Source organism: Rhinoderma darwinii, chromosome 5 (assembly GCF_050947455.1).
Source record: "Rhinoderma darwinii isolate aRhiDar2 chromosome 5, aRhiDar2.hap1, whole genome shotgun sequence".
NCBI classification, from domain to species: Eukaryota; Metazoa; Chordata; class Amphibia; order Anura; family Rhinodermatidae; genus Rhinoderma; species Rhinoderma darwinii.
This window is the reverse complement of record NC_134691.1, coordinates 40,741,854-40,886,032: the sequence shown is the minus strand read 5'-3', so window position 1 is coordinate 40,886,032 and position 144,179 is coordinate 40,741,854. Positions and strand designations below refer to the sequence as shown.

At 45.2% G+C, this 144,179-nt stretch overlaps 1 protein-coding gene and 1 long non-coding RNA gene across 6 annotated transcripts; both read left to right on the top strand.

Annotated features, from left to right (window-relative positions):
• Positions 1 to 36,978: 36,978 nt before the first annotated feature.
• Positions 36,979 to 99,300, top strand: ATP6V1C1 (ATPase H+ transporting V1 subunit C1). Its single transcript, XM_075827997.1, has 13 exons — positions 36,979 to 37,134; positions 57,467 to 57,635; positions 60,614 to 60,681; positions 61,576 to 61,661; positions 63,737 to 63,831; positions 66,318 to 66,409; positions 77,168 to 77,266; positions 82,257 to 82,325; positions 83,125 to 83,217; positions 83,298 to 83,391; positions 84,768 to 84,865; positions 86,528 to 86,654; positions 98,652 to 99,300. The coding sequence occupies exons 2-13, from the start codon at positions 57,504 to 57,506 to the stop codon at positions 98,745 to 98,747; spliced, it is 1,149 nt and encodes a 382-aa protein (XP_075684112.1). The 5' UTR covers positions 36,979 to 37,134; positions 57,467 to 57,503; the 3' UTR covers positions 98,748 to 99,300.
• A 16,411-nt stretch (positions 99,301 to 115,711) lies between these two features.
• Positions 115,712 to 120,873, top strand: LOC142652369 (uncharacterized). 5 transcript variants are annotated; one of them, XR_012847836.1, is made up of 3 exons: positions 115,712 to 116,065; positions 116,162 to 117,045; positions 117,159 to 117,314. It is a non-coding gene; the product is annotated as an uncharacterized LOC142652369 (long non-coding RNA). The 5 variants fall into 5 exon arrangements; XR_012847835.1 differs by lacking the exon at positions 115,712 to 116,065 and adding an exon at positions 119,517 to 120,873 and having other exon boundaries at positions 116,077 to 117,045; positions 117,159 to 117,237; XR_012847833.1 differs by lacking the exon at positions 115,712 to 116,065 and adding an exon at positions 119,517 to 120,873 and having other exon boundaries at positions 116,077 to 117,045; positions 117,159 to 117,276.
• Positions 120,874 to 144,179: the final 23,306 nt, after the last annotated feature.

Here is a 144,179-nt window from a genome sequence, read left to right as displayed (position 1 = left end):
CTCAGGAGCTGGATGTTAGCTGTATTTTACGGCTGACATCCACCTGTAATGGCAGGAAAAAGAGCTAGCTCAGATTCCTGCCATTAACCCCTTAGATGCAGCGATCTAAAGTGATTGCGGTTTCTTAGAGGTTGGTAGCAGATCGGCAGCCCTGCCATGCAATTGCAGGGCTGCCGACTGCTTCTATGGCAACAGTAGGCCTAACAATGCTCAAGTACCCTAGTGGGACTAAAGTGTAAAAAAAGTGAAAAAAATAAAGTTTCAAGTAATAAAATAAAACACAATTGCCCCTTTTTTCCTTATCAAGTCCTTTATTATTGAAAAAAATAAATAAACCATACATATTTAGTATCGCCACGTTCGTAACAGCCTGACCTATAAAAATATTGTTATTTATTCCACGCAGTAAATGGCGTAAAAAAGCACGTAAAAAACAATGCCAGAATTTCTGGTTTTGGTCACTTTGCTCTACAAAAATTGGAATAAAGAGTGATCAAAAAGTCGTATGTATCCAAAAATGGTACCTATAAAAACTATAGCTGGTCATGCGAAAAAACAAGCCCTCATATAGCTCCATCGATGAAAAAATTTAAAAGTTATGGTCAGGGCCGGCCCTAGGATAGATGACGCCCTGTGCGAAATGATCTTTCGGTGCACCACCCCATCATTAAAAAAAATGCCCCATAAAAAAATTATAATGCCCCTTTAGTGCCCCAATACAGTATAATAATAATAATAATATTTAATAATATAATATATTACAACCCCTTCAAGGAGACAGTATTTTGTCCTCTAATTGTGCCCATAGTATTATGCCATCTGTAGTACCCCTACACAGTATAATGTCCGCTTAGTGGCCCCCACACAGTATAGTGCCCCCCTGTAGATTTTGCCATACAGCCTCCCTGTAGACAGTGCCATAATTCCTCACCTCCTTTTTGTAGATCGTGCCATACAGCCCCCCACCTCCCCCTTGTAGACAGTGCCATACATCCCCCCACCTCCCCCTTGTAGACAGTGCCATAAAGTCCCCCACCTTCCCCTTGTAGACAGTGCCATACAGTCCCCCACCTCCCCCTTGTAGATCGTGCCATACAGTCCCCGCACCTCCCCCTTGTAGACAGTGCCCCCAAACAAAAACAAAAATTGTACTCACCTAGGCCCCGTTCCCATGACGAACTGAGCTGCTCCATGACGGGACCCTGTAGCCTAGTACAGAATTTCCCAACCTTTTCGGACTCGAGGCAGCACTGGAAAAAACAAAATTTTCTCAGGGCCCCCCTACCAAAAATAGTTTTGAGAAAGACAGAAAACGGCCAAGAACAAGCACTACACTCGTAGGGTATGTTCAAACACGTTTTTTGCAAGGCAAAAAAAATCTGCCTCAAAATTCCTTCAGCAACTGACAGCGTTGGGTGACCTTTTTTTTGTTTTTTCTTAAGCTGTTGAAGCGAATGCAAAAGACGCTGGAAAAAAAAGCTCCAAACAGGCGCCGCAGGTATTTTCTGCCTCCTATTAATTTCAATTGGAGGTCAGAGGTGGAAACCACTTGAAGACCATCAACCCCCCACTTACAGTAAAATGACCATCAGCCCCCCACTCACAGATTCCCCCCGTAGGTAGCGCCACACAGCCCCTTGTGGGTAGCGCCAGACAGCACCTTGTGGGTAGCGCCAGACAGCACCTTGTGGGTAGCGCCAGACAGCACCTTGTGGGTAGCGCCACACAGCCCCCTTGTGGGTAGCGCCAGGCAGCCCCCTTGTAGGTAGCGCCAGGCAGCCCCCTTGTAGGTAGCGCCACACAGCCCCCTTGTAGGTAGCGCCACACAGCCCCCTTGTAGATAGCGCCACACAGCCCCCTTGTAGATAGCGCCACACAGCCCCCTGTAGGGAGGGCCGCACAGTCCCCTGTAGGGAGGGCCGCACAGCCCCCTGTAGGGAGTGCCGCACAGCCCCCTGTAGGGAGTGCCGCACAGCCCCTTGTAGGGAGTGCCGCAAAGACCCCTGGTAGGGAGTGCCACACAGCCCACAGCCCCTGGTTGGTAGTGCCCCACAGCCCCCTGGTTGGTAGTGCCACACAACCCACTGGTTGGTAGTGCCCCACAGCCCCCTTATTGGTAGTGCCCCAAATTCCCCTGGTTGGTAGTGTCACACAGCCCCCTGGTTGGTAGTGCCACACAGCCCCTTGTAGGGAGTGCCGCAAAGACCCCTGGTAGGGAGTGCCACACAGCCCACAGCCCCTGGTTGGTAGTGCCCCACAGCCCCCTGGTTGGTAGTGCCACACAACCCACTGGTTGGTAGTGCCCCACAGCCCCCTTATTGGTAGTGCCCCAAATTCCCCTGGTTGGTAGTGTCACACAGCCCCCTGGTTGGTAGTGCCACACAGCCCACTGCCCCCTGGTTGGTAGTGCCACACAGCCCACTGCCCCCTGGTTGGTAGAGCCACACAGCCCCCTGGTAGGTAGTGCCACACAGCCCCCTGGTTGGTAGTGCCACACAGCCCACAGCCCCCTGGTTGGTAGTGCCACACAGCCCACAGCTCCCTGGTAGGTAGTGCCACACTGCCCACAGCCCACTTGTAGGTAGTGCAAGGACTATGAAATGACCCTGATAGCTGGCAGGCAATAGACATTCAAAAAAGGACAGCTGTGCAGGAGCACACTAAATACCCAGCTTTCCCAGCTATCAAATAAATGTGTGGAAATAAACTCAGATATAACTTTTATTTAGTCTGAGTAAAGGATTAATCCTGTTAGCTAGATTAAATAAAAGTTATATCTTAGTTTATTTCCACACTTTTTTTTGATACCCGGGAAAGCTGGTTATTTTGTGTGCTCCTGCACAGCTGTCCTTTGTAGGTAGTGCCACACAGCCCACAGCCCCCCTGTAGATAGCAACCCCCCCCCCCTTCCAGTAAAGATAACGCCACTGTAGCTCCCTGAAGGAGCGAAATCCCCGTGTTGCCGGGGGATTCCGCTCCTGGAGCGCTGATTGATGCCTCTGTCCATATATGGACAGTGACATCTGAGAAAACTCCTGAAGTGGAATCCCCGGTCACAGCGTTGCAGACGCTATGACCGTCGATTCCACTCCAGGAGAAGCTCCTGTCGTCTGTGTCCATGACGTCATTGGCTTCTCCTGGAGTGGAATCCCCGGTCATAGAGTCTGCAATGCTGTGACCGGGGATTCCGCTTCAGGAGTTTCCCTGATGTCACTGTCCATATATGGACAGAAACATCAAGCAGCGCTCCGGGAGCGTAATCCCCGGCCACACGGGGATTCCGCTCCTTCAGGGAGCTACAGTGGCGCTAGTAGACAGCAGAGCAGGGAGATATCTCCCTGCTCTTCTATAGTGCCGTCGCTACCGCTATAGCAGCCACAGCGGCTGCTAGCGGCGCCACCGCCCTCATGCTCGGTGTCTTCGCTAGCAGCCGCTATGGCTGCTACAGCGGTAGCGACGGCCACTAAGTGAAGAAGCGCCCGGGTGGAAAGGCGACTGCAGTTAGTGTGTGTATCCCCGCTGGTAGTTGCAACGGCGCGGGGATACACACACCCGCTGGCGCCCCTCTTGCCGTGTGGCGGCTGGCGCCCTGTGCGACCGCACTGGTCGAACATAGCTAAGGCCGGCCATGGTAATGGCTCCCACAACATGGCGACAGAATTTTTTATTTTTTTTACAAAAGTAATTTTATTCTGCAAAAAGTTGTAAAACATAAAAAAAGTGCTATAAATTTGGTATCGCCGGAATCGTACTGACCCGCAGAATAAAGTTAACAAGTCATTTATAACGCATGGGGAACGCTGTATAAAAAAAAAATTTAAAAACATATGCCAGAATTGCTGTTTTTGGTCACAATAGGATAAAAATTAATCAAAAAGTCGCATGTACCCCAAAATGGTACCAATAATAACTACAGCTCGTCCCACAAAAAAACAGCCCTCATGCAACTACGTCTATGAAGAAATAAAATTAGTTAAGGCTCCAATAAGTCAGGGAACATTTCTTCTGTTTCAAGAGGCGATTTATCCAAGCCCTAAAATTAGGGAACCAGGAAGGGGAGGGCCCAAACATATCCGCTGGAAGCGAGGGTGCCCGTATTATACCAGGAACACTCTTTCCCAGCAAAATTCCCCAAACTGCAAAGATGCAACTTGTGGACCAAAAGGGGGATAAGGAAGGACATTTATCAGTGCGACACTGACCTGTGCAGAAAGGATTCTTCACAGTGTAACACACATATATGGATTATTTTATTGTTTGTTTTTTTACCCCATTATTATACCACCTGACTATGCCCCTGATGCATAACTCCCAACTTTTGAATTCGGAAAAGAGGGACATTTTAAGCCATGCCCCTAACCACGCCCAATATCCCGCATAAACACATCAAATCACAACCAGATCCCTCTTCAAATAACAAGCGCACATTCTCACTGCGGATCTCTAGACTGTCTGGATATCACCAATATTACATTTCAGGTTATATCGTCTTTGTGTTACTTTTCCTATCTTGGGTATAACATTTGCTCATCACGGCAGCAGCTGCAGGACAAACCAAAAGGCTGAGAACAATGAAAGTCAAGATGGAGACCCTGTGGTGGATGACTTTTCAATTGACAGGTAGAAGAGTTACATGATGGGGATTTTTTTTTGTCAGTTGCAATGGAACCGGTCAATGGAAAAATCATCCACATGAGCTCCCTTGTAGATCGCTCCACACACAGCCCCCCCCTGTAGATAGCGCCACACACAGCCCCCTTGTAGATCGCTCCACACACAGCCCCCCTGTAGATCGCTCCACACACAGCCCCCCTGTAGATAGCTCCACACACAGCCCCCCTGTAGATAGTGCCACACACAGCCCCCCCTCTAGATAGCTTCACACACAGCACCCCTGTAGATAGCTCCACACACAGCCCCCCTGTAGATAGCTCCACACACAGCCCCCCTGTAGAAAGCTCCACACACAGCCCCCCTCTAGATAGCTCCACACACAGCCCCCCTCTAGATAGCTCCACACACAGCCCCCCTGTATATAGCTCCACACAGCCCCCCTGTAGATAGCTCCACACACAGCCCCCCTGTTGATAGCTCCACACACAGCCCCCTGTAGATAGCACCACACACAGCCCCCCTGTAGATAGCGCCACACACAGCCCCCCTGTAGATAGCTCCACACCCAGCCCCCCATGTAGATAGCTCCACACCCAGACCCCCCTGTAGATAGCTCCACACACAGCCCCCCTGTAGATAGTGCCACACCCAGCCCCCCTGTAGATAGCTCCACACCCAGCCCCCCATGTAGATAGCTCCACACCCAGACCCCCCTGTAGATAGCTCCACACACAGCCCCCCTGTAGATAGTGCCACACACAGCCCCCCTGTAGATAGATCCACACAAAGCCCCCCTGTAGATAGCTCCACACACAGCCCCCCTGTAGATATCTCCACACACAGCCCCCTGTAGATAGTGCCACACACAGCCCCCCTGTAGATAGCTTCACACACAGCCCCCTTTAGATATCGCCACACACAGCCCCCCCTGTAGATAGCTCCACACACAGCCCCCCTGTAGATAGCTCCACACACAGCCCCCCTGTAGATAGCTCCACACACAGCCCCCCTGTAGATAGCTCCACACACAGCCCCCCTGTAGATAGCGCCACACACAGCCCCCCTTTTGTACATAGTGCCACACACAGCCCCCCTTTTGTACATAGCGCCACACAACCCCCTCCCCCTTGTACAGTGCCACACAACCCCCTCCCCTTGTACATAGTGCCACACAACCCCCCTCCCCTTGTACATAGTGCCACACAACCCCCCTCCCCCTTGTACATAGTGCCACACAACCCCCTTCCTCCCTTGTACATAGTGCCACACAACCCCCCTCCCTCCATGTACATAGTGCCACTCAACCCCCCTCCCCCTTGTACATAGTGCCACACAACCTCCCTCCCCTTTGAACATAGTGCCACACAACCCCTCTCACCCTTATACATAGTGCCATACAACCCCCTTATACTTTGTGCCACAATACCGCAAGAGCAGAGAGTGGTAGAGGTAGCCGGCCCTACTACTGCCACTCTCCGCTCTGGTTTGATGTCACTCACCGTCAGAAGGCAGGAGTCTTGCAGCGGCACTCTCACTTGTGTCGATGCCTGGCCCGGGAGTGGACCAGTCCAGTCACCCGGCCTGTCACCTGATCCGCAGAATAAAGTTAACAAGTCATTTATAACGCATGGGGAACGCTGTATAAAAAAAAAATTTAAAAACATATGCCAGAATTGCTGTTTTTGGTCACAATAGGATAAAAATTAATCAAAAAGTCGCATGTACCCCAAAATGGTACCAATAATAACTACAGCTCGTCCCACAAAAAAACAGCCCTCATGCAACTACGTCTATGAAGAAATAAAATTAGTTAAGGCTCCAATAAGTCAGGGAACATTTCTTCTGTTTCAAGAGGCGATTTATCCAAGCCCTAAAATTAGGGAACCAGGAAGGGGAGGGCCCAAACATATCCGCTGGAAGCGAGGGTGCCCGTATTATACCAGGAACACTCTTTCCCAGCAAAATTCCCCAAACTGCAAAGATGCAACTTGTGGACCAAAAGGGGGATAAGGAAGGACATTTATCAGTGCGACACTGACCTGTGCAGAAAGGATTCTTCACAGTGTAACACACATATATGGATTATTTTATTGTTTGTTTTTTTACCCCATTATTATACCACCTGACTATGCCCCTGATGCATAACTCCCAACTTTTGAATTCGGAAAAGAGGGACATTTTAAGCCATGCCCCTAACCACGCCCAATATCCCGCATAAACACATCAAATCACAACCAGATCCCTCTTCAAATAACAAGCGCACATTCTCACTGCGGATCTCTAGACTGTCTGGATATCACCAATATTATATTTCAGGTTATATCGTCTTTGTGTTACTTTTCCTATCTTGGGTATAACATTTGCTCATCACGGCAGCAGCTGCAGGACAAACCAAAAGGCTGAGAACAATGAAAGTCAAGATGGAGACCCTGTGGTGGATGACTTTTCAATTGACAGGTAGAAGAGTTACATGATGGGGATTTTTTTTTGTCAGTTGCAATGGAACCGGTCAATGGAAAAATCATCCACATGAGCTCCCTTGTAGATCGCTCCACACACAGCCCCCCCCTGTAGATAGCGCCACACACAGCCCCCTTGTAGATCGCTCCACACACAGCCCCCCTGTAGATCGCTCCACACACAGCCCCCCTGTAGATAGCTCCACACACAGCCCCCCTGTAGATAGTGCCACACACAGCCCCCCCTCTAGATAGCTTCACACACAGCACCCCTGTAGATAGCTCCACACACAGCCCCCCTGTAGATAGCTCCACACACAGCCCCCCTGTAGAAAGCTCCACACACAGCCCCCTCTAGATAGCTCCACACACAGCCCCCCTCTAGATAGCTCCACACACAGCCCCCCTGTATATAGCTCCACACACAGCCCCCCTGTAGATAGCGCCACACACAGCCCCCCTGTAGATAGCTCCACACCCAGCCCCCCATGTAGATAGCTCCACACCCAGACCCCCCTGTAGATAGCTCCACACACAGCCCCCTGTAGATAGTGCCACACACAGCCCCCCTGTAGATAGCTCCACACCCAGCCCCCCATGTAGATAGCTCCACACCCAGACCCCCCTGTAGATAGCTCCACACACAGCCCCCCTGTAGATAGTGCCACACACAGCCCCCCTGTAGATAGATCCACACAAAGCCCCCTGTAGATATCTCCACACACAGCCCCCTGTAGATAGTGCCACACACAGCCCCCCTGTAGATAGCTTCACACACAGCCCCCTTTAGATATCGCCACACACAGCCCCCCCTGTAGATAACTCCACACACAGCCCCCCTGTAGATAGCTCCACACACAGCCCCCCTGTAGATAGCTCCACACACAGCCCCCCTGTAGATAGCTCCACACACAGCCCCCCTTTAGATAGCGCCACACACAGCCCCCCTTTTGTACATAGTGCCACACACAGCCCCCCTTTTGTACATAGCGCCACACAACCCCCTCCCCCTTGTACAGTGCCACACAACCCCCTCCCCTTGTACATAGTGCCACACAACCCCCCTCCCCCTTGTACATAGTGCCACACAACCCCCCTCCCCCTTGTACATAGTGCCACACAACCCCCTTCCTCCCTTGTACATAGTGCCACACAACCCCCCTCCCTCCATGTACATAGTGCCACTCAACCCCCCTCCCCCTTGTACATAGTGCCACACAACCCCCCTCCCCTTTGAACATAGTGCCACACAACCCCTCTCACCCTTATACATAGTCCCATACAACCCCCTTATACTTTGTGCCACAATACCGCAAGAGCAGAGAGTGGTAGAGGTAGCCGGCCCTACTACCGCCACTCTCCGCTCTGGTTTGATGTCACTCACCGTCAGAAGGCAGGAGTCTTGCAGCGGCACTCTCATCTGATCGGTGAGGTCAGATGACAGGTCAGGTGTCTAGACTGGTCCACTCCCGGGCAGGCATCGATCCCAGTCAGAACATCGCCGCAAGACTCCTGCCTTCTTCTGATCGCTGCTGCAGATGTCTGGCATGCAGGGCGCCTGTCAGCAGCGATCAGCTGTTTTGATACAGCTACAGTGCCCAGGGGGACATTTTGCAGACCGCCTGGGACGGCGGGACAGCGGTGAGAAACCGGGACTGTCCCGCCAGATCCGAGATGGTTGGGAGGTAGGCCTGATGCACTCTGCACAGATTACATGTGCCCCCACATTATAAACTGAAATACTAGTAAAACTCCAAATAAAACTACCACCAAGAAAATTCCACGCTCCAAAAGCCAAATGGCGCCCCCTCCCTTCTGAACCCTACAGTGTGCCCTAATAGCTGTTTACTTCCATATATATGGCATCGCCATACCCGGGAGAACTTTTTAAAAAAAAATTAGGGTGTATGTCTCCACTGGCACAAACTGGGCACGACATATTTGCCACTGAAATAGCACATATAGGGAAAAATGCCTTGAGGGGTATAGTTTCCAAAATGGGGTCACTTCTCAGGAGTTTCTTTTATTATTTCACATCAGAGCCTCTGCAATTGTGAACCAATATTTTGTAAGTCGCCAAATTAGGCCTCAGTTTCGCATGGTATTCTTTCACTCCTGAGCCCTGTCAAATGTCCAGGCAAAAGATTAGGGTCACATGTAGGGTGTTACTAAAACCGGGAAATAAAGCATAATAATTAGAGAGCTTGTAGGTGAGTGCTATTGTAGTGAGCAATAGATACGACACCGCTGTTGGGTTAACTTTTTACTGTAGACAATCAGAATCGGATCCCTTCTTTCTGTTTAAAACATTTAACTTCAGATAACAAATGTCTTCATCAATGGGCGCCGGAACACGGACACGAGGTAACCACTGACGGAAGGTTGGGACGTTTCGTCTTTCCCGTGACAAACGTCAATGTCCGTTTCGTCTTCCCCGTGTGGCGAAGCCTCTGGTGCAATGTCAAGACTACGGGATTTATGATTCCTTGTCCTCGATTAGGGGAAAACAAGTTCAGCACCTGTGCTCCTCAGCGCCGCCTCCCTCCTCCCTGGGACCACGTCCAAAGCCTGGCTGCTGCGGCTTAGGTCTTGGAGCTGCTGGGCTGCTGCCGGCTGGACTGCTATACCGCTGGACTGCTGGGCTGCTGCACGGCTATGCTGCTGCACCACTGAACTGCTGGGCCACTGCATGGCTGGACTGCTGGATCACGGCACGGCTGGACCACGGCACGGCTGGACTGCTGGACTACGGCACGGCTGGACCACGGCACGGCTGGACTGCTGGACCACTGTACGGTTGGACTACTGCACGGCTGGACTGCTGGACCACGGCACGGCTGAACCATGGCATGGCTGGACTGTTCCTGCGGGTGGCTGCTCGGCGACTAGTGCTGGTGGCTGCTGAGTTGGGGGCTGGGTGCTAACTGCGGCCTCTTTTTTGGACAACCTCATCCTGTATGGGTCTTCTCTTCCCGCTCTGTCTCTCTCTTTCCCCCCTCTCCACAGTTTCCGGTGCTGCCTCTTCTTCTGCTCACCTCACACACGCACAAACACCAATTTCTGCACTTTTTCCAGCTTCCGCTCCTTTTCCCACTTTCCAAAGCGCCCTTTTTCACACCCCGCCTCTCCCTCCGTACTTCCGACTCCTGCTCCCCTCTTGTCCCTCACGCGACTCCCTTCTTCTCCCGCGCATGCACACGCGCACAGGGCACCCGGCAGTGAACTGTCGTTGTCGTGACAACGACAACGCTCTTCCGCAACATCCGAACGTCCGGTAAGTCTGTCTGGTTACTGCGCTGTCTTCTCAGCGTTCCAGTACCGGCCGTGATGACCACCCTTACATGCTGTCTTGTTATGGTGGCACAAGCTGGGCACCACATATTGGCATATCTATGGAAAAAATCCCATTTTCACTCTGCAACATCGAGTGCACATAAATTTCTGCAAAGCACCTGCAGGGTTAACATGCTCTCTACACCTCTAGGTGAATACCTTGAGGGTTGTAGTTTCCAAAATGTGGTCACTTCTGGGGGGTTTCCACTGCTTTGGTCCCACAGGGGCTTTGAAAATGCGAGATGGCGTCCGGAAACCAATCCAGCAAAATCTGAACTCCAAAAGACAAATGGTGCTCCTTCTCTTCTGAGCCCTGCCATGTGCCCAAACAGCAGTTTATGACCACAAATGGGGTATTGCCATACTCGGGAGAAATTGCTTTACAAATGTTGGGGTTCTTTTTTTCCTTTATTTGTTGAGAAAATGAAAACTTTTGAGCTAAAGCTACGTCTTATTGAAGAAAAAGGATTTTTTTTATTTTCACTGCCCAATTCTAATAAAATCTATGATACACCTGTGTGGGTCAAAATGCTCACTACACCCCTAGATGAATTCTTCAAGAGGTGTAGTTACGTGAAAGAAGTCACTTTTGGGTAGTTTCCACAGTACTGGTACCTTAGGGGCTTTGCAAAAGCGACATGGTGTCCAAACAGCCGTTTATGACCACATGTGGGGTATTGTTTTACTCGGGAGAAATTGCTTTACAAATGTTGTGGTGCTTTTTCTCCTTTAGTCCTTGTGGAAATGAGAAAAAATTAGCTGCATTTTCTTTAAAAAAAATGTAGATTTTAATTTTCATGGCCTAATTCCAATAATTTCTGCAATAAACCTGTGGGGTCAAAATGCTCACTATACCCCTAGATAATTTCCTTGAGGGGCGTAGTTTCCAAAATGGGGTCACTTTTGGGGTATTTCCACTGTTTTGGAACCGCAAGAGCCCTTCAAACCTGACATGTTGCTCAAAATATATTCTAATAAAAAGGAGGCCCCAAAATCCTCTAGGTGCTCCTTTGCTTCGGAGGTCTTTGTTTCAGTCCATAAGCACACTAGGGCCACATGTTGGTTATTTCTAAAATTGCAGAACCGGGGCAATAAATATTGAGTTGTGTTTCTCTGGTAAAACTTTCTGTATTACAAAAAAAATGGATTCAAAATGAATTTCTGCATAAAAACATGAAATTTGTAAATTTCACCTTCACATTGCTTTAATTCCTGTGGAACGTCTAAAGGGTTAAGAAACTTTCTAAATGCTGTTTTGAATACTTGGAGGGGTGAAGTTTTTAAAATGGGGTGACTTATTGGGGGTTACTAATATATAAGGCCCTCAAAGTCACTTCACAACTGAACTGGCCCCTGTAAAAATGGCCTTTTGAAATTTTCTTGAAAATGTGAGAAATTGCTGCTAAAGTTCTAAGCCTTGTGATGTCCTTGAAAAATAAAAGGATGTTCAAAAAACGATGCCAATCTAAAGTACACATATGGGGATGTTAATTAGTAACAATTTTTGGTGGTATAACTGCCTAACTTACAAGCAGATACATTTAAATTTAGAAACATGCTTGTAATTTTTCCCTAAATTTTGCTGTTTTACACAATTAAATACTGAATTTATCGACCAAATTTTGCCAGTAACATAAATTCCAATGTGTCACGAGAAAACAATCTCAGAATCGCTTGGATAGGTAAAAGCATTCCAAAGTTATTACCACATAAAGTGAAACATGTCAGATTTGAAAAATCAGACTCTGTCAGGAAGGTCAAAAGTGGCCAAAGCGGGAAGGGGTTAATTTACCTGCCAGTATGGAAAGTGAACACCTGGAAGAAACTCACATAAGCAAACAAGAACTGCATATATAAATATAGAAAGTGTAAAAAAATATATCCCAGCCCTTCCTCCCTTCATTTGCTCCTCTGCTTTGATCTTATTTATCTCATATTAGACCTTATTCACATGACAGGGATAATCGGCCGGGTGACGGATGTTTTTTTAATGGCCGTCACATTGCTGCATTAAAATCAATGCATCTCTATGGGGCTATTCACACGGACGTTTTTTTAACAAACAGTGCGAACAGCCCGGGAAAAAAGAGGACATGTCCTATTATTGCCCGGTTTCCCGGATCCCTCAATAGACTCAAGTTTATAAAGGATCTGTGAAAATGGGTCCCGCACGGGTGCAAATCGGCCGTGAAAAACGGTGTATTCTGTTTTGGCTAATATGAGAGCGGGCCTTACATAGGGCAGCACAGGCTGTTTATTGTCATCTAGGAAGAATAGACAGCTACAATTTGATAGACTTTTTATGATGTTTAAAGAGGCTCTGTCACCACATTATAAGTGCCCTATCTCCTACACAAGGAGATCGGCGCTATAATGTAGATGACAGCAGTGCTTTTTATTTTTGAAAAAAAACGATCTATTTTTACCACTTTATTAGCGTTTTTAGATTTATGCTAAATGACAGGTTACAACGAGATCACGCTTCCTCTGCTGTAACTACCATAGAAACAGTAACGAAGTGCAGAGATTGTGAATAGACATTCCGTGGAATGTCTATTCACTGTCTAAACACTTCAGTATCGTTAATGTGTTAGTATAAGACAGCACATAGTGATTTAACAGGATCCCTATGCGCTGACTAAATGAATGGAGAGGAGTGCATGATGCTGATTGGTCACTGATTGGTCAGCGTCATACACTCCTCTGTACAACGCCCACTTGGTCTAAAGTAATAATACGCCCACTTGGGCATTAAGCAACTCATTAGCATAAATCTAAAAACGCTAATAAAGTGGTAAAAATAGATCGTTTTTTAAAAATAAAAAGCATTACTGTCACCTACATTATAGCGCCGACCTCCTTATGTAGGAGATAGGACACTTATAATGTGGTGACAGAGCCTCTTTAAATAAAGGAATAATTTGAAACTCTTTACCGTAAGTGACCAATTGTTACCAGGAATCAGGGCTCAAGATTTCTCAACAATGGGCCAAATTTACCAATACTGTCTAAGTTTCAAACTTAAATGGGTTTTCCCTTCAGAGACATTTATGATATATCCACAGGATATGTCACAAATGTCAGATAGATGCGGGACCTACCTCTGGGACCCGCACCTACCTCGAGAAAGGGACCCCCTAATCCCAGTTCTACCTTTTTCTGCTCCCTCTGCCTCCCCTGCCACTTCCTGACTATATGGTTGGGAGTTACGAAAACAGCATAGCTCGCTGAGCTATGCTGTTTACGTAACTCCCATAGTAGTGAATGGGTGTTACGGAAGCAGCGTGGCATGCGAGCAAGGCTGTTTCCATAACTACTATTCAGTTCTATGGGACTTACGGAAACAGCGTAGCTCAGCGAGTTATGCTGTTTCCTAATTCATGGTCGGAATTCACCTGTTTTCTGCCGCAACACAGAGAGGCAGAACTGGGTTTAGGGGCCCCGTCCTAGAGATAGACCCGCAACTATCTGACATTTATGATATATCCTGTGGATATGTCATAAATGTCTCTCATGGGAAAACCCCTTTAAACCAAGCAGTCGGGAAATGCGCCAAATTTATCAAAGTAGTGCACACGGTATGATAAATTTGACACATCCAGCTAGATATATTAGACACTTTTCTCTTCCTTATATCACCTATTAGCTGGCTTAGTTTACACACAGGTGCAGGGCTCATTACAGTAAGGGTATGTTCACACGGCCTATTTACGGACGTAATTCGGGCGTTTTTGCCCCGAATTACGTCTGAAAATACCGCCTCAATAGCGTTGACAAACATCTGCCCATTGAAAGCAATGGGCAGACGTTTGTCTGTTCACACGAGGCGTAATTTACGCGCCGCTGTCAAAAGACGGCGCGTAAATAGACGCCCGCGTCAAAGAAGTGACCTGTCACTTCTTTGGCCGTAATTGGAGCCGTTATTCATTGACTCCAATGAATAGCAGCGCCAATTACGTCCGTACGGACGCCCTCGTGTGAACATACCCTTAGGGTAAGTGGTAAGTTCACACGTAGCGTAAATGATGCAGATTTTCTGCAACGGATTTCATTGTGGAAAAGTCGCAGCATAATACAGTAGCAGCAGAGAGGATGATATCTGAACAAATCTCATTTACCCAGAATTCTGTGCATCTTCATCAAGGCCGTTTCATCCCATGTGACCACTGCAGCCAATCACATGGGATGAAACGTCATCCCAGGAGGCCAGCCTGCAGGACAGCAGGGGGACGCGTTGCCATGGCTACGTAAATATAAACCTTTTTTTCTTTATGTGCAGTTTTCCGCAGCGGACATTCAGGCCGAAAAACTGCACCACAATTTGGTGCCCAGGGCTGATATGCTGTGTGCTTTTACGCAGCGTATCCGCCCTGTGTGAACATAGCCTTAAGGGGGGATTCACACGAGCGTGTATTCGGTCCGTGCGGGCCGCGTGGTTTTCACGCGCCACGCATGGACCAATACAAGTCTATGGGGCAGTACAGACAGTCCGTGCTTTTTGCGCAGCGTTTGTTCGCTGCGCAAAAAGCGCGACAGGTTCAATAACTCTGCGTATTTCGCGCATCACGCACCCATTGAAGTCAATGGGTGCGTGAAAACCACGCAGGTCGCACGGAAGCACTTCCGTGCGAACCGACTGAAACAGCGCACCAGCTGTCAAAAGGATGAATGTAAACAGAAAAGCACCACGTGCTTTTCTGTTTCCAAGCATCCAAACGGAGTGTCTTGGAGATGAGCGAACCCGGCCAACCGAGCCAAACTTCACCGGGTTCGGCCGAACTCGTTTTGGCCGAACCCGGCAAAAAATTTTCCGGTCCGCGACGTCAGGAGACAGTCACTGTCCATGGTGCTGAAAGAGTTAAACTGTTTCAGCACCATGGACAGTGACTTCCGATCACAATATACATGAACCTGTAAAAAAAAAACGAAGTTCTGACTTACCGAAAATTCCCGGCTTCTTCCTCCAGTCTGACCTCCCAGGATGACAATTCAGTCCAAGTGACAGCTCCAGCCAATCACAGGCCAAGCACAGGCTGCAGCGGTCACATGGACTGGCGCGTCATCCAGGGAGGTGGGGCCCGATGTCAAGAGAGGCGCGTCACCAAGGACGCGTCACCAAGGCAACGGCCGGGAAGTTCTCGGTAAGTACGAACGTTTTCTTTTTTTTTAACAGGTTTTTCGATATTGTGTTCGGCATTCACTGTCGAGGGTGCTGAAAGAGTTAGCTCTTTCAGCACCTTGGACAGTGACGGGCGTCGACTAGCCTCATCTCTATGATGGCGGCTGCGCGAAAATCACGCAGCCGCGCATCATACACGGATGACACACGCAGCTGTCAAATGGTTTTTGCGCACGCAAAACGCTGCGTTGTTTGCGCGCGCAAAAACGCAACGTTCGTGTGTATCTGCCCTTATAGTCAGGGCCACCATCAGGAATTCCTGCAGAAAACACAGCGGACTTGCCACAGATTTCAGTTTTTGCATTGCAAAGGGTGAAATACGCAGTGAAATTCCGCTTCTTCTCCGCAACAGAGAGTGCATGCTGCGGACTGAAAATTCCGCAAAGCAGCCTATGGTCCGCAGCAGAGTTTTCTGCAACGTCTGAACTAACTTGCCTAAAAATGTATTGAAACAAATGTAAAAAACGGCCGCTAGAGAATTCCACAGCAATTCCACCACGTCTGAATGTGCCCTAAGTCCCATTGTCATTCAAAGTTGCTCATCCTCGGCTTTTCCATGTAATATAAGTCGCACGCTACTTATTGCTGTGGCGGATTTATTTTCATGGTGTGGACAAAAATACACGTGGAAAATTTTTCGTAGCATGTGAACTGGGTTGCGGAAACCTCATATGCATGGGATGCAGAATCATCGGCATGTCATCGGAATCCGTATAAAATCCAACATGTGTGAACATGGCCTTAGGGTGAGTTAGAAAAAACTCTGTTAGGCCAAATGCACACGATACTTATTACGTGCAAATTTGTCGCGGGTATTTTCGTGTGGCAAATCCGCAGTGTAATACAAGTACCAGCAAAGTAAATGAGATCAAGAAATCTCATCTACATGTCTCATTTTCAGCACAAAAATTGACCTGCGGTGCGTATTTGAAAATATGCTACATGTCACTTTATCTTGCGTTTCCGCTTGCGAATTGTTTCTGACAAGTTTTAAAAAACGCACTACTAGGTGCAGATTTTACCTGCAGAATTACCTGCGGTTTTGATGCAGATTTTGTGCACCAAATTCCTCAATGTGTGCGTTACAGAATTTGCTAGGGTTTTACAGCAAATTAACCCTTTACATTGTAAAGGATGAAATACGTTACAATTCTGCAACATAATAGACATGCAGCTGATTTAACCCCCTCCCTCCTCAGCCATTTTTCGAATTTTCACTTTTGTTTTTTCCTCCCCACCTTCCAAAAGCTATAATTTTTTTATTTTTCCGTGTATATATATCCATATGACGGCTTGTTTTTTGCGGGACAAGTTGTAGTTTTTCATGGCACCATTTATTGTACTGCATAATGTTCTGGGAAGCAGAAAAAAAATTATTTGTGGGATGAAATGGGCAAAAAACAGCGATTACGCCATTTTTTTTGGGGGGGGGGGTTTGTTTTTACGGCATCCATCAGGCGGTAAAAACGACATATTCACCTTATTCTACAGGTTGATACGATTACAGCGATACAAAATTAATATGTTTTGTTTTATGTTTTACCACTTTTGAAAAGTTTGCTAATGTAAAAAAAATGTTTTGTGACGCCATATTCTGAGAGCCATAATGTTTTCATTTTTCCATCAATTTAGCGATGTGAGGGCTTAAATTTTGCAGGGCGAGTTGTAGTTTTCACAGATACCATTTTGGGGTACATGCGACTTTTTGATCACTTTTTTGGAGCGCTAAGGTGACCAAAAACCAGCAATTTGCGTGTTTTATATATATATATTTTTACGGCCTTCATCCAGCGCGTCAAACAACGCTATATTGTGATAGTTCAGACTTTTACGGACGCACGATAACAGATATGTTAACTTTTATTTATTTTTAAACATTGATTTAGGGAAAAAAAACTGTGAAAAGGGGTGTTTTTTTAACTTTTAATACTATATATTTTTTTTGGAACATAAAAAAACAAACTTTATTTAACTGTTTTTTTACTTTTTTATTAGTCCCCCTAGGGGACTTGATGCAGTGATCCACTGCAATGATCATCCACTGCCTGATATACTGCAATAGTAATGTATCTCATGCTGCATCTTCCCTGTCCAGTTCGTGAAGTTACCACAGGTCTGAAGGGGGGGGCCACGAGTGTAGCGAGGGGGGGGCCCACGAGCATTGCGAGGGGGGCCCGCGAGTGTTGGGAGGGGGGCCGACAGTCCAGGGGGGGGCAACAACAGCCCGGCGGGCCCCTTTTCTTCTGCCATGTGGCCGTGCCCGTGACGGGAGTACCACTAGTACTGCCCTGATGGCGGCCCTGCTTATAGTATGTGTATCAGAGCTGTGTCTTCTAAGGGTATATTCACACGTAGAGTCAAAAACTTCTGAAAATACGGAGCTGTTTCAAGGGAAAACAGCCCCTGAATTTCAGACGTTTTTTGAGCAACTCGCGTTTTTCGCGCCGTTTTTGCAGCGTTTTCGCTGCGTTTTTTACGGCCATTTTTGGGAGCTGTTTTCATTGGGGTCTATGAGAAAACGGCTCCAAAAACGTCCCAAGAAGTGTCCTGCACTTCTTTTGACGAGGCTGTAATTTTACGAGCCGTCTTTTGACAGCGACGTGTAAAATGACCGGTTGTCGGCACAGAACATCGTAAAGCCCATTGAAAGTAATGGGCAGATGTTTGCCGACGTATTGGAGCCGTTTTTTCAGACGTAATTCGTGGCGTAAAACGCCTCCATTACGTCTGAAAATAGGTCGTGTGACCCCAGCCTTACGATACCAGCACCTGTGAGTCCATCACATGACCATGGATAGAATTTTATTCATTAGAATTAAACAATGAATGTTCCCAATGAATAACAACAAGCAGAGATCTTGAAAACTGTGAGGAATTAATACAGAAAGCATATTGGAAAATTGTATAAAAAAATAACATATAGGACAGGAAATTATAACTACTGTTTGTTGATAACTCTCTAATGTTTTTGCATACATGTAAAAACCTTTATTATTGTAGGGTGATGAATCCCCAGTGTCAAATTTTATAGCAATAAGTTGCTATAACTATGTTGCTATGTTGCTATAACTATGTGCAACTAGTACGTTTTTGTAATTTTGTCTGAAAAGGAAACCTATTCTGTTTTTAGACCCCTAGCCTTCCCTTGTTGCAGTTTATTTTGCAGGTGCACTATAGGAGCATCCCATGATGGCATTACTACACAAATTAACACTGTAGTTGGAGGAGATCTTAAACAAAGCCGCGTCCCCAGGATTTCAGGTTTACAAGTTGCTGCTATAGATAAGGTGATGGAAAGCAATAAAGTTGAAGACACTTTGCTTTGTTATATAAGCAATTACCAAGGATTATTTTATTAGTGGGACAAAAAGTTGCTAATAGGAATATAAATTATTTCCAGTTTTTGTAAACTGCTTACACAACACAGTCAACTTATGTTCACAAGGTAACAGGCTTCATCTTCTCTATGGGCTCGTCCACACGTAACGGAATTGCCGCGTTTTTTCAAATCTCCGAGCCGAAATTAAGCTGCGGTGCGTATTTTTCGTACCGCAGCATGTTAATTCCTGCTACTTAAAGTAGAAAGAATTGCTGCGTTTTTCAGAGGAGATGTCTCCATCTCCTAACATTGGGAAAAACACAGCAATTTACGCACCATTTTCTGCCGTAAAAACTGCAGGAAATGGTGCGCTTTTGCCGCAGCGGAAAGCCTTTTACTTTCAACGGAATTGCTGCAGAAATTTTCTGCAGCAATTTCGTTGTGTGTGGACAAGCCCTTAGTCAAAAGAAGCAGCATTAAAAGATACAGATGTAAAATACTGAGTAGTTACAATATTTTCAACATACAATGGTCTTTCCAGGGCCAATATAGCTTGAAACCACATTCAGCATACAATGCCGCAAAATGTCTAGATCTTGGGCGCGTGTGATTGGCAGATCCAGCCAATCAGCATGGGCATTTTACTGGTAAAACACCTGCTGTAATGCATTGCATGCCCTGATTGGCTTTCTAGTAGCGCCTCTCTACAGTACAGTACTACATGTCATGTACTGCTCTTTCACTGCGCGAGGATGAGTTGCTCCTTTGGACACCAGGTGAGGACGGCTCCATGTTATATTTCTGGTACACTGTGTACTGTACAGGTTCCTGAAGAAGCTCCTCTCCTCATCGTAGAAAGTGACTCACAGCCTCCAGCAGCTACAGTATTTCTGACTTTAATATGTGAGCAGGGGCGGATTATAATGAGGGCAATCTGAGCAAGTGCCCGGGGCCCGAGGCAGGAAGGGGGCCCAGTTTGCCCTGGTTCTCCCGTACCGGCTGAAAAAAACCTCTCACCCAATTGTATCCGCGTCCTTAGGATGCGGGTACAATTGCTTACTTTATCGCTGGCGAGACAGGGAACTATTCATTCCCTTCCTCCCACTTTGCGCTTTACTAATAACGCCGACTGCGCCGTTACGCCGGATGATGCCGCCTGGTCTCTGACCAGTCCTGCGTCGCTGGAGGACGGCGCGGGAACGGGGACAGGTGATAATGTGTTAATAAGGTGACTAGTCAGGTGACTGGACTGGTCCACTCCCGGGCCAGCATCGACACCAGTGAGAACGCCGCTGCAAGACTCCTGCCTTCTTCTGATGGTGAGTGACGTCAAAGCATAGCGGAGAGTTGCAGCAGGAGGATACCTCTACCGCACTCCGCTCTGGCGGCATTGTGGCACAAAGTATAAGGGGGCTGTGTGGCACCATGTACAAGGGGGGAGGGGGGTGTCACACTATGTACAAGGGGAGGGTGGTTTTGTCGCACTATGTACAAGGGGGGAGGGGGTTGTGTGGCGCTATGTACAAAAGGGGGGCTGTGTGTGGCGCTATCTACAGGGGGAGCTGTGTGTGGCGCTATGTACAGGGGGCTGTGTGTGGCGCTATCTACAGGGGGGGGCTATGTGTGGTGCTATCTACAGGGGGCTGTGTGGCGCTATCTACAGGGGGCTGTGTGTGGAGCTATCTACAGGGGGGCTGTGTGTGCAACTATCAACAGGGGGCTGTGTGTGGCGCTAACTACAAGGGGTCTGTGTGTGGAGCTATCTACAGGGGGGCTGGGTGTGGCGCTATTTACAGGGGTCTGTGTGTGGAACTATCTACATGGGGCTGTGTGTGGAGTTATCTATAGGGGGGCTGTGTGTGGAGCTATCTACTGGGGGGCTGTGTGTGGCACTATCTACAGGGGGCTGTGTGTGGAGCTATCTACAGGGGGCTGAGTGTGGAGCTATCTACAGGCAGCTGTGTGTGGCGCTATCTACAGGGGGATGTGTGTGGCACTATCCACAGGGGGACTGTGTGTGGTGCTATCTACAGGGAGGCTGTGTGTGGAGCTATCTACAGGGGGCTGAGTGTGGAGCTATCTACTGGGGGGCTGTGTGTGGCACTATCTACAGGGGGCTGTGTGTGGAGCTATCTACAGGGGGCTGTGTGTGGAGCTATCTACAGGGGGCTGAGTGTGGAGCTATCTACAGGCAGCTGTGTGTGGCGCTATCTACAGGGGGATGTGTGTGGCACTATCCACAGGGGGACTGTGTGTGGTGCTATCTACAGGGAGGCTGTGTGTGGAGCTATCTACAGGGGGCTGAGTGTGGAGCTATCTACAGGCAGCTGTGTGTGGAGCTATCTACAGGTGGATTGTGTGTGGAGCTATCTACAGGGGGACTGTGTGTGGAGCTATCTACAGGGGGTTGTGGGTGGAGCTATCTACAGGCGGCTGTGAGTGGCGCTATCTAAAGGGGGCTGTGTGTGGAGCTATCTACAGGGGGCTGTGTGTGGAGCTATCTACAGGGGGCTGTGTGTGGTGCTATCTACAGGGGGGCTGTGTGTGGAGCTATCTAAGGTGGCTGTGTGTGGAGCTATCTACAGGGGGCGGTGTGGAGCTATCTACAGCGGGGCAGTGTTTGGAGCTATCTACAGGTGGGCTGTGTGTGGAGCGATCTACAATCCCCATCATGTAACTCTGCTACCTGTCAATTGAAAAATCATTAACCACAGGGTCTCCCTCTTGACTTTCATTGTTCTCAGCCTTTTGGTTTGTCCTGCAGCTGCTGTTGCCGTGATGAGCAAATGTTATACCCAAGTCAGGAAAAGTACCATAAAGATTATATAACCTGAAATATAATATTGGTGATATCCATAGTTTTTTTTTTGTAAGTCTAGAGATCCACAGTGAGAATATGATCTTGTTATTTGAAGAAGTATCTGGCCGTGATTTGATGTGTTTATACGGGATATTGGTCGTGGTTAGGGGGCGTGGCTTAAAAATATCCCTCTTTTCCGAATTCAAAAGTTGGGAGGTATGGTAACATGGTCGACCCATTACAGTCAATGACCCATCATGCAGCCTCCAAAAATAGATGATCAGAGCAGAATGGGTACAGTGCTTTTCTGGTTCTGCTTTCACTTCATTCTAGTGATCAGCAGGGGTCACAGTGGTCTGACTCCCCATTTCCACCTCGATAGTTAACCCCTTCCCGACATTCGCCGTATATATACAGCCAGGGGCGTAACTAGGAAAGACTGGGCCCCATAGCAAACTCTTGACCGGGGACCCCCCACGTGCCACAAGCAGCCCCCCTTATAAATAGTGCCCCCTGTAGAATGTGCCATACAGACCCCCTGTAGACAGTGCTATATAGCCCCACCTATAGACAGTGTCACACCCCATTTGTAGATAGCACCCCCACCTCCCCCTTGTAGATCGTGCCATACAGCCCCTCTGTAGATATCACCATAAAGCACCCACTGTATATAGCGCTATACAGCTCCCACTGTATATAGTGCCACAGAGCCCCCCCTCCCTTGTATATAGTGCCACACAGCCCCCCCTTAGTAGAAAGTGCAGCACTCCCCCCTCCCTTAGCAGATAGTGCCACACACAGACCCCTGTAGATTGCGCCACACTCAGCCCCCTGTAGATAGAGCCACAGCCCTCCCCTAGTAAATAGTGCCATACAGTTCCCCTTGTGTATAGTACCACAAGGCAATGGTGCATCCAAGAAAGTTGTATCACTCAGGGAGATGTCACTCAAACATGGAAAGGTGGGTTTGGAGGCAGGACTATGGGACTCTTCAGGATAGCGGCACTACCCCATGATCCTCTAATGAGTAATTAGCATATTGTAAAGGATCTGCCAGACACAACTTCTGTGTCGATGCCCATAGGTAATCAGTCTGCACCTGCTTCTATGTCTGTGAGACTGACTCCATCTTCCACCACCCAGGATGGCAGGCTTAGGAGTGGGAGAGCCTATCACAGCCTGGCCAGACGGAGCTAGCTCCCGCCCTCTGTCTATTTATACCTGCCTTTCCTGTTCCTCCTTTGCTTGTGATTCTTCTCTGTTGGTTTCCTGGCCCTGCTGCAGCTTCTTGAACTACTGATCCTCTGCTTGTGATTGACCTTGGCTTTTCTGACCACTCTTCTGCTCTGCGTTTTTGTACCTCGCTCATCTCCTGGTTTGACTCGGCTCGTTCACCTCGCTTGTTGCTCACGGTGTTCCCGTGGGCAACTTCCCCATTTCCCTGGCTTCTTTGTACCCTTGTCTGTTTGTCTGTTATGCACCTATTGAGTGTAGGGACCGTCGCCCAGTTGTACCCAGTCACCTAGTAGCAAGTAGGCAGGGACTGAGTGGCGGGTAGATTAGGGCTCACTTGTCTGTTTCCCTACCCCGGCATTACATAATCACAAGCCCATATACCTAGTCTACCCTGGTCCCTGACACTACTATGGACCCCCTTGAGACCCTGGCTCAGCAAATGCAGGGCCTCTCCCTACAGGTCCAGGCCCTGGCTCAGAGGGACAACCAGCCTGATGCTGCCCTGGTAGTGCCCCTCACCTCACCTCTTGAACCCCACCTCAAGTTGCCTGACCGGTTCTCAGGGGACCGGAAGACTTTTTTCTCCTTTTGGGAGAGTTGTAGGCTCTATTTTCGCTTAAAGTCCCACTCCTCTGGTTCTGAGAGCCAGCGGGTGGGTATAATTATGTCCCGGCTCCAGGACGGGCCCCAAGAATGGGCCTTCTCCTTGGCTCCTGACGCCCCTGAACTTTCCTCCGTTGATCTTTTCTTTTCTGCTCTCGGGCTCATTTATGACGAGACTGACAAGACTGCCTTTGCCGAGAGTCAGCTGGTGACCTTACGTCAGGGTAAGAGACCTGTTGAGGAGTATTGTTCTGACTTTAGGAAGTGGTGTGTAGCTTCTCGGTGGAATGACCCTGCCTTAAGGTGCCAGTTTAGATTGGGTCTGTCGAACGCCCTGAAAGACCTGCTAGTTAGCTATCCCTCTTCTGACTCCCTAGATCAGGTTATGGCTTTAGCGTTACGACTTGACCGACGTCTCAGGGAACGACGACTTGAACGTGTTTTCTCCTCTGACTCCCCCATGATGCCTCCCGAGGTTCCGTTGCTTCGTTCTTCCATGGAAGACTCGGAGGTACCTATGCAACTCCGGGCCTCCGTGTCCCCCCAACAACGTAGAGAGTTCCGCAGGAAGAATGGTCTCTGCTTTTACTGTGGGGATGACAAGCATCAAGTGAACAACTGTCCTAGGCGTAAGAATAAGCAGCCGGAAGAACTTCCGCGCCTAAGTGACCATCGAGGAGGTCACTTGGGCGCACAGGTATTTCCCGTAAATATGAAACGTAATAAAATCTTGCTTCCCTTTCAGGTCTCGTTTGGTGGTAGGTCTGCTACCGGCAGTGCCTTCGTGGATTCAGGGTCTTCTGCTAATATTATGTCTGTGGAATTTGCTATGTCTCTAGCTATGCCATTGATTGATTTGCCTAAACCTGTCCCGGTAGTGGGTATCGACTCCACTCCTCTTGCTAATGGTTATTTTACACAGCATACCCCTGTTTTTGAACTCCTTGTGGGCTCCATGCATTTGGAGCAGTGCTCTGTACTGGTGATGCAGGGATTATCGTCCGATTTGGTTTTAGGCCTTCCCTGGTTGCAGTTGCATAATCCCACTTTTGACTGGAATACTGGGGATCTTACCAAATGGGGTAATGAATGCATGACGTCATGTTTTCCTGTTAATTCTATTTCTCTCCCTGAGGAGGTGAACACTCTACCTGAGTTTGTTCAGGACTTCGCTGATGTTTTCTCTAAAGAGGCCTCCGAAGTGTTACCACCTCATAGAGAATATGATTGCGCAGTTGATTTGGTACCAGGAGCTAAGCTCCCTAAGGGTAGGATATTTAATCTCACTTGTCCCGAACGTGAAGCCATGAGAGAGTATATCCAAGAATGCCTGGCCAAGGGTTACATTCGCCCCTCTACTTCTCCGGTAGGTGCTGGCATCTTCTTCGTAGGGAAGAAGGATGGTGGTCTTAGGCCATGCATTGACTACCGAAACTTGAATAAGGTCACTGTAAGGAACCAGTATCCCCTTCCTTTGATTCCTGATCTCTTCAATCAGGTTCAGGGGGCCCAATGGTTCTCTAAGTTTGATCTACGGGGGGCGTATAACCTTATCCGCATCAAAGAGGGGGATGAGTGGAAGACTGCGTTTAACACGCCCAAAGGTCATTTCGAATACCTCGTCATGCACTTTGGGTTGTGTAATGCTCCCGCGGTCTTCCAGAATTTCATAAATGAGGTTTTAAGAGACTACCTGGGGGTATTTCTTGTAGTGTACCTGATGACATACTTGTGTTTTCCAAGAACTGGTCCTCCCACATTGAGCATGTCAGGAAGGTGCTCCAGGCACTTCGGGAAAACAAACTGTTTGCTAAGACCGAAAAATGTGTGTTTGGGGTGCAGGAGATACAGTTTTTGGGTCAAATCCTCACTCCTCATGAATTCCGCATGGACCCCGCCAAGGTCCAGGCTGTGGCGGAATGGGTCCAACCTGCCTCCCTGAAGGCGTTACAGTGCTTCCTGGGGTTCGCTAAATATTACAGGAGATTTATTGCTAACTTCTCGGTCATCGCTAAGCCTCTTACGGATCTCACTCGCAAAGGTGCTGATCTCCTCCACTGGCCTCCTGAGGCTGTCCAGGCTTTTGAGGTCCTTAAGAAGTGCTTTATCTCGGCCCCAGTGCTGGTTCAGCCCAACCAAATGGAGCCATTTATCGTGGAGGTTGACGCGTCCGAGGTGGGAGTGGGGGCTGTCTTGTCCCAGGGTACCAGGTCCCTCACCCATCTCCGTCCCTGTGCCTACTTCTCCAGGAAGTTTTCGCCCACTGAGAGTAACTATGATATTGGCAACCGTGAACTCTTAGCCATTAAATGGGTATTTGAAGAGTGGCGCCACTTCCTGGGAGGGGGCTAGGCACCAGGTTACGGTCCTTACCGACCACAAGAATCTGGTTTTCCTAGAATCTGCCCGGAGGCTAAACCCGAGACAAGCTCGATGGGCGTTATTTTTTACCAGATTCAACTTTTTGGTCACCTATAGGGCTGGGTCTAAAAATATTAAGGCTGATGCACTGTCGCGTAGCTTCATGGCCAGCCCTCCTTCGGAGGAAGATCCTGCTTGTGTTTTGCCTCCAGGTATAATAATTTCCTCTATTGATTCTGATTTAGTCTCTGAAATTGCGGCTGATCAAGGTTCAGCTCCCGGGAACCTTCCTGAGAACAAGCTGTTTGTTCCCCTGCAATTCCGGCTATGGGTACTTAGGGAAAATCATGACTCTGCACTATCTGGCCATCCAGGCATCCTGGGTACCAAGCACCTCATTGCCAGAAACTATTGGTGGCCTGCGTTGCTCAAAGACGTTAAGGCCTACGTCGCCGCTTGTGAAGTTTGTGCTAGGTCCAAGACTCCCAGGTCCCGACCAGAGGGCTTACTATGTTCTTTGCCCGTTCCCCAGAGACCTTGGACCCATATCTCCATGGATTTCATCACCGATTTGCCTCAATCTCAAGGCAAGTCGGTGGTGTGGGTTGTAGTAGACCGCTTCAGTAAGATGTGCCACTTTGTGCCCCTCAAGAAACTACCCAATGCTAAGACGTTAGCTACCTTGTTTGTCAAACACATCCTGCGTCTCCATGGGGTCCCTGTCAATATTGTTTCTGACAGAGGGGTACAATTTGTTTCATTGTTTTGGAGAGCCTTCTGTAAAAAGTTGGAGATTGATCTGTCCTTCTCCTCTGCCTTCCATCCTGAAACTAATGGCCAAACTGAGAGGACTAATCAGTCTCTAGAACAATATTTAAGGTGTTTTATCTCTGACTGTCAATATGATTGGGTCTCATTCATTCCCCTCGCCGAATTTTCCCTTAATAACTGGGTCAGTAACTCGTCAGGGGTCTCCCCCTTTTTCTGTAATTTTGGGTTCTCCTCCGTTTCACCTGGTAGTTCCAACAATCCCGAGGTAGATGTCGTTCATCAGGAACTGTGCACAGTCTGGACCCATGTTCAGAAGAACCTAGAGGAGTCCCAGAGCATACAAAAGACTCAGGCAGATAGAAGACGTTCTGCTAACCCCTTGTTTGTGGTCGGGGATCTGGTGTGGCTATCGTCAAAAAATTTGCGCCTTAAGGTCCCGTCCAAGAAGTTTGCTCCCCGGTTTATAGGGCCATACAAGGTCATTGAAGTCCTTAACCCTGTCTCCTTCCGACTGGAGTTGCCCCAGTCTTTTCGAGTACACAATGTGTTTCATGCCTCCCTCCTTAAACACTGCTCCCCGTCCATGGCTCCCTCGAGGAAACCTCCGGTCCCTGTTCTCACCCCTGAGGGGGTAGAATTCGAGGTGGCCAAGAGTGTGGACAGCAGGATGGTCCAAGGCTCCCTCCAGTACCTGGTCCATTGGAGGGGATACGGGCCTGAGGAGAGGACTTGGGTACCCGCCCGGGATGTTCACGCTGGGGTATTGCTCAGGAGGTTCCACCTTCGTTTCCCCAATAAACCAGGTCCACCTAGAAAGGGTCCGGTGGCCCCTCATAAAAGGGGGGGGGCACTGTAAAGGATCTGCCAGACACAACTTCTGTGTCGACGCCAATAGGTAATCAGTCTGCACCTGATTCTACGTCTGTGAGACTGACTCCATCTTCCACCACCCAGGATGGCAGGCTTAGGAGTGGGAGAGCCTATCACAGCCTGGCCAGACGGAGCTAGCTCCCGCCCTCTGTCTATTTATACCTGCCTTTCCTGTTCCTCCTTTGCTTGTGATTCTTCTCTGTTGGTTTCCTGGCCCTGCTGCAGCTTCTTGAACTACTGATCCTCTGCTTGTGATTGACCTTGGCTTTTCTGACCACTCTTCTGCTCTGCGTTTTTGTACCTCGCTCATCTCCTGGTTTGACTCGGCTCGTTCACCTCGCTTGTTGCTCACAGTGTTCCCGTGGGCAACTTCCCCATTTCCCTGGCTTCTTTGTACCCTTGTCTGTTTGTGTATCGTGCACCTATTGACTGTAGGGACCGTCGCCCAGTTGTACCCCGTCGCCTAGGGCGGGTCGTTGCAAGTAGGCAGGGACTGAGTGGCGGGTAGATTAGGGCTCACTTGTCTGTTTCCCTACCCCGACATTACACATATAGTGTGCGTCGTATATACATATATACAGCACCAGAACAAACCTCAGTACATAAATACAGCACCAGAACCAACCTCAGTCCATATATACTTCCCCAGAACCAAACTCATTACATATATACAGAACCAGAACCAAGCTCAGTACTTACATACAGCATCTGTAATGGCAGGAAGGAGGTGAAGGGAACAAGTGAGCCCTAATCTACCCACCGCCCTGTCCCTGCCTACTTGCAACGACCCGCCCTAGGCGACGGGGTACAACTTGGCGGCGGTCCCTACGCTGTCTAAGTGCAAGGGAGTACAAACAGGGAACACGCAAGGGAAGGGGCAGTAGCCCACGGAACGCCGCGAGGAAACGGAGCGGTGAATGAGTCAGTCAGGATCAGGATGTAGTGGAGTATACCAACGAGAGCACGGAGCAGGAAGCAAGCCAGGGGCAAAGCGAAGCAGGATAAGCGGAACTGAAGCAAGGCAGAAGCACGGCAGAAGCAGGCTGGAGCAAGGCAGCAGTGGGGCCAGGAATCCAAGAAGAATAACAAGCACTGAGGAAGAGAACATGGCAGGTATAAATGGACAGGGGGCGGAGCTAACTCCGACTGACCAGGCCGCGATAGGCTCTCCCACTCCTGAGCCTGCCACCCTGGTTGGTGGGAGCCGGTGTTAGTCTAAGAGGTCCGGCCTCAGGTGTCGACTGATTAATCCCGGGAGTATACACAGACGTAGTACCTGGCAGATCCTTTACAGTACTCCCCCTTTTATGAGGGGCCACCGGACCCTTACTAAGAGGACCCGGTTTAGTGCGGAAGAGAAGGTGGAACCTCCTGATCAATACCCCAGCGTGAACATCACGAGCAGGTACCCAAGTCCTCTCCTCCGGCCCGTATCCTCTCCAATGGACCAGGTACTGGAGGGAGCCCTGGATCATCCTACTGTCCATAATCTTGGCCACCTCGAATTCCACCCCCTCACGGGTGAGAACGGGAACAGGAGGTTTCCTCGAGGGGGACCAGGACGGGGAGCAGCGTTTAAGGAGGGAGGCATGGAAGACGTCATGTATGCGAAAGGATGGGGGCAGCTCCAGACGGAAGGATACAGGGTTGAGGACTTCAATGATCTTATAAGGTCCAATAAATCGGGGAGCAAACTTCCTGGACGGGACCTTAAGGCGCAAGTTCCTGGATGACAACCAGACCAGATCCCCGCCGACAAACCGGGGGTTAGCAGAACGTCTACTATCAGCCTGAATCTTTTGTACGCTCTGGGACGCCTCTAGGTTCTTCTGAACCTGGGCCCAGACTGTGCACAGTTCCCGATGAACGTCCTCTACCTCGGGATTATTGGAACAACCAGGAGAAACGGAGGAGAACCTCGGGTTAAACCCGAAATTACAGAAAAACGGGGAGACCCCTGACGAGTTACTGACGCGGTTATTCAGGGAAAATTCGGCGAGGGGAAGGAATGAGACCCAATAAAATTGACAGTCAGAGATGAAACACCTTAAATATTGTTCCAGGGATTGGTTAGTCCTTTCCGTTTGGCCATTAGTTTCGGGATGGAAGGCGGAGGAGAAGGACAGATCAATCTCCAACCTTTTACAAAAAGCTCTCCAAAATAAGGAAACAAATTGTACCCCTCTGTCAGAAACGATATTGACTGGGGCCCCATGGAGACGCAGAATGTGTTTAACAAACAAAGAAGCTAACGTCTTGGCGTTAGGTAGTTTCTTAAGGGGCACAAAGTGGCACATCTTGCTGAAGCGGTCTACTACCACCCACACCACCGACTTGCCCTGAGATGGAGGCAAATCGATGATAAAATCCATGGAGATATGGGTCCAAGGTCTCTGGGGAATGGGCAAGGAACGTAGTAAGGTCGGGACCTAGGGTTCTTGGACCCAGCACAGACCTCACAAGCAGCGACGTAAGCCCTAACGTCTCTAGGCAACCCAGGCCACCAATAGTTTCTGGTAATGAGGTGTTTGGTACCCAAGATGCCAGGATGACCAGATAGTGCAGAGTCATGGTTTTCCCTGAGTACCCTTAGCCGGTATTGCAGGGGGACAAACAGTTTGTCCCCAGGGAGGTTCCCGGGAGCTGAACCTTGATCAGCCGCGATGTCAGAAGCGAAATCAGAATCAGTGGCAGAAACGATTATACCAGGGGGTAAAATACAAGCAGGATCCTTCTCGGAAGGAGGATTGGCCATGAAACTACGTGACAGTGCATCAGCCTTAATATTTTTGGACCCAGCCCTATAGGTAACCAAGAAATTAAATCTGGTAAAGAATAGTGCCCAACGAGCTTGTCTAGGATTAAGCCTCCGGGCAGATTCTAGGAAAACCAGATTCTTGTGGTCAGTAAGGACCGTTACCTGGTGTCTGGCCCCCTCCAGGAAGTGACGCCACTCTTCAAAAGCCCATTTAATGGCTAAAAGTTTGCGGTTGCCAATATCATAGTTACTCTCCGTGGGCGAAAACTTCCTAGAGAAGTAAGCACAGGGGCGGAGATGGGTGAGGGAGCTGGTACCCTGGGACAAGACGGCCCCCACTCCCACCTCGGATGCGTAAACCTCCACAATAAATGGCTCCCTTTGGTTGGGCTGAACCAGCACGGGGGCCGAGATAAAGCACTTCTTGAGGGTCTCAAAAGCCTGGACGGCCTCAGGGGGCCAATGGAGGACATCAGCACCCTTGCGAGTAAGGTCCGTAAGAGGCTTAGCGACGACCGAGAAGTTGGCAATAAATCTCCTGTAATAGTTAGCGAACCCCAAAAAACACTGTAGCGCCTTCACGGAGGCAGGTTGGACCCATTCCGCCACAGCCTGAACCTTGGCAGGGTCCATGCGGAATTCATGAGGAGTGAGGATTTGACCTAAAAATGGTATCTCCTGTACCCCAAACACACATTTTTCGGTCTTCGCAAACAGATTATTTTCCCGGAGGACCTGGAGGACCTTCCTGACATGCTCCACGTGGGAGGACCAGTCCTTGGAAAACACCAGTATGTCATCAAGGTACACTACAAGAAAATTTCCCAGGTAATCTCTCAGAATTTCATTAATAAAATTCTGGAAGACAGCAGGGGCATTACACAACCCAAAGGGCATGACCAGGTATTCGAAATGACCTTCGGGTGTGTTGAACGCAGTTTTCCACTCATCCCCCTCTTTGATGCGGATAAGGTTATATGCCCCCCGTAGATCGAACTTAGAAAACCATTGGGCTCCCTGAACCTGATTAAAAAGATCCGGAATTAAAGGAAGGGGATACTGGTTCCTTACGGTGACCTTATTCAGGTTCCGATAATCAATACACGGCCTAAGACCACCATCCTTCTTCCCCACGAAGAAGTAGCCAGCACCTACAGGAGAAGTCGAGGGGCGAATGAAACCCTTGGCCAGGCATTCTTGGATATACTCCCTCATAGCTTCACGTTCAGGACATGAAAGATTAAATATCCTACCCTTAGGAAGCTTGGCACCAGGCACCAAATCGATGGCGCAATCGTAATCTCTATGAGGGGGCAACACCTCGGAGGCCTCCTTAGAAAACACATCAGCGAAGTCCTGAACAAACTCAGGAAGCGTGTTTACCTCCTCCCGGGGAGAAATAGAGTTAACCGAAAGACATGACATCAGTCATTCACTACCCCATTTGGTGAGATCCCCAGTATTCCAATCAAACGTGGGATTATGCAGCTGCAACCAGGGAAGACCTAATACCAGATCGGACGATAATCCCTGCATCACCAGTACAGAGCACTGCTCCAAATGCATGGAGCCAACAAGGAGTTCAAAAACAGGAGTATGCTGAGTAAAATAACCATTAGCAAGAGGAGTGGAGTCGATACCCACTACCGGGATAGGATAAGGCAAATCAATAAAAGGCATTTTTAGAGACATAGCAAATTCCACAGACATGATATTAGCAGATGAGCCAGAATCCATGAAGGCACTGCCAGTGGCAGACCGGCCAGCAAACGAGACCTGAAAGGGAAGCAAAATTTTATTGCGTTTCATATTAACGGGAAATACCTGTGCGCCCAAGTGACCTCCCCGATGATCACTTAGGCGCGGAAGTTTTCCGGCTGTTTATTCTTGCACCTGGGACAGGTGTTCAGTAGATGCTTGTCGTCCCCACAATAGAAGCAGAGACCATTCTTCCTGCGAAAATCTCTACGTTGTCGAGGGGACATGGAGGCCCCGAGTTGCATAGGTACCTCCGAGTCCTCCGTGGAAGAGCGAGGAGACGGGACCTCGGGGGGAATCGCAGGGAAGTCAGAGGGGAACACATTGAAACGTTCAAGCTGACGTTCCCTGAGACGTCGGTCAAGTCGTACTGCTAGGGCCATAACCTGGTCTAGGGAGTCAGAAGAGGGGTAGCTAACCAGCAGATCCTTCAGGGCGTCAGATAATCCTAACCTAAACTGGCACCTTAGGGCCGGGTCGTTCCACCGAGAAGCTACGCACCACTTTCTAAAATCAGAACAGTATTCCTCAACAGGTCTCCTACCCTGACGTAAGGTCACCAGCTGACTCTCGGCTAAGGCAGTCCTGTCAGTCTCGTCGTAAATGAGTCAGAGGGCAGAGAAAAAACGATCAACGGAGGAAAGTTCAGGGGCGTCAGGAGCCAAGGAGAAGGCCCACTCTTGGGGCCCTTCCTGGAGTCGGGATATAATGATACCCACCCGCTGGTTCTCGGAACCTGAGGAGTGAGGTTTTAGGCGGAAATAAAGTCTGCAACTCTCCCGGAAGGAGAGAAAAGTCTTACGGTCCCCTGAGAACCGGTCAGGTAACTTGAGGTCGGGTTCTAGAGGTGAGGTGAGGGGTAATACTAAGGCAGCGTCACCTTGGTTGACCCTATGAGCCAGGGCCTGGACCTGTAGGGAGAGGCCCTGCATCTGCTGGGTCAGGGTCTCAAGGGGGTCCATGATAGCGTCAGCGTAGGAGAAATGGTAGACTAGGTATGGGCTTGTTATTATGTAATGGCAGGAAGGAGGTGAAGGGAACAAGTGAGCCCTAATCTACCCACCGCCCTGTCCCTGCCTACTTGCAACGACCCGCCCTAGGCGACGGGGTACAACTTGGCGGCGGTCCCTACGCTGTCTAAGTGCAAGGGAGTACAAACAGGGAACACGCAAGGGAAGGGGCAGTAGCCCACGGAACGCCGCGAGGAAACGGAGCAGTGAATGAGTCAGTCAGGATCAGGATGTAGTGGAGTATACCAACGAGAGCACGGAGCAGGAAGCAAGCCAGGGGCAAAGCGAAGCAGGATAAGCGGAACTGAAGCAAGGCAGAAGCACGGCAGAAGCAGGCTGGAGCAAGGCAGCAGTGGGGCCAGGAATCCAAGAAGAATAACAAGCACTGAGGAAGAGAACATGGCAGGTATAAATGGACAGGGGGCGGAGCTAACTCCGACTGACCAGGCCGCGATAGGCTCTCCCACTCCTGAGCCTGCCACCCTGGTTGGTGGGAGCCGGTGTCAGTCTAAGAGGTCTGGCCTCAGGTGTCGACTGATTAATCCCGGGAGTATACACAGACGTAGTACCTGGCAGATCCTTTACAGCATCAGAACCAAAATCAGTACGTATATACAACACCAGAACAAATACAGCTCAATTTAGTTCAACCCCTGCCATATAGGTTTGTACGGCGTAAAAGTACAGCTCCCAGCATGGCCCGAACAATGGGGAGGATATGTTGGGAGATGCTGTTTCACAAAAAAAAAATCATATCCTAATCATACCACCATCATCTTGCTGCAGATCATACAGTGACTACAGTGCTGATCAGAGGCAGAATAAGCATTTACATTAAGTGACTCACCGGTGACATCTCAGATTCTAGTTCTTTTCTTCTCCCTCCGGTCCAGACATCTATAACGGATTTCTACCGGCCATGACCCATTTCAGCAGTTTTCCACTCAGATGTCGTCAGCTTCTCACTTTTAAAACATTTCTGCACCTATAAACGAAGTTAAAATTCTCAACACCTCTAAATATAATAAAGCGCCATACTCTGCAACTCTAACTATTATAGCACCATACACTGTGTCCCTGATTATAAAAGTACCATACACTGTCACACACACACACACACACACACACACACACACACACACACACACACACCGTGCCCTGTAGATAGTTCCCCCATAGCGCCCTGTAGATAGTGAACCCCATAGAGCCTCTGTAGATAGTGACCTACATAGAAGCCCCCGTAGATAGTGTCTCACATACAGACCTCTGTAGATTGTGCCCACATATGGACTCCAGAGCTGCAAGGCAATAGTGATAACCACTGAGCCACCATGCTGCCCTATATATAGCTTCCCTCATAGCTAGTTCTCCACGTATAGCTCACCTCTGTATATAGTCTCACATATAGCTCCCCCTGTATATAGTATCCCACATATAGCCCACCCCTGTAGACAGTGCCCTACATATAGCCACCCTGTAGCTAGTGCCCCACAGGTAACCCACCCCTGAATATTGTGTCCCACATATAGCCCACCCCTATAGAAAGTGCCCTAAAAATAGCTCCCCTATAGTGCTCTACATATAGCCCACCCCTGTATAGTGGCCCACATATAGACCCCCCTGTAGATAGTGCCCCACATCCCCACATATAGACCCCCCCTGTAGATAGTAGCCCACATATAGACCCCCCTGTATATAGTGGCCCACATCCCCACATATAGACCCCCCCTGTAGATAGTGGCTCACATCCCCACATAGACCCCCTGTATATAGTGTGCCTCACATATAGACCCCCCTGTATATAGTGGCCAACATCCCCACACATATACCCCCCCAGTAGATTGTGCACCACATCCCCCATAGAGACCACCCCTGTAGCTAGTGCCCCACATCCCCACATATAGACCCCCCTGTATATAATGGCCCACATATAGATGACCCCCCCTGTAGATAGAGCCCCCACTATAGATAATGCCACTCACAGTTTTATGAGAAAAAAAAACAAAAAACTTTACATACTCACATGATCCCGTTCCCACGCTGTCCGCTGGCAATGCAGACCGCTGGAGCTGAACGACGCATCGTTCAATGACGCTGATTGGCGGGACAGAATGACTTGCCCCGTCAATCAGCGCCTTTCAAGCACGGATGCGTCGTGATGACGTCATCGCGCCGCTAGCCAATCAGCGTCATTGTAAGGCGCTGAATGCCCGGCCATTCAGCGCTAATGCATGTATTTGGCTGTCACTAGCACCAGGGCCCCCTCCGGTGCTAGCGGCGCCACTGGGCCTATGGGGGGGTCTGTAGGCTGGCGGCACGGCCCCCCTCAAGCCGCGGGCCCCGCTACGGCTGCTACCGTGGTAGTTACGCCACTGTACACAGCAGAGTTCAGGTGAGGGAGTATGAATCAGGCTTATGGGCAACTCCATATGAACCACGTGGACATGCTATTCAGCGCTGTTTTCAAATAGATTGTTAATTACAGTTTACCTGCAAAATTGTGTGGCCATTGGCCGGTTAACGAAGCATGAGGTATATGCTCTTCATGAGTGGCAGGATGTTACCGCATCATGATGAGCATACACATCATGCTGATCGGACGGGCACAGCAAGTGTGCCCATGTGTTCAGGAGCGGGGCAACGGCTATAATAAACAGCTGCAGTCCCCGCTCTAATGGTGGAGATTAAAGAAACAACTGATCTCTGCCGTTAACCCCTCCAATGCCCCGAACAAAACTGATTGCAGCATTCAAAAGAAGAATGAGGAGGGATACTTTGATCGTGTCACAGGGGATCCCTGTGATGCCATCGAGGGACACACCTTATATGGACAGATAACTTCGAATTGAAGGACCCCAGGGCTGTCTGACCATATTTCCTGTTAGGGCATAATCAGGTATGTCCTAACAGCTGCCTGTATAATATCAGTACTAATGTACTGGCATATAGATATACGCCAGTATATTAAAGTTAAAAATTCTAAATCAGATTTTAAAAAAAATTCATTAAAAAAAGAAATGTAAAATAAAAATCTGTAAAAAAAAATACACGCAAATTCACTAAACTTTATTAAATATAAGATCCAAAACATTAAATAATATACACATATTTGGTATCATCACGACTGTATGATGATCGTGTACTCTGTAAAAACTAAAATAAAATTGAAACGGAACTGATTTTTTCTTCATTTTTGCCATCATAAAAATGTATATAAATTAAAAAAATAATGGAAATGTACAAAAAAATGGCGCCTACATAAGGTACAATTTGTCCCGCAAAAAAAGTATTATATAGCTACGTCAAATAAAAATAGTTCTGAGCGCGGGGATGCAAAGAAGAAAAAAATTGAGAAATTGTTCTGTCCTCGAGGCTACATTTGGCCCTAACCTTAAAGGGTTTATTCATTAATGGACGCACGATCTGTGAGGATTTTCAAAAAATTTTTTTTGCGGTTTACACTGTAAACTGCCGCAAATACATTGATAAGTGTGGGCCTGTACAGTGTTTATTAGTATTTTTTGATCACCTTAAAAAATTTGTAAGCAACTTCGTATGCGGCATAACACACTAGACTCCATCTGTACATTTTACTGTAATCTACAGGGAAATTATCCTCCCTACCATACGCCACTAGGAGGAGCTGTAGCGCAGTTCCCCATAGCTATCACGTGATTTGCCCCAGCGGCCGCGCCTGGGAAATACAGCTGGGTGTATTGAGGTAATAAGACCTTGTAGTGTGTGCGTGTCAGCTGATACAATCATGTGATACACTGTATGTCATGGGCTCACGAACACTAGAGCGATGACTTTACCCTCTCCGACTTGTCGCCATCTAGGCAGCCATTGTGTTGGCTACGACAAAACCTACAACTTGTGTATTTATCTTCTAGAAAATGGCTTCCGCCTAGCCTTGCAATGAGGACACCTTGTAAGCTAATCTATTAAGATGCTTTTCTTCTTGTAATGAGCAGTGGGTTGTGAGTGAGAGGATGGCGGAGATCTGATGAGCTGACCTGCCGCTTGTCTTTACCGATTGTGACAGCATTTCTCTGCTAATCAGGTATGGATCCTGCAACATGAGGAAATGTGAGGGGCTGTGATCAGCACATACATGTAGTATGTGTGGATAAACATGTATGTGATAAACGATGTACAGTGTGTTGTGTATGAATGATGATGTATTAATCTGCATAATGGATGGATGTATATGTATGTATGCAATGGTAATAGTGTGTGTATGCATATATATGTATGTGTAGTATGTATTATGTATAGATGTATGATGTCATATTTATACCTGATGTATGCGTGTGATGTAATATTGATATGTATGATGTGTTATTGATATATTTATTATGTAGTGATGTGTGTATTATGTCATATTTATACCTGATGTATGATGTGTTGTGTGTACGTGATGTTTGTATGATGATGTATTTATAAGTGATGTCTTATGTATGATGTGTGTGTTTTGTATAGATGTATGATGTCATATTGATACGTGATATATGTATGATGTGTCATGGATATATACATGTATGTGTTGTAGATATTTGCTTCCTAAAATGAAAACCCAGATGATGTCAAATGTTTTCCCTTGTGCGGTTTGACCCGTCTCTCCACCGCCCTGGCGGTTTCATCTCTCCCCTATCTGGGGCTCAGTAGCGTGTCCTGACACTACCGGGGCCGCCCTGACATTGCACTTCTAGGACAGCGGCTCTAGTGTCATGAATAGGCTATACACATGACACGGCAACTCCCCATAAAATATTGGTGGAATCTAAAAACAATCGAATGTGTATGGCAGGCCTCAGATCTCGGGGGAAATAAGTATTGGTCATGTTGGATTTTAATATGCCGATCCTTTGTTCTGCAATTAGATAAGCGCTTCTCTAAAGTGTCTGGCAGCAGCTTATCTCGCTCTTCCTTGTCGGATAGGCTGAGCAGAGTATTCAGGTTTATGGGGAGGTTGAAGGTGACAGCTGTTGGCCCAACGGGCATTCCAACCGCTATGATGTGTATGGGCAGCCTGACTTCACAGCGAGGGCACTCCTCAAAACGATGACAGGGCATCTACTCATCGGCGATGACCTGATAAGTGAAACTTTGGGGGTGGCAGGCACCTAAGCTTGAAATGACATGCATCTACACCAGAGACTTAGTGCCACCACTCGCACTCCTATCACGTACGACTAAGTGTCTCGATATATAGACATTTTACCCATGTCTGTTTTATATCATTTATAAATTGTGTATTAATTAAAGAGGACGTAGTAAATACTTCTATATGCCCCATAAAATAATAAATCTGGAGCATCTTTTCTTAGACCTCTGTATTGTACAATTCCTCTGTAATTCCTCCTGGAAATGTATGAATAAGTTGACAAATGGGCGTTACCATTTCCCTTGTCAATGGCATTTGTCCCTACACAGTCTGACACCATCCAATGAATGACTGCACCGTCGCTGTGATCACGTGACCACTGATATTTTATTACATAGAGATAGATGATGGGCGTCAGCGAGATCGGACAAAATGTATATGGGCAACTTAAGACCGAGTTTACACATTACAGTTTTGCGATGATTGTTAACATGCAGCGATTTATTAACGGGATACGGATCATTCCTTTAAGATGCCCTGAGAAACCCAGCGGGTGCTCCTGATCTGTATGAGGTCTGTTGGTTTACAAGTATGTGTAGCTCTGTAAGGCTGGCATGGAGAATATAGGGTCGCCTTTAGGAGCCTATTCCTGGAGCTAATGGGACTTTTTAGCTTGGCACTAATTGTAGGCCCATTGGCTACCTGGCTCCTAGGATTTGTCCAGTCTTTTGGCTCGTGGAAATGGCCATATACAGATTTGCGTGGTACGCATTTCGTAATACGATGCCCATAGACTGCTCTTGGCCCATACTGTACCTTATTCAGAATATGGTGCCTCATGAAGACGCTATATAATATGGTGCCTCATGAAGACGCTATATAATATGGTGCCTCATGAAGACGCTATATAATATGGTGCCTCATGCAGACGCTATATAATATGGTGCCTCATGAAGACGCTATATAATATGGTGCCTCATGAAGACGCTATATAATATGGTGCCTCATGAAGACGCTATATAATATGGTGCCTCATGAAGACGCTATATAATATGGTGCCTCATGAAGACGCTATGTGTTGGTATGTACGAATTCGAAGGATTACCATGTTCTATTGTACAGGGTCCTTACACATGGCAGTGCCATGTGTATGGACCATTATAGTAGGAAAAGTGGGAGTCCTAGAGTCCTGGGGTGATTAAGACATTAGGAAATTGACTGTAGACGACTCTCACAGTTTTGTTCATTAATGAGAAATGTTGTACTGAAAAAAAAATATCTCTGAGGCCAGGGATACACGGCGGCATTGGTCACACTGTGCCCCTGCAGGCATCGCACATGGTTTAAGTGAATGCGGCTGCTGTGACCTGCAAGTTGACCTTGACCTGACAGTCGCAAAAATGCCAAACCTTGTGGATTTCTTTCGACTGTTGGGACGCGGCAACCTGCTGTGTGGCGCCCAAAGTCGCTGGGTAGCCCTAGCCTAAATCTAATTGAGTAACATGAATCAAGTGTATCGGCTCTGGATACAATATATATATATATATATATATATATATATATACTCTGATGTATCTGTGAATGAACCATGGCACTGTCTTGATAGTAAAGATTGTGTCACTTGTTACAGGAAGCCCCCGACCGCACGCTCCTCTTCTACGTATTCCAATTGCTTAACACGGCAGAGGGAAGTAATGTGAAGTCTGTGATTTCCAGATCTCTATATTGTGTTAACTCCTTAATACAGGAGGACTTGTGTGCCTAAGGCCCCATGCACATAAACGTGCTTTTGCGGCCGCAATTCCCCCGAAAATCCACGGTAGAATTGCGGCCCCATTCATTTCTATGGGGCCATGCACACGACCGTAGTTTTTACTGTCCGTGCATGGCCCGGGAGGCCGCACCGCAGAAAGAATGGGCAAGTCTTATTACGGTCATCTTGTGCTGTCCGGGCTCATTGAAAATAATGGCCGCGGCCATGCGCATGGCCCGCGATTTGCGGGCGGCTCGTGGCTAACAGTCCGCAGCCCCGGCCGACCCGAAAATCACAGCCGTTTACATGGCTACGGTCGTGTTCATGAGGCCTAATAGAAACTACACTTTCGTCAAACTTTTGGTATATCATAGAGACATATCAAAAGTTTGGATCGATGGTCGTCTGGGTGCTTAGACCCCCGCCGTTTCTGAAACGAAGGGGCAGAAGCGCTCAGCTGAGCTCTTTACTCCTTCGGCTGTGATCGCCGCTCGCTGTCAAACCGAAGATGGCTCATATAGACGTTCTATGTGACCCGATCACACGAGCGTGTGCCTTTTGCGCACGCAAAAAACGCGCTTTTTAGCCTGCGCAAAAGGCACTTGACAGCTCCATGTGTCATCACCATATGATATAATATAGGTCCGTGAAACGCGTGTGAAAACGGACATATATCCCGTTCATCTGAATAAGCCCTAACTGTGGTTGACATGTCACTGCAGCCAGCTATGATTGGCTGTCCCACTTTTGTGACACATCATTTCCCACTTATTATCTATGGACAAGATAGGTGGTAAATGTTGGCAAAACCCCTATTAGGCTGCATTCATACACGGGTTTGCTACGTTTTCAGTAACGTTTTCCGTGGCTTTTTAAAGTGTGGTTTTTTTTAAGTCAAAAAAGTCTACGGCTAAATGTTGCTTTTAAGGGGTTTTCCACGATCGGACAACTTATGACCTATCCCCTGGATAGGTCATCAGTATATGATTGGTGCGGGTCCTAAACCCAGCCCTGCACCGATCAGCTGCTCCGGCTGCCTCCGGGCACCGGACGATATTTCCGGAAGCAGTTGGCTCTGGTAACGGAACAGCGGCCGAGCTGCAGCTCTACAGAACGGCCGCTATGCAGTAGACGGAGCCATCTGCTTCCCACTCCAACTACTGCATACTCTTCATACCATCCGGTGCCTGGAGGTAGCCGGATAAGCTGATCGGTGCGGGGTCCGGGTGTCGGACCTGCACTGATCATATACTGATGACCTATGACCTGTGGATAGGTCATCAATTTACCGATCGTGGACAACCCCTTTAAAGCCTATAGTGAGTTATTGAAAACGTAGCATGCTCTGTTATGGCGATTTTCTATAGCACTTTCTATAGCACCTTCAGAAAGTAGCTTCCCCCCCCCCCCCCCCCATCATCGCATTCCAAGATCCATAACTTTTGATTCTTCTGTCGATATAGGGATGCAGAACGGTTTCTGTTTTCAGAGATGAGTTTCATTTTTCAATTGCGCAATAGTTTTTTTTTTGTATGTTTTTTTTTTTTGTTGTTTTTACACCAATCCTCATACGGTATACGCCAATACCACATATATACACATAAGTCGTTGATTAGAATTAATTTTCTAGGAGGTTATTGTGGGAAAAACAGCCATTTTGCCACTGTTTCTTGCAATTTTTGGTTTTTACTGCATTCACCATGTCGTAAAAGTAACATTTTAACTATAATATATATTTCACTTATTTTAGCCCTATATGGGGATTATATTGATTTCCTACTTCAACATTTTATTTTTAAATAATAATAATTTTTTTTGTCCCACTATTGGACTTGGCCCTGTTCACACAGAGTTTTTTGACACTGTTTTTTTTTTACACGGAAATCACATCAGGAAACGCGCCAAAAGACGTCCGAAAACTCCTGCCATTGATTTCAAGGAGCGACTTGCCCTATGTTCGGGCGTTTACGTCTCTGACCTCCTATTGACATCAGTGGGAGGCAGAGAAAGCGTTTTTTGCTGCGTGTTTTTGCCCCCGGCACTCAATGGCCACGAGCGAAAAATGTCGCGAATAACGCAGCAAACGGCGTGCAGTCAGGTCAAAATCTGTCTGCAAAAAGTTCTGTGTGAACGTGTGCACTCTTCTGATCACTTCAGTAATACACTTCAATATTCTTGTCTTGTGGTGTATTATTGGCTGTCGTTTTACTGACAGGCAACCTATTAGGCCCTGCCTTTGGCATGGGGGTATGCTGAAGGGATAACAGCAAGGGGGTACTAATGAGGAAACGGGGAGCCCCCTCCCTCTGTTAAGATGCCTTGGTTGCATAGCTCCTGAGCCCACGCCATCCACGTAATGTAACAAATGGCTTTATAGAAGAGGACAGACATACCAGCGACTTGTATTCACCTTCTTTTTTTTTTTATATTTAAATATTAGAGCATTTGGAGGTCATAGAGGAGAACCACTCTTGAATTGAATGGCCGACATGTACTATTGCATTTTCCCAGTAGTGGCCGCTGCAGGGGAAATGTATAGCTGATGGCAACTTCCCCCTAGGAAAATCAGCAAGTCCGATCCGGGGCGGTGAGGTGATCGCTTCAGCAACTTCCATCTTATACGGCGTTATCTCACGCTGCTTATTGCCAGCTGAGTGCGATGCTGCGTCTACAGGACGTGTATTCACAGCAGTCTATTATTAATGGTGGAAAGAAGCTTTTTTTTAAGGTTTCTTTTATCGTAGTATAGAAATGATGGTGTCCTGTAGGAGAGATCTCTAGAAAATCGCATTACCCCTGCTGGCGGAGAAACGATGTGCCTGCAGGGCAGCGTACAATAACTATAAACTGCTGGATGGTTGTCTGGTGTGTTTTTGTGATTGCACATACAGGAAAGATGTCTACAGGTTACAATGGTGTGTTTACTATATACAAATAGGGAATTATCTCTGTGTGCGCCTACCACAGAACTATATTGTTTACAGCCTAAGGCCAGGGTTACACCTAGACTTTTTGTAGCGCTACTGATTGATTTTAACTATTGAGCTACAGGTATAGTCCAAATGAGTACATTGAGTTACATGTAATGGACTGCAGCTGTCACCCAAGAGTTAAAATCAATCTTTAGCGCTACAATATGTCTAGGTGTAGTACTTTTCATGCGAAAAAATAAAGTACATATAAAATTTTAAAAACACATAAATTAATAGACTTGATTCTATGTAGGGACGTGTGAAGCGTGAAAAAATAGGACATGTCCTATTTTCACACGGTCCGCTGAAACAACGGCGGTGTGAGCGGCCACATTGATTTATATAGGTCCGTGTGGCAGCCATTGTTTCAACAGTCGTCACACGGACGTTTAACACGTTCGTGTGAATAAGGCCTTAAAGCATGTACATGGCAGCCTATAGGGTACTCTTCTCCTAGAAGAAATACATTTAAGGGAGGATACCTCCATAATGCGGAATTTGACGGAGCATGCCATAATATTTTTTTTTGGTGTGGAACTCCATATCGTTCTGACAGAAATACCTCCATATAAAATCAGAGCCATTCGGAGGTACAGAATGGCCACATACATTTCTATGGATGTGGTAATATGACTTTAGGCATGAGGGCCTATTCTGCGTGTCTATAAAGTTGCCCATACACTTACAATAGCTGTCGACGGACCGCTCGTTCGGTTGACAGCTATTCCTCCTGACTCCTCGATATATGCGCACGCTCGACTCGTATGAGCGTACATGATTTTTCATTGGGAAGACGGCTTATTACCCACAGTAACAAAAATTCAACATGCCCGATTCCCTATTCGTCAGGTGAGAGTCGGGAAACCCACATACACTTTAGATAGTCGGCCAGTTACCTGGGTAATAACTCGTTAGGGAAACGTTTGGGCTGTACTATACCTGCCTCCGACACCGGCTGCTGCACAACATCTGGTGCCCGAGGCATCCGGAACAGCTGATCGATACGTGGTCCGGGTGTCAGACCCCCACCGATCATATACTGATAACCTATCCTGTGGATAGGTCATCAGTATGGAAAACCACCAGTGCCCGGACATCACCTCTAAAGAGTAACTGCACTTTTATCAAACTTTTGATATGTCATAGTGACATATCAGAAGTTTGGATTGATGGGGTTTAGGGTGCTAAGACCCCAACAGTTGCTGAAAGAAGGTTCAAAAGCGCTCAGCTGAGCGCTTTGCTCATTCGTGAAGATTGGCGCTCCCTGTCAAGCTGAAGACGGCTTACATACATGTTCTATGTGAACCGTCTTCAGACTGACAATGAGATCCAGTCATAGCCGAAGGAGCAAACCACTATTGCAACGAGCAGAAGGCTTGAGAAAGCGTGTCCACGCGAAACAGCTGTTGCCTGTAATTTGTGTACTCCGTCTCTCCCCCCACTTCACTTTGTGAGCAATAAAGCATTTGAAAACATCGAATACGGTGAGTGCGGCTCTATTTCCTTCTTGATTCATTTCGTTCCACTGATGGTAGGGGTCTCAGCTCCCAAACCCCCACCGATCCAAACTTTTGATATGTCTCTATTACATATCAAAAGTTTGAAAGTTGAGTTCCTATATAAGGAATGCCCAGGGTACATGTACATCATCGCTGTACAAGATGGCACAAGATCTGTAAGAAAGGTGGCCCAATCCAGCTATGCGGTCAGGTGATGTAATGAATGGAGGCATCCAAGACAAGACAATTAGTTCCTCCATTTTCTGTGTCATGGCAATCTCCTCAAACCATTCCTCTAGGGTCGGGGGGGGGTGGAGTCCGCTGATTTCCATCTGTGTTAAAATGTTTAAGCTGGTTCAGGGGCATAGCTAAAGGCTCATGGGCCCGGGTGCAAGAATCCAATTTGGGCCCCCCTCCCCAGCACCACCATCACCATACGCCTATGCCCAGCCACCTTGCACAACAGCACCCATAGTATAATGCCCCCTCACAGTATAATGCTTCCATAGCTGCCCCCACACAGTATAATGCCCCATACAGTATAATGCCCCCATAACTGCCCCATACCGTATAATGCTCCCCATATCAGCCCCCACAGTATAATGTCCCCCATATCAGCTCCCATACAATATAATGCCCCCCCTATTAGCTCCCCATACAGTATAATGCCCCCCATATCCGCTCCCCATACAGTATAATGCCCCCCATACAGTATAATGCCCCCATATGAGCTTCCCATACAGTATAATGCCCCCCCATATCCGCACCCCATACAATATAATGCCCCCCATATCCGCTCCCCATACAATATAATGCCCCCCATATCCGCTCCCCATACAGTATAATGCACCTCCATATCAGCTTCCCATACAGTATAATGCCCCTCCATATCAGCTCCCCATACAGTTATATTGCCCCCCCATATGAGCTCCCCATACAGTATAATGCCCCCAATATCAGCTCCCCATACAGTCTAATGCCCCCCATATCCGCTCCCCATACAGTATAATGCCTCTCTATATCAGCTCCCCATACAGTATAATGCTCCCCCATATCAGCTCCCCATACAGTATAATGCCTCTCCGTATCAGCTCCCCATACAGTATAATGCCTCTCCGTATCAGCTCCTCATACAGTATAATGCCCCCCCCGTATCAGCTCCTCATACAGTATAATGGCCCCCCATATCAGCTCCTCATACCGTATAATGTCCCCATATGAGATCCCCATACAGTATAATGCCTCTCCGTATCAGCTCCCCATACAGTATAATGCCTCTCCGTATCAGCTCCCCATACAGTATAATTCTTCTCCGTATCAGCTCCTCATACAGTATAATGCCCCCCCATATCAGCTCCTCATACAGTATAATGGCCCCCCATATCAGCTCCTCATACAGTATAATGCCCTCCATATCAGCTCCTCATACAGTATAATGCCCCCCCATATCAGCTCCTCATACAGTATAATGCCCCCAATATCAGCTACCCATACAGTCTAATGCCCCCCGTATTAGCTCCCCATACAGTATAAAGCCCCCCGTATTAGCTCCCCATACAGTATAATGCCCCCCATATTAGCTCCCCATACAGTATAATGCCCCCCCATTTCAGCTTCCCATACAGTATAATCCCCCCCATATGAGCTCCCCATACAGTATAATGCCCCCAATATCAGCCATCCATACAGTATAATGCCCACCATATCAGCTCCCCATACAGTATAATGCCCCCCCATATCCGCACCCCATCCCCGTACCCACGCCGGGTGGAGGATCCTTCGCCTCCTCTGGTTTGTGCTATGAATGACTCCGCGCAGAAGGGCACGATGATGTTACTACATCGCGCCTGCCAGCGTCGAGCCTCTCAGGGCACAGTGAATGCACAGAGACGTCCGCTCCTTGCTCCAGCATTGAATGGAACCGGGACCTCGGTGAGTGACTCGCGACTCCCCGGAGGTCTTCACACGAGCCCCCAGGGAAACGCGACCCACAGTTTGTAATGTATTGTGTTGTATTGTGCAGTTTGCGGAGAGGAGGGGGGCTGTAATTTAACGGGCTCTCCACCGCAAACACAGACAGCACAACACAATACATTACAAGACAACACAATACATTATATTACAATACAGACTCTGCAGCTCACCTGGAGTCCTCCACACCGGCTCTTCCACGCTGGCTGGAATGCCCCTCATGTGACGTCAAGGTTACATGGTACACTGTAATGTCCGTGGCTGTGGGCTGTCAGCTCCAGCCTCCCGCTGACAGCCGCAGCCACGAGTCGGCAAGCGCTGGCCCCAGCCTCCTCCTCAGGAGACGCCAGCGCTTGCATCCACTCACCTCCGCCGGAGCCCGCAGGGTGCGCGCACACGCTCGTCCCCGCTCTTAAAGGGGCAGCGCGCGCACCGGACATCTTTGACCCGTGAGTACCCTGGGCTATAAGAGGGGTCCAGCCCCCTAGTTCGATGCCTGAGCGTTGTTAGTCTTTCCCAGTCTGTCTCGCAATGGACCCTTAGTGTCTCCCGTTCCAGCTGTTACCCGTGCCCTGTTACCGTTCCTGTATTCCGTATTGTTCCAGTTCCTGTGCCCACCAGCATTGGAATAGTGTCGTCTGCCACGTCCAGTGTCGTCTGCCACGTCCAGTGTCGTCTGCCACGTCCAGTGTCGTCTGCCACGTCCAGTGTCGTCTGCTTCATCGGATACTGCCCGCCACGTCTGGCGCCACCTGCCGCACCAGCCTCCATCCGTGCTGGAGCCACAGCCACCGCCCGGACTGTTTCAGGTACCCAAGCATTACTGTCTGCCATTGACTTCCGTATAGACTGTGACCTGGTCAGCTGCCTCCCCGCTACGGCGGAGCGGCCTAGTGGGTCCACATACCCTGTGTCCGTGACAGTAAGCTCAGGCCATGGAACCCGCTGGCCAGCCCAAGACCCCAGTACAGAAGATTCAGACAGAGATGCAGGACCTACGCACACGTCAGGATCAACTCCTTGAGGCGGTGAATTCTATCCTGGTCCGCCTGGATCTACTCGCTGTTCCACCTCCGGTTCTTCCTCCGGAAGCTGTTGCCGTGCCACTGCCTGTTGCTACCCCTGTTTGTTCCGGATCCTCAGTTCCTCTGCCCCTTCCTCCACGCTACGACGGTGACCCCAGAGCATGTAGAGGGTTTCTCAATCAATGCACGGTGCATTTTAGGCTACGGCCTCATCTCTTCCCCTCCGAGGAGGCCAAAGTGGCATTTATTATCTCCCTCCTCGCTGGCAAGGCCCTCGCATGGGCGAACCTTGGAGCAACAAGGACATGTATCCGCGGTCCTAGCCTTGTTCCTTCAGTCCTTTCTTGCCGTGTTCGAGGAGCTGGGTCGAACATCCTCTGCCGCAGCTACTCTGTTGACCCTCAAGCAAGAAGGCTCCACAGTAGGGGAGTATGCTATCTCCTTCCGTACCCTAGCAGCCGAGCTGGCATTGTACAATGAGGCACTGGTGGCGACCTTCTGGCAGGGACTGTCCTCTCACATCAAGGACGAACTGGCAGCCCGCGACCTTCCTTCTACCTTGGATGCCCTCATCCTGTTAGCCACCCGGGTTGATATGAGAATCCGGGAGCGCTTTCAAGAGGTTTGTCAGGAGAGCCGGGCCCACAGACCAGCACCCTCTGTCCAGAGACCACTATTGTCCACTCCTAGTGCGCTACCTGAGGAACCCATGCAGGTAGACAGAGTCCGGTTATCTGAACAGGAGAAGCAGCGCAGACGCTCCTCTGGACTTTGTATGTATTGTGGCCTCAAGGGTCATTTTGTGCGCCAATGCCCACAGAAACCGGGAAACTCCAGTACCTAGGGTTGGTTGGAGAGGCAACTCTAGGTGGAACGTCTCCAAACGTTAAAACCTCTTCCAGATTATCAATACCTGTGGCCATCGTCACCGGACAGACATCACATCCTTCCTCCGCCTATCTTGACTCTGGAGCGGCTGATAATTTTATCCACCAGGATCTAGTGGATCGGTTTCGACTACCCACAGTCCATCTGGAGAGACCCCTGGCAGTTGCCTCTGTGAATGGTCTACCATTGCCTGATCCGATCATGCTCATCACTGAGCCGTTGACACTACGGGTCGGAGCTCTTCACTCGGAACAGATCACCTTCCTGGTACTACCCAAGGCTATCAACCCTATCCTGCTGGGTCTGCCATGGCTCCGTCTACACGCCCCGACACTTGACTGGAATTCTGGAGAGGTTCTTCAATGGGGTTCCAGATGCCATTGCCTGTCACAAGTCCGTCCTATTGTGCCCCCGCTGCCTCAGTCACTTTCCGGCCTACCATCTCAGTATGCCAGTTTTGCGGATATCTTTTGCAAAAGAGAGGCTGAGACGTTGCCTCCACATCAGAATTATGACTGTCCCATTGAACTGGTTCCCAATGCTTCTCTTCCCCGTGGACGAGTATATCCTCTCTCCTTGCCAGAGACTTTATTGATGTCAGCCTATATCAAGGAGAACTTGGAGAGGGGTTTTATTCGAAAATCTTCCTCCCCGGCCGGGGCAGGCTTCTTCTTCTTTAAAAAGAGAGATGGATCTCCCCGACCCTGCATTGACTACCGTGGTCTCAATCAGATCACGGTCAAGAACAAATACCCGTTGCCACTTATTTCCGAGCTGTTTGATCGCATACGAGGAGCCAAAATTTTTTCCAAGCTAGATCTGCGGGGGGCCTATAATCTAATCCGGATTCGCCGGGGTGACGAATGGAAGACAGCATTTAACACCCGCGATGGGCACTACGAATACCTAGTGATGCCCTTCGGACTGTGTAACGCTCCCGCAGTATTTCAGGAGTTCGTTAATGATATCTTCCGAGATCTCCTCTATATGTGTGTTGTAGTTTTATCTCGATGATATTCTAATTTTCTCCCCAGATCTGATGACCCATCGGAGGCATGTTCGTCAAGTTCTCCTGCGACTAAGAGAGAATCGCTTGTATGCCAAGTTAGAAAAATGCACCTTTGAAAAGAGGTCTTTGCCCTTCCTGGGCTATGTCATCTCGGATCAAGGCCTTAAGATGGACCCTGAGAAACTAAAGTCTGTCCTGGAATGGCCACGTCCTCAAGGCCTAAGGGCCATACAGCGGTTCCTGGGTTTCGCCAATTTCTACCGGCAGTTTATTCCGAACTTTTCTTCTCTGACGGCTCCCATCTCTACCCTTACCAAGAAGGGTGTGAACGCCAAGGTGTGGACTCCAGAGGCAGAGTCCGCATTCATTAGCCTCAAGAAAGCCTTCACTTCAGCTTCAATCCTCCATCACCCTGACGTATCTCGGCAGTTCTCACTAGAGGTGGACGCTTCCTCTGTTGGTGCAGGCGCACTTCTGTTCCAGAGGAGCTCCAAAGGAAAGGCAGTAGTATGTGGCTACTACTCTAGACTGTTTTCTTCTGCTGAACGCAATTACTCAATTGGAGATCGGGAGCTACTGGCTATCAAATTGGCCCTGGAGGAGTGGAGACATCTTTTAGAAGGCGCAGCTCACCCCATCCTGATCTTCACCGACCACAAGAACCTCACCTACCTTCAGTCCGCTCAAAGACTGAATCCTCGTCAAGCCAGGTGGTCACTGTTCTTCACCCGTTTCCAATTTCTGCTCCACTACTGTCCCGCTGACAAGAATGTGAGGGCCGATGCCCTGTCCAGATCATTTGAGACGGAAGACACGGTGGAGTCCCTTCAGACGATCATAGACCCATCCTGCGTTGTCACCGCCAATCCTCTGCAGCTTAGAAATATCCCTCCGAGGAGAACTTTTGTTCAGCTGGCAGACAGAAAAAGAATTCTCCGCTGGGGACACAGTTCTAAACTAGCTGGGCACGCTGGTGTCCGTAAAACCCAAGACCTGATTGCTCGTCACTTTTGGTGGCCCACGCTACCTAAGGATGTTCTGGACTTTGTCTCTGCTTGCACGGTGTGTGCCTCTAATAAAGTGACTCACTCCAAGCCTGCCGGCCTGCTTCAACCTCTGCCTGTACCCAGTGCCCCCTGGCAGCACATCGCAATGGACTTCGTCACGGACCTTCCTCTCTCAGCAGGATGTAACACCATCTGGGTGGTGGTGGACCGGTTCTCTAAGATGGCACATTTTATCCCGCTGACCGGCCTACCTTCTGCTCCCCGACTGGCGAGTCTCTTCATTCAGCACATATTTCGCTTGCCTCTTCACATTGTGTCTGACCGGGGGGTTCAGTTTACCTCTAAATTCTGGAGAGCACTCTGTAAACTCCTGGATGTGAGTTTGGACTTTTCCTCTGCCTAACACCCCCAATCCAATGGGCAAGTTGAGAGGATCAACCAGATCATGGAAAATTATCTCCGCCACTTCATCTCTTCTCAGCACGATAACTGGGTACAGCTTCTTCCTTGGGCCGAGTTTTCATATAACAACCACACAAGTGAGTCCACCAGCTCCACTCCGTTTCACATCGTGTACAGTCAACATCCCAGAGTCCCTCTTCCTGTGTCGACTTCATCTCAGGTTCCCGCTGCTGACTCTGCATATGGGGACTTCCTGCAAATCTGGCAACAGACCCAGTCCTCTATTTTGCTGGCAGTAGATCGCATGAAGCGAAAGGCAGATACTAAGATCAGTATCTTCCGGGGACTAAAGTCTGGCTGTCCTCTCGGAACATTCGCTTGAAGGTGCCCTCATACAAGTTCGCTCCCAGGTTCCTTGGACCATTCGAGGTCCTGCAGCAGATCAACCCTGTCGCCTACAAGCTTCGGCTGCCTCCTACCCTCAGGATTCCCATCTCCTTCCACGTCTCCCTCCTGAAGCCTGTGATCCTAAACCGCTATTCCAAGACTCCCAGCCCTGCTGTTGCTCCCAGCGGCCTCTCAGACATCTTTGAGGTCAAGGAGATCTTGGACACCAAGAGAGTGAGAGGAAAGACCTTTTATTTGGTGGATTGGAGGGGGTTTGGTCCCGAAGAGAGGTCCTGGGAGCCAGAGGAGAATCTCAATGCCCCTACTCTTCTAAAGAAGTTTCTCTCTCGCTCCGGTCCCAAGAAGAGGGGGCGTAAGAGGGGGTATACTGTAATGTCCGTGGCTGCGGGCTGTCAGCTCCAGCCTTCCGCTGACAGCCACAGCCACGAGTCGGCAAGCGCTGGCCCCAGCCTCTTCAGGAGACGCCAGCGCTTGCATCCACTCACCTCCGCCGGAGCCCGCAGGGTGCGTGCGCATGCTCGTCCCCGCTCTTAAAGGGGCAGCGCGCGCACCGGACATCTTGAACGACCTTTGACCCGAGAGTACCCTGGGCTATAAGAGGGGTCCAGCCCCCTAGTTCGATGCCTGAGCGTTGTTAGTCTTTCCCAGTCTGTCTCGCAATGGTCCCTTAGTGTCTCCCGTTCCAGCTGTTACCCGTGCCCTGTTACCGTTCCTGTATTCCGTATTGTTCCAGTTCCTATGCCCACCAGCATTGGAATAGTGTCTTCTGCCACGTCCAGTGTCGTCTGCCACGTCCGGTGTCGTCTGCCACGTCCGGTGTCGTCTGCCACGTCCGGTGTCGTCTGCCACGTCAAGTGTCTTCTGATTCATCGGATACTGCCTGCCACGTCTGGCGCCACCTGCCGCACCAGCCTCCATCCGTGCTGGAGCCACAGCCACCACCCGGACTGTTTCAGGTACCCAAGCATTACTGTCTGCCATTGACTTCCGTATAGACTGTGACCTGGTCAGCTGCCTCCCCGCTACGGCGGAGCGGCCTAGTGGGTCCACATACCCTGTGTCCGTGACATACACTAAGTGTACCATGTGACCGTAACCAGGAAATGCTGGCTTCACGGCACAGAAAATGTATTTAATCAGCATGCTATATGGCAACGGTGGCCCCCCAGGCTTAGGGGCCTTGTTGCAACTGCGACCCCTATAGCTACGCCACTGAGATGGTTATATTCAAAGACTAGACAAGAAGATAGGGTGCAACTCGGCAGGATTGAGGCGAGTGAGAGTAGGGAGGAGTTAGAGAGTACCTGGGAAAAGTGTACTGGATGATGAAGACCTCTACCAAGAAAGGCGCGCTTCACCGCTGGGAAATGTTAAAGGAATCCTGTCACCAGCATTTCACCTATTGAACGTTACTTATCCCTCGCTGGCCGCTGCTATAAAAAGTTAATTGGCGTTATCCCCTCTCCTAAACTCCTCCTCCGACTGTAAATAGCGGTCTGCAAACATTTTGCACCTTTTATCGTAATAATCCGGTGTCCCTTTGTGCGCTCACACCAGAAGAGGACATCAATGCACAAGCAAGGATTTTGTGTGCTGGGGGAAGGCGAGGAGCTGTCAATCAAAAGTAAGGAGGCGGGGGAAACTCGGAAAGACTTGAAGAATGAAGATTTGACTCTTTTATGCTCATTAGCATACGGTGTGGGAACACTAAAAAACTGAATACTAAAGCTACAGAGCCGACAAAGCAGACAATTATAGGTTATATAAAAATGATATTTCACCCTCTACCACCAGGTATTGCTGGTTTAATAGGTGAAATGCTGGTGACAGGTTCCCTTTAAATGAGGCTTGAGATTGCCCAGTCCTGGAGGAGGTCCTGGTTTATCGGAGGGTATATAGGGCACGATGGAAAATGGCTTGGGCTAGGTGAACACAAAGTTTTGTCTGGTGGTTATGAAAAAAGTCAAGGATATGCATGTGTGTTGCAGCCAAATAATAGAGACGGCAGACCAACCCCACCCGAATCTTTAAGTTCAGTACTACTCACCCGGGATTGACCTGAGGACCAGACGAGTGATGCCCTCTTTAAAGAAAAACAATGGTAAAATAATCTGAAATGAAATGTTATCATATATTTACCCGGCCTCACATAGCAACGTAGCCTTCAAAATAAAAAATGGCTGACTGAAAATGCGGAACAGAACTGGGATGTTGAATCGGGTGGCCCCCTCTGATGTTGTCGCAGCGGTCGCCTGTTAAGCGCATGATAATATGATGCTACACTTCCATTGAACCACTAATGCGTATTTACAATATTATAAGGGGATGTAAAGGATTAGAAAACATGGCTGCTTTCTTCCAGGAATAGCACCACACCTCTCCTTGGGTTGTGTCTGGTATTGCAGCTGAGCGCCAATGCGGTGAATGGGATTGAGTTGCAATAGCACACACACAACCTGTAGACAGATGTGGCGCTATTTTTAGACAAAAGGAGCCATGTTTTTCTAATCCTATACAACCTCCTTAAACTCCCCTTTCCTCCTCCTTACAACTGAGTGTAGGCCAGGGGGATTCTGAGTGACTACTGAGAGGGGTGTGAGCAGGTTGGGATTGTGGCTATGACTGCTGAAGGGGTGTGCTGGGGGCATTGTGACTGAAAGGGTTGTGGCAGGGGAGACAGTGGCTGTGACTACTGAGCGGTAGTGTGGGTGGGGGAGATAGTGGCTGTGACTACTGAGAGGTTAGTGACTGTGACTTTGGAGAAGGGGTGCATCTGGTGGAGACTGGCTGTGACTACTCAGAGAGGGTATGGCCGGAGGAGACAGTGGCCTGGCTACTGAGAAGGGGTGTGGCTGGGGAGAAAGCGGCAGTGACTACTAAGAGGGGATGTGGCTGGGGGAGACCGTGCCTGGGGGAGACAGTGGCTGGGACTACTGAGAGGGGGTGTGACTGAGGGAGACAGTGGCTGTGACTACTAAGTGATGATGTGGCTGGGGGAGACAGTGGCTGGGACTACTGGGAGTGGGGGTGGCTAGGGAGACAGTGGCTGGGACAACTAAGAGGTGGTGTGGCTGGGGGAGATTGGCTGTGACTACAGAGAGGGGGTGAGGCTGGGAGAAACTGGCTGGGACTACTGAGCAGGGGTGGGACTGGGGGAAAGTGGCTGGGACTGGGGGAAAGTGGCTGGGACTACTGAGAAGGGGTGTGGCTGGGACTCCTGAAAGGGGAGTGGGCTGAGGCCGGCACTGTTGCTATGACTACTGGAAGGTGGATGGCCTGGGGTGAGTATTGCTGTCATTATTGGGATGTGGATTGTCCGCTGTGACTACTAGGAAATGGGAAGCGGTGGCGCAATTTCCATAACTATGAGTCCGGTGTATTCTTTGATCGCTCCTATTAGTCGACCAGCACATAATGTTTTGGCTAATAGGAGGACAAACCTGTTGCTGTAATATGCAGCAATTACCTAGGGCAGCATTTGAGGTGACATATCCGCTTTAACTTTAGTTGTTTACCACAGCCGCTTCATCTTGTTTTGTAATTTCTGCCTGTCAGTCTCCACGGATTATTCTATCTACTCAATTCGTATCTAATCTCATACATTTTAACTTACACTTTAATTAGTGAATTGACATTTGGGATTTAGTTCAACTATGAGCTAGAGGAACTTTCGGTAAATTATGTTTATCTTTGAAAATTTAAGCCTTTATTTCATGCCTTATTTATCTCTAAAAGACATAGACACCATAAGTTATTCATGTACAATTACTAGTCCTTCTCAATTAATTAGAATATCATCAAAACGTTAATTTCAGTAATTCAATTCAAAAAGTGAAACTCATATTATATAGATTGATTGATTACACAGATTGATCTATTTCCAGCATTTTTTTCTTTTTAATGTTGAAGATTATGGCTAACAGTTAATGAAAACCAAAAATTTAGTCTCTCAGAATATTGGGTAAAAGTTGAGTATTGTAGACTCATGGTGTCACACTCTAATCAGCTAATCAACATAAAACATCTGCAAAGGTTTCCTAAGCCTTTAAGTGGTCCAACAGTCTGGTTCAGGAGGCTGCACAATCATGGGGAAGATGCTGACTTGACAGTTGTCCAGAAGGGTCATTGACACCGTCCACAAGGAGGGGAAGCCACAGGACATTGCTAAAGAAGCTGGCTGTTCACAGAGTGCTGTATTCAAGCATATTAATGGAAAGTTGAGAGGAAGGAAAAAGTGTGATAGAAAAAGGTGCACAAGCAACAGGGATAACCGCAGCCTTGAAAGGATTGTCAAGAAAAGGCCATTCAAGAATCTGGGGGAGATTTGCAAGGAGTGGGCTGCGGCCCATAGTAGTGAATGGCAGTTATAAAAGCAGTGTAGTATTATGCGAACTACGCAGTTTTCGTAACTACTATTCAGTTCTAATGGGGTTACGGAAACGGGGTAGCTCAGCGAGTCACGCTGTTTCTGTAACTCCTGACCATGTAATCAATAAGTGACTAGGAGGCAGCGTAACCACAAAAAGCTAGATTAGGGGGCCCCGTTCTAGAGATAGGTGCGGGTCCCAGAGGTGGGGCCCGCATCTATCTGATATTTATGACATATCCTGTGGATATGTCATAAATGTACTTCATGGGAAAACCACTTTAATGAAAATTTATACTATAAAAACTGAAGCAGCAAACTTTGTGAAAATCCAAATTTGTGTCAGTCTCAAAACTTTTGGCCAGGACTGTATGTATGTATGTATGTATGTATGTATGATCTCTCCATGAAATGCCCCATCGATAAACCTATTGTTGCCACTGCTTTCAGAACTATTTTTGCACTCTTGACATATACAAAAAAAAAACCTGAATTATAAAATACAAAAATAATATTATATCCTTATGTTCTTATATTTTTTGAAAGTAGAGACCTGGCATATTGTGTAAATGTCATCCAGAACTTTACATACGTGGGGCACCTTTGTGCTATTTTGCATCAAAGCATTAATGATTTGTAGAAAATGCATAAAAAAATCATATTTGTGGTTAAAAGTCTGATCCAAGCTGAGCCTGAGATGCACAACATCTCCTAGAAATAAAAGTTCAGGATGTGCAGAGTTCATATATGCCACTGATGCCTACATACATATAGCTTCACAAAATCATAAAAGATGGATAGACCAAAAAATCACCCAAATGCCAGTAAACCTTTAAAAGAATTTTCCCATCTGAGACACTTATGGCATATCCACAGGATATGCCATAAATGTCTGAAAGGGACGGGTACAACGTCTATGACCCGCACCTATTTCCCAAATGGGCAGCTCTCAAGCTGGTCGCTGTATTTAGGCGGATAATCAGTTGGCAGGTGGCGTGAATTACGGAAACAGCTTAGCTCGCTGTTCAATGCTGTTTCCGTAACTCCCTTAGATGTGAATTGGTGTTAAGGAAAGAGGAGCACAGCTCAAGATACTCAAGTGACCGTTGAGTGTGATGTGACTACTTGACAAATATAATGAAGACATAAAGAATGGAGGTAAAAAATAATTGGTGAGAGGAAATCTTCTGTGTCAAGACGATCTTTTTGTTTTATTCTTAGTATTAGACGGCAAGAAAGTCATATTATGGAGCAACGAATAGAAGCCTAAGTCTCAAAACAATCCTTCAGAATGGAGATGGATTTACTATTCGTGTCAAGTGTTATATATTGTACAGTACATGACTTGCCATTTTTTACCAAAATGTTCCTTTTTGGGCAGTTTGACCCCTAAGTTGACTTTTTTTTTTTAAATTCATGGACCCTAGGCATCATTCAGACCACAGTATTTTGGTCAGTATTTTGCATCCGTATTTGGAAGCCAAAATCATGAGTGGAACATCAACAGAAAAAAGTGTAATGGAAAGATTTGTTACCCCTTCTATGGTATGGACAGACTCCTCGTTTTGTTTTCCAAATACTGATGCAAAATAATGACCACAATACTGGCGTGTGAATGAGGCCATACCGATTTAAAATTTCTCTTCCTTGCCATGTTTTTCTGGATTTTGGCACTTTGATTTGTCCATTTATGTCCTCATTGAAGCCACCCATATTCATTAAAGTCTAGTTTACTGACCCAACAGCCTTATGCCTATACTGTCTGCCACATAGTCTCTCAATAGATCGGATATGTTAGATTTTTACTGTTGTGCTACCATGCTACATACCGTATCCTATTGTTTTTTTCTAGAAATAAGCATCAACAGAGGTGCAGGTTTTTGAGCATTATCAAAACTGTATCGGATCTGTGTAGTCCTGATTTTAAGTCTCGGCCATTGTTATGGACTAACGTCTTAGTTACTTAATTTTTTTATGTCTTCTTATAGTGAAATTCTGCCTACGACCAACACTTAAGCCACAATCATGACCGAGTTCTGGTTGATCTCTGCTCCTGGAGAGAAAACATGCCAACAAACCTGGGAAAAACTCATGGCCGCCACTACCAAGAATAACAACTTGTCTGCCAACCACAAGTTTAACATACCGGACTTAAAGGTACGTGCTTTGTGTAATATTCAGATCTTAAAGGGAACCTGTCACCAGCATTTCACCTATTGAACTCTACTCACTCCTCGCTGGCCGCTGCTGTCAAAAGTTAATTGCCGTCATCCCCTCTCCTAAACTCCTCCGACCATAAATCATGGTCTCCAAACATTTAGCGCCTTTCATGGTAATAATCAGTCAGTCTCGTTCATTCTTCATCTCATGCCCGCCCACCGCCAAAAACAGGCCTGTCCTGAATGACAAAATCTCATCTGAGATGGTGCGCAAGCACCTGTAATTTATGGCCTGATACCCTTCCCTGCTTCGTCCGGGCCTCAAAACTAGTTACCACTATAGTGTCCCGTTGGGCGCACGCACCAGAACAGGACATTGATACGCAAGCGCAGGATTTCGTGTATGCTGGGGGGGGGAGACGAGGAGCTGTCAATCAAAAGTAAGAAGGTGGGGTTAACTCAAATGCTTGAGGAATGAAGATATGACTCTTATGCTCATTAGCATATACGGCACAAGAACACAAAAAAACTGAATACTAAAGGTACAGAGACTACTTGTAAGATAATTATAGGTTACATGATTTTTCACCTACTACCACCAGGTATTGCTGGTTTAATAGGTGAAATGCTGGTGACAGGTTCCCTTTAATGAGAAAGAAATATTAACTGTATGCTCCTTTCATTCGACAAGGCTTTCTTCTCTGTGGTCATGTTTTTGCATTTCTGTTACCTAAAAAAAAATACGTGTAAACTTCCTAATCTACACTTGAAGACAAGCCGCCATCTTCTACTTTTGAGGGATTGTGGTTTAATGCTGCTGCATATCAATACGCTCCACCAGCTCTGTATAGCCAGAGACGTTGTTGAATCCCCAACGTAGCTGGTCCCAGAATTAGGCCTCATGCACACGACCGTAAAAACTCCCGTAATTACGGGCCCATAGACTTCTATTGGCCACGGGTACCTCCCCGTATGCTTACGGGAAGGTGCCCGTGCCGTTGAAATATATAGAACATGTCCTATTTCAGGCCGTAATTACGGCACGGGCAGCCCATAGAAGTCTATGGGGCTCCCGTAATTACGGGTGACTACGTGTGTGCACCCGTAATTACGGGACCGTTTCTAGGCGACGTCAGTAAATAGTCACTGTCCAGGGTGCTGAAAGAGTTAACTGATCGGCAGTAACTGTTTCAGCACCCTGGACAGTTCTACCGATCACAATATAGAAAAAGCTGTAAAAAAAAAAAAAAAGACGTTCATACTTACCCAGAACTCCCTGCTTCTTCGTCCAGTCCGGCCTCCTGGGATGACGTTACAGCCCATGTGACCGCTGCAGCCAATCACAGGCCAATCACTGGCTGCAGCGGTCACATGGACTGCCGCATCATCCAGGGAGGTCGGACTGGATGTCAAGAGAGGGACGCGTCACCAAGACAACGGCCGGATAAGTATGGATTTCTTTTACTTTTATTACGGAAAGGTCTGTCCCTTCTCTCTATCCTGTGTAATTTTGCAGCCAAAAACGTTCCCATAAATACTGGTGCTATACGGGTGACACCGGACCCATATTTACGGGCACGGGTCCGTAAATACTGGTGCTATACGGGTCGAATACGTGTGACCAAGGACCCGTATTTACGGGTGGACAAAAATACGGTCGTGTGCATGGGTCCTTAGATATTTGTTTGGAGATACCACCAATTTTGGTGGCGTTCGGTGACCGTCTTAGATCTATGGTGACCAGTAGACTGTCATCATTTCCTAATAATGTCAGTATATCTCGCACAACTTGAAACCAGGGCCATTTCATAGAAAGACAATTATCCTATCGCTGTTTTTGGAATGTTGAAGGAATTGGCAGATCCTGGAGAATATCCATGTAAACAGGAGGAGAACATACAAACTCCATTCAGATGTTTCCGTAGGTTGGATTGGATCTCAAGACCACAGAGCCACCATGCTACCCACAAAGTTGTAAAACTTTTCATTATGCAGTAATTCAACTTAAATCAGAACTGGAAAACGTCTTTGAAGGGTTATGCGCATCTAAGACATTTATGGCATATCTTCAGAACGAAACCCACCTGATCCCCGTCCCGCCTGCTGACACATCCACCAACATCCGCCAACCAACACATCCAGGCGGAGTATCAATGGAGATGGGACCTGCAACTATCAGACATTTATGGCATATTCCATGGATATGCCATAAATAGGAATACCGCTTTAAAGGATAATTTTTCCAAATTTATTTTTATGTTCCTCCTCTAGTCCCACCTTGTTATAAAGGGGTTGTTTTGTTTGGAAATCCAGGATCAGATTTCAGGTTCTCTTGAGACCTCATACTTTGGATGATCGGAGGATCGTTGCTGGGTGGGCATTGTGATCTGCTGTTCTCCGTGGAACCATAGGACAAGCGTTACAGAGTTTCTATTGAAATAAATGGTTTCTCGTTGTACTCATCCATTTTTACTGAGAGGTTTATGTGGCTCTCAACTTTAACCAATGGAGGGAAGGTGGTCTCTGAGTGGGGGACCCCATACATGAACGACCAATGCCAGACAATCACTTTGAAAATGTTGTAAGTTCTTCTATCCAGTTTTTTTCAGTAGTATTAGATAACATTTTAACTTTATAACATCTACTTGACATTTTGCAGTCAGGTGACTTTGCTCCTCTTCTGTTTTGTGGTTAATTAGTTGAGCGCTGCAGCAGTAAAGTATCTTCTCTCCCAGCCTCCGTCTATGGTCACATTGACCTCACCTAAAATCTTTCAGCTCTTTTAATCAATGTTGGCATCTGTTTCATGCTAGCTTTCAACAGAGAGAATAATTACTTATTACTAATAAAAAAAAATATGTTCTCCATTTAGACATCGTGGTATGTAATAAATGTGTATTTAGAATTCATGGAGTTTGAATTAAAGGCAATTTATGAAGTAATATAAAACATGTTTCTGGTTTTGCTTTTATTTAGGTTGGCACTCTTGATGTACTGGTCGGGTTGTCTGATGAGCTGGCTAAATTGGATGCATTTGTAGAAGGGTAATTGTCATGTCATATATTATATCCTGAACTCTTACATGTACATTAATTATATTTGAGTATATATACATGTGTGTGTGTGTATATATATATATACCCTGTTCATTAATATAAAATAATACGTTTGTGAAAGGGTAGAGGGGTCTAGACCGCTTTGTCTCCGACTGGGAGGCAGCTTGCTGCAGCAGAAACCTTCCTCTACTGCTCTGTCTGCAATGTTAACTAGACCACCCCTTTAGCTAAGTCCGACCTTTAGAAATTCTGCAGATGAATCAGAAGGGGAACAGTGGGAAATTGTTTCACTGTCAGATTTATTTAAGACTGTTTCCTTGTAGAAAGTCTTGCACATTAATAAACAGATAATGCTTTCTTAAGTTTTCCGCCATTTTCAGGTTTAGTGTTCTTTTATGTTCACACATTGAAGTTTGTCTTTCTCTGACAACACCTTTGCTAAAAAATAAAATTCTAATACTGTTAAAAGATGTGTGATTGATTACATTTAGGGTTCCCCACCCAGGATATCCCTCTATTAGGGTGCATTCAGACAAGGCATATATGTCATGGATTGTCCGCTATACAATACTATACATGTTAATAGTTTTGTGATTTGTGGCGGATCTTCGCCACTAATTCCATACCTTTGCAATGCACCCTCAACTTTCTCTATTGATCACCGGGGGTTTCCGTTAAGTGCGATCTAAAATGCCTAGAAATTTGTGAACAAGGATTCCTGTTTTATTGTTCGTTATTAAGGAGTACCTGTAGTTCTGACATTTTTGTTTTAGTAAATACTTGTACGCCCCATAATATCACAATACTGGAACGTCTTTTCTTAGAACTTTCGGTTCCTTTGTTATTCCTCCTAGCAATTTATGAATAACTTCTATTTCACAGAACGGTAAAGAAGGTTGCGCAGTACATGGCCGACGTCCTGGAGGACAGCAGAGACAAGGTCCAGGAGAACCTATTGGCCAGTGGAGGTATAACACCCTCTTATACAAAGTGTTTAAAAGTTATTCCCATCTCATAAAGTGATGGCATTTTGCTAGGTTTAACCTCTGGGACCCCGACAGATCCTGACAATGAAGGGGCTCTGGTTTAGTGCTGCAGCCCCTTAATTCTTAGGATCGGTGGGGCTACCCATAGGTGAGCCCCCACTGATTGGAAAACGATGGCATATCTTCGTTATATGTCCCACTTTATGAGATGGGAAAACCCTTTTAAACCTCTGAGCACATTCCTATATACTCCATAATGTTCGGGTTATGATTGTGGGAGATGGGTTCTTTTTATGACTGCTTTTAGCATCCATTCACTTTCATGCCTCTGTATGCATTACACCTCTGTATACATCATGCTCAGCTCAGAAAATACACATTTCCATACAAGGTTTATGAGATTGAATAATTTTTTATTAAAGAACCATACAAGGTTTATGGAAGTCTGGCAGTGCCCACAGCCATGTCTAGGGAATTTTGGCAAGTCAAAAGAGAGTTATGTTTTTACAATCCACAAAGATGGTGTGGACAATGTCCGCGTCTCCATATGACCTCCCTAAAGGGTCACTGTTGTTTTAAAAGCTTCTGACGTCCTAGTGAGACCCCCAACGATTGCTTCATCTCCGACCTCCTTTTTCTGTCTCTCCTAGTAGATGCAGGGTTAGCCGTGTACGGACTGTAGACTTTCTATTACACTGCTTTCCGAGGAGAGACAGAAAAAGCTGCCATCTCGTTCTAGGATTTATGGGGGTTGTCAACACTGTGACATGATAGATGTATTTAGAATGACCTTGACCCTTTTAAAGGGCACATATCACAAGTTGAGGTCCCTTTTAAATGAGTGTAATTGAAAGATGTCATTTCAAAGCTTTACTTCTGGGCACAATCCCGCTAGTAAAAATGCTAAAGTGCCCACTTGGGGGTTAGGAAATGGTTCCCTTTATATTTATATTCTAATATGCTTACATGGTGGCTCTGTTCATTTTATGAACCCTCTTGCTGAGGACGCCTTATATCTGTGTTTTTAGGATTTCGAGGCACAGACTATATTTTCCATCCCAGTAGTTGTCGTTTTGGAAACCTATTTGCCGTAATTGTCCTGGTGACAGGTTCTATGCGTCATAAAGTAAGAATGACATCCCAGTAAGAATTACAGTAACTAATTTATCATATTCAATAATATATGGCGTTCCACTGAACAGAAACAATTACTGACTTCTTTCTTGTTTCATATAATCGTTTTAATTCTGGGATGACTGGGTGAAACGTACCTATACTGATAACAAGCCCTGTTGTTTCAGGGTTTGAGCTATTTTTGTAATTTAATTTTAATTTTCTGTTCATTTTCAACTCAAACTGTAATTATCTTTCCAAGTAGTTGTCCTGTAATGTTTTAAATGATAGGTTATTCTAGCCGGCATTGGAAGAAAATGAAAGTACTGTGATTACCCTGTAAATACCACTTTTAATATAACAAATTCCAAATGAGTTAGTCTGTCCATAGTGATGGAGACTCGCTCTGTGCAGTTCATTCTTATAGGGGTTGTCCAGGCACATGGGCGGTTTGTCATACAGATGACCTATCCAAAGGACAGGTCATCAGTATATGATCAGTGGGGTCCAACACCCGGACCCTGCACCGATCAGTTGTTCCGTCATCCTTTGGGCACCGGAAGTTATGCAGTGGTTAGTGGCAAAAGCACATGGCTCCGACCACTGTATACTGGCTGTACTGCAGCTCTGCTCCTATTTAAGTGAATAGGAGCAGAGCTGCAGTAGCCCAGCACGGCCGCTATACAGTGACTGGAGCCATCTGCTTCCGGCTCCGACCACTGCATAACTTCCGGTGCCCAAAGGCTGACGGAACGACTGACTGGTGCGGGGGCCGGGTGTTGGACCCCCACCGATCATATACTGATGACCTGTCCTGTGGATAGGTCATCTGTATGAAAAACCGCCCCGTGCCTGGACAACCCCTTTAAGGAGACGACTAAGAACCTCTTGATGACTTATGTGCGTCCCCTCACTTCTCTCTGCTCTCTTTTTTTTTCTTTCAGTGGACTTGGTCACATACATCACAAGGTTCCAGTGGGATATGGCAAAGTACCCGATTAAACAGTCTTTGAAGAACATTTCAGAAATAATTACTAAAGTAAGTTTTTTTGTATAAATAATGTCATTTTCCGGCTTAATGGAAACTCTTGCTCAGGGTGAGGAAAAATAGTGTCATGGAAAAGGGATACGTGTTAGTTTGTGCCTATTTTACTCTTATGTATGTTAAAGTTGCTAAGAATAATCAGTTGACGGAAGGTCAAGGGCTGCACTGTTTCTGTCAGACAATACATAGTATTGTATGGGATATTCACATGATGCAGAGACAGCTAAACTAACTATATATAAACCATATGTAAATGTGCGTGACTTAGGAAATTTACGGACTGACGTTCTCAAGCATGCAGAAACAAAGTTTACAGACCACGCAAGCTAAAGGTTGGTCTAAATTAGAATTTAGGTAAGGGGTTTAGATGTTGTAAAAACAGTCTCCTGAGAATATATCAAGAACTAAGGGTAAAAAATAAAAGCTATTTGTTGGCATGGCTGGATGACCATTGGTAGTTTAGTTATGTCTCGCCTACAAGGCAGCTGTGAACTTGGGATAACAGTATCTATGTATACGCAGTATTGTAGACTCTTACACGGCCGCCCTCCTGGGCCGTGTAAACGAGCGCCGATCAACGGGACAGCTCGTCGATTGGCGCTCGTTTGCTCCTTTCACAATGAGCTATGTATGAAGGCGGACGCTCGTTACTATGATTGCTCGTCCCCAGACATTTCATGTCGGCAGCACGTTACACAGGGAGATGTCCTGCCGACCACGATAATATTTTCGGCATTTAAAACTATACAATCAGCCAATGATTTGAGCTTTTTACATGTGCTGGGTCTCCTCAGATACAGTGAGATACAGTTCCTTTGGTCAAAAAATACAGTAGAGTGGTCAATCTGTCATTAAACCTTTCGCTGCTGGGACAATTTTCACACATTTGAATAAGAAAAATCATATACCCCCATATCATATATTTTTTGAAGGTAGGCACTTGCCACGTTGTGACAATTCCTCCCAGCACTTCACAATCATGGGCGCCTTCATGCAATTTTGCAGCAAAGCGTAAGGTTTTATAAAAAAAGCATAAAAATTCATGCTTGGGGGTTAAATTCTGACCATAGCATAGACTGAGATGCACACCACCACCTTAAAATAAAAGTTCAAGATGTGCAGAGTTTATTAATGCCACTAATGCTCTACTCCCTATATTTTAGCCACGGCAAGTATTTAAAGTCATGATGTCATTTCACACGTCCCTGGCAGTGAAATGTCTAAAAAGGATCTGTCACTTCTCCGGACATGTCTGTTTTAGTAAATACTTGCATTCCCAAAAAATACCAATTCTGGAGCATCTTTTCTTGATGAGTTTCACTGTGCCGTTCCTCTGTTATTTCTTCTGGCAGCTGGACACATGTCCATTTTACACATCTTGTACATTTATAATGCCACAGGCTTAAAGGGGTTATCTGGGGACCAAAAATTGCATTGCAATAATATACGAAGTAACTTACTAATATTCTTTAATTTAAAATTCTATACTAAATGGTGCAGTTCAAACCTCATGAATTGTTCCCGGAAGTGCTGGAGCTTTCCTAATAATGATGACGTTCCGACATGGCCCCACGTGACTGAGCTCTTGCTTCATGTGCTGTTTGTGAACATGACCACATGGGGCTGTCACATTGTCTATTGCTTGAGTCCCGAGCAGAGCATCAGCTAGCGCTTAGCTAGGGTTCTCCAGCACTGCTCCTGACGTCCATGTTTGGTCAATTCAGGGGTTTCCTATCGCTGGAGTTCCTGAGCAGAACATCAGCTGATGCCATGCCTGGGGACTCCAGCACTTCTGCAGATGTTACGGTCACTGACCATATATGGACAGTGATGTCGGCAGCAGTACACTGCCCGAGGACACCAGACCTGCTCCCGACGTCATTGTCCATATATGGTCAGTGGCCTCGGGTTTCCTATCGCTGGAGTTCCCAAGCAGAGCATCAACCACTACCAGTAATTTGAGCGCACCATATAGAGGATGAGCTGGAATGTATATTTTTCAGTTGATGTTCTTATGTCGAGATAGTGACGTAGCTGTTGTCCGGAGCGGCTCATCACTCCTCACCCCATAGACATAACATGCATGTTATTGGCAGAATAGGTCCTAATAGCTGTTGGCCAGTAATTGTTCAGCTATCTGGGGTGTATGGCTTAGTGTCATATTAAAAAGACAATAAAGTTATAGAACAGTTTAAAGAATTGAACAAGAGATGTTCTACTTTACGTAAGACTTACTAAATGTCACCAATAATTATATAATAAATTGTGGAATACGACTTATCATGTTGTTATTTTTGAATTGCAGCAATTTATATTCTACTATTATGGTAAATTGAAAAACATTAGTATGTAATTATAGACTGAGATTAGTTGTGTGTACTTGGAGTTTTCCCTTTAGGAAAAATTTCCTACACCAAGCATTCAACCGTGTTATCTTAGTCGGTTCTAAGCGTCTTACCTTCTTCCTTGTATATTTGCAGGGTGTTACACAGATTGACAATGATCTGAAAGCAAGAGCTTCCGCCTACAACAACCTGAAAGGGAATCTTCAAAATCTTGAAAGAAAAAATGCGTAAGATTCCACATTCCACTGTATGCCCTTAGACAATTGTCTCTCTAGTGCCACCTATAGGTGGATATCCTGTAAGCCAATATCTGACTCTTTAACCCCTTTAATGCATTATCAGGTACAGGTACGTGATCAGGGTCATAGGGAAGTATGGAGTGCGCTCAAGGGCTGAGCACGCTGCGTGTGTCAGCTGTGTTCTACAGCTGACCCTTGACACCCGTGGCTAACGGTCGGGAACAGTCCTTGTCCGTTTAACCCCACAAATGCTGCGGTCAATCACGACCGCAGCATCTAAAGCGTTGAAAAGAGGGAGACAACTTATCGGGGGGTGCCGGTGGTTGTCAAGGCAGCCCAGGGGCCTAATGAAGGCCCCCAGATCTGCCTTTTGTCTGCCTATGTTAAGCCATGTCTATGGCACGGCTTAACAGAAGCCTGTGAAAATGACAATATACTGCAATACTTTAAAATATGTAAAAAAAATTGATTAAAGTTATTAGTAGTGAAAAAAAAATATTAAAAGTTCAAAAACTCCTCCTTTTCCCTTTTTTCCTCTAAAGTAATGTCAAAAATTAAAAAAAATAAACAAAATTGGTGTCGCTGCGTCCGTAAAAGTCGGAATTATTACAATATACCATTATTTAACTGGCACGGTGAACAAAAATGTAAACCGCCAAAATTGCTGTTTTTTTGGCACCTTAGCTCGCAAAATGTTTTTTATTAAAAAGTGATCAAAAAGTTGTATGTACAAAAAAAAATGGTACCAATAAAAACTACAGCTCGTCCCACCAAAAATAAGCCCAAACACCGCTCAATCCACGGAAAATAAAAACATTATGGCTCCCAGAATGTGGTGACACAAAACAATTTTTTTTTTTACTAAATAAATTTTTTCTAAAGTGATAAAATATAAAAAAAACATATAAATTTGGTATCACCCTAATCGTATTGAGCCACAGAATAAAGTTAAGTTGTTGTTTTTACCGAAAAACAATGTAGGAATCGTGCTTTTTTTCCAATTTTAGTTTGCAAATAATTTTTTCCCAGTTTCCCAGTACATTATATACTTTAAATGTTGCCATTAAAAACTACAACTCCTCCCGCAAACAATAAGCCCTCACACCACTCCATTGACCGAAAAATAAGAAGTTATGGCTCTTGGAACGTGAGAAGTGATAAACAAAAAAATTAAAACTGGTTCGGTCCTTAAGGGGTTAAAGAGAGTTGAAACACTGTTAGGAGTTATTGCTCCTCATGAGTAGGGTTCTCATTGGCTGTATGAGATGCCATGAGTAATGCCTCACAAATGGTACTGATTCTCCTTGCGGAACAGCACAGAGCTCTCACAGAGCTGGCTCCACACGGCCACACCCCCTCCCTGCTCCTCTCTGCATCACAGCCCTGGTGCAGCCTGGGAGTTGTAGGAAAGAAGCCCCAACGTGCTACAGCGTAGGCACGCACATGGGGCTGAATCCCCTGCTGTGAAGAAGGCAAAGGGACACATCCAAAATGGCGGATGAACTGGGGAATCAGCGATGGGGCAGAGGGTGGCACAGTAGTGCTGATGTCTGTTCAGCATGTCTTTCATATCACTGGTAAGCTAGTGAGTGTAAGTGGCCCAAAAAAAATATAACCCGGTCTGCTTCTTTAAATGATTGTTCGCTGTTAAATTATACCCCACGATTGTTTATGGTTGAAATAATCCATTTTCATCAACTTTGGCCTAATGTGTTTGGCCACCTTTAGGACTGGAGGTGAGAATTGCCCTAAAGACTCCCTAGTGGCTGCATCTCTGAAAGAATTGGTACCTTTCGGAGGCATATCCTTAGACCCTAATACAAATTTTTCCCCCCGTCCCCATAAGATTCCATACATTCGATATGGGCCGGTTGTGGTCATTGTGCTTCTATGAGGCTGATGAATAGGAAGCCGGTTCCTGTCACTCAATTGTTTACATACAGCCCCATACAGCCATCTGTGGTTTTCTACATGATGAATACAGGTTGAGTTCCAGCTATCCACCTATCATGTGAGTTTCTAGATCCATTGGAAAATTGGATGTTTTAGGAAGTGAGTCACTTGGTCGCCGGTTAATTCAGACGAATCCTTAACTTCTCCTTTTAATTGCTCCAATAATAAAGCTATGTAAAATCCCAAGTATGACATCTTAAAGAGACTCTGTCACCACATTATAAGTGCCCTGTCTCCTATATAAGGAGATCGGCGCTGTAATATAGGTGACAGTAATGCTTTTTATTTTTAAAAAACGATCTATTTTCACAACGTTAGGAGCGATTTTGGTTTATTCTAATGAGCTTTCTTAATGCCCAAGTGGGCGTACTTTTACTTTCGACCAAGTGGGCGTTGTACAGAGGAGTGCATGACGCTGACCAATCGGCATCATGCACTCCTCTCCATTCATTTACACTGCACTAGCGATATAGATATATCACTATGTGCAGCTACATACACAAGCCCTAACATTACTACAGTGTCCTGATAATGAATACACATGACCATCCAGCCTGGACGTCATGTGTACTCAGAATCCTGACACTTCTGAATCTTTTTTTGTGAGATTCCGGCAAGTGAAACCAAATCTCGTTTAGCTCCGTGATCTCGCGAGATTTGGTTTCACTTGCTGGAATCTCACAGAAAAGAGTCAGAAGTGTCAGGATTCTGAGTACACATGACGTCCAGGCTGGATGGTCATGTGTATTCATTATCAGGACACTGTAGTAATGTTAGGGCTTGTGTATGAGGCTGCACATAGCGTTATATCTATATCGCTAGTGCAGTGTAAATGAATGGAGAGGAGTGCATGATGCCGATTGGTCAGCGTCATGCACTCCTCTGTACAACGCCCACTTGGTCGAAAGTAAAAATACGCCCACTTGGGCATTAAGAAAGCTCATTAGCATAAACCAAAATCGCTCCTAACGTTGTGAAAAAAGATAGTTTTTTTAAATAAAAAGCATTACTGTCACCTACATTACAGCGCCCATCTCCTTATATAGGAGATAGGGCACTTATAATGTGGTGACAGAGTCTCTTTAATGAGATAGTGCTTGATCCCCTAATAACCGTAATCTATATAGAGTGCCATCGCAGCCATTGATAATCCCCCTGAAATCATGTTGACCATTAGAGGGGTATATGGATGTTAAACAGTGTGTACCCCTCAGCTGAATGGCCGAAAAGGATCATGTGACTGGTTCAATGGCACCGTTTGGTGTAAAGCAGCTGTGGGCCCAGGTTTAACATATTGTGCCCACTCTCTTAGCCCCTTAACCCCTTCCCGCTCCTTGACGTACTATTACGTCATGGCAGCTCTATCGTTCGCGCTCCATGCCGTAATAGTACGTCTTGCAGTTAGAACAGCGGTGCGCGCGCCCGGCGCGTTCATGCGCTGTGATAGCTGCTGTTTCTGACAGCAGGCTATCACGGCATAATGGGACGGGACCATTTACTATGGTCCCGCCTCGCCGATCGCCGCTATTGGCTAGTCAGTGAGTAACTAGCCAATAGCAGCGATCGGTCTCATTCAGCACAGCAGTGCTCGAGCCCGGCGTTCCTGAGCTGTGATAGCTGCTGTTTCTGACAGCATGCTATCACAGCATAATGGGCCGGGACCATTTACTATGGTCCCGCCTCGCCGATCGCCGCTATTGGCTAGTCAGTGAGTAACTAGCCAATAGCAGCGATCATTCTCGTCACTTCCTCTCTCTGACCTCACATCCTGCTGCAACCGCCCTGAACGCCCTGTTGGAGTTAGCGAGGCGTTGAGATCGGTTGTGAGCAGAGAGTCAGAGAGAAAAGAAGTGAAAAAAAGTGAAAAAAAGTTTCTAAAACAACGTTTTTTTTGCTTCCCACCACCCCATCCACTACCCACTCCTGTTCCCTTCCTCTTTGAGTTCTACCCACGTTTTTTGGTCAGTGATCTCCTATCACTGACCACTTTTCAGTCTTCAGGACCACATTTCTTGGTCCCTGGGGATTTTTTTTTAATTTTTTTCTATATAAAACATAAAACAAAAAAAAAAATATAAAAAGAAAAAAAAGAAACAAAAAAAAATAGTTAGTTTAGCCAATTTTGAAAATTTAACTGGTTAGTTTAGTATTAGCCCCTTCCCGCTCCTTGACGTACTATTACGTCATGGCAGCTCTATCGTTCGCGCTCCATGCCGTAATAGTACGTCTTGCAGTTAGAACAGCGGTGCGCGCGCCCGGCGCGTTCATGCGCTGTGATAGCTGCTGTTTCTGACAGCAGGCTATCACGGCATAATGGGACGGGACCATTTACTATGGTCCCGCCTCGCCGATCGCCGCTATTGGCTAGTCAGTGAGTAACTAGCCAATAGCAGCGATCGGTCTCATTCAGCACAGCAGTGCTCGAGCCCGGCGTTCCTGAGCTGTGATAGCTGCTGTTTCTGACAGCATGCTATCACAGCATAATGGGCCGGGACCATTTACTATGGTCCCGCCTCGCCGATCGCCGCTATTGGCTAGTCAGTGAGTAACTAGCCAATAGCAGCGATCATTCTCGTCACTTCCTCTCTCTGACCTCACATCCTGCTGCAACCGCCCTGAACGCCCTGTTGGAGTTAGCGAGGCTTTGAGATCGGTTGTGAGCAGAGAGTCAGAGAGAAAAGAAGTGAAAAAAAGTGAAAAAAAGTTTCTAAAACAACGTTTTTTTTGCTTCCCACCACCCCATCCACTACCCACTCCTGTTCCCTTCCTCTTTGAGTTCTACCCACGTTTTTTGGTCAGTGATCTCCTATCACTGACCACTTTTCAGTCTTCAGGACCACATTTCTTGGTCCCTGGGGATTTTTTTTTCATTTTTTTCTATATAAAACATAAAACAAAAAAAAAAATATAAAAAGAAAAAAAAGAAACAAAAAAAAATAGTTAGTTTAGCCAATTTTGAAAATTTAACTGGTTAGTTTAGTATTAGGGTTAGTTAGTGTCAGGGAACCGTCAAAAAGCGTAGTTAGGTATAGTGTCAGGGAATTTAGCGTCAGGAATCGGTCACCGTAGATAGGCTTAGCGTTAGGGATCCATCACCGTAGTTAGGTTTAGCGTCAGGGAAGCTCGGAATAATTAGATAGGTTTAGTGTCAGGCACCCGTCACCGTAGTTAGGTTTAGTGTCAGGGAAGCTTGAAATAATCTAGATAGGTTTAGTGTCAGGGAATCGTCGCCGTAGTTAGGTTTAGCGTTAGGGAAGTCCACATAAAATTTAGTTAGGTTTAGTGTTAGGAACCCTCGCCCTAGTTAGCTTTAGTGTCAGGGAAGTCCACTTGCTCTCTAAAAACAAAACACACATTTGTGCTAGTTGTGCTATCCTATTGCTCCCAGTTAGGGATTTATTTTTTTGCAGTATATAAATTTTGTCTTCGCACAACAAGCATGTCCCAACGGACATTTACTGCTGAAGAGGCGTATGCATTTCTGGCCTCCGACACAGACTCGTCGGATGGCGATACACTATTTTATTTGTCTACCTCCTCATCCAGCGATGAAGAGGAGGGACCCCCTAGGAGACGCCCCAGGACCACCACCATAGTAGAAATCCCTGAGAGAAGTGACCCCACAACAAGTGATACCCCTGAGCGAAGTGACCCCATTTGGACGCCCACACCAGACCATTATGAACCCCAAATCCCTGAGTACACGGGCAGCCCAGGCATCAAATTTAACACGGCAGGGTTCAGTGAGATGGACTTTTTCAAGTTCTTCTTCACTGATAACTTTATAGAGCTAATGGTCACCCAGACTAATTTATATGCCCAACAGTATATCACCAAGAACCCCAACTCATTTTATGCCCAATCCCAGAGGTGGACTCCTGTAAACGCAGCAGAGTTGGGCAAGTTCTGGGGACTGCTCTTGAACATGGGGCTTCTAAAAAAGCCATCCATTAGGACCTACTGGAGCACGGACATCCTATACCACACCCCGATGTACCGTATGGCCATGTCCAGGATGCGTTATGAGGCAATACTTCGCTTCCTACATTATGCCGATAATGAGCAGTGCCCACCCCGAGATGACCCCAGTTTTGACCGTTTATATAAACTGAGACCCCTATTAGACCATTTCAGTGCCCGGTTTGCCCAAGCATACACCCCCGAGAAGTGTATTTCCATTGATGAGTCCCTGGTACATTTTAAAGGGAGGCTTCAATTCCGCCAATACCTGCCAAGTAAGAGGGCAAGGTATGGCGTGAAGTTGTATAAGCTGTGCGAGAGTGCATCAGGGTATACATATAAATTCAGGATATATGAAGGGAAGGACAGCAGTATTCAGCCCCCAGAATGCCCCCCCTTACTGGGAATTAACGCAAAAATTGTGTGGGATTTGGTGCACCCACTGCTGGACCAGGGTTACCACCTCTACCTGGATAATTTTTATACCAGCGTCCCGCTCTTCAAGTGCCTCGCTTCCAGAAGGACTGCGGCATGCGGCACTGCTAGAAAAAATCTTAGAGGCCTCCCTAAAACACTGCTTGGGCAAACACTCAGAAGGGGTGAGAGCAGGGCACATTCTAGTAGCAACATATTGTGTGTCAAGTACAAGGACAAGAGAGATGTCCTTGTATTGACAACAATACATGGCCACACCAGTACCCATGTACCTGTACGAGGTACCAGTACAGAGACCCCCAAACCAGATTGCATCCTGGACTACAATAGGTACATGGGAGGGGTGGACTTGTCAGATCAAGTCCTGAAGCCCTACAGCGCTACGCGGAAATCGAGGGTGTGGTATAAGAAGCTGGCCGTGCACATCATACAGATGGCATTGTACAATGCGTACGTGCTACGTCGATGTGCAGGCCAGAGGGGAACTTTCCTGGAATTTCAAGAGGTGGTTATAAAGAACCTAATTTTTGGCGACCAGGAAGGAGGGGCACCCAGTACTTCTGGAAGCGAGGCCACACGCATCGTACCAGGGCAACACTTTCCAGGAGAAGTTCCCCAAACTGGCAAGAAGGGAAAAAGTCAAAAGAGGTGCAAAGTGTGCTATAAGAGGGGGATAAGGAAGGACACAACATACCAATGCGACACGTGTCCCGAAAAACCAGGGCTCTGTATGAAAGATTGTTTTAAAATTTACCATACATCCCTTGATTTTTAATTTACCCTGATGCACTCCGCACAGCTTATCCCCCTCATCTTTCCCTTTTGAGCCCTGCCATGTGCCCAAGCAGCAAATAACAGCCACATGTAGGGTATTGCCGTACCCGGGAGAACCCACATTACAATTTATGGGGTGTATGTCTCCGGTGGCACATGCTGGGCACAATATATCGGACACTGAAATGGCATATATGTATAGGAAATTGCAAATCTCACTTTGCACCATCTACTGCGCATTACCTTTTACACAATAACTGTTGGGTCAAAATGCTCACTACACTCTAGATGAATGTCTTAAGGGGTGTAGTTTTTAAAATGGGTTCACTTCTCGGGGGTTTCAACTGTACTGGTACCTCAGGGGTTCTGCCTACATGACTTAGCACCAGAAAAGCTCCAGTAGGCTAAATGGTGGTCCTTCCCTTCTGAGCCCTGTCGTGTGCCCAGGCAGCTAATAACAGCCACATGTAGGGTATTGCCGTACCCGGGAGAACCCACATTACAATTTATGGGGTGTATGTCTCCAGTGGCACATGCTGGGCACAATATATCAGACACTGAAATGGCATATATGCATAGGAAATTGCAAATCTCACTTTGCACCATCTGCTGCGCATTACCTTTTACACAATAACTGTGGGGTCAAAATGCTCACTACACCACTAGATGAATGTCTTAAGGGGTGTAGTTTTTAAAATGGGGTCACTTCTCGGGGGTTTCAACTGTACTGGTACCTCAGGGGTTCTGCCTACATGACTTAGCACCAGAAAAGCTCCAGTAGGCTAAATGGTGGTCCTTCCCTTCTGAGCCCTGTCGTGTGCCCAGTCAGCTAATAACAGCCACATGTAGGGTATTGCCGTACCCGGGAGAACCCACATTACAATTTATGGGGTGTATGTCTCCAGTGGCACATGCTGGGCACAATATATCAGACACTGAAATGGCATATATGCATAGGAAATTGCAAATCTCACTTTGCACCATCTGCTGCGCATTACCTTTTACACAATAACTGTGGGGTCAAAATGCTCACTACACCACTAGATGAATGTCTTAAGGGGTGTAGTTTTTAAAATGGGGTCACTTCTCGGGGGTTTCAACTGTACTGGTACCTCAGGGGTTCTGCCTACATGACTTAGCACCAGAAAAGCTCCAGTAGGCTAAATGGTGGTCCTTCCCTTCTGAGCCCTGTCGTGTGCCCAGTCAGCTAATAACAGCCACATGTAGGGTATTGCCGTACCCGGGAGAACCCACATTACAATTTATGGGGTGTATGTCTCCAGTGGCACATGCTGGGCACAATATATCAGACACTGAAATGGCATATATGCATAGGAAATTGCAAATCTCACTTTGCACCATCTGCTGCGCATTACCTTTTACACAATAACTGTGGGGTCAAAATGCTCACTACACCACTAGATGAATGTCTTAAGGGGTGTAGTTTTTAAAATGGGGTCACTTCTCGGGGGTTTTAACTGTACTGGTACCTCAGGGGCTTCTGCCTACATGACTTAGCACAAGAAAAGCTCCAGTAGGCCAAATGGTGGTCCTTTCCTTCTGAGTCCTGCCATGGGCCCAAACATCAGTTTATCACCACAAATGGGGTATTGCCGCACTCAGGACAAATTGGGCAACAAAATGGGGTGTTTTATCCCTTGTGAAAATAAGAAATTTTGAACAAAAATTACATCTTAATGGAAAAAATATCATTTTTTTAATTTCACAGCCCAATTCAAATAGGTGCTGTGAAAAAACGGTGTGGTCAAAATGATAACAACAACCATAAATGAATTCCTTGAGGGGTCTAGTTTCCAAAATGGGGTCACTTCTGGTGGGTTTCCATTGCTTTGATACCTCTGGGGCTCTGCAAATGCAACATGGCACCCGAAAACCAATCCAGCAAAATCTGGACTCCAACAAACACATAGCGCTCCTTTCCTTCTGAGTCCTCCCATGGGCCCAAACGGCAGTTTATCACCACAAATGGGGTATTGCCGCACTAAGGACAAATTGGGCAACAAAATGGGGTGTTTTATTCCTTGTGAAAATAAGAAATTTTGAACAAAAATTACATCTTAATGGAAAAAATATCATTTTTTTAATTTCACAGCCCAATTCAAATAGGTGCTGTGAAAAAACGGTGTGGTCAAAATGATAACAACAACCATAAATGAATTCCTTGAGGGGTCTAGTTTCCAAAATGGGGTCACTTCTGGTGGGTTTCCATTGCTTTCATACCTCAACACCTCTTCAAACCTGGCATGCTGCCTAAAATATATTCTAATAAAAAAGAGGCCTCAAAATGCACTAGGTGCTCCTTTGTTTCTGAGGCTTGTGTTTTATTCCACGAGCGCACTAGAGCCACATGTGGGACATTTCTAAAAACTGCAGAATCTGGACAATACATATTTAGTAGTGTTTCTCTGGTAAAATCTTCTGTGTTACAGAAAAAAATGGAATAATATTGAAATTCAGCAAGAAAAATGAAATTTGCAAATTTCACCTCCACATTGCTTTAATTCCTGTGAAATGCCTGAAGGGTTAAAAAACTTTCTAAATGCTGTTTTGAATACTTTGAGGGGTCTAGTTTTTAAAATGGGGTGTTTTATGGGGGTTTCTAATACATAGGCCCCTCAAAGCCACTTCAGAACTCAAGAGGTACCTTAAAAAAAAGGCTTTTGAAATTTTCTTAAAAATATGAGAAATTGCTGTTTATGTTCTAAGCCTTGTAACGTCCAAGAAAAATAAAAGAATGTTAAAAAAACGATGCCAATCTAAAGTAGACATATGGGAAATGTGAACTAGTAACTATTTTGGGTGGTATAACCGTCTGTTTTACAAGCAGATGCATTTAAATTCTGAAAAATGCAATTTTTTCAAAATTTTCTCTAAATTTTGCAATTTTTCACCAATAAACACTGAATATATCGACCAAATTTTACCACGAACATGAAGCCCAAAGTGTCACGAGAAAACAATCTCAGAATCGCTTGGATAGGTTTAAGCATTCCGACGTTATTACCACATAAAGTGAAATATGTCAGATTTGAAAAATGGGCTCTGAGCCTTAAGGCCCAAACTAGGCTGCGTCCTTAAGGGGTTAAAGGGATATTCCAGCCTAAAGCATTTTTCACTTATGCACTACACAAAGCGTTTTTATGGACTGCGATTTCGGGTTGTAGTCCGCGATAAATGGTCCAGGTGTAGCCCTAGACTTTTGATGCCTTGCCTGATACAGGTGCCGAGCGTGTCACATTACAGTTATCAGACCGGTGTCTTGTAATAAGCCGTGCCCCCGCATCACATGACCAGGACAATTATTTATTTTTTCCCCTGGAAGTAAATAATGAACGTTCCTATTAAATGACAGCATGCAGAGATCTTGAAAACCGTGAGGAATCGATACAGAAAGTATATTGTGAAATTATAAAACATTCCGTTATACAAAGAATAACCTTTTATTTGCTGTGACACTTAATACAAATAAAATTTTATATAATTGACTTGATCTTTTTGGCGTCCTGTACATAAATTTCTGTTTTGTGCTGTAATTGTGTTTAACCTCAGGAAATTTTGAACAAGATTCAATTTGATTTTTATGTGATCTTGTTTTCCCTACAGAGGAAGCTTAATAACCAGAAGTGTAGCTGAAATTGTGAAGAAAGACGACTTTGTCCTGGACTCTGAATACCTGATCACTCTACTAGTTGTTGTTCCAAAGTAAGCAGTGTTCTTATAATCTGTGCAGCAAAAAGATGCTTCATTCTGTTGTGTATTCACTGGGTGTAAGACGTGTAAGGAGAAGACCATCATCCAAACATTAACCTATAATCTACTTTCAATGGTTTCCTTTATTTGGCACAACGGTGGCAAATGTTACATGGATATGTGAATTGTTTTCGATGCTTACCTCGAGTCATTAGTCCCTCTTCCAAGTTCTGTAGGCAGTAGCGCTGCCAAAATAATGGTTGGGATATAAAGGGCAATGTTAGAGATCACATGGGCTCAAAACAACCACCACTCACTTCAAAGATCTGAAAATCGAGAAGGTCTTTTCCAAATGTGTTGGTAAATGAAGTCTGAAGGTGACTGCGGACTCCCACCATGCATGGAGTCATCTTGCGGCGATCCAGCTGGTAGGGTCTTCAGGACAATGCTCCCTTGGAAAAAAAAGTAGCCAAATAGCTCTCCGTCAGAAGCAAGAAAACTCTCTCTAGGTAAATCAATGTCCTCTTTCGCAATCTTTTTTTCCCTCATGGAGCTTTGCCTTTAAAGTGTAACTAAACTTTTAAAAAACTTTTAACCTGTCATAGTGACATGTCAGAAGTTTTGATCGGTGGGGGTCCGAGCACTGAGACCCCGACCGATCGCTAGAATGAAGCGGCAGAAGCGCTTGGGTTTGCATTGTGCCGCTTCTTGGATTGCAGGGCGCCTCTTGGATTTCAGGGTACCTCTTGGATTGCAGGGCGCCTCTTGGATTTCAGGGTACCTCTTGGATTGCAGGGCGCCTCTTGGATTTCAGGGTACCTCTTGGATTGCAGGGCACTTTAGTTCTCATTTGTGTATGGCGCCCAGAGGAATAAAAGCACATTTTACGGTTCACAACGGGCTGACTTGAGCACCATAGGTATGTTTGAAAAACTATTATCCTTCCCTATATAGCAGTATTTTTTGATAGGCGAAATGTGATGACAGACTCAGTTTAATTTCTCCTGTGGAAGCGCTGCAAGGGAATTGAGCACCACCTGTTGGATTACCCCCAGATGACAGCTGATTGCTGGATTACCCCCAGATGACAGCTGATTGCTGGATTACCCCCAGATGACAGCTGATTGCTGGATTACCCCCAGATGACAGCTGATTGCTGGATTACCCCCAGATGACAGCTGATTGCTGGATTACCCCCAGATGACAGCTGATTGCTGGATTACCCCCAGATGACAGCTGATTGCTGGATTACCCCCAGATGGCAGCTGATTGCTGGATTACCCCTAGATGACAGCTGATTGCTGGATTACCCCCAGATGACATCTGATTGCTGGATTACCCCCAGATGACATCTGATTGCTGGATTACCCCTAGATGACAGCTGATTGCTGGATTACCCCTAGATGACAGCTGATTGCTGGATTACCCCTAGATGACAGCTGATTGCTGGATTACCCCTAGATGACAGCTGATTGCTGGATTACCCCCAGATGACATCTGATTGCTGGATAACCCCTAGATGACAGCTGATTGCCGGATTACCCCTAGATGACAGCTGATTGCTGGATTACCCCCAGATGACATCTGATTGCTGGATTACCCCCAGATGACAGCTGATTGCTGGATTACCCCTAGATGACAGCTGATTGCTGGATTACCCCTAGATGACAGCTGATTGCTGGATTACCCCCAGATGACATCTGATTGCTGGATAACCCCCAGATGACATCTGATTGCTGGATAACCCCTAGATGACAGCTGATTGCTGGATTACCCCTAGATGACAGCTGATTGCTGGATTACCCCTAGATGACAGCTGATTGCTGGATTACCCCCAGATGACATCTGATTGCTGGATTACCCCCAGATGACATCTGATTGCTGGATAACCCCTAGATGACATCTGATTGCTGGATAACCCCTAGATGACAGCTGATTGCTGGATTACCCCCAGATGACAGCTGATTGATAGTGATCCCAGCAGTAGGACACCATGTGCCTTTTTATTGTCAGGTCACCCTTCTATAAAAAAGGGATTGTGCTAAGTGTTATAACTAGTAGTAGTCCATGTTTTCTACAACTCACAAGCTGCCTGTATATATAGGAGTTCTTATGTAAGAGTTCTACAGTCTTTATAATGATTTATTTTACTTTAATTTAAAGAAATATAACAGTTAACTCTTTCTTTAATTCTTTATATTTAAAGGGGAAGTCCAGAATATAATATGAATGAATTTGAACTTGCGCCCTAGTAAAATAAATAAATATATGTATGTATGTGTATATATATATGTGTAATGCCGAAAGAGTTTTATTACTTCACATAGCTGGGATCTGTTTTTGATGGGGTAAAAGATGAGGATCCCTGATATTTTGGGGTATATTTGAATTAACATGAATGCCTCTTTGTCTGGGGTCTGTAATGTCAGACAGGAGCTTCTATTTGGACGCAATCTAGCCCTAGCAGTTGTAGGGAGCTGGTGACATCTCTGCTCCCTATTGTTGGTTCCCTGGCAAATTAAAGATTGGGTAGGATGGAACTCGAAAGAGGCAGTGGGAGTGCAGATCTCAGACGTCTCCGTTTTTAAGTGTCTTTTAGGCTCTGTTCACAGAGTTTTTTGCAGGCAGAAAAATCTGCCTCAAAATTCTATCAGGAATATTGAGGCAGATTTTGACCTGCCTGCAAATTCTTGCTGCGGTTTTCGCAGCGTATTTCGCTTGCGGCCATTGAGCACCGCAGGCAAAAAACGCAGCAGAAAACGCTTTCTTTGCCTCCCATTGATTTCAATGGTAGGTCAGAAGCGGAACTGCAGCAAGAAGGAGCATGCCGCTTTTTTTACGGTGAGTGGCTAAAAACTGCCGCGGAAAAATCGCCTCCGCCTCCCATTGAAATTATTGGGAGGCATTTTTTTGCAGCTGATTCCGACGCGGTTTCTGCATCAAAATCCGCATTAAAAAAATTCTGTGTGAACTGGGCCTTAGGGAAGGAGAGTACAGTAACATTTTTGCAGCGCTCTTTTTGCTGTCGCAAACACTCCATTAAAGTTAGTGGGGTCTGTCAGGATCCAATTGGATTTGTCAGATAACCGATCAATCACGGCAGTCATGGCTCCATTATAAGTAGAAGCCATGATGCTGGTGAGAACAGAGACTTATGCCAATTGTTATTAGTGTTTAGTGCAGTGAAGTCTGTTTCTGGGAAGATTTGTTTCAAGCGCTAGACTGCATTCTAAAAAGATGAGAAAACAAATTAGGAAGTTCTTCTGATTGAAAAAAAACCAAAACAGGTATTGTGTTATCCCGAAGACTCTACCCTACGGCTCTGTTCACATCTGAGCTCAGATTTTAATTATTCTGTTCTGGATCAGAATAAAGAAAGTGCCGAATCCGCCGAATAACGGACACCAACAGCGCTTGATGGAACCCATTGACTTCATTTTTTTTTTTCCATCTCATAATCCAGAATATTTGATAATCTGGCACCTTTCTTGTTCCATTGATGATGCTTTAACCCCCTAATGACCAAGCAATTTTTTATACTTTTCCATCGTCCCATTCCGAGAGCTATAACTTTTTTATTTTTCCGTCTACGTAGCCGTATAAGGACTTGTTTTTTGCGGGACAAATTTTATTTTTTAATAGCACCATTTTGGGGTACATATCATTTATTGATTAACTTTTTAGGGAGGTAATGGGAAAAAAAAACCTGCAATTTCGCCATTCTTTTTCGCATTTTAAAACTACGCCATTTGCCCTGTGGTATAAATAACATAATAAGATTGTGGCAATACCAAATTGATGTCGTTTTTTTATGTTTTACTACTTTCACACACTAAAAACAATTTTTTTTTTTAAAGTTATTTGTTATTGTGTCGTCATATTTTAAGAGCCATAACTTTTTAATTTTTCTGCTGACGCTGCTGTATAAGGGCTTATTTTTTGCTTGTAGTTTTTATTGGTACCATTTTGGAGTACATGCAACGTTTTGATCGCTTTTTATCAAAAAAATTTAAGGCAGAATGAACAGAAAACAGCAATTCTGGCATTGGTTTTTATTTTATTTTTTAAGGAGTTCACCGTGCGTGTTAAATAATGTAATAATGTTATAGTTGGGGTCGTTACCGACGTGGCAATACCAAATATGTATAGCTTTTTTACTATTTTTTTTTGTTTTCATAATAAAACATTTTGCATGGGGAAAAAGTGGGGTTTTCATTTTTATTTTTTTACTTGGGATTTTTATTTATTTATTATAAACTTTATTAAACTTTTAATTTTAGTCCCACTAGGGGACATTACTATGTGATTATTTGATCCCTTTTATAATACGCTGCAATACTTCTAAGCGGGTGTGCCAATGGTTTTTATGGCAGCCGGGGGCCTAGCAAAGTTCCCCAGGTCTGGCTTTAGTGAATGCCTGCAAGGCCATGCCAGAAGCCTAACAGGTGTCTGTCCGTTTTACACTGACAGGCACCTGTTAGCCTGCTAGGCCATGTCAGAGGCCTATCACTAAAGGCAGACCTGGGGGCCTTGGTTAGGCCCTCGGGTGCCATAAAAACCACAGGCACATCCGTGATCGCATCGCTGGTGTGACGTTGAGGTGAGAGAGGGAACCCCCTCCCTCTCAAACCACTTAGATGCGGCTGTGGCTATTGACAGCCGCATCTAAGGGGTTAAATGGACGGGTCGATTCTGATTTCGATCCTGCCCGCTAGAGCAGGTACCCAGCTGTCTTTAAACAGCCCAAAATCTGCTCTAGCCGGCACGGGACAGTCATGCCGGGCTTATGTCACAGCGCTGCCTGTTCACAGCGTTGGGGTGCGGCGTTGCCCTTAACTGCCGCCGTGAAAACACGTATGGGCAGTCGTTAAGGTGTTAAAGGGATTTTGCAGCGTATTTGTGTGTGTGTGTGTGTGTGTGTGTGTGTGTGTATGTATATATATATATCTGTTTGATGATTGGTTGAATAGATTTTATTAAATGCATCAACATTATTTTTCAGAATGAATTATAATGACTGGGTTAAGCAATACGAAACTTTGGCTGAGATGGTGGTCCCACGTTCCAGCAGGTAAGTGACCAGCAAATCTGAGGTATAAATGTAATGTAAGATGAGGGCTCAGTTTATTTTCTTATTAGTTTGTATTTGGGTGAAGTTAATCCGAAAGCGCCATAAGTTTGTTTTTTTGTGGCCCTGATTGCAAGTGATCTCCGCCCGGCTGTAAGTAGCCCCTCAAAAACATCATATTCCACCTCAGTGATGTCTTCCGTTACTTTTCACGGTTTGCTATGTTCCAGCTATGCAATTCTGAGATTTTTAGGGCCCCTGGTCTCTGCTCAGAAGAAGCACATCGGAACGTTGGGGTGGAGACAATCATTGTATCTGCCCTCTAAACAATGTCTGTATAGCGTTACATAGCAGAGTGCCCCGGTATACAGACCTCCTTTCCGCAGGGTCATAATCTCTCTTTTATAGGTCATTTAGGGTTGGTAGAGTTATGAGATATTTGCTTTAAAGGGGTTATCCGGGTTATTAAAATGAATGGCGTATACTTAGGATTCAAGTGAATGGGACAGTGGTGCAATACCTTGCACGGCCACTACAAATGTAAGGTATGCGTGCAAGTGTAAACAGAGAGAAGAACCACGTAAACAATGAATAGGCCCCATACAAGCGCCACGGCCCCTTCAAACAGCTGATCGGCGGGCGTGCCAACAGTTGGGCCCCGACCGATCTGATATTGATGGCTTATCCATCAATTTTCATAACCAGGATAACCCCTTTAAAAGTAAAGTGTAATATTGTCACCTGGGTCAACATATGTTGGAAATTATAGACGTCCTTTTTTTAACTATATAATCTTCTTCAGTGTTTTATCAGAAGACCAAGACAGTTACCTGTGTAATGTAACCCTGTTCAGAAAAGCAGTGGACGACTTCCGGCACAAAGCCAGAGAAAATAAGTAAGTTGTGTGTTTGATCCTTGAAGATGAGGGACTGCTCTCCATGAAACGTTGGTACAGAATATTTCCTTTGATTACAGGTTTGTCGTCCGTGATTTCCAGTACAACGAAGAGGAGATGAAAGCTGATAAAGAAGAGATGAACAGACTGTCTACGGATAAGAAAAAACAGTTTGTAAGTACTGCACGGCAAAGGTGTACACAGACATAGGGCTCCAGAGCAAAACTCAGACTGGTCCCCAATCCCCACCGAGAGCTCTGACAAATATACTACACCTTTATTAGTTATGTCCAAAACTCTGTTCTGATATAATATATTTCTATAGATCTAATGCTGGCTATATGTAGCCACCCCTAGGGGATGCCAACTGCGTATGGATTTTTTCAAGCTAGTATTAGAAGCGACTTTCCAGTCCTTCCTTTCCAAAAATGACTATATTGGAGATATATAGTCAACTAACCTGCTGTCCGGCTTCTGGATGATCCAGCCTCCGTTCCGCTCCCCAAGATGGCAGCCAAAGTCTCAGACTACGCTATGGAGAATTTCTTTGGAAGTCTGCGACGTGCCACTGCCCTCCGATGGACGAGTGCTAATGACCTGTCCGTTCGGCGCTGTGTCTAGCAGCACCGAAGTCGTCAACTCTCGTCCATCGGAGGGTAGTGGAGGGGTGGGGACGTTTTTCAGACTTCAAAAGAAGCTCTCCATAGCAAAGTCTGAGACTTCAATCGAGCAGTGAGGGGGATCTGGGGTTCGGGACCCCCGTTTTCTCGCCATCGGTGGGGGTCCTATCGATCAGACAATTATCACTTATCCTGTAGATAGGTGATTGTTGATTCTGGACAACCTCTTCTAAACAGTTTCAATTGGAATAACTTCATTGAATTTCTCGTTAAGAGTCATTAAGAGATCGTGAACATTACAGAAAAGATCCCTTCTGAGATATTCCCAGAATCTTTTCAGATGACAAGATTTAAAGGGGTTATGTGGGGACCAATAATTATTAGCAGAGTACTCCGTGCAGTATGTGAGTACACTCGCTAATATACATTCCGGTCCCCCGTCACGCTGATTCTGAGATTTTCATCGATTTTTATGGCGCTGCCAGGGGACCTAGTCTAGTTGACCAGTCTTCTTCATGAAGACACGACTCTTCATCATGTGACCGGCCCCGCTGTACTCTATGTAATCGATGTACTACTGCTTGTTCATAGAGTACAGCGGGGCCGGTCAGGTGACGAAGAGTCGTATCGTCATCAAAGATGACTGTGCCACTACACCACCGGTCCCCGGCAGCGCTATATAAATCTATGGAAATCTCAGAGTCCGCACGACGGGGGACGGCAATGGATATTAGCGAGTGTACTTACATACTGCAGTGACTACACTGCTAATAATTTTTGGTTCCCACGTAACCCCTTTAACACTGTCAGACCGAAGATTCACTTGTAGCATTCACTTATGTCCGTTTTTCAGTATACAGCCCGTACGCTATATTATTTATATTTGATTTTTTTTATTTAATATGCTGCGATTTTCTATGTCTCCTGCAGGGTCCTCTTGTACGATGGCTCAAAGTTAATTTCAGTGAAGCTTTTATTGCATGGATCCATGTAAAAGCTCTGCGAGTGTTTGTAGAGTCTGTATTAAGGTAGGAAGCAATTACCAATAGTTATTGATATTGTTATAGGCAAAACCAAACCTTGGAAAAGTGGTAATTGACCCCCTGAACCCGTAGTCTGCCATGTGTGGCACAGGAAACACTTATTTTACACTGCTGTGAAATACATTTTAGATGTTCCGATGTGGCAGAATTTTTGCATGGCAATGGGTAATATCCGCAGCGCAAATACACTGCACATCTGCGGCATAACAGGCATGCTGCAGATGGTAAAATCCGCAACGGAAAAATTTGTTGTGTTGTGAATGAGGTTTTGAAAACCCCATTCACATGTATTGTATTGTACTTTGTTTCAGATTTTTGGTGCGGAATATCCCCCAAAAAATCTGCAACATATATATATATATATATATATATACACACACACTGCATATGAACATGGCCTAACAGGCACTGTTAATGTGGCTGATACAACAGGGAATTGGCACAAATAATGAAAGGATCTAATTACGATCACTCTTATATGGTGGAGCATTGGTTAATTGGAATGGTATTACCTGTAGATTCCGTGTGCTACTTTTTTGGAGCAAAGAAATGGCCGGTCATTATAAAAGATCGTATGACGTGAAATATCCACCGAATGGCCACTTTATTAGCGACACCTGCACTTTCCCTATTGGAGCTTCCCTATATGGAAATTCGACACGTGACGCCGAGTGCGGCATAAAATCAAGTGAGCAAGTTTTCTGTGGATCAGGTTCAGTGAGAATCCACATTGTAATTGAAAAATCAAGATCTGAGCGACTTTGAACGAGACGTGGTCATCATTGCTAGACTAGTTGGGGCCACTGTTTAAAAAATGCCGAACATGTGGGGTTTTCTCATGCAGCGGTGTCGAGAGTAAACCGAGAATGGTGCGATCGAGAAAAAACATCCAACGAGAGGGGATCCTGCGGACGTAAAGAGTTTGTTGATAAAGGGGTCAGAGGAGAATGTCAAGAATCGTTCTGATGAACAGGCGGTACGCAGTCTGGCAGATTGCAGCCGAATGCAACGCGGGTGCTCCAACTAACGTAAAAATTTTAATCAGTGAGAAGTAGAAAAACATTGACTGGTCAGATGAATCCAGATTTCTGTTTTGCCATGCTGATGGGTCAGAATTTGACATAAGCATCAGGAGTCCATGAACCCTTCCTGTCAGGTGTAAAGAGTTCGGGCTGGTGGGGGTGTAGTGATGGCGTTTGCAGTGTTTTCTTGGCACGACCTGGGTCCTCTGATAACTGCGGATGGATGTTTCAACAGCAGGGCTCACCTAAGCATTGTGGCTGACCAAGTTCATCCCTTGGCAGTGATTTACCCTGTGGCAGAAGGACAATTTAGCAGCAACCGCGAGAAGCTCTCCTGTCCGCATGGACTAATGTCCCTGCAGAACGATTTCAACACCAAGTGGAATCTATGCGACTAATTGCTGCGGTTCTGAAGGCCAAAGGAGGTCCAATGCTCTACTAGATGGAGTCTCTAATAAAGTGGCCATTCATAGAAATGAAAAGTCGTTTATAAAAAAACTCATGGCACGATTTAAAAAAAATAAAAATTCAACCAAATTAAATGTTTTACAACTGAAACAGAACATCTGTCTGTCTATCTATCTGTCTGTCTGTCTGTTTATTGTGACCATGTTGCACCTTTCAGGTATGGGTTACCAGTGAACTTTCAAGCCATGCTGCTTCAGCCCAATAAAAAAACCATGAAAAAGCTGAGAGAAGTCTTGTATGATTTGTACAAACACCTGGACAGCAGCGCAGCATCCATTATTGATGTAAGTAATCCAGACCCCAGATCCGCTACATCTACATATTCATTCTGTCCTTATTGTGTCAGATTGATATTGCTGCAGGGACGTCAGGACACGAGCGCTGCGTATCCCGTCTCCTGTTACATAGAATATGATGATGTCTCCTCGCCTTTAATGGTATTAAACAGACCAATGTCCTCCCTTCACTAAGAATTGTAGCCACAACACAGCCAGGATTTTGTCTGATAAAATCCTAATTTGATACATTAGATTAGTGATTTAATGGATCTGTGGTGTGATTTAACCCCTTAATGACCGCCGATACGCCTTTTCACGCCGGTCATTAATGGGCTTTGTTCTAGGCCGCTGCCTTTTCACGGCGGCCTAATCAACGTCCTGCACGGGTCGTCCGTGCAGGCTGGAGCCGGGGCTCGGCTGTCTGATGACTGTCTAATAGATGCCTGTCAGGTTTACACTGACAGGCAATAATGCTCTAGTATCCGAAGTATACCAAAGCATTATGTCTGCGATCTAAATGTCGCATCGTTAAGTCCCCTAGTGAGACTGATTTTTTTTTTTATCTGAAATAAAAATTAATAAAAAGGTACACATTAAATTTGCCACAAAAAATGGTTTTATTTGGTAAAAGTGTAAAAATAAAATAAAAACTAAATATATATGGTATCATGACCCAAAAATAAAGTTAGCATATTATTTAAACCGCAAAAAACAACTGCAAAATTGCTATTTTTTCCCATCCACCCCCCCCCCCCATAAAAAATAATAAAGGTTAATCAATAAGTCCCATGTACCCCAAAACGGTAGCAATGAAGTCCCGCAAAAAAACAAGCCCTCATATGGCGACATTGATGGAGAAATAAAAAGTTATGGCACTTGGAAAGCGGCGATGCAAAATAAAATGATTTTAGTTCAAAAATGTGAAATGCATAGAACAACGATGGCTAAATTGCAGTTTTTCTATTGCCCCCCCCCCCCCCCCCCAAAAAAAAGTTAATGAAAAAATTCTATATACCCCAAAACAGCACCCTTGAAAAATGCAACTCATCCCGCAAAAAACTAGTCCTCATACAGCCATGTCCACGTGAAAATAAAAAAGTTATAGCTCTTTGAATGTGACGATGGAAAAACGAAAAAAATTGCTTGGTCATTCGGGCCCTGAATGCATGCAGGGGGAAGGGGTTAATGTCCGTGCTGCTGAATCTGCTTGTTATCTAGTCCTAAAGGGTATTCTAGGTTTAACAAAATCCTGATAAATAAAACCTGTAGTCTTCAAAAAGTGTCTCTCCAGCTGGTAAGGAAATACAACTCTGAGCGGTGAGCTGTAGTTGTACAGCAGCTGGAGTGGTACTTGTTGCAGACCAAAACAAACATACAAGCCCGATATTATGGAAGTCCCGCTGGTCTGGCACTTGTAGGAATGCAGGATTGGCCACAGGTGCTAGCTGGAATCCTGGTTTTGTTTTCAGGATCTCCAGACTTCCAGTATACAGTTTAAAAACATTTCTGGTCTGGTATGTTCTTAGGTAGGCCGTCAATATGTGAATGTGGGGCCCAGGTGCGGTTTATCCAGACGCAGAACCTTGTCCATATGTGTGACCAGGCACCTACAGACAAGGTGCTGTGCCACTTGAATGAGACCGGGGTGTACCTTGCACGGCCACTACAAATGTAACGGCGTGTGCAAGTACAAACGGAGAGAACTATGTAAACAATGATGAGGCACTGAACGCCTTGTCCCCATCAAACAGCTGATCGGCGGGGGTGCCGAACCCCCACCAATCTAATATTGATGGCCTATCCCAAGGCTAGGCCATCAATTTTAATAAACCGGATAACCTCTTTTTTTTAATCAAAAAACACAGTCAATCTTTGGCCAATAGCAATTCAAACATTTACAACCATGCAAAGTCAAGTGGGGTGACATTTTAATGTTACATTTTAAAGGGAACCTGACAACAGTTTTGAGGTCTCAAAACTGCTGATAGGATGATATAGGGGAGGTGAAGGGCATTTAAAGCTTACTTTTTTTCTAGGTCATGCGAGTTGCTATGTTTAATTCCCCTGGCGTGCCAATTACATGTGCCACCGAGATCGGACTTGATATACAAGTTCTCCTGCACTGCATGCTGCAAGCACCGCCCCTCTGCTCTAAATGAGGACTCTAGCGGTCTCCTAATTGGCTGCTAGAGCTGTCACTCAGAGAAGAGACTGCCACTTGCTGACAGGTTTCCTTTAACCACTTCCTGACCAGGAGCTTTACCCCCCTTCCTGACCAGGCCCATTTTTAACTTTTAGCCATGTGCCAATTTAAAAGCAAATTGTTGTTATGTTATTTTTCCAACCTACATGTATTTGGTCTTGGTTTTTTTCAGAACATATTGGGCTTCCATATTGTGTAAAAAAAGAATAGATATATTTTACATTTTTAAAAATATGGAAGGAAAAATGGAAAATAAAGTTGAAAAAAATGTGAATGTGTGAATTTAGGTGATTTTTTTTTTACATCTGGTACATGCCACTGGGTAAACACACCTGAATACATATTTGTCAACTTCTACCGACTTCAACGATACCAAATATGTGTGCATTTCTTACACGCTGGGCGCAAGTTGGCACTTATTAAAGGGAATGTGTCGCTAGAAAACATTTTTTTTTTTTTTTTTTTAGTTAAACAGTTAGTATATAAATGATTAAACATTGTTCTAATTTTTTTAATTTTTTCACGAGTCAGGAAATATTATAAATTAGATTCTAATTTATAACATTTCCCTGTGCTGGTCACTAGAGGGAGCAATTCCCAAAATTGCAGCATTGGCATGTGGTAAAGCAACCTCATTGCTTTATGTTGCAAAATGTGAGAAGACACACTCGCTCTAGCATCCTCAAACAATCCCCCCTCCTTTCTCCTGGCTAGTGCCAGGAGAAAGGAGGGGATTGAACGTTCAAACCTCCTACACTGTGTGTCGCCATTTTTTGAGCGAATACACAGTGTAGTAGGTTTACATACAGTGGTAATCACACACTAAAACACGAACATACACAGACATAACTTACCTGCTCCTGCCGCCGCTGCTCCCTCCGCTCCTAGTGCTTGCTTCAGAACACCTGTAGTAATGTTACTGTCCGGCCGCAGCTTCCGGTCCACAAGAAAATGGAGCCGGATGTCGCTCGGCCGAAGACCTTCCATTTGGACTGTATGGGAGCAGCGCATGCGCCGTTCCCACACAGACGCCGTACAGCATAGTGAATGGAACGGCTCCCGTTCGCATTCACTATGGCGCTGTATGTGCCGTATTCCATGTCTGTATGTGTCGTTAATCGACACATACAGAGATGAAAAAAAAATTGGCAGCCCCATAGAGAAGTAAAAGTTTGAAAATAAAAAAAAGTAAAACACAAACACACAAATAAAACATTTTTAAATAAAACACGAAATGCAAATTTCTATTAAAAAATTTTTTTTCGCGACACCCGTTCTTTAAGAATGGTGCACAAACCGGCTTTTAGAGAAAACATTTCCAAAGCTGGTTCACTGACACCATACGACCATTACAGTTATTGTGGCGTTTCGAGTCCACAAAAACTGATGGCCTATCCTGGGATAGGCCATCAATATCTGATCAGTCAGGGACCGACACCCGGCACCCCTGTCGATCGGCTGTTTTGAAGGGGCCACAGTGCTTATACGAGCGCTGCTTCCACTTCATTTACTTTACTGCTCACACTGTGAATCGCAGATACACTTGTAGCCGCTACAAGTGTGTCCGCGATTCACAGTGTGAGCAGTAAAGGAAATGTAGGGGAAGCGACGATGGTACAAGCATCCAAACAGCTGATCGGCGGGGAGACCGGCACCACCAATCAGATATTGATGGCTAAGGCTCTATTCACAAGACAGGGTCCGAGTGTCGGCCGATAAAAACGGCCGCTTTTCCCGGCCGTTTTGCATCCATTCCGGGCCGTGTTTCCATTTTCAACGTGTGTGTGTGTGTGTGTGTTTGTTGTTTTTTTTTTTTACATTACATTATTCTTCTCCCTCTCTGGCAGTTTGCGATCACCTGACCAGTGACCACTCCGGAGCTCGGTGATACAGCTGTCAAGACAGCTGTATCATGGAGCTCCTTACCGTCAGCACGAATGTGATCGCTGTGACAGGCTGTCACAGCGTTCACATAGCTGATCTCCTTACCGTCGGCGCATAAGCGCTGCTGGGAGGAGCAATGTGATCGGTGTGACACGCTGTCACAGCGATCACATGACCGGAGACCACACTGAGTGGTCTCCGGGTGAAAGCTCCATGATATCATCTGTCTCTAGACCGGAGACCACACTGAGTGGTCTCCGGGTGAAAGCTCCATGATATCATCTGTCTCTAGACCGGAGACCACGCTGAGTGGTCTCTGGTTAAAGTTCTAGAGACGGCTGTATCACGGAGCTAAAGGCCGCCAGTGAACGGCAAACCTGCTAACTCTGCAGGACGTTCTGGAACGGCCCCGCAGAGGTAATTGGACGTTTATAGTCTGTGGGCGGTCCGGAAATGGTTAAGAAGCAGAACAACTGTTGCTAAATAGTGTAGCTCAATATTAGTTCAATGGTGGCTTTATTGAGAAGGTAACTAACTTCTCCTACTTTAGTGTCTATAGAAATCAATACTGCCAGCAGCCTGGGACATAACTAAAAGGTTAAATGCACATTTTCCCTACAGCTCCATTGTTTCTACCAGTGGCCCTGTATAATATGGTGCCACACTTGCCAAAGTTTTACGCTTGGTTTCATATACCCCAAATGGCATAATAATGTATTTTGTCTGTAGCAGGACATGTTCTTATAATTCACAATGCCCCTTGGTCTGCTTCATACTTCTTGACATGGGCAAATTAATTCTGTCTATAGATCCCTATAAAAAAAAAATCCTGACCTGACAATAGAATTCTGATTCCTCCCTCTTTTATTTATATAAGGGAGCACCTATAAAAATGCCACATCCTTGAACTCAATGGGGCCGGTTTACTAAGACTGGCATTTCATAAGCCAGTCTTAGCATGAGTAAGATGCTGCTAATTTATTAAGAGTTGCGCGCCTCTTAAACCGCACCTAACTTTTCAGTTGACTTTCCATAATATTCTGTCATATGTGTGTACATGAGGAATAACACCATTTCTGGCCATTAGATGATTTGTATTCTGCATTTTTTAGCAGTTTTTCCCCCTGCAGACTCATCTCTATTTTTCCGTTTTCTCTGAGTTAGTGGGTTGAGCCATAAAGCTAACATGTCTTCTATACACATCACACATAGAGGAGGAGAATCCTGCTCTCCTACCCTTATCACATAAATAGAAGCTGCAGCAGCATGGAGGACATCATACAGCAGTAATGAGCAGTGTAGCTGAGAATCCAGCACTGGGGTGAGATATAACTCTTACTAGATGCTGCGGCACATCTGTATCTTTAAATCTGCTCCCTCCATGCCTCTCCATAGACTTCTATGGCAAGCATGTCTGTGTCGCTTTCTCTCTCTCTCTGCTCCCTCCTCACCTCTCCAAAAACGTATGGGTAGCGTGTTTGTGTCTCTCTGCTTTTGCTCCCCTTCCCTCTCCATAGACTTCTATGGGCAGAATACCTGTGTCTCTCTGCTTCTGCTCTCCTTCCCCCTTTTCCACAGACTTCTTTTGGCAGCAGCGTCTGCACAGACAGCCTGACCCTCTACTGTTACAGGGAACTGAAATATAAATTTTTTCATCATTAAAAAACCCTGAATGCAGCACTCCTATTGAGTGCTGTTCCCGAATGCAGAATCCACTGCTTCTGCATTTTGGCGGTTTCTAGGGAACCCTGTGATGTCAGTAATGACATTACATGGGATTTCCAGTGCAGAGGAGGCTTGGAGGGATGCAGATAAGATGCAATTTCTGTCTTTTCTACGTTGCTGGCCATGTAGATTACTGGTAACCGTGATCTAATGGTCTGTTACTACTAGAATACTGTTATGGGAACAGCAGGGAACACATAGATAATGTGTTCCCTGCTAACCTGTACCCCTAAGCTAAAGGCCCTTTTACACTGGGCAATTATCGGGCAGACAAGCGTTCATAGAACGCTCGTTTCCGATAATTGCCCTGTTTAAACAGGGCAGCGATCAGCAGATGAATGAGCAAAGTCGTTCATCTGCTGATCGTATCGTTTTAAAAAAACTGAAATATTATCGTTGTCGGCAGCAGATCTCCCTGGGTTGACACAGGGAGACGCGCTGCCGACATGATATTAATGTATGGGGACGAGCGATCGGAGTAAGGAGCGCTCGTCCCCACACATAGCTCCTTGTGACAGGAGCAAACAAGCACCGATCAATGAGCTGTCTCGTTGATCGGCACTCGTTGCACCGGCCAAAATTGTCTGGTGTAGTAGGGCCTTAACGCAAAGGGAGGGAGATCCATTTAAAATGAAGTGCTTTTTCACCACCGCTATAGTGATTTCATACCTTACACTATGTACACATGTTTGACAGTGCTATGTGCAGGAGAATTAGAGGATTAATGTGTGGGGTAAATATTAATTGAACAAACTACCTTAAAACATCACATGAATAAATGAGGAAAACAGTATTTTATGAGTATTTTTTGCTTGAATAAAAAAAGACCTACAAAATTAATATCGGCTTTAATTTTAAATTATAGGAAAGCCCTGGGGGGTCTTGCAAAAAAAGAAAGTAAAGATTTTTGGGTAGACTAAAAAACAGAAAACATTTTTTAATAAATCCAGCCTTCCAAAAGGGAAAATTTTGTTCTAATCTTGAAGGCCCAAAACACCCCCCGTCATGAAAGGGTTAGTCAATTTAAGTAAATATGTTTACTTTGTACTAAATTCACATTTTTATATCTGACTTGTAAAATTATTCAGGAAATTCTGTCTTGGATCTCTGAACATCACAAACCCTCATCTGCTCAGTCATGCATCACAGACTTCCCGAGATAAGGTTACCTTTTACTGTGCATAGAGCTGAGTAGATGAACGCTAATGTATCACATACAGACTTCTATATAAACATAGCTCCATTCTCAAATATCATCTTACAGCTAACAAATCCTCCAGTGTGGTATTTAGAGTTATTATCATTTATTTATATAGCGCAACATGTGTAGCGCTTTACATAGAGCAATATTGCTGGTAACATATCTTAACAATTACAGAAGACTGTGTGTTATGGACAAATTGTTAATAAAATGCATTAGGTAGGAGCTGTGCCCATATGAGCTTACAATCTATAAGGAATAGGGAATAGACAGGAGGTCAGGGAATGGAGTAAGCAGCTCTGAACATGTCAGGTGGAAATTGTGCTGGAATACCGGTTGGTGGACTCTTTGGGCCAGGTGATATGTTTGTCAAAAGAAGATATTTTCTGTGAGGGTTTGGGATGGAATAAGGCAGCAACGTCCAAAAGAGAGAGAGAGGAGAAGCACGAGAGAAGTCATGTATCTGAGAGCAAGAATATGGGGTTAGAGTGATGGAGAGGAGGTTGTCAGGTAGAGGGTGGGATGGTATCTGTGAATTAGAGGAGAAATGTAAGGTGGGGCAGAGTCGGATAGGCTTTGTAGGTTAGGGGGAGAATTTTAAATTTAATTGTTTGAGTGATGGGCAGCCAATTTAGGGACTGATGGAGGAGGGTGGCATTAGAGGAAATGGAGGAGAGTTAAATGAGTCGTGCCGCAGAGTTAACAATAGATTAGAGAGTTGTTAGTCTGTTTGTCGCCAGGCCACAAAGGAGGGTGTTTCATTTTAAGTCTAGCCGGGATATTATAATTGTGTGTACTAGTGCCCTGTATATTTTACAGATAGTGAAGGGAACCCATCTGTACGGACCAGAGCACTGCTCCACTGCTTACATACAATGCCTCGATTAGGTCAGGGGGCGCCTAAGCATTTTTTTTCTATAATGTGTATCGGAAAAGCCCTCTTATTCTTTAAAAATAAGTGGTCTAGATTTAAAAGACAAAAGTCCAGAAAATCCCTTTTTAAGAGGTGTGCACCTTTTAAAAAAAAACTACCCTATCTAATTTCATTGTCACAAAGTACCCCGTTATTAATAAATGTTCGCCAATAACTTACACTTTATACAATTTGGACAATTTCTGTTTGTTAGAAGAGTCCCCTGACAATAAACAGATCACAGGGTGCCTTCTGCAGGGTCTCCCAGCTTTTAGACCACCACAGGGGAAATTAAGCATTACAGGGCTATCCTTTAAAGCAGGGGTCTCAAGCACGCGGCCCGCGGGCCGCATGCGGCCCCTGGGGCTGTCATCTGCGGCCCGCGGGACACAGAGCTGCCAGTATCGGCTCTTCTCCGAGACTCTGGAATTCCATGACATCGCTGTCCACATATGAACAGCGATGTCTGGGGCTTCCCCAGAGCCGGAGTCCCGAGCAGAGCGCTGGTGTCGGCTCTGCTCTGGGACTCTGTGGAATTCCCTGACATCGCTGTCCACATATGAACAGCGATGTCTGGGGCTTCCCCATAGCCGGAGTCCCGGGCAGAGCGCTAGTACAGGCTCTGCTCCGGGACTCTGTGGAATTCCCTGACATCGCTGCCCATATACGGACAGTGTGTCAGGGTCTTGCCCAGAGTGGAGCAGAGCGCTGGTGTCGGCTCTGCTCCTGGACTCTGTGGAATTCCCTGACATCGCTGTCCACATATGAACAGCGATGTCTGGGGCTTCCCCAGAGCCAGAGTCCCGAGCAGAGTGCTGGTGTCGGCTCTGCTCCGGGACTCTGTGGAATTCCCTGACATCGCTGCCCATATATGGACAGTGTGTCAGGGTCTTGCCCAGAGCGGAGCAGAGCGCTGGTGTCGGCTCTGCTCCTGGACTCTGTGGAATTCCCTGACATCGCTGTCCACATATAAACAGCGATGTCTGGGGCTTCCCCAGAGCCGGAGTCCCGAGCAGAGCGCTGGTGTCGGCTCTGCTCCGGGACTCTGTGGAATTCCCTGACATCGCTGTCCACATATGAACAGCGATGTCTGGGGCTTCCCCAGAGCCAGAGTCCCGAGCAGAGTGCTGGTGTCGGCTCTGCTCCGGGACTATGTGGAATTCCCTGACATCGCTGCCCATATATGGACAGTGTGTCAGGGTCTTGCCCAGAGCGGAGCAGAGCGCTGGTGTCGGCTCTGCTCCTGGACTCTGTGGAATTCCCTGACATCGCTGTCCACATATGAACAGCGATGTCTGGGGCTTCCCCATAGCCGGAGTCCCGGGCAGAGCGCTAGTACAGGCTCTGCTCCGGGACTCTGTGGAATTCCCTGACATCGCTGCCCATATACGGACAGTGTGTCAGGGTCTTGCCCAGAGTGGAGCAGAGCGCTGGTGTCGGCTCTGCTCCTGGACTCTGTGGAATTCCCTGACATCGCTGTCCACATATGAACAGCGATGTCTGGGGCTTCCCCAGAGCCAGAGTCCCGAGCAGAGTGCTGGTGTCGGCTCTGCTCCGGGACTCTGTGGAATTCCCTGACATCGCTGCCCATATATGGACAGTGTGTCAGGGTCTTGCCCAGAGCGGAGCAGAGCGCTGGTGTCGGCTCTGCTCCTGGACTCTGTTGAATTCCCTGACATCGCTGTCCACATATAAACAGCGATGTCTGGGGCTTCCCCAGAGCCGGAGTCCCGAGCAGAGCGCTGGTGTCGGCTCTGCTCCGGGACTCTGTGGAATTCCCTGACATCGCTGTCCACATATGAACAGCGATGTCTGGGGCTTCCCCAGAGCCAGAGTCCCGAGCAGAGTGCTGGTGTCGGCTCTGCTCCGGGACTATGTGGAATTCCCTGACATCGCTGCCCATATATGGACAGTGTGTCAGGGTCTTGCCCAGAGCGGAGCAGAGCGCTGGTGTCGGCTCTGCTCCTGGACTCTGTGGAATTCCCTGACATCGCTGTCCACATATAAACAGCGATGTCTGGGGCTTCCCCAGAGCCGGAGTCCCGAGCAGAGCGCTGGTGTCGGCTCTGCTCCGGGACTCTGTGGAATTCCCTGACATCGCTGCCCGTATATGGACAGTGTGTCAGGGTCTTGCCCAGAGCGGAGCAGAGCGCTGGTGTCGGCTCTTCTCCTGGACTCTGTGGAATTCCCTGACATTGCTGTCCACATATGAACAGCGATGTCTTGGGATTCCCCAGAGCCGGAGTCCTGAGCAGAGCGCTGGTGTCGGCTCTGCTCCGGGACTCTGTGGAATTCCCTGACAAAGCTGTCCACATATGAACAGCGATGTCTGGGGCTTCTCCAGAGCCGGAGTCCCGGGCAGAGCGCTAGTACAGGCTCTGCTCCGGGACTCTGTGGAATTCCCTGACATCGCTGCCCATATGTGGACAGTGTGTCAGGGTCTTCCCCATAGCGGAGTCCCAGGCAGAGCGCTAGTATAGGCTCTGCTCCGGGACGCTGCGGAATTCCCTGACATATCTGCCCATATATGGACAGTGTGTCAGGGTCTTCCCCAGAGCGGAGTCCCGGGCAAAGCGCTAGTATCGGCTCTGCTCCGGGACTCTGGAATTCCCTGACATCGCTGCCCATATATGGACAGTGTGTCAGGGTCTTCCCCAGAGCGGAGTCCCGGGCAGAGCGCTATTATCGGCTCTTCTCCGGGACTCTGGGGAAGCCTCTGACATCGCTGTCCATACATCGACAATGATGTCAGGGGCTTCCCCAGAGCAGGAGTCCCATTGATGTCAGGAGCACAGCTGGAGTCCCAGGAAGAGCCTACTAGCCCTCTGCCTGGGACTCCAGCTCTGGGCAAGCCCCTGACATCACTGGGGCAGCCTCTACAGAGGGCACTGGGGCAGCCTCTACAGAGGGCACTGGGGCAGCCTCTACAGAGGGCACTGGGGCAGCCTCTACAGAGGGCACTGGGGCAGCCTCTACAGAGGGCACTGTGGCAGCCTCTACAGAGGGCACTGTGGCAGCCTCTACAGAGGGCACTGTGGCAGCCTCTACAGAGGGCACTGTGGCAGCCTCTACAGAGGGCACTGTGGCGGCCTCTACAGAGGGCACTGTGGCGGCCTCTACAGAGGGTGTGTGACAGTATCTGAAGAGGACACTGGCATTATCTAGGGGTGTGTTGCATTATCTACAGAGGGCACTGTGGCCTTATCTACAGAGGGCACTGTGGCCTTATCTACAGAGGGCACTGTGGCAGCCTCTACAGAGGGCACTGTGGCGGCCTCTACAGAGGGCACTGTGGCGGCCTCTACAGAGGGTGTGTGACAGTATCTGAAGAGGACACTGGCATTATCTAGGGGTGTGTTGCATTATCTACAGAGGGCACTGTGGCCTTATCTACAGAGGGCACTGTGGCCTTATCTACAGAGGGCACTGTGGCCTTATCTAGGGGTGTGTTGCATTATCTACAGAGGGCACTGCGGCAGCATCCACAGAGGGCACTGCGGCACTATCTAAAAAGGGGCTGCCCAATCTTGACATGTGTGCTAACTGAGCCGCCGGACTGCATTTAGCGACACTTAAACTGGAAAGCAGGATTGTTGAAATAAGCACGTGGAGAAATATCTCAAATTTTAAACCTAGCCCTATTATTATAGTAATGTAGTATTATTATTCTAGTAATATAGTGTTATAGTAGTTCAAATAACTAATTGATTAACAATAATTTTGTATTGTATCAAATTTGAAAGTAATGCGGCCCGTCAACTTCCCAGTTTTTCTATATGCGGCCCACTTACCCGGCCGAGTTTGAGACCCCTGCTTTAAAGCATGCTGTTCAGCCACTAAGCTAATAGATGTGGGTCCTGAACAGAGGACCCACTTTCATTTTATTTCTTAATAGGGTATTAAAAAAGGGTATTCTAAACCAGACAACCCATTTTAAAGGCTATTCACGTATAAGTAGGAAAGTATTCTTCCTTTTGAGGATATACGTGATGCACGGTCAGCGCAAACAAGGAAAAAAATAATTAACATACCTGTTGTTTCCCTATTATTCTAATCCTATTTATATTCCCTTTCTAGACTCCTATGGATATACCTGGATTAAACCTCAGCCAGCAGGAATACTACCCCTACGTGTACTACAAGATTGACTGCAATTTGCTGGAATTTAAGTAAAAGACAACCTCTCATGGCGTTATTGGAGCCGAAATGAGTTTGAAGTACAGTGATTCTCCTATCTACTTAACCCTGTGCTTGCTTCTCATGCTTGTACCCAAGATAACCCTCTCATCCCCCAACCCTTAGTCGCCCCTTTTGACACTTAATTTGTTTCTTTTTAAAGAATATTCAATAGATATTGTCGCTTTTAATCAATGAGTTGTTTAACTGTCCACCGAGCAAATAAGAGTCTATTTATAAAGAGATATATTTAAGGCTGGCATTGCCACTCGACACAGTTGTAGAAGACGTCATTCCTCATTTGTATGGTGATCGGCATTAATTATTCTCGTTGGCACTGCTCGTAGCTAGATCTTGTTTACAAGGGGCTATGGTGTAATTGTTTTATACCATTCCATTCACTGTATTTAATTCATAATTGTGTTTAAATGTGGAGTTGTGATGTAAAGTGTATGTAATATTTAACGTATGTGCTTTCTGTATATTTGATAAAGATATCTAGAGCACTGTCAGCACACACAAGGAAAAAAATTAAACATACCTGTACTAAGCCGTAACGTGTCCAGATGCATTTCTTCCTGTTGAATGGTTTCGACTTTCTCAATAGAAACAGATCTATATAATGCTGATGTATAGGGGTTCACGCACGAAACTGAGCTGTGTGCACAGAGCTTGTATGGTGGCTCAGAGTCCTTATGGCTTTGTACTAAGGAGCCGTAGACACTCCATGTTCCGGCATATGGTGCCTTTGTATGGCACAGTATTATGGAGATATAGCTCTGTACGGCATCCAGTGCAACATACCACAGATTTTCTGCATTCATTATTTTTCAGACTTAATTACTGATGGTCTCTGAGACCCCCACGATCATCACAGCAGGAGGAGCTGCAGTACCAGGCGCAGCCACTTATACAGATGAGCCACTGTGACTGTTAAACGGTGAAGGGGACACAGCCCCTTCATTGTTCTGATCGCTGAGCGTCACTTTTAACGTGTCTGTGCTAAAGACTGTTTTGTACAGGCAAGAATATATTATTAGTGAACAAATTATTGCATAGAGAGCTCTATGCATAGAGTGCTGATGAAGAGATAATCTCTGCCTTATCTGAAAGTTCATGAGTGCAGTGTTCTAGTAGGTGAGTCCCTACAACGCAGTTATACAGCCCCCCCCCCCCCCCCCCCCGACTCACGCTAATTGCCCATACTATTTGTGTGTGATGTTTGCAAAATTTTCTAAGTATCCTATGAGATGCAACTTCTCACTGCTCCCTCCTGCTTGTAAGAGCGGACAGGGAGAAGCCTATTACAAACAGGAGGAAAATGAGACCGGCTAAAGCCGCATTTCATAGACTACTCTGAGCACACTGCAGTGTTAGGGGACAGAAGTTTTGTGTCATTGGCATAACACTTGCTGCTCTTAGATAGGACTCAGATAAGCGCAAGTGCAGTGTGATGAGACTCCACACCCTACACAAAGGCAGAGGGATAATGGGAAATGTAGGCTGCATTAGGGGAACTGTATTAGAGGGGAAGAAGGAACTATGAGCCTCTACAATGTTCCGTGATAATAGCCTATGCTGCACTATTTAGGCAAAATTAAATTGCTGGAGCACTTCCTTAATAGTGATATTTCTTCTAGTTTGACTACATACTCCACTAGTGAAAAAAGCTTCTAAATGTACACTCCCATCCCCTTTAATTGTGAACAAAATTCTCTGTGCCAAACATCCAAATGTCCATTGGTTTGGTTGCTACGAAAGAATGGACTTTCCCGGTAAGATCCCCAGATTATTGACCCCCTCCCCGGAGTAGACACCCATTGGCGCCAGGTGTGCTGCGGAGTTTGTCAGGAAAATACTTGACGATGAGTTTAAAGTGTGCCTATCAACCCCAACAAGGTAACTTGTTTTATTTTTAAAAAAAAGAAAAAAAAAAAGACCCTATTACCCTTTATCTCACCAAGAATTTGATCTAAAAAGGCATAGAATATGTAATTTGAAGTAACTTTGCAATATAAATGCTGTATAAAAAGTTCTATTGTGCCAAGATAAATTCCTTTCGTTTCTAGTAATTCCGTAATCTATGTCCACGTAATCTTACACAGCAGCCAGCGCTGGACACGTGTGCGCCGTTTCTCCTCTTCTATCTCCTTGGCATGGGCTTTGTGGAGGGATCCCTTCTGGTGATGTGGCCTTATAAATATTCATAGGCTTCTGCTCTGCTTGTCCAGGAGAAGCAAAGCATTTGCAGTGGTATGTTCTCCCCCTCTGACAAGTAGATAGGATCCTGCATAGTGAATTTATTGGTTTGGAGCCGAAAAGGCTGTGAGGGATCCGGCGGACGCACAATTTTTTTTTGCCTCTGGTTTCTGGGGGGCAGAGTTAAGTATACTGGATGCATTGAATTGCTGGGGGGAAAAAAAGCGTTGAGGGTCACATAGCGCAGTGCTGCTGTCCACCCCAAAGCCAGCATCAGAGCACACAAGAAATCAGTCGGGTAAGAGTGATAAAATATGAAAAATTTAGATTTCCATTTATTTTTCATGATAAACCCACTAGACAGTTATACTCAGTGATTGCCTGCATTTTGTTTTATAAGTGGGTCTGTGGGATAACCCCTTTAATAAAACATTTTTAGTAAGTACATGTCATTAGGAAAAACACGTTTGGTTTAGTTATGTCAATAACCCGACTCTCCACAAAAATCAGGTCTGAACTTCCAAGTTTGCAGATTCCCTGACGTTTCCTGCACCTCCTCACAATTCTCAACGGCAACCTACAGGCTCACAACGCGAGATCTCGCTAGTTATTGCAACATCTCGCGTTCTGTATAGAAAAAAAATGCTAACTACTGCTGGGCTTATACAGTTAGGTCCAGAATTATTTGAAATGAAACTACTGAGATGCAATTGATGTGGAAACTTTCAGGTTTAATTCAAGGGGTTGAACAAAAATATCCTGTGAAAGGTTTAGGAATTGCAACCATTTTTCTACACAGCCGCCTCATTTCAGGGGCTCAAAAGTAATTGGACAATTAAAACATTATTTTTTTTTTAATACTTTGACAGCCTTAAGTCTGGAGCCCATGGACAGCACCAAACACTGGGATTCCTCCTTTGTGATGCTTTGCCCGGCCTTTACTGCAGCTGTCTTCACTTGTTGCTTGTTTGTGGGTATTTCTGCCTTGAGTTTTGTCTTAAAGAGGCTCTGTCACCAGATTTTGCAACCCCTATCTGCTATTGCAGCAGATCGGCGCTGCAATGTAGATTACAGTAACGTTTTTATTTTTAAAAAAACGAGCATTTTTGGCCAAGTTATGACCATTTTTGTATTTATGCAAATGAGGCTTGCAAAAGTCCAAGTGGGCGTGTTTAAAGTAAAAGTCCAACTGGGCGTGTATTATGTGCGTACATCGGGGCGTTTTTACAACTTTTACTAGCTGGGCGTTCTGACGAGAAGTATCATCCACTTCTCTTCAGAACGCCCAGCTTCTGGCAGTGCAGACACAGCCGTGTTCTCGAGAGATCACGCTGTGACGTCACTCACTTCCTGCCCCAGGTCCTGCATCGTGTCGGAAGAGCGAGGACACATCGGCACCTGAGGCTACAGTCGATTCTGCAGCAGCATCGGCGTTTGCAGGTAAGTCGATGTAGCTACTTACCTGCAAACGCTGATGCTGCTGCAGAATCAACTGTAGCCTCTGGTGCCGATGTGGCCGACACGATGCAGGACCTGGGGCAGGAAGTGAGTGACGTCACAGCGTGATCTCTCGAGAACACGGCTGTGTCTGCACTGCCAGAAGCTGGGCGTTCTGTAGAGAAGTGGATGATACTTCTCATCAGAACGCCCAGCTAGTAAAAGTAGTAAAAACGCCCCGATGTAACACACATAATACACGCCCAGTTGGACTTTTACTTTAAACACGCCCACTTGGACTTTTGCAAGCCTCATTTGCATAAATACAAAAATGGTCATAACTTGGCCAAAAATGCTCGTTTTTTAAAAATAAAAACGTTACTGTAATCTCCATTGCAGCGCCGATCTGCTGCAATAGCAGATAGGGGTTGCAAAATCTGGTGACCGAGCCTCTTTAAGCAAGTGAAATGCAGCTCGATCGGGTTGAGATCTGGGGATTGACTTGGCCATTGCAGAATATTCTACTTCTTTGCCCTAAAAAAAACCCCTGGGTTGCTTTCGCAGTATGTTTTGGGTCATTGTCCATCTGTACTGTGAAGCGACATCCAATCAACCTTGCTGCATTTGGTTGAATCTGAGAAGAAAGTAAATCCCTGAACACTTCAGAATTCATCCGGCTGCTTCTGTCTTCAGTCACATCATCAATAAACACCAGTAACCCAGTGCCTTTGGCAGCCATGCATGCCCATGCCATCACACTGCCCCCACCATGCCATCACACTGCCCCCACCATGCCATCACACTGCCCCCACCATGCCATCACACTGCCCCCACCATGCCATCACACTGCCCCCACCATGCCATCACACTGCCCCCACCATACAATCACACTGCCCCCACCATGCCATCGCACTGCCCCCACCATATTTGCACCTTGTGGTGAACCCTCTGTATTTGCTGTCATGAAGTCTTCTCTTTATGGTAGACTTAGATACTGATACACCTACTTCCAGGAGAGTGTTCTTCACTTGGGTAGGGGTTTTCTTCACCATAGAAAGGATTGTGTGATCATCCACCACTGTTGTCTTTCGTGGATGTCCAGGCGTTCTGGAGTTCACGAGATTACCAGTGCACTCTTTTTTTTTTTTTTTTTTTCAAGAATGTAGCAAACTAACTACTAACATTTGTGCCATCTCTCTGATGGATTTCTTCATTTTTTTCAGCCTAACGATGGTGTTTCACTTATATTGAGAGCTCCTTTGACGTCAAATTGTGGGGTCACAGCAGCAGCTTCTGAATGCAAATGCCACACCTGGAATCAACTCCAGACCTTTTAACCCCTTCCCGCACCTTGGCGTAACTGTACGTCGAGGTGAGCAGTAAGTTTGACAGTTAACCGCCGCGTGGCGCTACACCGCAGCGGCGGTTAACTGTGCAGGGCGTCTGCCCTGCATTCCCCGTTGCCGATCAGCGGCCTATCGCCGCTGATTTCGGCAGTTAACCCCTTAATTGCAGAGTTCGATTTGAACGCCGCAATTAAGGTGTTTAGCGCCGATCGGCAGCCCCCATGTGAAATCACGGGGGCTGGCGATCGTACCCATGGCAACCGGACGCCAGACAATGGCTTCCGGGTTGCCATGTACAGAAGCCTATGAGGACCACCCGGAGGGTGGTCGTCGTAGGCTTCCTGTCAGTGTGACTGTCACGTCACAATGACAGTTGGAATGCATTACACTATGTGTGTAGTGTAATGTATTCCAGCAGCGATCAGAGATGCAAGTCTAAGTGTCCCCTAGTGGGACAAGTAAAGAAAGTAAAAAAAAGTGTAAAAATAAAAGTTATAAGTGACATAAACATGAACTGCTTTTTTTCCTATAATAAGTCTTTTATTTTAGGAAAAAAAATGAACACGTAAAAAAAAAGTACACATATTTGGTATCACCGCGTTCGTAACGACCCCAACTATAAAACTATAATATTATTTTCCCCGCACGGTGAACACCGCAAAAAATAAATAAATGAAAAACAAAGCGAGAATCACTATTTTTTGGTCACTACCCCTCACAAAATATACAATAAAAAGTGATCAAAAAGTCGCACGTACGCCAAAATTGTACCGATACAAACTACAACCCGTCCCGCAAAAAACAAGCCCTTACACAGCTTTTTTGACTGAAAAATAAAAAAGTTATGGCTCTCAGAATATGGTGACACAGAAAATAAATTATTTTTTAAATAAGATATTTTATTGCGCAAACGCTGCAAAACATAAAAAAACCTATATACATCTGGTATCGCCGTAATCGTACCGACCCGCAGAATAAAATATAATGGTCATTTATAGCCCAGGGTGAACGCTGTAAAAAATAAATAAAAATCATTGTCAGAATTGATGGTTTTTGGTCACCTGGCTTGCCGAAAAATTGAATAAAAAGTGATCAACAAAATCGCATGTACCCCAAAATGGTACCAATGAAAATGACAGATTGTCCCGCAACAAATAAGCCCTCACACCGCTCCGGTGGTGAAAAAATAAAAAAAGTTCCGGCTCCCAGAATATGGCGATGCAAAATATGCAGAGCGTTCCAAAAGCGGATAAGATTGGGCGCCATTTATAATATAAGTGCAACACTGGCCACATATCTGCGGATTATTATTTATTTACCCCATTATTATACCCTCTTATTATGCCCCTGATGTACTCTGCCCAACCTACATGTGCCCCCACATTATAAACTGAAATACCAGCAAAACGCCAGAGCTTCTACCAAGCAAAATCTGCGCTCCAAAAGCCAAATAGCGTCCCTCCCTTCTGAGCCCTACAGTCTGCCCAAACAGCCGTTTACGTCCACCGATATGGCATCGCCATACCCAGGAGAACCCGGTTAATATTTTATTTGTGGTATTTGTGGCACAAACTGGGCACAACATATAATGCACTAAAATGGCACATCAGTGGAAAATTTTAATTTTCACTTTCCACCATCGGCTGCGCATTAAACCCTTCACGCACCATGACTTAATAGCATGTCGTGGTGTGGGGGGGGTGATATATGGAGCGTCTCACGCGCTGAGCCCGCGCCATACGCTGCGGGTGTCAGCTGTGTATTACAGCGGATACCTGGACTAACGGACAGAAACAGCGATTGCACTGTTACAGGAGCCTGTAAAAATCACAATATACTACAATACATTAGTATTGCAGTGTATTCTACCAGTGATCTAACGATCGCTGGTTCAAGTCTCCCAGGGGGACTAATAAAATATGTAAAAACAAAAGTAAATAGTTATTATTAGCGGAAAAAATTAAATAAATATTTAAAGTAAAAAAAACCTTTTCATATTTTTTCTCTAAAGTAATGTAAAAAAATTAAAAAACACACAAAATTGGTATCGCTGCGTCCGTAAAAGTCCAAGCTATTACAATATACCATTATTGAACTCGCACGGTGAACGCCGTGAAAAATAAAGAATTTTAAATGGCAAAATCGCAGTTTTTTGGTCACCTTAGCTCTACCAAAAAATGTAAAAAGTGCTGAAAAAGTGTTATGTACCAAAAAATGGTACCAATAAAAACTACAGCTCGTCCCGCAAAAAATAAGCCCCCACACCGCTCTATTGACGGAAAAATAAAGACGTTGTGGCTCTCGGAAAGCGGGGAGGAAAAACGAAAAAGAAAAAGCAAAACATGGATCAGTCCGGAAAGGGTTAATTTATTTTCTAATGAAAAAACATTTATGACCACATGTGGGGTATTGCCGTACTCGGGAGAAATTGCTTTACAAATGTTGGGGTGCATTTTCTCCTTTATCCTTTGTGAAATTGAAAAAATTCAACATTTTAGTGGAAATAATGTTGATATTAATTTTCACGGCCTAATTCTAATAAATTCTGCAAAAGACGTGTGGGGCCTAAATGCTCACTATACCCCTAGATAGATTCCTTAAGTGGTGTAGTTTCCCAAATGGGGTTACTTTTGGGAGATTTCCACTGTTTTAGTACCTCAGGGGCTTTGCAAATTCGACATGACACCCAAAAACTATTCCAGCTAAATTTGAGCTCCAAAAGCCAAATAGCGCTCCTTCCCTTCTAAGCCCCGGTGTGGGTCCAAACAGCAGTTTATTACCACATATGGGGTATTTACGTAATCAGGAGAAATTGTTTTACAAATGTTGGGGTGCTTTTTCTCCTTTATTCCTTGTAAAAATTAAAAATTTCTAAGTTCTTACAGAAAAAAGTAGATTTTTACCTTTACAGACTATTTCCAATGACTTCAGCAAAACAACTGTGGGGTCAAAATGCTAACTTTACCCCTAGAAAAATTCCTTGATGGGTGTAGTTTCCAAAATGTGGTCACTATTGGGGGGTTTCCACGGTTTTCATCCCTCCAGTGCATTGCAAACGTGACACGGCACTGAAAACTATTCCAGCAAAATCAGAAATCCAAAATCCAAATGGTGCTCCTTCCCTTCTGAGGCCTGCTGTGGGTCCAAACAGCAGTTTATTACCACATGTGGGGTATTGCTATAATCGTAAGAAATTGCTTTACATATGTTGGGGTGTTTTTTCTACTTTATTCCTTTTAAATATTTACAATTTTTACGTTTTTTCACAAAAAAAGTAGATTTTCATCTTCACATACTAATTCAAATAAATTTAGCAAAAAAACTGTGGTTTCAAAATGCTAACTATACCCATAGATAAATTCCTTGAGGGGTATAGTTTCCAAAATGGGGTCACTTTTGTTGGGTCTTTACTGTTTTGGTACCACAAGACCTATTCAAACCTGACATGGTACCTAAAATAGATTCTAAAAAAAGGAGGCCCCAAAATCCACTAGGTGCTCCTTTGCTTCAGAGGCCGGTGTTTCAGTCCATTACCGCACTAGGACCACATGTGGGATATTTCTAAAAACTGCAGAATCTGGGCAATAAATATTAGGTTTACGTTTCTCTGGTAAAACCTTCTGTGGTACAGAAAAAATGTATTACAAATTAATTTTCGAAAAAAAAAATGAAATTTGTACATTTCACCTCTACTTTGCTTTAATTCCTGTGAAACGCCTAAAGGGTTAAAACACTTTCTGAATGCTGTTTTGAATACTTTGAGGGGTGCAGTTTTCAAAATGGGGTGATTTATGGGGACTTTCTAATATATAAGGCGCTCAAAGCCACTTCAGAACTGAACTGGTCCCTGAAAAAATAGGCTTTTGAAATTTTCTTGAAAATATGAGAAATTGCTACTAAAGTTCTAAGCCTTGTAACGTCCTAGAAAAATAAAAAAAAATTCTAAAAACGATGCAAACATAAAGTAGACATATGGAAAATATAAAATAGTAAGTATTTTGTGTGGTATTACTATCTGTTTTACAAGTAGATGCATTTAAATTTAGAAAAATGCTAATTTTTGCTAATTTTCTCTAAATCTTGGTGTTTTTTACAAATAAATATTGAATTGATCGAACAAATTTTTTCCCTAACATAAAGTACAATATGTCACGAGAAAACAATCTCAGAATCACTTGGATAGGCAAAAGCATTCCGGAGTTATTACCACATAAAGTGACACATGTCCGATTTGAAAAATCGGCTTCGTCCTGAAGGCCAAAACAGGCTCAGTCCTGAAGGGGTTAAATGCTTAATTAATGATGGAGTAACGAGGGAATAGACCAGGCAGCCCATTAAATAGCTTTTGAGATAATTGTCCTATTACCTTTTGTCCCTTGAAAAAGAGGCAGCTTTTTATTAAAGAGCTGTAATTTCTAAACCCTTCCTAGAATTAGGATGTGAATACCCTCAAATTAAAGCTGAGAGTCATCATTTTTGAGGCCCATATTGATTATATAACTGTATATTCAATATGTTCAAACCGCTAAAATTCCAAAACTTGTGTCACTGTCCAAATAATTCTGGGCCTAACTGTGTGTGTGTGTGTGTGTGCGGGTGGGTGGGTGTGTATATGTGTGTGTGTATATATATATATATATATATAAATACAATTTAATAACATGTATTCAGTAAAATATTTTCCAGTACATCCCTCATGACAGCACCACAAGAGGTTACCCTATTGACCTCTATAGGGACAGGAAGACAGACCGGTTAAAAGGCCCCTCCCACCACCCACTTGCCAGTGTTCTTCCTGTCCTACAGGGTCAGGAGCAGAGAGACGTCGCTCCTGTGTTACTGCAGGAGAAAAACTCGGGCAGGGGGCAAGATCCGGGGGGGCCGTGCACTCCCCCTTCTATTCCTCCTAAAGCCTAGGCTAATACCCCTCTAACGAGAGGTCCCTTAGCTCCCAACCTAAAACACCTACCTTAGGAATCCTAGGCAGGGTTCCGGTAGTGTGTGGGGTTCGGCATTCCCAAGCAGGCTTCGGCCTGGCCGCGGACCAGGCGGGGACCGGCAGCTCCATAGGCTTGGAAGCACCGGCAAAAGCATCCTTGCTGCGCCGCATAGCAGGCCTCAGTCACCGGCTATGACGCGGCCGCACCTCAACGAATAGCCGCGACCGGAAATGACGCCGGGCTACTTCCGGTCCGCGGCCATCTTGGAAGGCGGGAAATTCAAAACGCCCGCATTTAAAGGGACACGCACAGGTATGTAATTAGAGCTGATACCTCTAACTTGGATTGATATTTTGTGGATTGCATATTGCATTGGCTGTTACCTGTTGCGGAATGGAACTTCCTCGTTCTGACAGAATTCCGGATATGTCCCAGGGTCACGTGAGTCTCACCCTTGGGGTAAGGGTTATGACTCCTTATGTAAGTACACCATACTTTACCTGCCTTCTGTTTTCTCTAGCATAAAGACTCCTCTCAGAGACAAACTGATAAAAAGGTTAAAAAATGTGCGACTTGTGCGAAAAAATTGCCAGAGTCACATAGGAAACAATTGTGTCAGGATTGTATTGCAAAAGTACTAAAAGAGGAACAACCGACATTTATGTCTGAACTTAGGGCTATGATTCGTGAAGAAGTGAGTCAGTCAGTAGCCTCCCTCGCCCCTCCTCAAGAAACTCCCGCTCACTCCCGGGCAAAAAGACCACGGATTGAAGTGGATCAAAAATATTGTCTGCCATCTCAGGGGTCTGATCCGGAGCAGGAGTGTTATTACCTATCGGAGGGTGAGTTAGAAGAAGGAGAGGAACTCTTGCCTTCAACTTCATCCACTCAAGGGAGATACGAAGTCCAAGAACAAATTGTGTTCTATCCTGTTTACAGGTTCTCTGATGTTCGGTCCTCTCCCGGATAACATGCTGGAGAATGCAGCGGATAGGAAAAAGGGGTTTCCAGAAGAGAAACAAGAAAAAAAACAAAAAAAAACCTCAGTTTGGGAGGCTTCGCCAACAGAGGGAGCCAACCTTACAGAACTACAGCGGGAAAGGGAAGTCCGGTCGCTGGAGTTACCCCAAAGGAAGAAGGGGTCGAGGATATCGCCTTAACCCCAATAACTCATTTCAGCCCTCAAAGCAATGACGCCAAGAGTGTGGGGGGGAAGACTCCTACAATTTTATCCCAAATGGACCTGAATTACCCAGAACCCCTGAGTTCTAAAGATTATAATAGAATTGTACAAAATAGAATTCTCCTCCATTCCGCCAGAGAAATTTCTAATAACCCAGTACCAAGCAAAAGACCTTCATCAGATCCTTATCCGGGACGTCCAGAAACTACTCAAATTTAGAGCAATTACTCCAGTTCCCCACAACGAAAAATTCAAGGGCCACTATTCAAAGATCTTCTTAGTCAAAAAACCAAACGGTTCTTACAGGACAATAGTCAACCTGAAGGTCCTGAACAAATGGGTAAAATATCTAAAATTCAAGATGGAGTCTATCAGATCGACTATTCCTCTAATAAGGGAAGAGGCATCAATGTGTACGATCGATTTAAAGGATGTGTATTATCACATTCCTATCCACCCCGCTTACCAGAGATTCCTCAGATTCGCGATTCAGAGCGGTCCTTCCATTCTCCACTTCCAGTTTGTCTGCCTCCCTTTCGGCATTTCCTCAGTCAGGGCATAGTAATTATCCCATATCTAGACGACTTCCTGTTGACAGAAGATACTCCGTCTATCTTAAACAGTCATCGGTCACAGGTTCTTTCCCTACTACAGGAATTGGGATGGATAATCAACTTCCAAAAGTCAAGTCTTCCTCCCCAAAAACAGAAAGTCTTCTTAGGAGTGCTACTAGACTCCTCCCTTCAACATTCCTTCCTCCCAAGAGAGAAACAAATACTTCTACTGACAGAAGTACGGGAATTTTGGAGGAAAAGCGCCTGTTCCATAAGGGAAGAAATGCGGATGTTGGGAATGATGACGTCTTGCATCCAATCTATTCCATGGAGTCAATTTCACTCCAGACCCTTACAGAATCTGATCCTGTCCCAGTGGGATGATCGAAAACAGGACTCCTTGAATTCAAAAATTCAAATTTCCGAGACCGTGAAATCATCTCTCCATTGATGGCTCTGCACAAACAACATGAGCAAGGGGGTCCCTGGAGAATGGTCCCTAAACAGGGAAGTCTTTCTGTCCTTAACCCGAAGATGGGGTTATCCACAAATAGACCTGTTTGCCACAAGGAAAAACTCCCAAGTAGAGACATTCTTCTCCCTAAATCTCAGACAACCCATTGGGAGTAGATGCATTGTCCCAACCCTGGGACATGGATCTGGCCTATGCCTTTCCTCCGTTTCCTCTAATACCAATGGTATTAAGAAAAATCCAGGAAGATTTGACAAAGCTCATCATTATTCTTCCCTATTGGCCAAAAAGAAGCTGGTTTCCAATCGTAAAGTACCTAGCATTGGAAGACCCTATCATGCTCCCAGTCAAGGAGAATCTTCTCTCCCAGGGTCCCTTATTCTTTTAGGGAATAGAAACTCTGAAGTTGTCTGCCTGGATCCTGAAAGGCAGATCTTGAGAAACCACGGTCTGTCAGATGAGGTAATTTCAACTATCTTATCAAGTCTTAAAGAAGTTACCTCAAAAATCTATCAAAAAATTTGGAAGAAATTCTGTTCCTGGTATGGAGATCCAGGACCAGACCCCTTTTCTCCCAACATCGCGAAAATCCTAGATTTTCTACAATCGGGATTCAAAAAAGGGCTTAGCCCTAGTACCTTAAAAGTGCAAATTTCAGCCTTAAGTAATTTTTTTAATACTCCTTTAGCTGAACATCGGTGGATCAGAAGATTCACTCAAGCGGTCTCTAAACTGAAACCTTCCCTAAAGAAATCAGTTCCTACCTGGGATTTGAATGCAGTGTTTACGGCTCTTTGCGATCCCCCCTTTGAGCCGCTCGACACGATTAGTATGCATTTTTTAACAGCTGCATTCTTAGTCGCTATTACTTCAGCAAGAAGGATTGGAGAAATCAAATCTCTGTCGGTCATAGAACCCTACCTAAAAGTACAAGAAAATAAGATCATTCTAAAGCTGGATTCTTCCTTTATTCCAAAGGTATCTACTGCTTTCCATAGGGAACAAGAAATAATTCTACCTTCCTTTTATCCAGATCCTAAAAACTAACAAGAAGAAAAATTCCATTGCCTGGATGTCAGGCGAAAAATTCTTCAGTATCTGGATAGAACCTCCTGCTGGAGACGAGATAAAAAATCTATTTGTCCTGTATGGGGGAAAGAATAGAGGAAAGAAAGCCTCAAAAGGCTCTCTAGCGAGATGGGTAAAAACTACCATACAAGAAGCCTACAAGTCCCAAGGACTATGTGCCCCACAAGGCATCAAAGCCCATTCAACGAGGGCAATTTCGGCATCCTGGGCAGAAAGAAGAGAAGCCTCTATGGACCAAATCTGCAGAGCTGCCACTTGGTCAAGCCATCATACGTTTTGCAAACATTATAGGCTAGATCAGGGGTCTCAAACTCGGCCGGGTAAGTGGGCCGCATATAGAAAAAATGGGAAGTTGACGGGCCGCATTACTTTCAAATTTGATACAATACAAAATTATTGTTAATCAATTAGTTATTTGAACTACTATAACACTATATTACTAGAATAATAATACTACATTACTATAATAATAGCGCTAGGTTTAAAATTTGAGATATTTCTCCACGTGCTTATTTCAACAATCCAGCTTTCCAGTTTAAGTGTCGCTAAATGCAGTCCGGCGGCTCAGTTAGCACACATGTCAAGATTGGGCAGCCCCTTTTTAGATAGTGCCGCAGTGCCCTCTGTGGATGCTGCCGCAGTGCCCTCTGTGGATGCTACCGCAGTGCCCTCTGTGGATAATGCAACACACCCCTAGATAAGGCCACAGTGCCCTCTGTAGATAAGGCCTTAGTGCCCTCTGTAGATAAGGCCACAGTGCCCCCTGTAGATAAGGCCACAGTGCCCTCTGTAGATAAGGCCACAGTGCCCTCTGTAGATAAGGCCACAGTGCCCTCTGTAGATAATGCAACACACCCCTAGATAATGCCAGTGTCCTCTTCAGATACTGTCACACACCCACTTGTAGATAACGCCACAGTGCCCTCTGTAGAGGCTGCCATAGTGCCCTCTGTAGAGGCTGCCACAGTGCCCTCTGTAGAGGCTGCCACAGTGCCCTTTGTAGAGGCTGCCACAGTGCCCTTTGTAGAGGCTGCCACAGTGCCCTCTGTAGAGGCTGCCAAAGTGCCCTCTTTAGAGGCTGCCCCAGTGCCCTCTGTAGAGGCTGCCCCAGTGATGTCAGGGGCTTGCCCAGAGCTGGAGTCCTAGGCAGAGCGCTAGTAGGCTCTTCCTGGGACTCCAGCTGTTCTCCTGACATCACTGGGACTCCTGCTCTGGGGAAGCCCCTGACATCATTGTCGATGTATGGACAGCGATGTCAGAGGCTTCCCCAGAGTCCCGGAGCAGAGCCGATAATAACGCTCTGCCCGGGACTCCGCTCTGGGGAAGACCCTGACACACTGTCCATATATGCGCAGCGATGTCAGGGAATTCCACAGAGTCCCGGAGCAGACCCGATACTAGCGCTCTGCCCGGGACTCCGCTCTGGGGAAGACCCTGACACACTGTCCATATATGGGCAGATATGTCAGGGAATTCCGCAGCGTCCCGGAGCAGAGCCTATACTAGCGCTCTGCCCGGGACTCCGCTATGGGGAAGACCCTGACACACTGTCCACATATGGGCAGCGATGTCAGTGAATTCCACAGAGTCCCGGAGCAGAGCCTGTACTAGCGCTCTGCCCGGGACTCCGGCTCTGGGGAAGCCCCAGACATCGCTGTTCATATGTGGACAGCGATGTCAGGGAATTCCACAGAGTCACGGAGCAGAGCCGACACTAGTGCTCTGCTCGGGACTCCGGCTCTGGGGAAGCCCCAGACATCGCTGTTCATATGTGGACAGCGATGTCAGGGAATTCCAGAGTCTCGGAGCAGAGCCGATACTAGCGGCTCTGTGTCCCGCGGGCCGCAGATGACAGCCCCAGGGACCGCATGCGGCCCGCGGGCCGCGTGCTTGAGACCCCTGGGCTAGATGTTCTGTCAGATACGGATTTAAGTTTTGGACGGAAAGTCCTCCAATCCGTAGTCCCGCCCTGAGCATTATAATCTGGTATTGCTCCTGTGGTGCTGTCATGAGGGATGTACTGGAAAGTAGGAATTAGACCTACCGGTAATTGTATTTCCAGGAATCCATCATGACCGCACACTTACTTTCCCTCCCTTATTGAAATTCTGATTTGTGCAAGTAACATGTCAGTTATTATCCCTAGAAATAAAATAGGGTTGCATCCATCCTGGTGTAGTAATTGAAAAACACTGGCAAGTGGGTGGTGGGAGGGGCCTTTTAACCTCTCTGTCTTCCTGTCCCTACAGAGGTCAATAGGGCAACCTCCTGTAGTGCTGTCATGATGGATTCCTGGAATAGGTCTAATTCCTACTTTTTTATTAAGGGGCTAATGTTTTTAGATTGATGGTAATACGCTGTCTCATTAAGGGTATTCATGCCACAGCATTGTGTCATAAGAATGTGGCGGGATAGGGTGGGTGTCAGACCGCCTAAAGATAGCCAGACTCCTGCTCTAATGGCCAGGATCAGAGTTCCCTCAATGTTAACCTCTTAGATGCCTTGGTCTTGCTCTGCCGCCCCGATGTGCACCCCGCAACACGATCGCCTTTTGCCGATGGTTTACTTGGGACAAATTAAAAAAATGTGAAACCCACTTCTTCCCTTTACAAAAATGCTTTATTATGAAAAAAAAAAAAGGCTTCATATAATTGATATTGTCGGGTATGTAACAAATTGCTGTTTTCTGTTCATCCTGCCCTCCAAAAAATACAATAAAAAGTTATCAAAATGTCGTATGTACCCCAAAATGGATCCCATGAAAACTTTACATCGTTCTGCAAAAAATAAACCCTCATACGGCGGCGGAAAAATCCAAAAGTTATGGCTCTTAGATACTTTAAAAAAAATGTTGTGCAAATATAGTAAATCATAAAAAGACTATAAATTTGTTATCGCCATAATCGTAACTACCTGTAGCAAAAGCGTTATTTTATTTATACCACATGGTAAGGCCCCATGCACACGACTGTACAATTCATCCATAATTGCGGGCCGTCATTGCATTCCGCAATTACGGACTCATTCATCTCTATTGACCACGGGTAACTTTCCGTATATTTACAGGAAGGTGTCCGGGCTGTAGAAAGCCGGCGCAAAAGATAGGACATGTCCTGTCTTTTTGGTTTTTACGGACCGTGCTCCCATACTTTGTATGGGCGCACGGGCCGAAAATGCAGGTGGCTGTCTGCGGCCATTGGCGGGTGGCCGTGCCCGCAATCACGGGCAGTGATTATTGGCTGGCCGTGTGCATGAGGCCTACCTAACAAGCCTAAATTTAAGACGTAAAAAAGAATGGCAGAATTTCTCGTTTTTTTCCATTACCCCTATCAAAAAGAGTTAAAAAAAAGTGGTATGAGTGAGATTATAACCTATAATTTTGGTTTAGGTGAAACAGTCCAGACTTGTTCATCCACACACTAACGCTCTGTGCAGTAACGGGACGTCCCTGTAATGTCTCCAGATTTATTATGGACAAAATCCATTATAACATTCATTTTTATATCCATGTTACAGACAATTATTTTGGTTATTGATATAAATTAGACTTTCAATGTTAGTGTTTACTGGAAATTACAATGTTATATATGTCTCCTAATGAGAGCCACTGTAGTTTATATGAGAAGAATGTGTTGTGCTGGTTACTATGGTGATAGCAGCCATCTTGGGGCTTATGTCAGAAGAATGCATTGTGCTGGTTGCTATGGTGATAGCAGCCATCTTGTGCCTTATATGAGAACAATGTGTTGTGATGGTTGCAATGGCAGACATCTATGGGAGAAGATTGAACCTCATTTAACACAACTGTCTAATAGAAAAACTGGAATTGTTGACCATAGCAACCAATCACAGTGCAGCTTTCATATTTCCAGCGCAGTGGAAAAAAATGAAAGCTGAGCTTTGATTGTTAACTATGGGCCACAGGATATGTTTAGAAAAACAGCCCGGACACCTTCCCTTAACAGTTTTGATAAATGCGGCTCAATGTGCTGTGCTGGTTACTATGGTGACGGCAGCCATCTTGTTACAATCAAAGGCAGTTGGTGTGAGCAGCCTGATCCTGGATAAAACTATATAAGGAGAGCGTCTAACAAGGTAAGAGAGCAGAAAACGTCCATAGCACTGGATATCATAGATTATAAAGAGTAGAAAACAACCTGCCATTGATGGGGAATATCATTTACCTCATAGATGGAGAACGCAGCAGGATGACATTGATTATAGATGGAGGTCAGGAGGAAAGTATGCATAAAATACATGAAGGATTACACCGAAACAAGATGGATGATACAGATATAATCTCACTATCTGATATCCTGAATACTGAAGTTCATGTCTAGTTTTATCAGGACAGTTTAGATATTATTTTTCGGGGGGGTTATTGGGGGTATTTTCAGGTGCTATTATCTGGTGGGGGGGGAAATGTTCCCTATAAAGAGAATTAAGTCTAGACAAATGTTTGTAGAGAACTATGGGGTGTTCTGTGTATGTGATCTGATGTGATATCTGAGGTGATACATGTAGAATTGTGGAGGTTGTTCTCTATTTGGGAACTGTTGCATTGGCCGGAAAAAAAATAATAGGATAATATAGATAACATACAATCCTGGGGCAAGCGACTACCAGGGTCAATAGACCTCTATGGGAAAGATGCCCGCTAAGGTGAATACTGTTATCATGGGCGTCATTTCTGACCACATGCGATCTTATGTATGTTGCACATATGGGAGCGTTCTGTATGAGGGGGGTAGATCATGTCATATTTAAGATAATACATGTGGGGGTGTAGGCATTGTTCTCTTTTGGTAACATAGTATTTATTTTGATAATGTGTGTGGGGTCTTCAATGGACTAACAATATTTTATAATTTCTCTTATGGCGAGCTGAAAAAAGAAACTGTGCCCATGAGGGCACAAACTACTGGAAGCTTCCGTGGAGCCCCTGAGATGTTGACAGTGAATTTGATTGGGGGAGAGCTGAGCCGTGGCCGGAACCTCTCGAGAAGCCATCCGAACTTCAATGAGGATGGCAACAATTATGACCCAAATGTAATATTGCCCCTCTATGGCAATGGGTATTATAATAATTTATCATTAAATGATGTATAATAGATCTGAGAAAGGTTGCACTTGATGTACATGTGTCTTTCTTTTCAACCTAAGTAATTATATAACATTTCAACTCTAGGATATCAAGCGGATGACGGTCGAGTCAGAAGTGATTGTTGGGCCAAGTGTGAAAAAATAAATCCCCATCCTCCTGAGAAGTAATTCTAACTTCAATAAAGATGATTCATGATCCAAATGTAATATTACTCCTCAATAAATCTCTTGTAAAACGATATCTCAAATATGGGATTTAGTTTTGGGCTTGACATTGTATAAAGCATATATACAGACGGTTTAAAGGCATGCAACTAGATTATTAACTCCTTCCCGCCGCAGCCCTTTTTGAGATTTTCATTTTCGTTTTTTCCTCCCCACCTTCCAAAAGTCATAGCGTCTTTATTTTTCCATCTATATAGTCCTATGAGGGCTTGATTTCTGCGGAACGAGTTGTAGTTTTTCATAGCACCATTTATTGTTCCATATAATGTACTAGATTTAACACTAAACAACTAACGTTGTATTGATATATATATATATATATATATATATAGATGTACGTTCACTTGTATACAATATAAATATCACTGCCTATATGAACAATTAAAATATACATTTTATTATAGAAATCAAGAACTAAAACTGGGCTAGATAGCCAAGAAACTATTAGAGGCGTAAGCACGATGACCAGCAACGGGGGTGCAGATGGGTACTGTTATGTCTGTGTAACCGCACGATGCATAAAGATATCTCCCACTCTTGATTTATATCATAAACACCTGGTCGATATGTGCCACTAGAGCTGTGTCCCTACGCGTTTCCGCACCACTTAGTTATCAGGGTGCTTCATCAGGTGTCACAATGTTATTGAATAAAAACATCTAATGGCCGGTAAACACCTATTGCGTGCCTAAAACATTAACCCGGCTCGTGCACGACACTAGTCAGCTGGTCGAACACGAGCAGAGTAAATGCCGGACATAAATAGTGATAGTCCCTCCCCCCCAACGATGACGCGGCGCCCGGACAGCCAATCCCCTACAAGCCACGCCGATGACGTGACCTGAGCAGGGCGAGCCCCCGGATGCACACTACAGTCACGGACGTGAGCAACCGAAGCGTCCCTAGTAACCAGGGATCATTAGGTGGCTACAGCACAAACTACGAGAAGAATGCTGACCTTGGATGAGGTAAGGAAACAAGCTGGCATAGACTGTCAGCAAAAAGACCTATATCACCATCAGACTATTAGATAGGTAAGGAGGCAGCTTTATATTGAGACAATTCCAAAAGCTACCCACATTCCCAAATAGACAAGTGACGAATGATAGATGAATATAACATGATGATTGACTGAAAATGAAGACGAGGTGAGAGATAGAATTGTGGAAGATTATGCATGGCGCATTCTATCTCTCACCTCGTCTTAATTTTCAATGTTTGCGGTTTTCCTTTTCAATAAGTTAGCAAAGATTATTAACATTCTGTTTTCACTTTGTCATTATGGGGTATTGAGTGCAGAATGATGGGAAAAAACTTGGCCTCCATGTAACATAATGTGAAATTTTTTTAAAGGGTCTGAAGACTTTCCGAATCTACTGTGTGTATGTATGTATGTATATATATATATATATATATATATATATATATATAAAAACCAGCATAGAATATAGTAACGGCACCAGGACTTCAAGACGGATGAAAAACAGGGTGGATTTATTCACCTCAAACACAGCAACGTTTCGGTTCAACAGGAACCTTTCTCAAGCCATCGAAACGTTGCTGTGTTTGAGGTGAATAAATCCACCCTGTTTTTCATCCGTCTTGAAGTCCTGGTGCCGTTACTATATTCTATGCTGGTTTTTGTCTAAAAAGAGGAGGAATTGATTCATCCCCTGGTGACGAGCACATGGCCTGATTTTCCAGATTCGTGGAGTGCTGTGTTTTTCTGCTCTTGTTGTGTATATATATATATATATATATATATATATATATATATATATATATATATAGTTGCATTGTTTCTTTGGTTTGTGAAAGGGGTTGCCAGAGGGGCCCTCTGTAATGCTAGATTTCCTTGACCACATTATATGGGCAGCCAGAGCCTCCCCCGGTGATAACAGCTAATCGTCGTGGGTTGGACTTCTCTATCCTCCGGGTAATGAGATGGCTTCTTCTAAAAAATAGGTTGTCTCCTTTAGTAGGACCCTTCAAAGGCAGTGTCTATAGACCACATGTGACCACAGGGTCATAAAGAAAAATTTGACTCTCCTTTCATGAGGATTAACCGATTAACCTTGTGTTTTGGAAGTGAAAGATCTTCCATGTTGAGAAGGTCTTGCTTTGTATTGTGGAACCATGAATTGTATGGGTATAAAATGTTAGATGTTAGGTAACCTTATATACTGCTATTAGCTCTTTTATTTTACTGTGCTTTCAGTTTTCAGAAGATTGCAGTGTGTGACTGTGTCCATTGGATGTCTCTGCTTCTCTATCACAAGCATTGATTAAGTACCGTGAAAAATGGTTGGACAGATACGGATCAAATTGAGGCTACAAGGAGGCTGCTGTATATAAGAGCAGCATAGAGCATGCAGGAGGAAAGCAGGCTGGAAAATATATGAATGTGTGTGGGGTCAGATCTCTGCTTTCTCCCCCACAGTAATGCTAAGGGAAATCTTTACTGAAGTGTAGATCCTGGGAAGAACACAACAAATTCATAAAGCATTACAGGAATTGCAGTGAATGTTTTTGTTTTTTTAATCAAAAATATTTCAAGGGGTTTTCCCACAACAGATTTACAGTACCATGAGATTAGATTTGTGGGGTCCAACTCCTAGAATTGGGGTGTCCAGGCTTTGCTCCCAAAGGAGACGTGAAAAATACAGTAGGAAACAGCATTTAGCACTTCATTAAGACCTTATAGCTAACTTATAAGAGTAGAGAACCTTTAAAAAGAAAGCCCAACACAAAATGTTAACACAAAATGTTCTACTGTAAGGCCGCTTGCACACTAAGCAGATATATCCGCTGCAAATCCACCTGCATATTTGTGTAATATGTGGATTTCACAGCGAATTTCCCCCCTCACATTGAAAGATGTTAAATCCTCCATGAAAATCTGCAGCAAAAAATAAATATGCTGGATATTTTAAATTCCACAATTTGGCAGAATGTAGATGAGATTTGTTAAACGCCACTCTTGACACATCACGGTGTTTGAAGTGCTACACTTGGACGGGGCAATGTGGCAGTGACACAGCTGGGTTGAGAGTGCTGCTATTTTGGAGAAATGCTGACGGCATCGCTGCTTCTTGGATCACACATCTTTTTGCATGTCTATTCAATATGTTATCAATGCTGATGGTGAAGCAAACCCTTTAATACTGGGAGTGTTTCCCAAAATAACATATTAGAGAATGAGTCCAGACGTTTTGCCAAATAGCTGCGAGGTCATAGCTGCTGTGCAGAGCGCTTTATGATAGTCTATAGTTTGGCTACTGAGGTCCTCACAGTAAGGTAGGGTGTAAGTGGGCTCCTGGCACATTGCTACTCTTTACCCCAATGTATATCTGCATGGTTTGTCAATTGTTTTTTTTTACTTTCTGGCTACCTTGCCATTATTGTCTATCTATTTTGATGGTCTATTTCATAGCTCTACACGTGTTTGTTTGACTTACCATGGCTGTTTATTTACAATGTACTATACTATGGGCCAGTAGCCCACTCAGTACTTTCTTTACTGTGAGGACTTATATTTTAAATCTATTTTGATGCTACTACTTGTATTTTGTATTTTTATCATGTCTCAATAAAAAACTATTTTATTTTGAAAATGTTTGGGTCATGTAACACTGAATATTCGCATATGTATTCAAGCTATGACTTTGGTGTTTGACCAATTATACTACTGGGGAACTTTTTTGGTGTTATCATACGGTGCAGATTATAGGTGAATTTGTGCTAATATGTTGTGGCGACTATTTTTTATTAGCAAGATTGTCGGATGCGAGTTCAATGGAACTTTTGTATATATTTTATTGGATCTCTCTGTGCAGTACATAACAATTCTCGAATTCTACTGCATCATCTCAACTGTTCCTGCCTCTGTGCTGCAGTTACAGCTACAATTGAGCTCTAGCAGATAGTGAAACATATTCTTTTGAGATTTTTGGGGATTTCATTAACAAGGTGTAATGACGGGGTGGGGAGACAGACAGGTGAGCCCTAATCTACCCGCCACTCAGTCCCTGCCTACTTGCACGGCCCATCCTAGGCGATGGCGTACAACTGGGCGACGGTTCCTACGCTAAATAAGTGCACGATAGATAGACAAACAGACAAGGGTACACAGAAGCTAAGGGAAATGGGGCAGTTACCCACAGCAACACCGTGAGCAACAAGAGTAGTCAACGAGCCAAGTCAAACCAGGAGTCTACGAGGTACCAAACGCAGAGCAGGAGTGTAGTCAGTAAGCCAGGGTCAATTTGAAGCAGAGGTCAATAGTACTAGCAGGAACAGCAGAGCCAGGTAACAAGACAGAATTACAGGCAAAGGAAGAGCAGGAAATGAAGGTATAAATAGACCGAGGGCGGGAGCTAGCTCCGTGTGGCCAGGCTGTGATAGGCTGGTAGGCTGAGGAGTGGGAGAACCTGAGTGGTAGCAGATCGAGTAACTCTATCAGACCTAGGAGCAGATGCACACTGATTAACCACGGGCGTCGACACAGAAGCTGGAGGGGCCACTGGACGCTTCCTAGGTGGACCTGGCTTATTGGGGAACCGAAAATGGAACCTCCTGAGCAATACCCCAGCGTGAACATCCCGGGCGGGTACACAAGTCCTCTCCTCAGGCCCGTATCCTCTCCAATGGACCAGGTACTGGAGGGAGCCTTGGACCATCCTGCTGTCCACAATCTTGGCCACCTCGAATTCTACCCATTCAGGGGTGAGAATAGGGACCTGAGGTTTCCTCGAGGTAGCCAAGGACGGGGAGCAGCGTTTCAGGAGGGAGGCATGAAACACGTAGTGTATTTGAAAAGACGGGGGTAACTCCAGCCGGAAGGAGACAGGGTTAAGGACCTCAATGACCTTGTACGGCCCTATATACCGGGGAGCACATTTTTTGGACGGAACTTTAAGACGCAAATTTTTTGAAGGCAGCCACACCAGATCCCCAACCATAAACAAGGGGTTAGCAGAATGTCTTCTATCTGCCTGAGTCTTTTGTATGCTCTGGGACGCCTCCAGGTTCTTCTGAACCTGGGCCCAGACTGTGCACAGTTTCCGATGAACTACATCTACCTCGGGATTGTTGGAATCACCAGGTGAAACGGAGCAGAACCGTGGATTAAACCCAAACTTACAGAAAAAGGCGGAGACCCCTGACGAGTTACTGACCCGGTTATTAAGGGAAAATTCGGCGAGGGGAATGAAGGAGACCCAATCATATTGACAGTCGGAGATAAAACACCTTAAATAATGTTCTACAGACTGATTAGTCCTCTCAGTTTGGCCAATAGTTTCAGGATGGAAGGCCGAGGAGAAGGACAGATCAATCTCCAACTTTTTACAGAAAGCTCTCCAAAACAATGAAACAAATTGTACCCCTCTGTCAGAAACAATATTGACAGGAACCCCATGGAGACACAGGATGTGTTTGACAAACAAGGTAGCTAACGTCTTGGCATTGGGTAGTTTCTTGAGGGGCACAAAGTGGCACATCTTACTGAAGCGGTCTACTACAACTCACACCACCGACTTGCCTTGAGATGGAGGCAGATCGGTGATAAAATCCATGGAGATATGGTTCCAAGGTCTCTGGGGAATGGGCAAAGAACATAGTAAGCCCCCTGGTCGGGACCTGGGAGTCTTGAACCTAGCACAAATTTCACAAGCGGCGACGTAGGCCTTAACGTCTTTAGGCAACCCAGGCCACCAATAGTTTCTAGCAATGAGGTGTTTGGTACCCAGGATGCCTGGATGGCCAGATAGTGCAGAGTCATGATTTTCTCTGAGTACCCTTAGCCGGAATTGCAGGGGAACAAACAGCTTGTTCTCAGGAAGGTTCCCGGGAGCTGAACCTTGATCAGCCGCAATTTCGGAGGCTAAGTCAGAATCAATAAGCAGGACCTTCCTCCGAAGGAGGGCTGGCCATGAAGCTACGTGACAGTGCATCAGCTTTAATATTTTTAGACCCAGCCCTATAGGTGACCACAAAGTTGAATCTAGTAAAAAACAACACCCATCGAGCTTGTCTCGGGTTTAGCCTCCGGGCAGATTCTAGGGAAACCAGATTCTTGTGGTCGGTAAGGACCGTTACCTGGTGCCTAGCCCCCTCCAAGAAGTGGCGCCACTCTTCAAATGCCCATTTAATGGCTAAGAGTTCGCGGTTGCCCACGTCATAGTTACTCTCAGTGGGCGAGAACTTCTTGGAGAAGTAGGCACAGGGACGGAGATGGGTGAGGGACCTGGAGCCCTGGGACAAGACAGCACCCACTCCCACCTCGGAGGAGTCAACCTCCACGATGAATGGCTCCATTTGGTTAGGCTGAATCAGCACTGGGGCAGAGATAAAGCACTTCTTAAGGATCTCAAAAGCCTGGACCGCCTCCGGAGTCCAGTGGAGGAGATCAGCACCTTTGCGAGTAAGATCCGTAAGAGGCTTAGCGATGACCGAGAAGTTAGCAATAAATCTCCTGTAATAATTAGCAAACCCCAGGAAGCACTGTAACGCCTTCAGGGAGGCAAGTTGGACACATTCTGCCACAGCCTGAACCTTGGCAGGGTCCATGCGGAATTCATTAGGAGTGAGGATTTGACCCAAAAATGGTATCTCCTGCACCCCAAACACACGTTTTTCGGATTTAGCAAAGAGTTTGTTTTCCCGAATCGCCTGGAGCACCTTCCTGACATGCTCAATGTGGGAGGACCAGTCCTTGGAAAACACAAGTATGTCATCAAAGTACACTACAAGAAATACACCCAGGTAGTCTCTTAAAATCTCATTTATGAAATTCGGGAAGACCGCGGGAGCATTACACAACCCAAAGGGCATGACGAGGTATTCGAAATGACCTTCGGGCGTGTTAAACGCAGTCTTCCACTCATCCCCTTCTCTGATTCGGATAAGGTTATAAGCCCCCCGAAGATCAAACTTAGGGAACCATTGGGCCACCTGGACCTGATTGAAGAGATCAGGAATCAAAGGAAGGGGATACTGGTTCCTTACAGTGACCTTATTCAAGTTTCGGTAATCGATGCATGGCCTAAGACCACCATCCTTCTTCCCTACAAAGAAGAAGCCAGCACCTACCGGAGAAGTAGAGGGGCGAATGTAACCCTTGGGCAGGCTTTCCTGGATATATTCTCTCATGGCCTCACGTTCGGAACAAAACAAGAGAGTTTAATAATCCTACACTTAGCGGAGCTTAGCTCCTGGTACCAAATCGATTGCGCAATTGTATTCTCTATGAGGAGGTAACACTTCGGAGGCCTTTTTAGAAAAAACATCAGCAAAGTCCTGAATAAACTCAGGTAGAGTGTTCACCTCCTCAGGGAGAGAAATAAAATTAACAGAAAAACAGGACGTCATGCATTCATTACCCCATTTGATAAGATCCCCAGAATTCCAGTTAAACGTGGTATTATGCATCTGCAACCAGGGAAGGCCTAAAACCAAATCGGACGATAATCCCTGCATCACCAGTACAGAGCACTGCTCCAAATGAATGGAGCCAACAATGAGTTCAAAAACAGGGGTATGCTGCGTAAAATAACCATTAGCAAGTGGAGTGGAGTCGATACCCACTACCGGGACAGGTTTAGGCAAATCAATCAATGGCATAGCTAGAGACATAGCAAATTCCACAGACATTATATTAGCAGAAGACCCTGAATCCAGGAAGGCACTACCGGTGGCAGACCTACCCTCAAAAGAGACCTGAAAGGGAAGCAAGATCTTATTAGGTTTCATATTTATGGGAAATACCTGTGCACCCAAGCGACCTCCCCGATGGTCATTTAGGCGCGGAAGTTTTCCAGCTGCTTATTCTTATGCCTAGGACAGTTGTTCACTTGATGCTTGTCATCCCCACAGTAGAAGCAGAGACCATTCTTCCTGCGGAGCTCTCTACGTTGTTGGGGAGACACGGAGGCCCTGAGTTGCACTGGATCATCCGAGATTCCCGTGGAAGAACGAAGCAACGGAACCTCGGGAGCCATCATGGTGGAGCCAGAGGAGAAGGCACAAAAACGTTCAAGTCGTCGTTCCCTGAGACGTCGGTCAAGACGTACCGCTAAAGCCATAACCTGATCTAGAAAGTCAGAAGAGGGATAGCTAACTAATAGGTCTTTCAGGGCGTTCGACAGACCCAATCTAAACTGGCACCTCAAGGCAGGATCATTCCACCAAGAAGCTACGCACCACTTCCTAAAGTCAGAACAGAACACCTCAACGGGTCTCTTACCCTGACGTAAGGTCACCAGCTGACTCTCGGCAAAGGCAGTCTAGTCGGTTTCGTCATAGATGAGCCCGAGAGCAGAAAAAAAAGTTCAACAGAGGAAAGTTCAGGGGCGTCAGGAGCCAAGGAGAAGGCCCATTCTTGGGGGCCATCCTGGAGCCGGGACATAATTATACCCACTCGCTGGATCTCAGAACCTGAGGAGTGGGGTCTTAATCGGAAATAGAACCTACAACTCTCCCGTAAGGAGAAAAAAGTCTTCCGGTCCCCTGAGAACCGGTCAGGCAACTTGAGGCGGGGTTCAAGAGGTGAGGTGGAGGGCACTACCTGGTTAGCATCACGCTGGTTGCACCTCTGAGCCAGGGCTTGGACCCGTAGGGAGAGACCCTGCATTTGCTGAGCCAGGGTCTCAAGGGGGTCCATAGTTGTGTAGGAACCAGGGTAGAAAAGGTATATGGGCCTGTGATTATGTAATGACGGGGTGGGGATACAGACAGGTGAGCCCTAATCTACCCGCCACTCAGTCCCTGCCTACTTGCACGGCCCGTCCTAGGTGACGGCGTACAACTGGGCGACGGACCCTACGCTAAATAAGTGCACGATAGACAAACAGACAAGGGTACACAGAAGCTAAGGGAAATGGGGTAGTTGCCCACGGCAACACCGTGAGCAACAAGAGTAGTCAACGAGCCAAGTCAAACCAGGAGTGTACGAGGTACCAAACGCAGAGCAGGAGCGTAGTCAGTAAGCCAGGGTCAATTTGAAGCAGAGGTCAATAGTACTAGCAGGAACAGCAGAGCCAGGAAACAAGACAGAATCACAGGCAAAGGAAGAGCAGGAAATGAAGGTATAAATAGACCGAGGGCGGGAGCTAGCTCCGTGTGGCCAGGCTGTGATAGGTTCTCCCACTCCTCAGCCTACCAGCCTGAGTGGTAGCAGATCGAGTCACTCTATCAGACCTAGGAGCAGATGCAGACTGATTAACCACGGGCGTCGACACAGAAGCTGTGTCTGGCAGATCCTTTACACAAGGGTTCCTAGCCTCAACCTAGGAGGCCTGCACCCACTGCTGTCGCTGTGCTGCTTTATTCTTTTTCTCATTATATATATATATATATATATATATATATATATATATATATATATATACAGTGAAGGAAATAAGTATTTGATCCCTTGCTGATTTTGTACGTTTGCCCACTTACAAAGTCATGAACAGTCATCAAATTTTTAGGCTAGGTTTATTTTACCAGTGAGAGATAGATTATATTTAAAAAAAAACAGAAAATCACATAGTCAAAATTATATATAGTTATTTGCATTGTGCACTGAGAAATAAGTATTTGATCCCCTACCAACCATTAAGAGTTCAGCCTCCTCCAGACCAGTTACACGCTCCAAATCAACTTGGTGCCTGCATTAAAGACAGCTGTCTTAAATGGTCACCTGTACAAAAGACTCCTGTCTACAGACTCAATTAATCAGTCTGACTCTAACCTCTACAACATGGGCAAGACCAAAGAGCTTTCTAAGGATGTCAGGGACAAGATCATAGACCTGCACAAGGCTGGAATGGGCTACAAAACCATAAGTAAGACGCTGGGTGAGAAGGAGACAACTGTTGGTGCAATAGTAAGAAAATGGAAGACATACAAAATGACTGTCAATCGACATCGATCTGGGGCTCCATGCAAAATCTCACCTCGTGGTGTATCCTTGATCCTGAGGAAGGTGAGAGCTCAGCCGAAAACTACACGGGGGGAACTTGTTAATGATATCAAGGCAGCTGGGACCATAGTCACCAAGAAAACCATTGGTAACACATTACGCCGTAATGGATTAAAATCCTGCAGTGCCCGCAAGGTCCCCCTGCTCAAGAAGGCACATGTACAGGCCCGTCTGAAGTTTGCAAATGGACATCTGGATGATTCTGAGAGTGATTGGGAGACGGTGCTGTGGTCAGATGAGACTAAAATTGAGCTCTTTGGCATTAACTTAACTCACCGTGTTTGGAGGAAGAGAAATGCTGCCTATGACCCAAAGAACACCGTCCCCATTGTCAAGCATGGAGGTGGAAACATTATGTTTTGGGGGTGTTTATCTGCTAAGGGCACAGGACTACTTCACCACATCAATGGGAGAATGGATGGAGCCATGTACCGTCAAATCCTGAGTGACAACCTCCTTCCTTCCACCAGGACATTAAAAATGGCTCGTGGCTGGATCTTCCAGCATGACAATGACCCAAAACATACAGCCAAGGCAACAAAGGAGTGGCTCAAAAAGAAACACATTAAGGTCATGGAGTGGCCTAGCCAGTCTCCAGACCTTAATCCCATCGAAAACTTATGGAGGGAGCTGAAGATCCGAGTTGCCAAGCGACAGCCTCGAAATCTTAATGATTTACAGATGATCTGCAAAGAGGAGTGGGCCAAAATTCCATCTAACATGTGTGCAAACCTCATCATCAACTACAAAAAACGTCTGACTGCTGTGCTTGCCAACAAGGATTTTGCCACCAAGTATTAAGTCTTGTTTGCCAAAGGGATCAAATACTTATTTCTCTGTGCACAATGCAAATAAATATATATAATTTTGACAATGTGATTTTCAGTTTTTTTTTTTTATATAATCTATCTCTCACTGGTAAAATTAACCTAGCCTAAAAATTCTAGACTGTTCATGTCTTTGACAGTGGGCAAACGTACAAAATCAGCAAGGGATCAAATACTTATTTCCTTCACTGTATATATATATATATATATATATATATATATAAAAATATATATATAAATATATTTATATAGATACCTATCGTTGTAATCCTGCCTGTGATGATAATGTGATGACTGTCGAGATGTGATCTCTACAGAACAGGAGGGTTTAGTCTATTATGAGGCTCAGAGGCCAGAGTGAAAACGACAAGATTTTTTGGTTAAACCCTTAATGACCAGGCCATTTTGCACGTTAATGACCAAGGATTATTTTTTGTTTTTTCAGTGTTGCATTCTAAGAGTTTTTTTTATTCCATCGACATAGCCGTATAAGGGCTTGTTTTTTGCGCGACGAGTTGTATTTTTTAATTTCAATTGACGAAGCTACGGCGAAATGCGAGTCGGGAGTGCGGCAGTGGTGTGTGACCGGTCCTGTACGGGTTTCTTTTATGTTCCGGCTCAGCTGCATTTTCGGGTATTATTTACACCAGGATTCTTTATACCTACCATGTTTTGAGTGTTATGCTTAGATACAGTGAAGGAAATAAGTATTTTATCCCTTGCTGATTTTGTAAGTTTGCCCACTGTCAAAGACATGAACAGTCTAGAATTTTTAGTCTAGGTTAATTTTACCAGTGAGAGATTATATAAAAAAACAAACAGAAAATCACATAGTCAAAATGATATATATTTATTTGCATTGTGCACAGAGAAATAAGTATTTGATCCCTTTGGCAAACAAGACTTAATACTTGGTGGCAAAACCCTTGTTGGCAAGCACTGCAGTCAGACGTTTTTTGTAGTTGATGATGAGGTTTGCACACATGTTAGATTGAATTTTGGCCCACTCCTCTTTGCAGATCATCTGTAAATCATTAAGATTTCGAGGCTGTCGCTTGGCAACTCGGATCTTCAGCTCCCTCCATAAGTTTTCGATGGGATTAAGGTCTGGAGACTGGCTAGGCCACTCCATGACCTTAATGTGCTTCTTTTTGAGCCACTCCTTTGTTGCCTTGGCTGTATGTTTCGGGAAATTGTCGTGCTGGAAGACCCAGCCACGAGCCATTTTTAATGTCCTGGTGGAGGGAAGGAGGTTGTCACTCAGGATTTGACGGTACATGGCTCCATCCATTCTCCCATTGATGCGGTGAAGTAGTCCTGTGCCCTTAGCAGAGAAACACACCCAAAACATAATGTTTCCACCTCCATGCTTGACAGTGGGGACGGTGTTCTTTGGGTCATAGGCAGCATTTCTCTTCCTCCAAACACGGCGAGTTGAGTTAATGCCAAAGAGCTCAATTTTAGTCTCATCTGACCACAGCACCTTCTCCCAATCACTCTCAGAATCATCCAGATGTTCATTTGCAAACTTCAGACGGGCCTGTACATGTGCCTTCTTGAGCAGGGGGACCTTGCGGGCACTGCAGGATTTTAATCCATTACGGCGTAATGTGTTACCAATGGTTTTCTTGGTGACTGTGGTCCCAGCTGCCTTGAGATCATTAACAAGTTCCCCCCGTGTAGTTTTCGGCTGAGCTCTCACCTTCCTCAGGATCAAGGATACCCCACGAGGTGATGTCGATCGATGTCGGTTGACAGTCATTTTGTATGTCTTCCATTTTCTTACTATTGCACCAACAGTTGTCTCCTTCTCACCCAGCGTCTTACTTATGGTTTTGTAGCCCATTCCAGCCTTGTGCAGGTCTATGATCTTGTCCCTGACATCCTTAGAAAGCTCTTTGGTCTTGCCCATGTTGTAGAGGTTAGAGTCAGACTGATTAATTGAGTCTGTGGACAGGAGTCTTTTATACAGGTGACCATGTAAGAGCTGTCTTTAATGCAGGCACCAAGTTGATTTGGAGCGTGTAACTGGTCTGGAGGAGGCTGAACTCTTAATGGTTGGTAGGGGATCAAATACTTATTTCTCCGTGCACAATGCAAATACATATATATAATTTTGACTATGTGATTTTCTGTTTTTTTTAATTTATATAATCTATCTCTCACTGGTAAAATTAACCTAGCCTAAAAATTCTAGACTGTTCATGTCTTTGACAGTGGGCAAACTTACAAAATCAGCAAGGGATCAAATACTTATTTCCTTCACTGTATTTATCTTCATGACCCAGTACATTAATTAACTTACATAATTACTTTGATTTATTTCATATCCTGTTGTACTGCGCTGGTTCTTTTTTTTCTCTTTTGACCATATGTCATAAATACTTGATCCAATTCTGTATTCCACTGTGTACTGACTTCTGTATAGGACCTTGACATTGTCTATATAGTTGTTATACCCACCGCATTTTTTCTTTCTCTGTTCTATTGTGAAGGCTACATATCCTATTTTATTTATTTGTCTATGTTTGTATATTTTAACTTGACTGTTTAATAAAATACGTACTTTTTATTGTTTATTGAAGGCCGTGACTTGTCCTCAATAGGTTCTATATACCCTAAAACTGACAAGCAATCCATTAGGTCATGGCCTAATAGGCAGTTTCTGAAGGCAAGCCTTTGTTAGGCCCCTGGCTGCCATGGAAACCCGACGGCGCCCCGCGATTTCTTTGCGGGGGCGCCAATGAGGTGACTGAGGGAGCTCCCTCCCTCTGTCAAAAACATTAGATGCCGCTGTTGCTATTGACAGCGGCATCTAATGGGTTAAACTGCCAGAATCGGAGCGCGCTTTGATTCCGGCAGTTGGGGCAGGAGCCAGGCTGTGCATAACTGCCGTGCTCCTGCCACGGATCGCGTGGGTACACTGGCAGTACCCACCCGATCAGAGCAATGGATATATCCGTCACTCATCGTTAAGGGGTTGATATAGATAATGACAAAAAAAAAAAATTCCAGAGGAGGTTTGGAGATCTGCAGTTACTGAGCCAGCAGAACGTTGGCGACTTTTATGCCCTATAAATTTATGTGGTCTTCACTTTGTGGATATGTTTCTGTGGTTCCTAAACAATACCACTTTTCAATAATAACACTCTCAGTTGATGGTGGAATATCTAGGAGGGAAGAAATTTCATGAACTGACTTGTTACAGCAGTAGCGTCCTATTACACGACCACGCTAGAATTCAGTGATCTCTTAAGAACGACCCATTATTTCATAAATGTTTGTAGAGGCAATTGCATGGTGATATTCTGGATTTTATACACCGGTGGGACTGAATGAACCACCTGATTTCAATGATTAAGAGGTATTTCCCAATACTTGTCTATATAGTGTATGTCTGTGCAGGAGATTTAGAATCCTATGTCAGAAAAACAGCATTTTTCTGTGATTTTGTTATGTTTTTTTGAGCAGCTTAAAAACTAAAGCATCCAGATGTTACATAATTGTCAATGAATTTTGTAGACTTCTTATTCAGATTTTGCATTTGAAAACCGCATGTTTTTCTGAGCAAATCTAACCCAGATACCGGCGCAAGGAATTCTGTCTGAAAGTCTGCACCAAATCGTGTTTGATTTGATGTGGACTTTTGGCTAGATTCAAGAGGAGGGGATAAAATCTGCAAAATACTTTTGCATATTGTTGCAGATTTTTACTTCCCTATTAAAATTGATGAAGAAAATCCACAACAATTGTTTTATTCTGCTTTTGCTTTCCGCAGCAGCTATTTCAGATGAAAATCTGCATCAAATTAAACACAATTTGGTGCAAACTTTCCGGCACCAACCAATGCATAGCTTTCAGCGCCCAGGGACAGCCGAAACAACTGATCGGTGCAGGGTCCGAGTGTCGGACCCCCACTGTTCATATACTGATGACCTATCCTGTGGATAGGTCATCAATATGAAAAACCGCCCCCTGCTTAGACAACCACTATAATGCCATCAATGTACCAGCTTCTGCATGACGTGTGCACATATATAACCGTTATAAACAAAACAAAATTTAATATAATCAAGGACAATTTTTTAATTTGTAGAAATTATATTTTTTAAATTAAAGTGATTCACTCAGGTCATGTGATTTGCAGGTGGTGGGCAGGAAATCCAGAGCGCCTGCAAGTTAACAAGTGTATAATCAATTTATTTTTAATATGAAAAGAATTACATGGCATACAATCTATTCTTATAACACATAAAATAAAGAGAGTGCAATAGGGTATGTTTACATGAATTGTTTTTAGACAGAGTTTTTGCCAATATTTTTGTAATCTTTTCCAAAATGCATTCATTTTTTACAAACAATTTAGCAAATTTTCCAGGATTATGAAATTGCGGCAAAAACGGCACCAAAAGTGACTCATGTAAACATGGCTGTCAGTGTGCTAGACATTACTCTCTCTTTTTTCTGGGAGATGTGGCATTGTGTTCTCGATGAGATAAAGGGACGCTAAACTGCAAAGTTTAAATTAGATTTTCGAGAGATGCTGGAAATATCATCAGCTTTTCCAAAAACCATGGAAAGCTCAAGTGAGAGTAGTTGTCACCGAGAGCATCAGCATGGCTGAAAGTAAAAATCTCCAAGACCTGTCCACAAGTAAGACATAGAGAAACCAAGGAGAAACTAGTGAAGCAATAGCGGGGGGGGGGGGGGGGGGGGGGGATTATATTTTGTCTGTAGTTACTATGTACGTACATATTTTACCAATACACTATACTTTATGAATGTGCGTCGTGACTATACATGAGCTCTTGACATATAAAAAATACTCCCACCCGGCTCTCTATATGACTCTGATGCCATAACCCGATGTTATAAAGAGCCATAGAACATATTAGTCATCTCAACATTATTCTAAAAGAACATCCCACTAAATTCAGCTTCCAGCACAGATATTGTACACTGGGAATTCTCGCACGTTTCTTATTCCAGATCGACCTTCCACACATCTTACTTACAAAAATGAAACAGAAAATATGGCCTGGATTCATTCTGGTTTTCGCTCTATTCGCTGTCGTCCTCCTTCACAGGACGTACTGATACCCCTGAATCTAACAAGTTCTCGGATGGTAATTTGTTTCATAATTTTTTTGCTCTGACCTCTAACTGTTTTTACATTATGAGAAATGTATTTAAAATAATCTCCATGTGGATAGAACAAATGAGCCTTATCGACTCATCAAATGTTACAGCTGGGCAGATAAGTCTTTTGGAAAATGATGCAGTTATGAAATACAGCACAACATGACAGCGTGACATTGCGTATTTTATTAGGGTAATCTACTAGAATGTAAAAAAATATGACAACAATTAAAAGTATATTTGTGCATTTAGGCATAAAGCTCTTTCACACTCCCTCACAGGTAATATCTAAAAATTATCTGGAGCTGATGTGATAGATTAGACAAATTTAATTTATCTTGGATTGCCAGGATCAATTTAGTTAAAATGTTGCTGTTGCCCAGATACCTTTATCTATGTAGAACAATACCATACCTCATTCCCGCACCTATCACCTCACAGATACAAAATTAGTTTCTCAATTTTATATGGAACCACAAACGAGCTAGAGTAGCGAAACACCTTCTTTCAGGGAGGGAGGCCTAGGAGTTCCGGACGTAGTGGCTTATAAAATAGCGTCCATTATGGATCAAATATATTCTTTTTGGTGTTCTCAACCTCTTAATATATGGTCCCAACTAGAGAATGAAGTGATGCCTAACCCTCAGATGAAGTCACTATTGACTGCAGTGTATCTGGAAGCTCAAACGCCAACATTACCTTTACAATCTATGGTTGACACATTGAAAACTTTGAAACTCTATGCATGCAAACTTAAATGGGTACACATACCCCTAGAATATATCCCTTTACAAACTATCTATTTTCTCTCCTCACATACCTGTAGCTCCCTGGCAACGAGCAGGGATAGATTCAGTCTCAGCTTTTTATGATAACGGGGGTTATTCAAACCTTTGGAAAGTTAGCTGAAAAATTAGATTTATCTCATGTTCTCCTTTTTCACTACTTTCAAATGAGGCATTTATTACAATCTTTGTCCTTTCCTTCAAAGCCGGACTCCCTATCTGCTTTTCATAACTTTTTATTTCATTGGACTGGTTTTCTCACACCTCTTTGATGGAACATCTAATGTTTGTTGGAGGGGCTGTGGCCATGTTGGGTTGGCCCTACATATGTGGTGGTCTTGTCCTACAGCAGTTCCTTTATGGATAGAAGTGTTTCAGTTGATATCCAAAATTTCTGGTATTCCTATACCCGCTAGTCCCGAACTGGCCGTCCTAGACATAGGCTTGGAGAATATTCTTACGAGCGTTTAGATAAATTACTCATTATATTCTATTATCTACTAGACTTTCCATTGCCAAATCTTGGAAATCTCCACACATTTCTGAAATTCTGAGAAGAGTCAATAGCAGGGGCGGATTAAGGGTACCATGGGCCCCGGGCACTTTTTTTTAGGTCTGGGGCCCCCCCCCGCGAACCCCCCCCCCCCGCGAACTCTGAAGACGCTGTACCGTATATATTTGCAGATTTCTGTTTAGGCGGCCACAGACCTGGCACGGTTTTAATTTAGCTGTAAAAGCAGAATGAGTTATATAGAAGAAAGAAAGCAAAATACTTTGAGACACTGAAGTGGTCAGGAGCTTTATAACTTTTTTATTTTTACGTCAATGGAGTGGTGTGTGAAGGATTATTTTTGCGGGAGGAGTTATAGTTTTTATTGCCACCATGTAAAGTACCATATAATGGGTGAATTGGAAAAAACTGAGATTCCTTCATGGTTTTTGGGATTTAGTTTTTACTGTATATATTTACCTTCTCTTAAGGTAAAAGTAGATTTAACATATACTTTTACCTTAAGTGAAGGTAAATATATACAGCCCCAGAACAAAGCTCAGTACATATATACAACACCAGAACCAAGCAAAGTACATATATACAGCACTAGAACCAAGCTCAGTACATATATACAACACCAGAACCAAGCTCAGTACATAAATACAGCACTAGAACCAAGCTCAGTACATATATACATCCCCAGAACCAAGCTCAGTACATATATACAAGGCCAGAACCAAGCTCAGTACATATATACAATTCCAGAACCAAGCTCAGTATATATATACAGCACCAGAACCAAGCTCAGTACATATATACATCCCCAGAACCAAGCTCAGTACATTGGTTCATGGGATGTATTACACTGTATACACTGCGCTCTTGAATATAATAGTACTATACACTGTGCCCCTGAATATAATAGTACTATACACTGTACTCCTGAATATAATAGTACTATACACTGCGCCCCTGAATATAATAGTACTATACACTGTGCCCCTGAATATGTGTGTGTTTGTGTGTGTGTGTGTGTGTGTGTATAGGAGACAACATATCTATTGCACTACGACCCTACAAACAATGGATAGGATTAGATACAGTGGCTCAGCACAGTATCACACATGATAGGATTAGATACAGTAGCTCAACAGACAGTATCACACATTATAGGATTAGATACAGTAGCTCAACAGACAAAATCACACATTATAGGATTAGATATAGGGACCAGCTCGCTGACATTGCGGTTCCAGCGCTAGACCCAGGAAAAGGTTTTTAGAAGAATAAGAATTGTTTTGCTTTTTTATGTGTTACTAATTATTTTTGTGTGTTTGTGTTATTTTACTGGTTCGGTTGTTGGACTACGTCGGATTCGAGGACTACTTCATTGGTAGCGTTTTTTTTATTCTCAATAAAATGGCTAATGAGGGTTGTGTTTTTTTTTTAATTTCAATAAAATATTTTTTCTATGTCCTTGAATTTTTGTAAACTTTATTATTACTGCCTTAATAGCTGCTGGCTGATTGACAACATCCATTACTAAGGCAAGGCTTAATGATAGCAGGCAGAGAGGCTAACACAAACCCCCATAGCCCCGGTACCCACCGCCACCAGTGGTACTGGGAAGAGCTGGGTACGAGCCAGTACCCGACCATCTGTAGTGATGGTCGGGTACCGGGTCAACCACAGGCTGGTAATATCAGCCTGGGAAAGGCCAAAAACAGTGACCCTTCCCCCCCCTGGTAATGCTAGGCTGCTGCTGTTGTATCTGGCGGGGTCCCCCCCATTTTTCATAACCAGCCAGATACAAGAAAGCAGCAGCAGGTTAACATTACCAGGGGGGAAGGGCCACAGTTTTCGGCCTTTCCCAGCCTAATAATACCATCTTGCGGCCGCCCCATTGCAGATGGTCAGGTACGGGATCATACCCGGCTTTTCCCGACATCCCTGGTGGGGGTGGGTACCGGGGTAATAATGGGGGTTGGTGTTAGCCTCTGTACCGGCTAACACTAAGCCTCGCCTTAGTAACGGACGCTGTCAATCAGCGGGCGTCCATTACTAAGGCGGTAATAATAAAGTTTAAAAAACAAACAAAGACATAGAAAAAATATTTTATTGAAATAAAAACCACCCAGACAACCCTCATTAACCATTTTATTGATAATAAAAACGCCGTCATCAAAGTAGTCCTCGAATCCGACATAGTCCAACGACCGAATCTGTAAAAAAACACAAACACAACAAAAATGATTAGTAACACATGTGGTAGGCATGTGTGATACTGTCTGTCAAGATACAGGGTACAGCATACAGTAATCTTATACAGTACATGTGGTAGGCTTATATACAGGGCCCATCAGACAGGGTCACACATGGGCCATGTATCTAAGCCTACCATGTGCTTATGTAAGATGCTTAGATACAGGGCCCAGCAGACAGGATCACACATGGGCCATGTATCTAAGCCTACCATGTGCTTATGTAAGATGCTTAGATACAGGGCCCAGCAGACTGGATCACACATGGGCCATGTATCTAAGCCTACCATGTGCTTACGTAAGATGCTTAGATACAGGGCCCATCAGACAGGATCACACATGGGCCATGTATCTAAGCCTACCATGTGCTTACGTAAGATGCTTAGATACAGGGCCCAGCAGACAGGATCACACATGGGCCTTGTATCTAAGCCTACCATGTGATTGGCTTAGATACAGGGCCCAGCAGACAGCATCACACAATCTGTGATCCTGTCTCATGGGTCCTCTAAGCCTGCAACATCGTAGGCTTAAAAGGGATTGTCCAGTCCCTAAACATTGATGGCCTATCCTAAGGATAGGCCATCAATAGGTGATGGCTCGGGGTCCGTCTCCCGGATCACGCCACTCACCTGTTTTGAAGGGGCCGCAGTGCTGTTGCGACAGCTGCTTCCCCTTCATTTAACTTACTCGCTCACACTGTGAACCGCCGACATTGATTCACAATGTGAGCAAGTGACCGGAATGAAGGGGAAGCACCAGCTCTCGTACGAGAGCTGCGTCCCCTTCAAAACAGGTGATTGGCGGGGGTCCTGGGAGTCGGACCCCGCCAATCAGCTTTAAGCAGACAGGGATATGAAACTTACCCTGCTCTTCAGCCGCGGCAGATGTCCTGACTCTGAACTACAGGATGGTGGTGACATCATGCGCTGCACACCGGAAACAGGAAGGTAAGTACTGTAGTTACTATAGTAACGGGCCCGCGGCTCCCGTTACTAAAGTAACTTTTTACTGTGTAGTGCGGCCCCTATAGCTACGCCACTGGTTGGGTGAGCGGTCCCGCTTCACTCTGGTTCTCTGAACCGGCTGTAATTTTAACAGCCGGTAAGGGAGAACCGGGGCGAACTGGGTCCCCTTCCAGCCTTGGGCCCCGGGCACTTGCCCATATTGCCCTCATTATAATCACCCCTGGTCAATAGTAATTACCATCAGGAAACGATGCTTTTACACTCTGCTGGTTTACATGGGAGAATTGTGAAATCCTGGCAGCCCTGGAGTAATTCCCAATATATATATTGAAGTATACTGATGCTTTACTGTGTTTATATATTATCTGCAAGACTGTGTTTTGTACTAAACCTATTGGTAATAAATGTGTTATATTTACTATAACATTGTGTCGTGAATCACCGTGCACACACACAGAGTTAATAAGGTAATAGAGAGTTAGTAAACCAGTTAGGCAAACCCTAGTGGCCCTATTACAAAAGAAGTCATTGTAGTAACTCCTATTAGTCAGCGAAAACCCATCACCCTTTTAAATGCCCTAAAGGTCCAGCAGAAGACATCCCCAATGGCGGTGACTTTGAAGACAATCACTCGCCACTAGGGTCTATTTCTTATGGGTTGATTCAGAAATAACCTATTAGAGCTGGTTGATGATATGTCCTGTGTAAACAATAATAGCAAAAAAAAATTACAATGGAAATAAAACTGGCCACACACATGTTTTGTATAGACAGTCCAACACTGCCCCCCAAATAACGAACTACAAGGTTGGATGGAGATAGGTCTAAAAAGGTTAGGTTCTCCTGATATCCCTTTCATATTGATAGAACGTATGGCAATAATCCTACACATCAGAGAGTACTTTTTCCATGTTCTATAAATGAAGAATATGTCTTATGTACAAATTGGTGGCTCAGGATAGAAGGTTGTAGTTATATTGACCCCATAGATCATAATACGTACACAAGGCTGATAAATAGTCATGATACAGTCATATATTGTAGGGCTCCATTTTCACACATCCTACATTGATTTCTATGGGAGTTTGATGGAAGAAGAGTATGGCTCATGTGATCGCTCCATTTCTCTTCTGCAAAATGTGTTTTTAGACCAAGGAGATTAGTCCCATTACTGTAACATAAGATATAGTGGTGGATTTTCCAAGCATATGCTTCAGGGAAGTGCTAATTCACAATATTGTTCCCAGGCAACTAAGTTCACAGTGTGACATCTTGTTCTAAAATTGCTCTTCTCTTGTTTTCCACTTCTCTCCAGCAGGCAATCTGTGTGTTTTTCTGATATTAACAAAAAAAAAAATGCTTCTCAGAGAAATGAACTTAAACAAAAAAAGTGCTTACATAAAAGAGTAAAAAAAAATAATACAACAGTGTACAGTAGGAACAAGAAAGTGGGGGAAAGAGACAACTACATACAGTACATGGGAAGGGGGCACTGCTAAAAGGAGCCTGCAACGCTGTGCTTCATGGACCCCATGATGTGCAGAGGACGTCTCAGCTCTTCTGTTTTAGTAACTACTTGTATTCCTCATAAAATGATAATTCAGGAATTGCATTGTGCTATTCCTCTGTTATTCCTCCTGGAAATGTATGAATAAATTAACAACCGGATGTTAACATCCACCCACAGTCTGACACTGTCAGCAATGATTGAAGAGTGCCATGTTGGGATTTCTGTTGCAAGTTCCATTGAAATGGAGTCAGCAATTTCGCAATTGTTTTTTGGGTTTTTGTTATTATGGCATTCACCATGCGGTATAAATTACATGTTAACTTTATACTGCGGGTTGATATGATTATGGCCGTACCAAATTTATATCAGGTGATTATGTCAGATGAAGCCTTCTCTGGCCAGACATTTCCCCGGCAGTAGCCAATGCTGAATGGCCTTCCATGTTACTACATGAACAGCTAAGTTTTCTAGAATAGGAGACAGTCTAAGACTTCGTTCACATCTGCGTCAGGGTCCCGTTCTGACGTTCCGTCGGAGCTTCCTGTCAGAACGGTACCCTGACTGAAACATACGGAAACCATAGGTTTCCGTTTGCATCACCATTGATTTCAATGGTGACGGATCCGGTGCCACTGGTTTATTTTTGTCTCAGTGGTGCAATGGTTCTGTCGTTTTGACGGAATGAATAGCGCAGTTGACTACGGTATTCATTCCATCAAAACGACGGAACCCTTGCACAACTGAGACAAATAGAAACCATTGGCACCGGATCCGTCACCATTGAAATTAATGGTGATGCAAACGGAATCCTATGGTTTCTGTTTGTTTCAGTCAGGGTCCCATTCCGACGGAAAGCTCAGACGGAAAGTCGGAATGGAGCCCTGACGTAGATGTGAACGCAGCCTTAATTGCACCATTTTGGAGTACGTATAACTTATTGATTAACTTTTATTAACTTTTTTGGGGGGAAAGATTGAAACAAAACAGCAACCCCAACATAGTGTTTAGCGTTTTAAATTTGCCATTCATCATGCAGCATAAGTAACATGTTACCTTTATTCTATGGGTTGGTATGATTAAGGTGATACCAAATATATATTGTTTTGTTTTTTTAATGTTTTACTGCTTTTCCACTGCAAATGTTGGTGCAGATTTGGGGCAATTATGCAACGAATCTGCACCAACATTTCCATATTTGACAAGTAATTCAGATGTTGCAGAAAACACAGCGGACTTGCCACAGATTTCAGTTTTTGCATTGCAAAGGCTGAAATCCGCAGTGAAATTCCGCTTCTTCTCCGCAACAGTCAGTGCATGCTGCGGAGGGAAAATTCCTCACCGCAGCCTATGGTCCGCAGCAGAGTTTTCCGCAACGTCTGAACTAACTTGCCTAAAAATGTATTGAAACAAATGTAAAAAACGGCCGCTGGAGAATTCCACAGCAATTCCGCCACGTCTGGCCATGCCCTAATAGCATATTTCACAGAAAACAATAGTTTTTAAATCGCCGCTTTCCAAGAGCCAGAATTTTTTTATTTTTCCATCAATGTAGCAGTATGTGGGCTTGTTTTTTATTTTTCTGTGAACACTTTATTCTTTTTATAAATTTTATGAAACTTTAATTAACAATTTTTTAAAGTCCCAATAGGGGACTTTAAGGAACAACTACACTTTCATCAAACTTTTGATATGTCATAGAGACATATCAAAAGTTTTCCTCGTCAGCCTGAAGATGGCTCACATGGATGTTCTATGTGAGCCGTCTTCAGGCTGACGAGGAGCGCTGATCGCAGCCAAAGGTGCAAAGCGCTCAGCTGAGCGATTCTGCACCTTCGTTTCAGTGATGGTGAGGGTCTCAGCATCCGGACACCCACTGATCCTTTTGCTATGTCTCTATGACATTTCAAAAGTTTGATGAAAGTGTAGTCTCTCTTTTAAATGTTATCTACTGATGGCTTATATAATGCTTTGGTATACTTAGGGCTTGTCCACACGTAGCGGAATTGCGGATGGAAAATACACAGCAGAATACAGTAGCAGCAAAGTGGGTGAGATCTAACAAATATCATCCACACGCTGCGTAAAAATACAGAGCAGAAATTGACCTGTGTTGCGTATTTTTCAGACTGCGGCATGTCAATTTCTGCTGCGGAAAGTGGACTGAATTGCTGCGTTTGTCAGAGCAGATGTCACCATCACCTAAATTGGGAAAAACGCAGCAAAATACGCACCATTTTCTGCAGTAAAAATCGCAGGAAATGGTGAGTCTTTGCCGCAGTGAAATGTCTGCTACTTTCAATGGAATTGCTGCAGAAATTTTCTTCAGCAATTCCGTTACGTGTGGACAAGCCCTTAAAGCAAAGTATAGACTGTGGAGAAGATGAGCACCTTAAGGATGGTTGGACCCCCATCGATCTAAGGGTATGTGCACACACAAAATAAAAAACGTCTCAAAATACGGAGCTGTTTTCAAGGGAAAACAGCTCCTGATTTTCAGATGTTTTTTAAGCCATTTTTGCTGCATTTTTGGAGCTGTTTTTTTATTGAGTCAATGAAGAACGGCTCCAAAAAACGTCCCCAGAAGTGACATGCACTTCTTTTTCGTGGGCATCTTTTTACGTGCCATTTTTGGAAAACGAGGCGTAAAAAAATGCCACGTCGGTGCAGAACGCCGTTTTTCCCATTGAAATCAATGGGCAGATGATTGGAGGCATTCTGCTTCCGATTTTTAAGCCATTTTTCGGGACGTTTATGGCCCGAAAAACGTCTGAAAACACTGCGTGTGAACATACCCTTGTAACTGGAATACCCCTTTAAGCTCCCCGAAGGAATGGCTTCATGAAGAAAACATTTTTTATCATTTATTTCTATACGTCATATGTCTGTACAGTGGATTTGGAATTTCATGTCATAAAAAAAATATATGAAGCTTTAAAGATGTATAAAGAAATTAATAAGCCAGAATTTTGGATCTATTTAAAATTAAAAACAATCTGGTATTAAACGGTGGACTTTCACTTTAAGACAATATACAGTAATATTTCTTTAATCCATCATAAATAGGATTATCATCAAATATTCCAGACGAGGTATCTGCTACTCTGCGATTACTTTGTATTTTAATACAATTTAATGTCATTATTGTTACATTTTCAGTCTTCTGTTCCTGTTCTTGTCAAAGATTTTTTATAGCAGTTCTGTGCCAGAAGCAAGTGGCGAGTTACTAGGATATTTTTAATATCACTGACTATTCCTGTATTATAATTGTCAGAGATCTAACCCGAGAGTGACAGGGCAGGTTAAAGTGTTTTTGTCATTTTATTCCCCATTATACAAAATGTAATCACTATTCTAAAGTCCCATGCACACGACCATGCCCGTAATCACCGTCTGTGATTACAGGCACGGCCGGCCGCGGACAGCTGTGGACAGTCATCCGCATTTGCGGACCATGCTTCCATTACCAAGTATGGGAACACGGTCTATAAAATAAAAAATAGCACTGCATTCACAATTCTGCTAAATGTTATTGGAAACAGTCAACAAGCTTGTCGTCAGAAACATTTACTCAGATTTTTATGTACTTGATGTAAAGACTAAACTACTATGAATGCAAATTATGTGAGCAAGTACCGAACACACTTAGCTGCCTGGTGATTTCCACATCAAAACCTGCAGAATTGCGAATGCAGCAGTGGAGGAGTAGACTGGACTGTCAACGAGGCTCTTAAAATATGAGGACTCCTGGTGGAGCAGGTTAGGTCCAGTTCACATGGCATTTTTTGGTGCTCAGTTTGACTTGAAAACTGTGTAGGAATCAGCTTCAATGAGAGATATAGGCTTTTTTTTTCCAAGGTGTGTTAGTCCGCTTGTGGAACAAAAGCTGCATGCCGTATCTTGGAGTGTGTGCCCTTCATTTGGAGCAGTTTTTGATGGGGTTTTTTATTACCAAAAACTGCCCACAGTTTTTCCATTTGCGGAATGAAAAAATAAACGCTTTAAAAAAAAAAAAAAACTGTATAAAACAACCATAGAAAAGCGTAAAAAAAAGTGTCAAATATTGCTTGCATTTCAAAATCTGTCTCAAAAATCCGGAGGAAGTTTTGAGTCAGATTTTTTCTGCTTGACAAAAAAAACGCTGTGTGCACATACAGTCTCCAGTTTATCTTTGAGTAAAGCTATCCTCCTGGCAGGAGCGGTCCGTTACAGGGGCACTAGAACTTCCATTATAGGGGCACTGTTATGGTGGCACAGTAGCTGTCCCTGTTATGGAAGTTCTGGGCTGTTTCTGTTATGGGGGCATTGTGGGTATCACTATTATGAGGCACACTACTGGTCTAATTCAAGGACTTCCATTATAAGGGCACTGTTATAGTGTCACTGTGGATATCCTTGTTATGGTGGCACTGTGGCTGTCCCTGTAATGGGGCACTATGGCTTTCCCTGTGTTAAGGCACCCTACTGATATGATTCAAGGATATTATTACTGTTATGCCTTATTCAGACAAGTGTGTTTCAAAACGGTTGTGAAAAACTGGAGTTTTTCATGGCCGATTTGCACCCGTGCTGGACCGGTTTTCATGGATCCCTCATTTGAGTCTATTGAGTGATCCGTGAAAACGGACAAAAATAGGACATGTCCTATTTTTTGACGAGCCGTTCACATGGTCTGTTAAAACAACGGCCACATGAACAGCCCCATAGAAATACATGCAGCCGTGTGACAGCCATTAAAAAAACGGCCATCACCTGTACGATTTCAACACTCGTCTGAATAAGACATAATAGTGTACACTACCAATTTTACGCAGTTTTAGCCTAGCACAATGGAGTGAGGCTGGAGAACTCCATAATGAATAAATATAATGGAAAACTTTGATTTTCACCGGAATATTTCTTTAAATGACAATTACAACTATCCAATCCAACAT

Bases quoted from the DNA above. Each gene is read 5' to 3' on its own strand.
- ATP6V1C1 (XM_075827997.1), top strand. From the start codon at position 57,504: ATGACCGAGTTCTGGTTGATCTCTGCTCCTGGAGAGAAAACATGCCAA. The intron at 61,662-63,736 runs GTATAACACCCT...TTTTTCTTTCAG, and splicing joins GAACCTATTGGCCAGTGGAG to TGGACTTGGTCACATACATC. The intron at 83,392-84,767 runs GTAAGTACTGCA...TGTCTCCTGCAG, and splicing joins CGGATAAGAAAAAACAGTTT to GGTCCTCTTGTACGATGGCT.